Source organism: Anabrus simplex, chromosome 5, assembly GCF_040414725.1.
Source record: "Anabrus simplex isolate iqAnaSimp1 chromosome 5, ASM4041472v1, whole genome shotgun sequence".
Classification (NCBI taxonomy): Eukaryota; Metazoa; Arthropoda; class Insecta; order Orthoptera; family Tettigoniidae; genus Anabrus; species Anabrus simplex.
The window spans coordinates 436,115,371-436,259,549 of NC_090269.1; positions in this window are offsets into that span (position 1 = coordinate 436,115,371).

A 144,179-nucleotide genomic window follows, 5' to 3' on the forward strand; every position below is an offset into this window, starting at 1 on the left:
TTCCATTCCACAGGCACAGTCCTGGTATTCATGGAATGGTTGAAGAGAGTGCACCAAGGCTGAACAGTTCTTGATAATTCTTGCAGGCACTCAATCTGGCCCAGTTGCTGCATGTGGTCTTGTTTCCAGAAGGCTATGCTTGACTTCACTTTGTTAGAGGGAAGTGAGGGGTAGTTTTCCTTGAATAGGGCATGTTCTCTTCATCAGCAGAGGCTGAGAAGTTGTTATTAAACTTCCTATAGTTTCTTTTGGGGTAGAGACTGCCATACTGTTATGTTTAAATACAGATGTAGGTCTGCTGCAACCTTTACTTCTGAGAAAAGCCCACAGTTGCTTGGAGTTGGTGTTGCAACCGTGAATATATGAATAATAGGTATCTCTGATAGACTGCTTAGCCTTGTTTGTAGCCTGCCTGTACTTCTCTCACTCACAGTTCGTTGGGTTTCTTTTCCATTTTTGGTACAGGCGGTTCCTCCTTCGAATCTCTCGACCTATCTCCTTGGTGAACCATGGGGAATTACGTTTGCTGGCTACATTTACTATTGGTGTGGTTTCTTCTATGCATTAGAAGATTTTCCTGTAGTCTTGCCACATCTTCTGTATGTCAATACTGCTGATGCTTTTGGAGGTAAGAACAAGGAGGCAGTTTGATAGTAAAGTGCATAGATTGCTCTTTTCAAGAAAAATTAAAAGCTGTTCTAGTATGGAGTTAGGGAGATGGTTATATATAGGCCAGTGTTGTAGGAATTACCTGATGGTCACAGAATCCAGGCATAATATTAAGGGATTGGACACACTGTAATATGTTACTTATGAAAACATCAAGTGTTGAGCTTGTTGTTCGTGTAATACGCATGTCTTCGAATATTAATTGAGGAAGGAATAAATCATGGCATGCGGAAAAAAATCTATTGCCGAGGATGTCATTTGGAACAGGGGCAGAAATTCTGGACAAAATCATTTTTAGTTTGAAATCAGCAACAATAAAAATGGTACCATAATTATGTTGTACATCTTGCACACACTCGAGAGAGAGAGAGAGAGAGAGAGAGAGAGAGAGAGGATTAGTTCATCGTTCATCTCCGGGGACGACTTAGGGGCGTGAAAAATGGATCCAATAAGGAATTTATGTTCATTCCACGTCATTTCTACCCACAGTGCTTCGGCTGTTGACTCCATGTAATGAACTCAAGTTGGGTGACATTCTGGCCTGGTTGAAATTACAACTCACCCTGCAGAGCCTTGGGACCGGGCCTTACGGAACAATATCAGCACATCAGGAAACCCTTCCGAGTCATTAAATTTGTTGAACAACCATGTCTCAGTGACATATATGATGGTCGGGTCAAGGTTTCAAGGGATGTGTGGAAGATTTGTAACAGTCGAGGTTGCATAATACTGCGCACATTGAAGGTGAAAAGTGATAGATGTTAATTCACATTTAGAATTATTCACTAAGTCACTAGGCGTATCATTGTTAACTATAAAAATGAGCCTGATAACTCTGCCAGCATAAACATGTCCAGGAACCATTCTTTATTTCTGACATCAGACATTGAAACTTTGTACAGTTTCTATGGCCATTACAGTGCACAAATAACTGGTTCCTCCTACCAATATTTCTGCAAACTGTGCACTGTTGAGGACCAGAATCAACTCAATGTCCCCACTTAGGGCAAGCACCAACCACAATAGAGGGCGATCAGCTATGGGCAGTATGACAATACATCTCTCCACCACTGTGGCTGACCTATAGCTTTCAGCACTGCACCATGACAAACAGTAAAGAGTAAATTTATCACTTAACAATAGTTTCTCCAAGTGACGACCCCATTGTAATAACAGCCTATATATGTTTCATTCATTACATCCCTGACCCAGTCAATGACTGGAAAACAGGTTGTAGGTTTTCATTTTCAATAGTTTCTCCAAATAAAAGGGTTATCTGAAGTGATTATAGCACTTTTGGAGAATTGTACTGCAATCTCTACCACCAAAAATATAATAACACTCTGCATAATACTTAGCATCACATCTGCAAACGCTGCCATCATGCTTGGCAATGGAACAGCCACCAGAATTTCCATGCACAGTTTTCAGTGAAGCATTCAAAATAATTGTACTCACCAACAATGATATCAGAACAAAGCTTTTTGTGCAGTAAGGATCAAAACATTCGGATATATTTAGAGGCACTTCACACTTTTTGAGGTCTAAATATATTTTTCATTGCTCCAATATTATTCTATGTAAAGTTTACGAAGACAGCCTCATGGTGTAGGGGTAGCTTACTTTCCTCTTATCCAGCCATGTCAGGGATTTTTACCTGGATTTAGGGGCTGGTTCAAGGTCTACTCAGCCTCATCATCATCATCTGGGTATCCTTCTAGCGGGCCGGGTTGGACTCTTGTGGACAATAAGCCTACATCGGTTCCTGTCATTATAGAAGACCTCTCCTTTCACATCCTGCAGTGTTGTTCCTTTCTTAATAAGGTCTGCATTTATTTGATCCAGCCAGCTTCTTCTGGAACGTCCTACAATTTTCAAGTATTGTTGGGGGTTCTAGTCTTTTCAATCCTTTGCACATGCCCAAACTAATACAACCGTGCAATACGTAATCTTTCCTCCATCGTACAGGTCACTTGCATGTCATTTCAGATGCACTCATTTTTAATTTTGCCTGTTCTTGTTTTTTGCATAGCAGATCATAAAAATTTCATTTCACATGCCTGCAGTTTGCTGATGTCTCTTTTCAATAACACACAGGTCTCCAACCCATATGTCATGATTGGCAGGAGGTAACATTTGAACATTGTTTGTTTGGTGTATATGGGAACTGCTTTGTCCCACACTAGATTTCGTACCTGATAGAAGAACGTGAAACCTTTTGTCACTTTGTTCTGGATTTCAGATTTAGTACTCCCCTGGTGCACTACAATACTTCCAAGATAACTGCAGCTTTCTACACATTCAATTCTCTCTCCATGAACTATGCGGTCACATTTGCTGTGTGTTCTACTCAATTTCATTGCTACTATTTTCTTCTTACTAACAGTTAACTTATATTCTATAAATCTGTTGACCCAGCAATCTAATTTCCTTTGGACTTCTTGCTCCATTTCTCCCCAAATGGCAACATCATCTACATACACTAAAGCATACATATCTCCAGGTTCTGCAGATTTAATTTCCTTAATGATTACATCCATGAGTGCAAGGAAACATAGTGGAGAAAGTGCACTGCCTTGTTGAACACTTATCTTTGTTTGGAACCATTCAGATCCACCATTCGCTATTTGTACACTACTTTCACAGTTTTCATATAGCAATTGAATCTTACGAATTAGAGAACTTGGAGCCCTTAGTTTATGCAGACATTGCCTTATTTTGCTCCTTGAAACACTGTCAGAGGCTTGATCTACATCTAGGAACACTTCTTCTTCAAGCTGATATTCTATCCTTGTTCTTGATCTCTTAGCTATGATCTTTTCTGATATCTTGAGGCATTGTGGTAGCAGGGTAATTCCTCTGTAGATGTACACTTTCTTCTGCTTCCTTTCTTGAATACTGGTATGATCAATACTTTTTTCCATTCATCTGGTATCTTATTTTCTCTCCAGATTACTCTCAGTGTTCAATGTAGCCACTGAAGACATTGTATGCCTGCCGCTTTGATTATATCTGCAGATAATCCATTTCCTCCTGGTGATTTTCCTCCTTTCGTAAGCTTCAGAGCATTTTCTTTTTCTGACCACATAATTGGTCTTTCTTCTTCTCCATGTCCAATAGGTTCATTGTTTTCATGCTCCTTGTCATCACTGGCATATAACAACTTGTCAAAATAGTTTCGCATTACTTCTCTCATGTTTTCTATATTCTAGATTAGGATTCCATCCTCTTATTCAATTGCTTTAACATCCTTTTTGTTTGATCTCCCACTCTTCAATATTCCATACATCTTTTGATTCCCTTCTGAGCCCTCCTCTAGTTTTTGTGTGAACATCTCCCAACTCTTATCCTTTTCTTCCTTCACAATTCTCCTCACTAATAAATTCTTATCTCTATATATTTGTTCGAGGTCGGCTATTTTTTGGTTATCTTGTGGTAAGACACCTTGCATTTGTTTTTGCTTCTCAACATTTTTCTTTCAATAACTCTTCTTACTTTCTCACTCCACCAACTGGCCTCTTTCTTCTTTCTTCCTCCTCTTGTTTTGCCACATACTTCTGATGCACAACTGACTAGTGTTGTTTTGAAAAGGTTCCATTCCTCCTGTGCACTTTATGTTTCATTCTTCGGCACCTCTTCCATTACTAGCTCTTCAAAAGCATTTTTATTTGCCTCATCCTTCAATTTCCAATTTTTTATTCTTGGTATTTTCTCTGTACTTGGTACTTACTTGGTGTTCCACTCAGCCTATGTGATTAGGATTAAGGAGCTATCTGATGGTGAGATAGCGGCCCCAGTCTAGAAAGCAAAGATTACTGACCAAGAGGATTCGCCATGCTGACCAGACGACACCTTATAATCTGCAGGCCTTTGGGCTGAGCAGCGGTCGCTTGTTTGGCCAAGGCCCTTCAGGACTGTAGTGCCATGGGCTTAGGGTTCAATCTTTACGAACCTGGGATATCAGAATGCACAGAGCAAAGCAGGCCTTAATGCCATCCTCATTATTGTCAAACCACTTAACATCATGTATTATTTTCTTTTCCTATCTGGGTCCAATAATAGTTCTGTAGCATAAATATTTGTTCCCCGTACAATATGGGGAAACAACGGGTCCATAAACTCGTAAAACACAGGCATTTCCATTACAGAATTGTCTATATACTTGTCTCTCAGTTCTTCTGACACCACTAGAGAGTCCGTAAAGTGATTAATAATTGGCTGCTTATCACTATTACTAACATACAACTCAGTCAGTATGTTTTGCACGTGGGACTTTCAATATGATTTCACAGTAACTTTTACCAGATCAATTGTCACTTTCACTTAAAATCTCTCCTTCATTGTCATGATAATTGCCATCACTGTCCTCCAAATTGCTGTCCAAATAATTTTCAATAACTCAGCAATAGCATTGTTGCCTCTGGCCTTTTTTATACCTGAAACCATGGTTAGGAGACTGACTGACACCTAATGACAATTTTGTGCTTTCAGAGGCTATAATTGGCCAATGCATTATGGTACAAGTTCTCAGAAGGAAAGCTGTAAACAAGCCACATTCCTGTTCTATTCATAGAAGTTTGCAAAAGGGAAACCCTTGCAGTTGTGATCAAATTATAAGCTGGCACGTACGACGTGGCGCGCAAATGTCTCGTCATTTGAGTTGAAGGCCTAGCCAATGTTTGCATGAACGTCACGTCAAATGAGTCCAGTAGGTTGTTAAAATTGAACAGAATTTATTCTTGGCTTTTTCAACCAGGAAGGCCATCTCACTGTCAGATAGCTCCCCAATTGTAATCAGTTAAGCAGAGAGACCTTTGAACCAGTTCTTGGATCAATGTAAAATTACACAACCAGACCAGAAATCGAAAGCAGAGCCTCTGGGTGATAAGCAGGCATGCAGTACATCTGGCTGGCAGCTTGTCTATCTCACTCTAAGGTCGACTAGATAGCAAAGTACCGAGCTCGATAGCTGCAGTCGCTTAAGTGCGGCCAGTATCCAGTATTCGGGAGATAGTAGGTTCGAACCCCACTGTCGGCAGCCCTGAAAATGGTCTTCCGTGGTTTCCCATTTTCACACCAGGCAAATGCTGGGGCTGTACCTTAATTAAGGCCACGGCCGCTTCCTTCCCAGTCCTAGCCCTTTCCTGTCCCATCGTCGCCATAAGACCTATCTGTGTCAGTGTGACGTAAAGCAAGTAGAAAAAAAAAAAAAAAAAAAAAAAAAAAAAAGATAGCAAAGTACACCAAATCTCTCAAGGATCAACAGCCGAGTTATCATGAATTTGGTCGTATAAACTTGCTAACAATGTACAACACAGAAAGTTCACCTTTCAGGAATACAACTAAATGGGCCTTGGGATCCTGAGGCTGACTTGCACACAGAGGGAGCTAGTGTTACGGGTGTAGAATATAATAAACTGTACTTACTTCTCCTCTTGCTTGCAACATGGTACAAGTTGATCAACCGTGTGTTCCTCTATGATTAGTTCATCCTTTATGTCTGCTGAAGGCTATAATAAATACAGAAAGTAAATTAAGAAAAGTACAGTAAAGAGATAACAAGAATGAAAATGTAAAAGGTGTCCCATATTCCTACAGGAGGTAATATTGGACAACGCTAGAGTAACACTCACTATAATTAAATATCCAAAACCAATACCTGTTGAGATATGGACCATCTCACCTTTGCCGAGTATGTGTAGCATTCTGTGGTGTAGACTTTCTTCGTGTTGAAGCTAATTGTTCATTTCTGATGGTTGTGTTTGCAGTGCACTGACTGTGGTACCAGTACAGTTGAGGTTGTGCTGCTAGTGCAATAATGTATCAGAGCAAAACTGGAGATTCTGTACAGAGTGAATGATTTAAATAGTGAAATTGAGAATGACTATTTCCTGAAGGAAATGGTGGACATAGTATTCCACTATGGGTTAGCTACAGGGCCGTATCATGTATGCTGAACAACATCCACAATTCCACATTCCTTCTGCAGTAATATTCAGCAGGCTATTCTGGTGACTTAAAAACATGGGATCATTTGCAACAAGAAGAACAGATCCAGTAGCAGTCACAGAGTCCACATGCTGGAGAAGGAGAAGCATGTGTTATGACTTAAAACACATCATTCTTCAACAACAAGTTTGTGAAGAACTGACGCTACTGAAGATAACCACACACTTGCGTGGTCAGATCTGCACAATCAGTCACTTTAACCTTTTCTTATCCAAAATGTGCAAGCTCTTAGGCAACCAGACAACTATGTCAAGATTACAGTTCTGCCACTGGCTTCTAGCTAGGACACTGTAGATCCAGAGTTCACAGACAGCATTTATTTACAGAAGTCGTAGGATTCACAAGAGATGGCATACGAATTTACCACAACACATCCGTGCAGGCAGATGTAAATTCTTAAGCAATCATGGAGATATGGCATTAGGTTTGCTTCAGTATCAATGTGTGGGCAGGAATCATGGGTGACAGACTTTTAAGACCATACGTTTTACCTCAAACATCAACCGGTGCTGAGTACAATCAATTTCCATACCTACAATGATTTTACAGCTTGATTGGGAAACTTCACCCTTGCAGAAAGACAACAGATGGATTTCATGCATGAAAGGGTAATACGCAAATTTCTATACCTTGTGCAACAGAATCTAACCCAAACATTTCATGGGTGAATGATTGGTTGAGGAGATACCAGTAACACAGTTTCCACATTCACTTGCCCTGAATCCTTTCGATTTCTGGCTATGGGAAGACTACATACATACATACATACATACATACATGGGTGTAAGCCCAACCAACCACAACATGCATGTTACAGGGATATTAACATTTCACAGACCAAATCTCAGTGCAACCTCCAGAGTTCATGATTCGCTGACAAGAGGGAGCACCTCTTTAGTGTCTACATGTACGTAATACATAGACGGGTATCAGATGACAGATTGGCCCATATCTCAACAGCTGACAAAATAAATTCATACTTCCACAATAAATTCAGTATTTTACCATCAATGTTAAAATTTTAAAAATGGAAATGAACCAACAAGTGTTGAATTGTGCCATAATTGTAGCATAATGATTAGCGCTATCAGCCGCCCTGCTCGGAGGAATGGGTCTAATTCCTGGAACTGCCAGAGATTTATGATTGGCAGGAGGGTTGGTACATAGTGAAAATGGTATATGCAGCTCACCTCCATTGGAGCTGCACCTTCTCGGGGTGAGGACACAAGTTTGCTTATAATACAGGAACATGAAAAAGAACACAATCAAATACTGTAAACATAATGAGAGGACAGCTCAGGAAGCGTGAGCAACTAACAAAGAGAAGGACAATCCCAACAACCCCATACAACGTCATCTCACCCCAGAACATCATGTCGCCTTCATCCTATTGTGTGTCACATGTTTGTTCCTTGCCATAGCTTGTGTTCCCATGGGTGAATGTGATCATCAAGCAAACATACATTGGATCTCAAATCCCAAGTTGATGACTTGGCTACTGTGTCCAAGTTTGTTTTACAAATGTTAAGATCACAGGTAGGTATTATGTATAGATTTCAGTGGGCCTGGCAGATTGGCATGTAACAGTGATGTATTTATAGGAGATCTGGCTGTATTGGGAATGATAATACCTCAGTAACTTTCATATCGACCAAATCATGAATGAGATTGAGTCACATAATACATGGATTAAAACTTGTTTCAGACAACACCAAAAGACACAGTGCATTGTGCAAATTTGATCTCACCAGAGAGGGATTTAATAATAATGTTATTGGTTTACGTCCTGCTAACTAAATCTTAATGGATTTTTAGAAGCTGAGGTGTCGGAATTTTGTCCTGCAGGAATTCTTACACATGCCAGTAGATCTACCAACATTAATCTGACTCATGTTAGCATCTTCCAATACCACCGGACTGATACAGGATCGAACCCACGACGTTGGGCTCAGAAGGCCAGCGCTCTACCATCTGAGCTATTTAGCCCAGCAGAGAGCAGGCCACAGCCCTACTTTGTGCTAGAATTTAGGCTGCAGCTACTTCTGCCCTCTACATCTGCATTCCAACAGCTAATTTCCAATCTTGACAATGATGTCATGAGATTGGACTCGGCCATTGTATGAACTACGTCACATGTTACAAGATAATTCACTGTGAATTTTGCCAGAACAAGAATTACCACCACCGGGCGAGTTGGCCGTGCGCGTAGAGGCGCGCGGCTGTGAGCTTGCATCCGGGAGATAGTAGGTTCGAATCCCACTATCGGCAGCCCTGAAAATGGTTTTCCGTGGTTTCCCATTTTCACACCAGGCAAATGCTGGGGCTGTACCTTAATTAAGGCCACGGCCGCTTCCTTCCAACTCCTAGGCCTTTCCTCTCCCATCGTCGCCATAAGACCTATCTGTGTCGGTGCGACGTAAAGCCCATAGCAAAAAAAAAAAAAAAAGAATTACCACCAACTGCATGCCCTGCGATGGGAAATGTGACAGATACCATGTAATGTGGTGCAAACAGCGAAAGAACTCACTAACTCAGTTCTCTATTAATGAGTGGTTTATTTTGTGAAATGGCCATTGGCTCCATGCCAACATTTGGTTGTGATGAGTGTAACACTGTAAAACTCCACAGAGGGAAAACACATTACCAGTATAGGCTGAGTAAATGTAACTGTCATGGACTCTGAAGATCAATTTCACTTTAAATTACGTTACATTCAGCTATATTGGAACATGCAGTACTCTTCCATGGTGTTGAGATCTGCTGACAAAATGAAATTAATTTCTTAAAAATAGACTCTCACTACAAATTTTACACTCCATTCTGATAAACAATGCCTGTGTATCTGACACAGAATTGTCAGTCCATGGCATAGCTCATACTGAGCCACTTTTAACAGCATTTACCGCTCAGCCAAACCATAAGACGAATGTAAACAATGGCGTTGGGAATAATGTTTAAACATCATGCTCTACTGATATAAATCAATACGAATGAGAGCTGGGGATTGAGAGGAGGCCAGCACTTCTGTACTTGGCAGTGAACTGATCATGAACCAGCCCTCAGTTTCAGGTAAAAAAATATTCCAACTTGCTGGGAATCAAACTAGGCCCTGTAGGGAAGATGAGGGTGGTTTATCCAAGTTATTTTGAGAGTTTAAGCTATCCCTGGGAAAAATGGCATCAATAAAATGTCTCAATATCAACAACTGCTTTCAATTTTCAAAAACACTGAACGACATCCAGTATGCCATCACCAACATTATCATGGGCAATGACAGTGATATGTTACAATGTGCAAGAGATCAGCCACTCTACCGCCTAGATGTGTCATGCTATGGAAGGAGAAAACAATGAAACACCTGTAGAAGTACCTTTTAAAAGTTGGAGCGAGTGTTTCTTGTTCTGAATCACCTAGAATAACCCTGATTGTTCACTAATTAAAAGAGTAGGATATTAAAAGATTTCACTTCCAATATTTATTGTTAACACAGAATTGTTGAACATGAATTATATTCCAGTCATTATAAATTAATCCGGAAGTATACTTACAAATGAAGCACTTGCATTTTCTTCATGCCAGACTGGTTCTTCCTTGATCTCAACTTTCTGGTCCATTTCACACAGCAACTGAAGTATTTACATCAGTTGGAGTCGTAAACCACTTCCACTGACTTTCTACTGCAACAAGGAACAGAAAATATGTCATCATCATCACCATCATCATTGTTAGGGCCATAAGTTCATAGACTAATCAAGAAAGGAAGAAAGCCTGTAGCTTTGCATGACTCTCAATTTCATTATCACAGCCACACAACCTCCAGTCATGCATGGAATCCAAATCACACAGGTACATGGCTTTTATTTCAAACATAACACATGCACTGGCTGGGACTGAACCATAGGCACATTGGTGAGAAAGCATTGACAATGCCACTATATTATCAGTGCCCCTCCAATTTGGAAGATTGGTTTCATACAAGTGTCCATGTCACCATATCCTGTGCTAACCTCCATAAGCATTATATTCTACATCCAGTATAATGTGTACCAATGCCCTACTTAATCCCCACCCCATAAGTCAGCTGTGAGACTCCTGGGTTTCTCAACATGCATCCTACCAATCTTTCTTTTTTTTTTTTTACAAGCTGCTTTACGTCACACTGACACAGATAGGTCTTATGTCGACAATGGGATAGGGAAGGGCTAGGAGTGTGAAGGAAGCTGCCGTGGCCTTAATTAAGGTACAGCCTGGTGTGAAAATGGGAACCATGGAAAACATCTTCAGATCTGCCAACAGTGGTGTTCAAACCCACCATCTCCCAAATACACAGCCAACTTGCTCTGCTCAGTACCAATGTTTTCTTAATCATTCTCCTCCTACCAACCTTATTTGTGACGTGAACTTTCAATCTGATGTTCTGCATATTTTGGTAACAGCACATTTCAGAGATTTCTTTTATCGTTCTTTCTCTATCACCTGTTATCCATATTCATTCCTATATAGTGAATGCCGCACAGTAATGTGCTCAAAACATCTTCACGAGTATCTGTAGTTGAGGTGAACAATGGTTTTCTACTATTTTATTATTTATCACAAGTATGCGATATTGAAGACTTCTTTCTCTTCAGATTTTAGCCAGTGAGTATCAGCTATAGTTGTTCCTTGTGTCCTAAGTTAGTTGGTGGGTTTATTTGATCAGAAGGAGTCTCTTGATGTCACACCCTAGTGCTCTCACCCTCAACTTGGAAAAAGGAAGCAACAAAAAAATGCATGAAGTATGTATACCACAGAAATAAAGGAACAGAGTCACTGGACTTACATATACACTAGTTTGTAATCCCATCAGTGTACCATATGGTAGAGCACAACCATGGAATGTTTGAAGAATGAGTGATAGTTGTGCAAGAAGATCCTTACCTAAGGAAATGCACGGACTTGGTCTATGATTATACAGGTATCATGTATAAATATATGGAAAAATTTATGTCTGCCTGCCAAGTGCAGAAATGATGTGAATTTCCAAGAGGTTAGAATGACTATAAGAAATAATTAGTGAAGATGCTACGCATCAAGATCATATGCACTTCAGAAAGTGCACAGGAACAGCCATTGATTCTGAAATAGTTCGATGAGTGCTTTAATAAGTGGTAATATAAATAAGGCACACTTTCTAATGGAAAAACTATTTACGTTATGACGAATGATACCTTTTGTGAATAATTTGAAAAGTAGCACAATGCTGATACAAAATAGAGCCCATAATCCTGGCCTATTTCTATCCCTTGTGCCACAATAAAATCAGGAAACTAAAAGTTTTGACTTCAACTTTCTAGTTACAATATTTACTTACTGCTAACTGTGGTGATGAGACAGTCTGATTTGGCTACTGTACATCTGCTGAGCTATAGAAGAAGCAAGTATAATATGAAGATCACCTACAACACAGAGAGGATTCCATATTGCAAGAGCAAAAATTAAACAACTTTGTCACGTATCACACAAGAATAAAAATGGACAGTTTACACAATTGATATTAATTACCTGCATAATCACATCAATTAATTTCTGCAAGAAAACAATGCTTTAAACACAAGAAATTAGTGTTATATCCCATCAGATAATAATACCTAATAATACCTACTTTATTATTATTATTATTTTCTTTTTCTTTATTTTTGCTTCTTTCAAGTGGTAAAGTTACAGCTCCTTGCCCTCTCTTACACTTAACCCCATCTACTACAGTTATCTGTAGATACATGAATGTATAATCTATCAGAGTTTCATCATACTAACACACTCACATGTATAATAAAATTAAAACAGTACACTGTACATTAACCAATATGAAATAATACTCCTCAAGGACATACATACAATATATATAGGTCCCGCAAAAACAGCTTGCCAAAGAAAGCTGCGCAGAACTTCACCAGTGTTCAGGTGGTCTCGGTAATGGCACTGCACACCCCCTCACTTCGCTAAATCGCCTTACTGCCAGCAGTACTTAATGACCTATCTGTGCTGGCGGTCTGGCCAGCTGAATTATGACCAGTGTTCGAGTGAAATCTCAGCGCATGTATGCAGTATGTGTGTATCAGAGCCAGGACACATTAGCCTATAGCCTAATTATATTGTTGGACATGCAGAACCAGAAACATTGAATGAAATAACAATAATAACAAACAAAGAGATTAAGAATTATGCAATCGTAAATTCGCAGTTAAATTACCTAATAGCTTGTTCTAGTCCGCATCTTCTGAACGAGGTTGAAAGCTGCTCACATCGCCTTCACTGTCATCTGCGCTTATCACTAACACTCTCTCTGTCACTGTCACTATCGTCCTCCAGATTAATAATTATGCTGTCTGATACTTCATCCATTATGTGATCGCTCGTAATGTACTTATTTTCAGTGCCGATTACATGCCTATATCAACTCGACCATTCTTCTGCCCCAATTGACACAATTCCTTCCATTAGCAATGTTCTTGCATTATCAAGTATGAAAGTAACTTTCTTTTGTGCTACATAATCTTTAACTTGAGCCCAAATCATTTCGATTGGGTCTGTCAATTTGATAAGACTTGTAGCGTGATTTATGGGATGTAATCAAAATGTACAGTTGGGGTTTTATCATCTCTGTAGCAAATGGAATACCCTAATCAGTCAACCAATCCTGCATAACAGTTTTTCGGGATGATAATGTGGGTGCACGCTCACAATGGACATTATGGTACGAGGCATTTTCAGTCATGACTACAGAGTTGGGTGGCAAATTAGGAATGAATTTCTCTGTCATATATTTCTCGTAGTTTCTATAGTCCATCTCATCGTGATAATCCCCTGTTGTTTGGTTGGATTTGAAAACCAACAAAGCATTTGGAACTAAACCTGCATCTGAACCGTCATGTACAAGTATTATTCGTTGCCCTTTCGAGATATGTGACTTCAGTCCGTGAAGTGTACTGTCACTCCAAGCACTTGACTTGGTGTGCGAACTATGAAAATATGTCTCATCAGTGTAAACAATAGGCCTACCCTCTTGTCGGTACCGCTTTATGCTTTGTATGTACTGCACATGTAGGAGCTTTATGTCAGGCTTCTCCATAAGTATTCTACGCATGTCTTCTGTCTTCCTTCATCGAAAACCTAGGCCTCGAACTATCTTGCTTAGTGTTCTTACGCAACCTTTAAACTGTATACCCTCAACCAGTTTCTTACGGATCTTTTCAAGCGTTGGTATCTCACCTTTGGTATTGTGAAAACTGTGAATCACATGCCTGACCGTGCAGTTCTCAAAATCGTCTAATTCACACTTCTTGACAGATCTCGGTCTTCTCTTTCCAGGCATTGAAAATGAATCCACTTCACTCCTTTCGATTTCCTTTCCGTCTCGTATTATATTCCGCACAGACCTTTCCGACACACCCGTTGCTCTAGCCACTTTCTTTTGAATAGCACATAAGTTTCCAGTGGGGTGTGTTCCGTTTTTCATGAATTTATACACATTATAAATAACATCTCTAGTTTGACTGTAAAGTTTTAGCACTTCCTAATTTAGAACGAAACAGGGGCATTGTTACATACACTGAATATCATTCTACAACAAATTCACTTTCAGCTATGAAATATAAATAAAATATTAATAATTCACGCACACGCTTCTTGCTTCTTTTCAATACACGCTTGACAACGAGCTATACACTGTGCCTCTCATTGAGCGGTTCAAGTAACAATGAGCCCAGTAATCAGCATTTGGGGACATACAAGAGCCCCACAATGAGCTTACACTTCGCCAATAGATACTGGTCTCTGCGCACGTTTGAGTTTCGGCAAGCTCGCCTTGCGGGACCTATACACATATTTCACAATTATCAACTAGGTCTACACATACACGAGATACACTCCCAGTCCTTCATCACTCACACACTCAGCTGTCAACAGGTAATCTCGGCATGAATCACTGACTGGTAGGGAATTTCAAAGTCTGCAACAGTTCACAGTAAAATAATTCCTATATATAGATGCAGGATGAAGAGGAATATCAAGGGTACAGTCAGCTCGAGTATTACCATTATGAAAGGATATAAAGTGAAAAATTTAAAGGAAATGTACTCAGGTGAGTTGCTATATAGGAGTTTGTGTATTATTACATGTGATATTAACAACATTTTTCAGGTTTTAGCCAGTGAAGTTCTTGATACTAAGAAGTCATATACACATCACAACATAAGTTAAAAAAAGAATTGGGTCAACAGTTCAAAGCATGCTGCAATTTTTTCATTCATTCCTTAGTTGCATCAACAAGTATTATGTCACAATAGTAGAGAATAGGAAGAATTAATGATTGGATGAGTACTTTGTCACATGCCCACTGGTAGGACAACCAGGTATATTTTCAACGGATGACACAAACCAAAAAAATTTCTGATATATATTTTTGGTATGTCCCACCAAATTTAGAGTTTAAGTCATTGCCTCACCAAGGATTTTCACTTTTGAATTGTAAGAAATTATTTTGTTGTTTATTAGCAGAGGTGGAATAGGTGTACTGTTGATCACGCATAGGAGCTTCTGAGAACCGACAATGATTCCTCAGGTTTATGATGTCTTTATGAGAAGCCTCAATGATCGTGCAAATTTGTTTAGTTGTTTAAAGTCAGCAATAGTTTCTGAACTACATCTGAAAATTCATTTATTTTGCAGTGGGTATATCTTTGAAGGTTATTTGCATGTAAGTTGTAAGAATATGATTTTAGTGTAGAAGAGATCTCACTGATGTACAACAAATAATGTAGTGGTCCCAAAGCACTTTCCTGTGGGGTCCCTACTCTCCTGGGTTGCCATTCTGAATGCTGTCACGAGTTGATACCCGCTGCCAAGAACTTCAAGTAAGATGTAAAATCTTCAGTGTTAAAGAGTCAAACCGGATTATCTCCCTACTAACTGCTCTAAGTCTATTGCATCATAAGCACCACCAGACGTTTTAATAGCGAGTCTGATGTCTTGTGACACATCAAGGAAAGCAGGTGCAGTTCTGTACCCCTTCTTGAAACTTGATTTTATGGAGTCAAGGAGAGAACGATGATTTAAATATTCCAATACTCGTTTGAATCCAAGTTGCTCCTAAACTTTAGGAAGAACCAGGAGAATAGAGTTGGGCAATAATCAGAAGCTACTTCGGGATCAAGTTTCTTAGGTATTGCAATAACATTTGTACATTTCCAGAATGATGAAAAGGTAACAGTTTTAAGACAGTAGTTGAAAATGTGTCACAACAGGAAAAATGGCACCCATAATAGTAATGTATGGAATTGTATAACAATGCTATCTACATTACAGCTGCAGATTTAACTGAATAAAGTACTTTCATAATATGGTTGCCAAAACAAAATGTGATCGATTATGCCATGGTGTGAATAATTGGTACACATTCATGCCTGCTTAATAATTGGGTTAAGAGGTATTCTATATTCTAAAAAATATGTATTCAGCTTGTTTGTTCCATCTGTTGCTGCTGACCTTTCAAAATACCCAATGAGCAAGTATTACTTGTGTTTAGTTTACCTGCGTAAGAGTTAAGTATTTTTATTTCTGATTTCTTAGGAGTGACTTGACTCAGTTTCTAACAACAAGGTAGCTTTGGAAATCACATCCACTGAGAGTTCTCTTGTACTCTCACAAACATGCATCATAATGAGCCACCATATTTTCAATTTTCTCATTTAACCATGGGTAGGGAGGGCAACTAACTTTCAAAAGTCATTTGGAAGCATGCTTGTCCTACACTCTGGTATCATCAAGAGCATTAAATATGCCAACTTTTGTGTTGATATTGGCCAGAAGTAGAGTATCAACCCCAAATAAAGCTTTTTTATATCTCTACAGGTGGTGATGTTTAGCCTGTATTTTGGTACACAAAGGGAGTAGACTAAGAAAATGAGGTCTTGATTTGAGGTTGATGGAATAGGAATTAGTCCATGATTTACAACCTTCCACAGATTGTTAGCTGTAAGATCTATTAATATATGAGGTGTGATTATTTGTGTATATGTGATTAGCAGGATTTGAAGGATAGATAGTGAGGTTACAGAACAGCATCATGTCTACAAATTTCCCAGTCTGGGCTATTTCTTTCTTTAGGTTGATATTAAAGCTATCTATGATTATTACATGCTCATATGTAGGCACGAGGTCGAATCAACAAGCTGCGAACTGAGTGATGTCCATTGTGCCATGAGCTTTATGGACAAATGCACTGGAAACTTTTGCTGTGCAAACAGTAACGTCAACAAATTTGAACTCGGGTCCCAGCTGAGCACCATGCAATGACTAACAAGTCATTTCTGTAATAAAGTGTTACTCCACCTCCTTCCTACCACTGGATCTGTCCCAGCGGACAAGTTCTTAGTGATCAAGTGCTGGTTGGTAGACGTAAGCCAACTGCCACAAATATATACGACATGTAGCTGCCCACATTTCATCAGTGTATGCAGGAAGAGAGAGGGAATTTATATGGCAACATTGCAAAGACTGTGATGTGGAGGGAAGGGCCTGATTCAGTAGAAAATCTGTGGTGATGGGGCGGGAATGGTGGAAGGAATAGTGTAGAGTCCCTCACCAAGGGCAGCACCAGGTAGTGGACATGGTTCTAATTATATGGTAGAATAGTCTTACAAATAAATTGACAGCGACAATGAATACTTGCCTCATCTTCCTGGAGAGAAAGAACACTGACTGATACTAGCACCCTAACGCACACACAAACACTCATACACTTAAAGAAAATATAAAAGGAATTAAATAACGAAAATATAAAAACAACTAAATCTGTATAAAGCAATGATCAAGCACATGGCAAACATAAATCATGAAATTCATCATCATGCAGATTCCATTAATTTATTCAGTTCAGTCACTGGGCAAACATAACCTTTGGTCTCACTTAAAGAAGAACCACAATGCGACCATGCTGTATCCAGCCTTCAGTAATGCCTAATGATCCCTAAGTGCATTTAATACACCCTTACAAATTTTTTTAGTGATTCTGTTATCAGCCATTTGGTATCCTTGGGTAAACTCTTTGCTTACCATACCAATCACATACAAGAGAACAAGTAAACTTCACTGTTCTGGCCGCTCACCGCTAGCTATCAATTCACACATTGACTGATGAGGCCTTCCAAATCTATGGCAGTGGGCAATATTGTTCAGAGTAATATCAATACTGAAATGAGATTTAACACACTGAACACAGTACCCGAGCACAACTCGGGTTTGGTTTTCTTAACTAAGAAATCAACATAAGCTTGAAATACATCCGTGTCTTCTGGTAAACATGAAGGACAGTGTTGCAGTTCCTTATACTGCTGTTAGATGGGACCAGTGAACCTTGCCGAATAGAATGAGAATGCATGTTTTGAGCATGTGTTCTATGCACTTAGTTTCAATGCTCATTTCTACAATGACATCACAGTGTTTTGATTCTCTGAGCAATAGTGCGATAGAAACCCCGATAAATAGAACATAAGGCAAGACTTACAAGAATGGGCAAACTTTGCTCAGAAGAGTCATTAAAGGTGACTGGAATGCTATTGAGGAAATATGACACCCTTCTCTCTTTACTTAAATATTTATACTTCATCAGAGGCAGCAAAAATTATCTTGACCTTTTCACTCCACAGCATTGGACACAGATTTGGTTGAGTCTTAACTTTCTTGAAAATCTATACCTGACATGAGGATAAAGTTTCATCTGCAGTACATAGCTTTCCACACATTATGAAATATTTTACTACGATGCTTTGAAGCTACCAATAAGAGCGCTAATACGTTGGCTGCGAACAAGAATTATGTGGGAAATGAAAAGCATGAACGTCACTCTCACCCTTAACTTCTGATTATCGCTGTCGCTACATGCTCTCATAACATCCGCTAGATCTCATAAAGGTCAAATTTCTTCAAGAGTCTACCATACAACACAACTGTTACAGCAGTCCACCAGAGTGAAAAGGCTAATTGGGACTGTAGAAGAGGATTACCTTTACTAACCATATTTTTTCTGTTAGATAACATATTAAAGCTAATGTTAAATATGAATATAAAGAAAATAATACATATATTATTTGAAACAAATGTAAAATGTTTGAAAATGTAAAATATATATTGGCCCCCTTTCATCGGCAGTGTCAATAACAAAAGAACCAAGTGAGGTCAGTGCTGAGATAAATAACTATTGTTTTGGATTCAAAAAGAATAATTTATTTACTTCAGTAAGTGTTGATGTTATAAAGACTTGAAATATGGCTAAAATATGCCAGAGTTCAATGTAATTAAATACATCTGTCACTTTGACGAACACATCCTGTTAGCAATCCTGTGTCTCAGCCACTAAATTAGAAGACAATTTCCCTGGCTGTTTTACTTGGCTTCATCCAGCAGATCACCTTAATAATCAATTCGGAATTCCAGTTCTTCTTTTAGCTCTTCCTGAACAGACAAGATGACGATGACAATCTTAAATTCAGTTAAATCACAGTAAGTGAGACGAGAGACTCTAGTAGTAGGTTGACTGCACTGGTAACACTGGTTGCCTGCTGCAGGCACACTTCGAAAGTTCTGAAAATAACTTCGAAAGCAGCTATTCAGTTTGTTCTTTTTGGTGTTTTTTTTTTTTCTGCATTAAGCACATAGGAGTTAAGAGACTTAATATACCTAGGTAATATAGTACTCATATTTACGGGCTAAACACGAGATTGGATCTGCGTGATAAGCAGAGATCACGAACTACGCATAGCCATGTTGACTTTCTTATTACGTTGTATTGAGTGCATCTAGTATATATTAATTACAGTACAGTACTATACAACTATACACCTCATGTCATACGATGTCGGCATTCAGGCAGCCTAAATTGTGTTTACTTAAAATTCCTGCACGTGGTAACTGAGGTGGTCTGGCACATTAGAGGTTATGTTCGTCAGTAAAAGTTAAGGTCACCACAATTCCTTAATGAAGCATGCCATACAGAAATAACAAATTTAACGCAATAAACTGCACAAAGTATGACGCTAAGTCCCAAAAAACAAATCCGTATCAATCAATGAAATACAACAAAATCAACAACTTTGAAAATAACCTTTTATTTGCTGAACATTTGTAACTACAGTATTACAGTACTCTTCAATCACAGGAGTGCCCCCGCCACGAATCGCTTAGTTTGATGATGATGATGATAATAATAATAATAATAATAATAATAATAATAATAATAATAATAATAATAATAATAATAATAATACCCAGCATGTAGTTAGGTTGTGCTAAAGAAAATAAAAGTCCATCTACCGCACATCTGAGTATGAAAAGGAAAGCATCAAGTGTAAATCAAAGCAGGAACAATGAATAACGACCACGTAATACATGCAGACGAATTTTGCTAATAAATATTCTACACAAACACACAAAGATTCGTTATACACAGACTGGAAGTTATGCATATTCTACCTTATTTCATTGGAATAACGGTGAACTATACAGTTAATTTGGCAGGAAACGACTGACTTTCTGATAGTACTAAATAATTACCGGTATGTTATTTGCTCTACGTACCACAAACTACTTTTACGGTTTTCGGAGACACCGAGCTGTTGGGATTTAGTCTCACAAATCTTTTACGTGCCAGTAAATTTACCCTCGCAAGGCTACCGTATTTGATCACCTTCAAATACCACCGGTCGCATTGTTAATTAAGTATGAACATTTATTGCACTATTATTACCACCTGTGTATTTATTTTCAGCTTACCTACATGTGGAAAAAATACTTCTTCTTCCTCTTCTTCTTCTTATGGCTCTCGGTTAGTTTTTGGCCATCGTAATGAAACCGTACGTCAAGTCACTGGTTTGCGGGTTGAATCACGGTTACTGGACTAGACGGCAGGGGTCACGCGCAGGTTCGCTTTGGCTGGTGACGTCATCTGATCCCCACTGCGAGCTTGCAGTGAACACGACCCATTGTATAGTCCTCTCCGTGTAAGGACGTACCCTAAGGGTGCAACCTTACCCTTTCACCCCTGTAATAATAAGGTATTGATTTATAGTTACTTTTCTTGCTGTTGGGTATTTTGCAGGTCTTTTTCAGTGTCGGTAACCATACAGTTTAGGGACCCTACTTGCCGATACGACGTCTTACATTTACCGTTAATCTGGCACGTTGGCAACGTTCAATCACTGTTCTAGCGTGAATTGCGTGTTGCCACCGCATTGCCGTTAAAGTCACTAGTGATACATTTGCGAGAATATATAAAGCATATTTTCTTTTTCTGTGGGATTGTAAATATATTTGGCTAATACCAGGTAAGTAGAACTGTGGCATGTTTGGATAATGCATTTAATAACATAGTTTGTGTGAAATGATGAAAATGCTCAAATACGCCAGTCTCATGTCTAGATCTACCGGTACATGAAATAACTTGCGGGACGAAATTTTGGCAGTAGAACTTATAACATTATTATTTTCAAATCCACAGTGAACTTGAAAGCTGACCTAATTTCCGTTCACGGAGCTTGCCACATTAGTATTCCTATATGTTTCCTGATAAGTTTGAAGATATAACCAGCCTGCAGGCTGAAAATATGCCCAATAATCTCTCTCCTTACTGGTTACCGGTATTGAAGACAGAAGGAAATATTCGCGCAAAAGAAAGGGAAGTCATTGGATGTCTGGAACTTTCGAAAATCACACTGCAAAGACTTATTAAATAAATTGCATCGTTTAACACGCCCCTCTTTTCAAGAATATGGTCATAGTACGCCTACCGTATATCAAAATAAAGACAGAGATATGTAACATTAATTTGAGTGACAAAGTGTGTTTATTTCCTTAATTCCTCATTGAGCGTGGAAGTCGACTTAATTATGAATATCTTGATTTATTTCATCTTAACTTTTATCATTTACTAGGGTAGGGAAACATTCATTATCGCTGTTTACATTGAGGTTAGTTCGTTATGGTTATGTCTGGTGATTTTAATATGTAAACAGGCAGGTTGGCAGCAGTGATCAGCCATTACAAAAAAGAGAAAAGAAGAGCATCGGGCAGCGATATTTACTTTCTGGGGTATTGCCTTACGTGGCGATTACTATAATTGTGCGTTTCTATCAATAATTTGCTTGTTTTTATTTAACCACTTGCAAAATATTTTTCAACTATGTCAAATATAATTGCCAGTTGTTATGTGTAGGTAATTATGTTATAATTTCAGTATTTTTCAGAACATTACTAGTAATATAATAAAACTGTGCTTAACACGAACTATTCCAGTAGCTTTCTCACTAATAAATTATCTTTCGCCTCGCAAATAAAGTATTTACGGTTCGGTTTTCGTATTTTCTATCCATCCAGTGATTTTAGAACGATTTTATACGTAGTTTTATTTCTAAAACTAGTTACAAAAATTAAAGAAACATGACCAATCGCGTGGGATGCTTTATACCTTTGTTTAGGTGGATTGTTGGTGTTAGGTAGTATTACAACATCTAATATTATATTTACGTATAAGTTATTATTTATAAATGTGTATTGGCCTGTGGAATTCTGGTAAAAATCCCCTGAAGAAACGTCAACCTCTTCCACCATATTAGGGGTCACAATTTTTTGGTGGGGAAAGAGGTTTCCACAGGCTTAAGCCATATAGAAATGTGGTGCGGAGAAAACCCTCAGTCAGAAAATGCGATCAAATGTTCAATATTTAAAAACAGCTAATGAATACTCCTAATTATTATTATGGTAGTGAAACTGTATACATATTTACATTACATAGGTTCCACACAAAGTATTTACACCAGATTATTACTTGGTTGTTTTACATTACTTCAAAATCAGTCTATCACACTTCTTTTTTCATTAGGAGTTCATTTACACCTCTTGCAAGAATTCATGTGCCTATGTTTGTTTATGTTTTTCATTCTAACGAAAAATAAAACATAAAACAACGAAATCTTCAGGATGTTTTTCTTTCCTTTCTTCCTTTAAAAACCTAAAATCTCCTGGACATTTCATGTAGTTTCCATAGAAGGTACTAAATTCATTTTTTTCTTAATCTCTTTACCCTCCAGGGTTGGTTTTTCCCTCGGACTCAGCGAGGGATCCCACTTCTACCACCTCAAGTGCAGTGTCCTGGAACGTGAGACATTGGGTCAGGGATATAACTGGGGAGAATGACCAGTACCTCGCCCAGGGGCCTTGTGGGGGAGATGGGAAGATTGAAAGGGATAGACAAGGAAGAGGGAAGGAATTGGCCGTGGCCTTAAGTTAGGTACCATCCCGGCATTTGCCTGGAGGAGAAGAGGGAAACCACGGAAAACTACTTCCAGGATGACTCAGGTGGGAATAGAACACATCTCTACTCATTTGACGTACGGAGGCTGAGTAGACCCCGTTCCGTCCCTCGTACCACTTTTCAAATTTCGTGGCAGAGCCGGGAATCGAACCCGGGCCTCCGGGAGTGGCAGCTAATCACACTAACCACTACACCACAGAGGCGGACTGATGTTTTGTTATCTAATTCCTTCCTCAAGATTGCATTATTAACATTTTCTGCTTCAATTGGTGCCTGCGATTGTAAAATTTGCCATATCTCCTTACGATGATTTCGCTTTTGTGCCCTTATTTCACGATCTTTACAGAACTGACTCGCTAAATCATTACTACTCAGTGGCAAATTTAAATGTCAGGCCGTAAATCACGTCAAATTGTAAAGTTTCACTGTTCTTTGGAAAGCGATGCAATTTATAATGTCTAAGTTCTTCTGATGTCTATCGTGGTTAGAGGAACCAGCGGCAGCACAACACACCATGGCACAGCACAGCACAGAAAAATTAAACTCTTACACTGTTGAGAAGGTAAACACCATCACTAGACTAATTGTGTTCTGCTTTGTTAGCGAACATGGGGAACGCGTGACGTCAGGAGGCGTGGCTTGCTACTGCGCACCCAACTGATGACCCCTACCGTCTAGTCTAGTAGCCGTGGGTTGAATTATGTTTTATAGAGTTGGGTCGATTCGTGAATGAATCGTGGCATTTGGAGTCGCACGAGTAAGAATGAATCGTCGTTCAAATTATTTGTTGTGAATCGATGAATTTGGAGTCGTCTGTGGTTGTAGCCAACTCCGCAGGAAGTTGGCAGCGACCTTCACCGATCCGTCCCGAAGTCGGCGAGTGAGAGATGAGGGTACGTGTATGATCTCGCCTTCACGCTGTTTTAAGAAAGGTATTTCCGGTCTACAGTACAGAGTGTCCGAACATTTCGTACCACTTGATTTTTTAAGACATTTCGTACCACCTAAGTAGTTATCTACTTGCGACCCTTAATTCCCAAATATCTACGGCAGGACAATCCATACCACTTGGTGTATGTCAGACGGGAGTTCCATTTCCACTTGTTGCGCCAGTGGGCGTAATGAGCCTGATACACACACTTCAGAAATCAGAAACAAAAATCATTTACAACATTTGCTGAAGAACACTTCTATATTATTTTAATAAGTGCCCTTTATGCTATACTTATCACTTATGTTTACGTAAATATTATCATAATATTATCATAAATATTATTATGATGAATAATGACAATAGTACTGGCCAATTTGGCTTGAAGATCACACGGAATTGCGCCCGATGAAAGGTTAACATCAGTAATGGTCAACGGTGCGGCTTCTAAAATTTTGGAATTGTAACATAGAGTTGTTTACTACGACTAAGGGCGGTCTGTGTGCGCACTTCGAGGGATACGCATATAGAGCTCGTGCGCATCGTGTCATTTTAGTTGCTGGCGCTCGTACCGGTGACTTGTGTAGTCTTTCAGGGGGCCGATAGTAGCTTGTGCAACTACAAGCACAGGGAGGAACTGAATGTTCAAATGTCGTCTCTAGATATTTGTGTAGGATTTCGAGAAGTTCAGTGGAATGCATCGTATTTCAGAGTTTCTACTTTAAAGAAGGGTGTAAAACTCTGACAGTCATCACATACTACTGTACAAGCAAGAGAAGCGTTGGGAGAAGAAATAACCTGCTTGAGTTCCATAGCCTGCACCAGGCACTTGAAAGAAGCGATTATAGACCTCTTGCTCATAATCTCGAGATTAAGTGCCCTTATTCGTGGCAAGAAAAACCCATAGTTGAAGACAAAAGGTGCAGTGTCCCGTATTTATATGTAACTACTGATGGTAACATAAAGCCGAAGGAAGCTCACGTTTATTATACTCAGGTGCAGGTATCAATCTACATTCTGAACCTGTGACTTGTTTGCATATTCTCCAAAGGGAAATGTTAAAGTGAATGTTTTCAGAAATAATGACTTCCTTTCCTTCAGTAGAGAAATTTTATTTTGAACTTTACCTTCCAGTAATACCTAAAGGTGCTACAATAAATGCACTATAACTATATTCAAGTGCGAATTATCACTAATCGGATAATGGCTGACGCACGAATTGTGTTTCTCAATACTCAGAATTCAACTAGAAAATTTTAATTTATTACGTTGATAGCATAATTCAAACAAATGATTTTTCTGTTATAAATTCCATTACAGTATCGAATTTTATGACAATTATTTGCAAAAATATTTAGTAAGTTTCACTAAAAATAGTTAGTCTTGTGATTTAATTATTGGAGGACTGAAGTTTACCAAGACACCTGTGATGTGAACAATTTTATCTATATGAGGAATTAAATAAATAGTTTGTTGCTTAATATTTTGTAAATTTTCATTCTCTGAATAGCTCTTTCAACAAGAATTCTTACTGATGCAATATCGTATGTTGTTTCAACTTCTGCAGCTGAAAACTGAGGTTTGAACGCAAATGGTGGCATTACCATTACAGCGTTTCTGTTCTCTTTGAAAGTTCTTATCTGTGGGAATTCTTTGTCACACGTAACTATATCCCCTGGCTGAATAAAGTTCAAAATACCGGAATTAACTGTGTTGTAGCTGTTCCACCATAGCATTTGTATATAAAAGAAATGTAAAATGATGGAGTAATGGAAACAAGAAATTTTACTGTAAATGAATTCTTATAATGAGAAAACATTAGAATTCTTTGACGAACACTGTGAAGTCTTTCACAGGGCGCTTTCACTGCAATCTATAATGCACGTACAATTTTCATAGTGTTCTTTAAAAGAATTAGGCATTGTGCTGTTGATAGTGGATCGTTGTAACCACAAAGTCCACTCCTTCCTTTGTTTTCTCAAAAATATGATGGAGCGCGAAGTTAAAAGTAGCAGATGCTGTAGTCCTATGGCTGTTAAAAATTACGCCTACAGCGGCGAAACTAATACCGAGTTTACATTTCATTAGTAGTAGAAGCAGCATGTTTTCATAGTAAATGTACAGTTCTGATGAACAGAAGGTAACAAGGATAACATGGTACATAAAACAGTGCAAACTTAACACCTGCTATTTCAAGATGTTGTTCGCTGCCTTTTACTGACCTCTACCCATAATAATAATAATAATGTTTGGTGTCAAGGAAGTCCACGTGAACACTGCAATCTCTCTTAAAACAAGTGTCAGTCGTCGTCTATTTATTCACTCGAGGCATTGGCAAACTTGTTGGAACTTCCGCTTCACAGTTATTTTTCAGAGCAGAAAATAACACTTTCACACTGGTTTTGTTAGCATTGGTGGTCATCACTTCAGTTTGCGTGCTTGAATCGCTGTATGATTTCAACATTTTTTTATGGTACCGGTTTCAACGTTTTCATTTTCATGTCTCCATTTTCGCCTCTTGCATCTAGTCGTCACTCGGTGCTCCTCTCTTGCTGACGTTCGATCGAAACAAGCGGCTTTATAAACAATCTCGGTACATAATCAGGACTGTCAGGATCTCTCGAAGGCATTCCCTTCACAAAATGCTGACTAAAAACACGCGAGTTATTCGTGGGTTCCAATGGTTTCCTTCACTAGTTCCTCGCTTCAGTGCCGCAATCCAGGCATTTCATCTAATTCCAGGATGCGTTTTATTCGGAAACTCAAAACACTTAGTTCCAAGGAGGAAAGTTAATGTACGTGAAGTTGCAGCCAACAACAGAACAATTTTTTCTACTGTTTCGAGAACCTTTTTGCATGTCAAAGTTGAATCAAACATAAACAAGACAGACACAGGCACTCGACTGCGACTCACCCTGACTGTTTAAGTGACTAACCGCAAGAGCGTAGCACCCGTCATGCGCACGAGGTCTATAGGAAGAAGCGTTAGGCGAAGGACGACACTGATACTTGGATATGTGCAAAGCAACAATCGGACAAGTGTTGTGTGATTATAAAATTAGCAGGAAATAAAATTATTAGTGGCCCTTCAAGCTGTAACGTGTATGGAGTTCCGAAAGATGTGCAGGTAGAAGTAAATCAACGGACGCAATTGGCGAAGAAAAGGGCACGGGAAGAAGAAACAGCTATTTCAAAAATTCACACCCAAGCTTTCGGCGATCTTCACGACAAAGGTTAGTGTATTTTTCTATTATGCAGAGATATAATGCGCAAGGGAAACCCGAGAGCCGAAAAACCGCAAATAAGTTGTTTTCGATGGAAAAACACTGAATATAGCTGGAAGATGGAACTTCTGGCCGACAATGGAGAAGAGGACAGAATTGTAGTTTTCATTGGTGACAAGGGCAAAGAGGGTTTGAAATATTTAACAACTCTTAGTGGGGCGTAAAGCCAATATTTAACATGGGTGGAACCTTCACGTACTGTAGTATACAGATGTACAGCAATAATGCGAATTTTCGGATTACGGATGAAGAAACTAACGTCAACCCCGTAGTTTTTGCCCTATTGCCCAACAGTAAGAAATAAACCTACAGTCGATTGTTTCAATTAATTCGTCAAGCTGTTCCAGTGTGGAATCAGAAACGGTGAACGTGGATTACTAAATGGCGGCCATGGCTGCGAATGGGGTAGTGCTACCTTCAGCACAGGTAAATTGATGCTTTCATCATATGAAAATATGTCTTTGATGCAGAGTACAAGAAATAGGGCTCTCAAATGAGTACTGTGAAAACGACAATATACGTCTCGACATCCGAATTTGTGCAGCCTTGTCTTTCTTAAAACCAGGGATGTTCAAGGTGGCTGGGTGGAGATTCACTCTGAAGCCCCAGAGTCTGCACAGTTCTGTTTTTAGATTACTTCGTTGAGAAATGGCTGAAAAATTCGAAATTTCTCATAGAAATGTTGAACTGCCACCTAAGGCGTCATAGGACAGCAAATCCTGTCGAGCGCTGGAACAACCGTTTGAACACACTCTTAAGAAGGCCAAACCCCAGACTGTTGGTGATGTGTTTCAAAGGAGAGGGAGAAAAGACCAACTGAGCCTTCATAAGTGAGCATTGAAAGTTCAAGGAGAAAGAAGAACTACACCAAGTATGATGAACGGTTTGGCAGAATAGTGAAGCGATATGAAGACAATGGAAACCTGAGATCCTGCATGAGTGCTCTCTCATATTTGCAGAACTTGGAAACATAGCATGACGAAATTGCTATTCCTTTGGATACAAAAAATACCAAAAATTGAAAAATATAAGGTAAACGCACAGATAGCGGACACTTTAAGGACTTTTTTTCAAGTAATTTTTTACTGTGCTCTTATTTTTATGTTACATAACTTGAAAAATTAAGTGTTCTTATAGACATAACCATCCTTTATTCATTTCTTGCTTTGTAATCACAACTGCACAATGGAATAAATGTTTAAATCAAATTTATTATTGAGGCTGAAAATTTATCAATATTGGACACCAAAAAGAATTAGATATTTAGTAATGGACAGGCTCCTGCGCCAGTAGTGGATAATGGAAATACTGATGAATACATTCGTTAGGAATTCGTTCTTACTTCGCAATACTTCCCACTCTTTCAGGTGGTACGGAATGTCCTCTCCTAAACAGTTTAAGGACATTAACTGACACTTCGCAGGTAATCAGCCGGTCAAATGGTACGAAATGTCCCAGAACCCACCTACAGTATCTATAACAGTTGAATCAAAATTTTACATTTTCGCTTCGTAGACTTTTGCGGCCGGGAGCAATGCTCTCAATCAAAGATGAATTCCGGATTGTTGGACAGCAACTATTCCATAGTCGACTATTCGTCATCGTTCCAGATGACCTAATCACTAGTATTAATTACACAGATGGTAATAAGTTCAATTTCCTAATATTTTGTATGGCTACAATGTACTGCATTAGAAAAAGAAGAAAATGTTAATGTAACTGCATAATAGTGCTTGACTGAGATGGTCGAATCGCCTATTAGAGGGTACAGCAGATCGAAACAATGACTTGTACTCGTACCTCATGTTGGAGGATTTAGTAGACACATGATGCAAAATATGTGCTTGGAATTTCACTTGTGTTTATAAATTATAGTTCAGCGACACTATCTTCGATAATTTTGTGGACGTAAGGCGTCGTCTTAACTCAGTTAAAGTATTTCTAGCTCACACAGAACAGAACTGCCGACAACACACGGTCGTCAGCCTTGGATATCTGTTTCTGGCCACCACCTAAAGGGATCCGCCTTCCTTGCCTGAAATGTTATTACAATTGGCTTTATGTCTCACCAACACAGATAGGTCTTACGGCGACTATGGGATAGGAAAGTCCTAGGAGTGGGTAAGAAGTGGTTATGGCCTTAATTAAGGTAAAGCATTTGCCTGGTGTGAAAATGGGAAACCACGGAAAACCATCTTCAGGGCTGCCGACAGTGAGGTTCGAACCCACTATCTCCCGGATGCAAGCTAACAACTGCGCGACCCTAACCGCACGGCCAACTCGCCCGGTCTGAAATGGTTCATCAATATACTTATCATATTCTATTATAGTGGCAGCCAGCGGCGGAATGGGGTTTGTAAAATGTTTAACACTGGAATCGAACTCTCCCCGGAATAAATCTTCGTTCGAGTCTCCTACATGCTGTTGCACATCCGATTCTCTTGGTACATCATCGCAGGAAATTCTCACAGATGCAGCTTTCTCGACAAGCGATTATTTCACAGCCACTGTTCGTAATACCGGATTTTACCAAAACTGAGGATTGAATAGGATATACAAAATAATTCTAAATGAGCAGCTCACGTATTTTCAAATTTCGTGAGCTCTAAAAAAGTTATTCCAGGATTTATGCCGTCATCAAGGGAAACGAAAATGATGTAAACATACATCATCATGTATCCACGTTGATTGGAGAATGACCGGGATACTTTCGAGCGCACGGCAAGGGTCACGTGTTGATCTGTGGTTGCCTGCCGTTCGAACTGTCATACCTCGCCTGATTGCAGCCAGACTGATGTCAACGTGCAGGTGAAAGGCCATGCTGATATGGATTACGATCTAAATTATATTCACTGTCCGCGAGGGATCAACAAGTGAATAAGTTATCACACCTGGATATTTGACATCTCAGAAAATAAATAAATTACGGAAGATTAGTTGATTTGAGGTTATGCCCGAAACGTACATACGTAATAAATCATTCACAGCAGCACATATAAGGCAGCTGTGAGCTTGCATCCGGCAACGAAGGTTTTGGTCCCGGCGCACTGGATATGGCGTTGCATGTTATTCATGTTGTATAAAGCGGAATCTGTTCAACGTGGACACGGAAATAAATTATGAAAGCAATTACTGTATAATGCGGAAATTATGCTTTAGCTGTGAACTTTATTCAGGCATACCCGGTACTGCAGGTACATAAATATTTCGCCAGGGGGAGAGTCAGGTGTTTACAGACAGTAACACGCTGCTCTAATGAAGTCCGGGGTTCCCAAATTCCTGGTAGGATGGGATACAAAATTCCACTAATTGCGTGACTCTTGCCATGGTTCGTAGAGATCTTTAGGTACAGCTTGAGTGAGCCCAATCCTAAGGAGAACATTTCCCTTACTTTGTGTCCCGTCAGTAAATTTATGTCAGTTTTGAAGACAGTACGATGGGTAAGAAATATACGTCACTGACACTGAACGGGAAAGTGAACGTCATTGAAGCGAGTGAAAAGGAAAAGTTGTCTGTGCGTGAAATTATGTGACGTTTCTGATGTGGAAAAACTCAAGGTTATGAGACTTTAAAACATAATACGACATCACTAAGCAGTGGATGGAGGGGAATGGACAAATGATGAGGAAATCTAAGCTAAAGGGCAATGAAGAAACCGATGATTTAGTGTGGGAATGGTTCGTCAGTGCCCGTTCGAGAAACCTTCCGGTCAGTGGACCTATGCTACAGAATGAGGCTCTTGCCGTTGCTAAATCACTTGGCAACACCGTCTGTAAAGCATAAACTGGGTGGCTGGAGGGTTTCAAAACAAGACACAACATCGTAAGGAATGAAGTCTGTGGCGAGTCCAAAGACGTGGATGGAAATGGAGAAGCCGAGTGGAAATGGAAGCTGTAAATTTTAATTTCTGTCTATGAACGCCGACGAAACAGGATTGTTTTTTGAGCCTTGCCTTCAAAGTCACTTGTTCATCGTGGGGGAAAGTGTGGACTTACAGTACTATTGTACGGTAACGTGGAGGAGCAATGGCAAAGCCTGGATGACGAGTGCTCTAATGGAAGAATGGCTGAACGAACTTAACTGTAGGATGAAGAAGGAAAATCGTTATTCTTTTTCTCAACAATGCCACTTGTCACCCACATGTGTTGCTTTCCAATGTGCATCCCACTGAACAGACATATGCTAATCTAAGAGCTCATACCACAGCATAACATTACCAGAGAAAAATTACAAACTACATACGGGAAAGTCGATTGTCAAAATTTTTTTTAAAATAATGTAGTACGTTTGACAATGAACAAATTAGGATCTGGGGACATGCCAAAAAAAGATTTCCACCCTAGCCACGGGCTAAATTTAATAACCTCTCAGTAATGACAAAAAAGTACTTGGCTTAATACTTATTCAATAACACAGAAAACTTGCCATTGGGTAAAAATAAAAAACAACTGGACGACATGCGGGGACTTATATCTTACAAGGTCAAACTAGTCGTCATCATAAGCGCCTATGAAAAATCGTATAAACCCCATTAGAGTGCCTGCATAGCCTGACCTCACACACTCCATTATTCATTCATCATCATTTCTAACATCAACAGGGTTCACTATATCATCGTAGATTCATATTACTAGCCTCACATAAAGAACTCACTCACACCATCGCTGATTCACATTACTATCCTCACATCAAGAACTCCCTAACTTCATGGCAGATTCATATTACTAACCCACAAAAAGGACTCGCCAACATCATTGCAGATTCATATTATTAGTCTCACATCAAGGACTAACATCATCGAAGATTCATATTACCAGCCTCACATCATCTCAGATTCATATTATTAGACTAACAAGGACTCAGTAACATCATCGCAGATTCGTATTACTGACCTCACACCAAGAACCCAGTAGTATCATCGCAAAGTCATATTACCAGCCTCACATCAAGGATTCACTGACGTCAAAATGATCGGGCGAATTGCCCGTGCGGTTAGGGGCGCGCAGGTGTAAGCTTGCATTCGGGAAATAGTGGGTTCGACATGCACTGTCCGTAGCCATGCAGACGTTTTTCCTGAGTTTTCCCATTTTCACACCACGCAAATGCTGGGGCTATACCTTAACAAAGAACGTGTTAGCTTCCTTCCCAGTCCTAAGCCTTTCCCCTCCAATCGTCACACTAAAACCTATCTGTGTTGGCGCGACGTAAAGGACTCACTAACAACACCGCATTTTCCTATTACTTGTTTCACATCAAGGACTCGCTAATATCATGGTATACTCATATTACTAGCCTCACATCAAGGACTCGCTAACATCATCGAAGATTCGTATTATTAGCCTCTTATCAAAGACTAACATCAAAGAAGATTCTCATTGCTAGCCTCACATCAAGGACTATCATATCATCGCAGATTCATATTACTAGCCTCACATCAAAGAGTAACTAACATCATCGCAGATTCATATTACTAGCCTCACGTCAAAGAGTAACTAACATCATCGCAGATTCATATTACTAGCCTCCAATCGAGGACTCAGTAACATCATTATTTTACACAGTTACACTTTACGATGAACAGATATCGGATTTATATGCAAATGCCGATATGTTCAGCCCCAAAATCGAAAAGGAAGTGCAATAGAAGGCAATATTCGACCAATTATATTGTTTAATAATGCATTATTGCATACATTAGAATATATTTGAGATCGGTGCGTACATTTCAAATTTCGTATTTTTTGTGCACGTTTTCGACATTTATTTTACATATCTCGACCTGTTTTACGAGCAACATTAAAAAAAATTAAGTAATTAATGCGTGAACACTTTCGGCAATTAAATAGTTGAAAGGGCACAGGTATCTCTCAAGACATATTTCGAAACAATATCGGGGTCAGTCAAGGAGATAGAAACACGTGGAATGCGTCTTGGGGGACGTAAAGTGTGAACTGAAAGTTTTCCCAGGAAACCACGGATAATGAGGATCTACCAGAATGTTTAACACGTACACTCGCTCCCGAATTCAAGTACTCTCCTGTCACATCCGTAGATTTAGAGAGATCATTCTCCGCAATAAAGCTATTTTTAACAGACAAACGTCACATAATTAAAACAGAAAACATGGAGAAGGCTGTTGTGCACTGTAAAGCAAAGCAAGCAATAAGGACATGGATATAATCATGGAAATAACATAAAATAATGAGCGAAAAACATCGATAAGTCGTTCTTGTTCCTAATAAATTCACCGATGGTGTAAAACTGAACTTTTCAAACATAAAAATGAGAGCGACTTCCGCAGGATTAAATTGGCGTCGTAGATGAAATTTATACCTCTTGGCAACTTGACTCTCTAATGTCCATACCGTGGCGTAATAAATATCACAAACGAATAAATGTACTCGGCACTACATAAATATAATTGCTATTAGGTGAAACGGAATGGCCTCCAATGTATATAACTTAAAAGAACTAAAAATGGTAAATAAAAATATTTTAAAGCACAATATATTTATTTGCTCGGTCCAATTTTGATACAAGCCACTTAATGGTCGTAAAATGCGTAATCATCAGCTCGTATAAATGGAACGTTCTCCAAGTGAAATATGGGGCTAAGTTCATGATTCCTGGATTAATTGATGACTACTGTATTGTATGCACCTTATTTTCTATCTTACTTTGCATGTGAGTTGAGTATTCGTCATGAAGGTAGATTGGATATTTAAAGTTATTATTGTCATTTGCGAATTTTATAAACGTGTGAGTCTTACAAACGATCACAATCATTACAAAGGTGGTTTGAAAAGTCCGTGCAAAGTCCGAGAGATGGCACCACCGACGCGTATCGAGGTCATGCTTAGGTAGTAGCAACGCTTGGATGATCGCACACCAAGTTTCAAACATATTGGTCTATTTCTTTGTGTTTGGCAGTCGTGTGAATCAAGGAAGTTGAGTGATTTTCAAGAAATGGACGGAAAAAGAATTTCGTGTGGTGATTAAACAAAACGCCTCAGGAGACTAAACAGAAGCTTGATAAACATTATGGTGCCTCTGCACCTTCGATTAGACCAGTTTATACGTAGTTTCAAAATTTCCGGACTGGCCATATGGGCGAATGTGACGCTGAAGGTTCTGGACGGCCTGTGGAGGTTACGAATCCAGAAATCATTGATCAGATCCATGATATGGTGATGAATGACAGAAGAGTTAATGTGCGTGAGATTGCTAGTGCTGTTGGCATCTCGACTGAACGGGTACATAATATTTTGCATAAATATTTGTACATGAGAAAGCTATCCGCAAGATGGATGCCGGGAATGCTCACGCTTGACCATAAACGGAATCGTGTGAAGTGTTGCAAGGATGGTTTGCAGCTGTTCCAGAAGGATCCGGAGATCTTTAAGCGTCGTTTCGTCACTGTGGATGTAACATGGATACATAAACATACTCTTTAGACCAAACATCAATCTAAACAATTGGTTACAAAGCGGGAATCTGCACCAAAAAAGGCGAAGAGCGTTTCTTCGGCCGGAAAGGTTATAACGACTGTCTTTTTGCATTCGCAAGGGATAATCATCATAGACTATCTGGAAAAGGGAAAAACTATTACAGGTTCATATTATTCATCGTTATTGGACCGTTTGAAAACCGAGCTGCAAGAAAAACGCCCGTGATTGGCCCACAAGGTAGTCCTTTTCCATCACGACTACGCACCAGCACACAGCTCAGCAGTTGTGGTCCCAAAAATTAATGGAAATAGGATTCCAACTCCTTTCACATCCCCCTATTCACCAGACTTGGCTCCCTCGGACTTGATCAATTCCGCAGCCAGAGGATTGGTTAGATTATTATTTCTTAGATTTACTATTATGGTTATTATGGACAGCATGGTGCTGCAATCGGATGGTTTGCTCAAAAACGTACAACAGTTAGACCCCTCCTCAGAACTCCTATTCTACGATGTGTGCCTCTGAATATGTTCCAACAGCATGCGTTTCTGGGCGAAGGTTTTATTGAGGATCATGACGTCTACCGCGTATGCAACACCAAGTGTCTGCTCAGACTGTGATTTCGACTAAACGCCCTGCCACATATACTGCATGTGAATCGTTTCTCGCCTGTATGCGTCCGTTGGTGTTTAGTGAGATCGCTGCTTTGCCTAAAGGCCTTGCAACATATATTACAATCGTAAGGCTTCTGTCCTGTATGGGCACGCATGTGTACGGTTAAATATTCTTTACAGATGAATGATTTCCTACACACATCGCAAAAGAATGGCCTAGCCCCTGTGTGCGATAGCAAGTGTTTTCTTAGGTGGCCATTCCATCTAAAGGCCTCTCCACACATATTACAAAAGTATGGCTTCTCCCCTGTATGTGTTCGCAGGTGTCCAGTTAGTGTGTTATTGTGTCTAAAGACCTTGCCACATATACTGCACCAAAATGGTTTCTCCCTTGTATGCGTGCGCATGTGGGTGGTTAGATAGTGTTTCTGACAAAATGACTTGTCACACATATTGCATATGTACGGTTTCTGGCCTGTATGAGTCTCCTTGTGAATGGTCATATGCGACGACCTTCTGAACTTTTTTTGGCACACCGAACACTGAAATTTTTTGTCATCCGTGTGCCACTCCATGTGCTCTCTGAGGTTGCTCCTCTTTGTAAAGGTCTCCTGGCAAATTCTGCAAACGTGCAGTGCGTGTTTCATGTGGATCGAGACGTGATCACACAAGGTACTTTTGCTACTGAACGATTTTCCGCAGTGATCGCAGTTGAAGGTAGGAACCTCTTCGTGTGTCCTCAGATGTCTTCCGTCATCTGAAGGTGGATGATCTTCGTAATTCACTTTTGGGCTCGATCTACAGTGACAAATAGAAGCCATGTCATCAATAGTTAAACAGTCAACCCCACTACAAGTCTCACACAGAGGAATGGCTACTGAAAATTTCACTCACTGATATCCCCGACAGGGAGCTCGTTAGTGATGACAATAAAATTATTGAGGGTGAACAACATCTCAAGTCAGGAGTGTAGTCATGAATTTCAATGCGTAACGTCACAATAAAAACGCAATAATTTAGTGCTGTACGAGCTCATGGACTACCTCAGTTAAAGAACGAACGAGGAGAAGTAGTCTAGATTATCCAAATATACAATTATTCAAAATCTGTAAAAGACTACTCTCCTACATAAGGGACGACATATGCTTTGGAGTTTTGATCTTGTACAACCATACTGTGGTTTGTAGCAGGTGTGTAATTAATCTTTGGTAATGCCCTTCTTGTCGATTGAGAGAATTCCAGTGTTGTAGTTACTAATAAGGTTGAGAACATTCCTTGACGACAGTCATTAAGTTCCGCTTAACCATGGCAAATGGTTTATAAGTATTAATGTGACACAAACAACTCTCAGTTGGACCAGGAGACAGGTTCACTATCACCGCGCAAAGAAAGTACGAAGAGACAGAAAGTGCGGCGGAAATGAGAATAATCATTTGTCATTTGTTCTGAATGTCACGCTGTATGAAAGGGCAAGGAAATTTATGATCTTGTGAATGAACGACGATTTTTGAATTATTGTATGTTATTTTGATAAAAAAATTAGTATTAGAGAGAATGTGTGCGTAGTGTTTTCTTTATGTCGTACTGACACAGACAGGTCGTATCGGGACGATATCACAGGAAAGGGTTACGAGTGAGAAGAAATCGGCCATGGCCTTAAAGAATGCAGAGCCCAAACATCAGCGTGGTAAGAAAACGGGAAACAAAATAAAACTGCCCTCAAGGCTACTGACAGTGGACCTCAAACCGACTAACACCCGAATGCTAGCTCAAGCAGAGGACCGATCTGCATCACTAGAAAACGAGTCCATAGGAAGGAAGAGACCTACCGCTGAATTCAGAATAAAACCAGAGAATGTTGCAGGGACGGTGCATGTGAAACCACCACCTGATGTTTACAAAACTCCATGTTCTATGTATCGAAGGCAACTTTAAGTCACAGCCGCCACCAATGGGTTGAATAGAGAAGAAAGAGGCACTGCCTTGGTTATTGCGCAGCGAGGTGATGCGCTGGATACACCCCGAGCGATTTCAGACGGTGAGCAATCTAATTTCAATTCCCTGGTGGCCCGATTAGATTTGAGACCTTCGACAGATTTATCATAGTCAGCTGCTTAGCAGACGTGGCGAGACACTACACGAATTTGAGGCCATACGTCGCGCGTCTTGCTTGTATGGCTACAAATTATTTCACAGAACAGTTAAAAATAGAGTTCATTGTCATAGATATATACGACCCAGAATTGTAACGAGTGTTGGCTCGTGAATTTTAATTCGAAGCTGCTACACAGACCTCAAGTCTACAGCAGCTCCGACGGATAGATGAAGAGGAACCTCTAGACGGAAAGGTAGAGAGGATTGTTTTGATAACCCAGTCCAATGAGGATCGACAACTTCGAAGGCGAGAGATTCGCTGTTGGACTGGTGGTGAACTTGGACATGTCAGTAGCCGTTGCCATAAAGACTCAAAATTTCAGGAAAACCAAAAAGGAGAGTGCTAAGGGGCCAGCACCGCGTTTAGCTCTCCTGCCCCCACAAAGATGCTGCATATCATTTCAGTCGTACGTCGGATGTACAGTGATATGTCCACGGATATGTGAATGGATTTCCTCGTACTTCGCTTCTGGACATCGGGACCAAAGCAAAGTTGACAGGAAGGACACCGTAAAAGGAGGCCTGAAACCTACGACAGTTTTACTGAAAACCGCAATCGAAGAGCCAGTGAACACAAACGGCGACGTGAGGAAAAAGTTGATAGAACATCAAGTAATAGTGGCTGATGTCACAGAAGAAGTTATTCATGGTATGGATGTAAAGGCAAAATTTGAGCTCACTTTGGATCTTAAACGAGGAAGCTTGAAATTCGAAAACGAGAAAACCTTCATCGCGGATGAAGCCGTAAAGCCATTCAAACTGTTTAGAGACGTGGTACTTCATCCCAGGAGCGATAATGTGATCGTGGGTCAAAACGATAACATAGACCGAGAAGTGACGGGAGTTGTCGAGCCTTTTGCCGGAGAGGAAGTCTGCCCAGCAGTATTAGAGGGAAGAGGTGTTTAAATGCTAAGAGGCCTGCTACAATCAGAATGATGAACCTAAATGATTTCCCAGTATTATTGAAGAGAACCACTCAGGTAGCCTGATATAATCCTGTATAATACATTGTACGTGGTGAGACCATGAAGGATACCCAGGATGTCCATCACCTTTCAAAACTAACTGAGACATCGGGTGTACTAAGCCGACGCAGATGAAAATGACCAAAGTCGGAGAAATGTTGTTCAAATATAAAGTTGTCTTCGCAGTTGCTATTTCTTTTTTTTGCTATTTGTTTTACGTCGCACCGACACAGATAGGTCTTTTGGCGACGATAGTATAGGAAAGGCCTAGGAAGTGGAAGGAAGCGGCCGTGGCCTTAATTAAGGTACAGCCCCGGCATTTGCCTGGTGTGAAAATGGGAAACCACGGGAAACCATTTTCAGGGCTGCCAAGAGTGGGGCTCGAACCCACTACCTCCCAATTACTGGATACTGGCCGCAATTAAGCGACTGCAGCTATCGAGCTCGGACATCGCAGTTGATAAATGCCCGTACGGCAGGACGAATGCCGTAAAATATAAAATAAACACCGGAATACACAACCGATCGGACATCACCCACGACGCTCGCCACTGTTGAGAAGGAAGGAGCTGGGAGAGTTGTTTGTGACATACATAAGCAGGGTGTTAATGAACAGTCTAGTAGTCCTTGGAGGTCACCGGTGGTCTTAGTGTAGAAAACGGACGGGTCGACCAAATTTTATGTGGACTAGTGACAGTTGAAAACCAAGACAGTGAAAGACATCCATCATCCAGGAGAGATGACACTGTAGGCACATTGTCAGGATCTCAAGTGTTCTCCACACTGGATTTGGAAAGTGAATATTGGCGAGTAAAAATGAAGGCCGAAGATAGAAAACAGCGCTCACAATTAGTATGGGACTTTGGCACTGCACGGTTATGACTTTAGGACGTTTGAAAGACTGATGGAAACAGTACTCCGAGGTCTGTCGTAACAAACCTGCTTTGTTTACCTTTATGACGCCATTGCAATAGGTAAGATGAACAGCTATTGAATCTGGAGGAAGTCTTTAAGCGACTGCAGGTAGCCAACCTGACGCTGAATTCAAAGAAATGCAAGCTCGTCCGGAAAAAAGTCCGTTATTTGGGATATGTCGTTTCCAAAGACCGTGTAGTCCCAGATCCAGAGAAGATACGTGCATTAAAAAGAATGGCCTGTCACCAGATATGTACTCCTACTATCGATGTGTAGTGCCCGGATTTGCCAGCAAAGTTAAACGGATGAACAGGAGGATTGGAAATTGGAGAAGAGCTTTCTAAAATTGTAGTCCGACGAGCACCAGATGGTTGGGGATGACTAAGTGAGGTGTTGGAGAGAAAAAATACGTCAGATTCCCGCCCTCGATCAAAGAAACACAGAGGCTGCTAGTGGCCTACGACGCGCGGACTGAAGAAGGTGCATTCGAAACCAAGGATTTGGTGTTGATCTTTAATCCACGAAGGCGGCGAAGTCTGCCACCTAAACTCCAACGTTCATGGGATCGACCGTCCGAAGTGTTATAAAGACTTTATATGTCGTATTCTTAGACCTTCCAGGAGAATGCCAAAGGTGGTGCATTTCAATCGGTTAGCACCATACGAAGGAGCAAATTCCTTGACTAACGAGTAATCGAAGACTGGTTGCGAACTGATCCAGGACTGATTAGTCTTAAGGAGGGGGCAGTATTACGAGTCAAAGAGTAGTAGTAACTTCCTCAGCTGGACAAGGAGGCAAGTGGCGTTCGCTAAGCGAAAACGCAAGGAGAGGCAGAATGTGCTGCAGAGGTGAGAATAATCTATTGTGTGTAGTTGTTGAATGTCATGCTGTATGCCAAGGCGAGGGAATGTATGTACTCGTGCATGAAAGAAGATTAGGAAATTGTTCTACGTTATTTTGATTAAATTAGGATTAGCGAGAATGCGCGCGCGCGCGCGCGCGCGTGTGTGTGTGTGTGTGTAAAGTTTACTTGGTAAGTTGGTGGGTTGAGGTTTACAAGATATGGTGCAATAGATATTTCTACGGAAAGGAATTTGACGTACGTTACCGGCGGTACTCATGAATGTAATGATACGAATTGTACTTGCACATTGTTATACGAGTGTAGCATTCTACTGTCACAATTTGGTCATATCTCATTACATAGCTTTCATGTGCGCTCAAACAGAGCCGCCCTAAATATAGGGCAGTAGGATTATAAAATGAGGTTCATACTCACTACCATGTATTACATCAGCCTATGTCTTAATTGCTTTCTGTAACAGAGGCCATATGCAACATGGCCACCACTAATCCTGATGAAATTTTGGAGAAGCTTAACTATAACGAGCAGATTACGGCTCTTTCCCTAACTTTTGACGTTTTCATTAGATCTCAAGATAATGCTGTCCTAAACTTTACGATGGCGACAAAGAATATGGCTTAAGTTGTAATGTTTTATCGAAATGTTCTGATATCCTGAAATATTTGAATCCAAATGCAAGCTATCAGGTTCATGAATATTCTTACAAGTGTTCCAATGACACTGCAGCTAAAATGAGCATGAAAACCAAAGCTAGAAACAAAATTCGATACAACAGGACATTGAAATTGAAAGCAGTGTTGCATAGAAAATATTGAAGTATGCATAACAAGTAAATTACAGCTGCTATGGACAAGAAACGTAGGAGCTACGATCTGCCAAATATAGACTATGAGTACACATAATGACGGGAATCCCCGTACAGATTAGCCCAAGCGCGGCTGAATATTGTACATTGGCTAGCAAATGCATTCAGTAACATTTAAATACTGGAAAGAAAACCTCTACGCACTCATGGCAGTTCAAGTGCAGTAAACATGAAGGTCGATGAGCAATCCGTGCTCTAGACTTAAACATATTTCACAGTGAGTACATCGAATGAAGGCTGCCACAAAATAAACTGTAGACGATAACACTACTTTATCTGTGATGAACTGTACGATAATACTGAATGGACGGAAAAAGAATCATCTGCTGGTTACACCAATCCAGTACATTTTGCAGGGATCAGTTTCTTGTGAAATTCAACATCTTCTGGAACTGTCTCATTGCATTTCCTGTCCAGGAATCAACCAAAATAAGATTTTGATTTCTGCCGTGCAAATCCGGCCATAACATATGTCCTAGGAACACTTTCAAATCCCGTTTTGTCATGTTTGGTGATTTGATAGCACATGCTTATACATTGGGTAAATCAAGTGGCATGCTTGCTGGAAATTTCCCACTGGGTTCCGAGACGAGAACATGGATGTGTGGAATAAAAGTGCAATCCATTAAAATAACAGGCATAGTGATGTATGAATGGGTGGGTGCTACAACTGAACCAACGGTACCATAAATTGCCTTTGCTCCATTAACGTCAAAATTTCTTCCCGAACGTAACGCTTTACAAAGTCTTTACTGATCTGCATTAATAATCTCCTCTGGTGTAAAATTATACTCATCCATGAAATGCCTTACTTCCGTAAAAAACTCACCAGTTTTCTCTTCTATATCAGCAGCATCACCAACAGATCTGGTACCAACTTTATGCGTGATCTTGCAAGAATAAATCTTGTTTTCTTTCGAACCGCTGCAGACATTATTTGGAATCTTTGAATGTTAAGGTGTTGCTTGCATCAATTTATTATTTAAAAGACATCGCCCAGATTTGTAGCGTTCTGTCGTGTATAATTCCATGTTGTTTTCGCACTGCAATGAATTGATCACGTACCTCATTATTTACCCTTTCTTTTAGCACCTTCCTGTTCCTGCCACGTCATTTCAAACTCTTCAAAGTTTTGAAAAACTGTCTTGTTCTTATTTGTCCTATTGTGCCATTACGGTAGTGAATAAGACCCAAGGGATACTCGAGGAGGGCAGCATTAGGATCATATCCCCTTCACGGCTCTGTCCAGATTTTGTGAGCAGCAGGAAATTCAGGATATTTTGTTCCAGATTACTTTTTTGGTGATGGATAATACGAGCCACCGCCACATAATGCTGGACCACTTTCTGAAGTCGTCATATTATCCATCTGGGTCATCCACAAAATCCTTCTCCACATGATCTTCATCGGTGAATTCTTCATGTAACATAAGAGTTACATACTCTTCAACAAAAACGTCCTCATCAAAAAGCTGTTCCACATCTACACCTTTCTTCACACTCCATACTCCCCTCCCCCTCTCCTTCCAATTCCAGCGGTCCATAGCTAGTCAAATTGGACCAAACATCGTCTCTGATGTTCTGAAACATATATAAGCTGATCGAAACTGACTTTCAACTTATTAGGTCGTGTTACGTACATTTAGTACATGTTGAAGAAATGTTAAGTACAGAGCAAAAATGACCAACCAGACACCAGTGGGATCCGAACCGACAACCTCCCCATTTCGCGTCGGTTGCTCTACCAATTGAGCTATGGTGGCCTACGCTATCTTTGTTCTGTTGGAAAGGATCTAAGCTACAGGTCTGGTACTACTACCATCACACTGAAGAGTGCGTTTAAGTTGCCCGTTGAGGGCCAAGTCAATGAATATTGAATTTTCACGACCGCATTGTAATCGAAACCGACTTTCAACTTATTAGGTCGTGTTACGTACATTTAGTACATGTTGAAGAGATGTTAAGTACAGAACAAAAATGGCCAACCAGACACCAGTGGGATCCGAACCCACAACCTCCCGATTTCGCGTCGGTTGCTCTACCAATTGAGCTATGGTGGCCTAGGCCATCTTTGTTCTGTTGGAAAGGATCTAAGCTACAGGTCTGGTACTACTACCATCACACTGTAGAGTGCGTTTAAGTTGCCCGTTGAGCATCTGTAATTGTGTCTTCTCTATCACAGTTTGAATTTCTATAGTGCCAATGGCTCTACAGAAGTCAAGGATAAGTAAAGTGAGCAGTTGTTTCTCCATAGCATTTCTGACGCCCTCACTTACATGCAAAAGTGGAGGCACAGAACTCTGACCCTTCTTAAATCCAGTTGCCATGGGGTCAAAAAGAGCATATTTACTTAGGAATTCCAGAAATTGATCATATACTGAATATTCAAAGGCTTTAGAAAGCTTTAGAAAGGGATTATGGAGAGTGGATGATATTCACAGAATGACTGTGGGTCTGAATTTTCGAGAGCCGGTATCATATTGGCTGTTTTCTGGGCAGGAGGGAACACTGTATTCAGAAAATAATTTTGAATGTACATCAATACAGGCAGGACAGCACCCATAATGGTAGGTATGAAAATACTAGGAATATCATCTGCACATGAAGCAGTTAATTTAATAGAGTACAAGATCTTTCTACCATGACTCTCTGAGAGAGTGGTATATGAATGGTGTATGGGAAGTAGGGGAGGGCAGTGAGTCAGTGCAGTTAGGTGGGATAGGTTAAATATTTATTGTTCAGTTTAGGAAGTGGTATTACAGGATTTGCCTGTCACTTTAGATGCTCCCTATCATCATGGCATGAAGTCCATCCCAAATGAAATTAGAATTTAAATTGTTAGCTAAATTATGGACATATCTATATCTTCTATTTCTGATCAACTGTTCTTTGCAATTCTTATGACACAATAAGATCCAAAGCATGTGTCATGTAGAGTTTGTTCATAACGTTGAAATAACAAGTCACATATTCTTGGCTTCATCATCTAATCAAGATCAAAAAGGGTGGAATATCTTAATCCATTGTTTAGGAGCATGTTTGTCATATTAAGTCATTTGCATTGTATTAAAAAAAATTTCACTGAGACATTGTATATTGTAAAGTTTACGGGCTTTGTATTTCTGACAGTTGTGTAATGAAGTTTGTACTTTGGTAAATTCAGAGAATAAGATAAATATATAAGGTCACTGTTTGGTACCTGGATTAGTCCATGGGTTTTTACTTTACCGGAGTTTTTGTTTTACCGAGACTCATAAGTGTGTGTGATGAATGGTCAGTTGGATACATGTAATTGGTAGGTTGTACCATGAGAATAATTACATTACGGGTATTAAACAAAGCCACAAATTGATTACTGCCAAGGGTCATATTAAGCACGTTAAAGTCATCCACACTAGTTATGTGCTAATACATGGCCTGGAAACATAGTATGTTTAAAATTCTTACACCAGGCAGTTTATCTATGAGCGAAATCGCCACTTTTTGCCTAATAATATTTACTTCAACAAATGTGAATTCCAGATGTTTTCGAACAACCTCGGATGACATCCATAAAACTTGGCTCCTAAGGTCATTTCTACAACTATTCGCTGCTTGGCCTCCATGCCTTCCATCTGACCATTCAAAATGTTTTAGAGTACATCGATCAACTTCAAGCATGGAGGACTGTAGTTGTACTTCTTCTTAAACAATAACAACAACTATGCTAGGAGTCAGCAAGGTGTCAGAAATTTATAGAATTTTCGTTTAGTGCTAGAATTTCAACATGATGTGTGGAAGTCAAAGGGAATTTACATGGCCACACTGCAGGCTGAGTGAATAGGATGACAATGCTTGTTTCAAGTGATTATCTGCTGAGAAGGGAGAGCCCAGGCAGGAGACATTATTGATACTGCCACTGCTAAGGTCACATCCAGGAGCACAATAACTGTCTGGCTCAATAATGAGAATTTCAACAGGCAGGTCATGAGAGAATACAACGTGTTTAATTGAGGGCAAATAATCTCAATTTCCTTGAGAATGAGAGAGTTGACTATCACTTGCTGGCACCTGCACACACACTCACGTATTCTTAATAAATCTATAACAACAATTACAATAAACATTGCTTTCATTAATATCCCATTTAAAATTTAAACTTTCCAACTTTGCATTTTGGGTAATAATCTAGGAATATTAATGTTGGTGCCATCTGGAAGCAGATGTCTATCTTGTATCCACATATTTCTCATGCCACATCAGACGACTGAACTGAAAATCAGCTAGAAACATACCCTGAGGTAATTTCCAGTTGCTACAATCAATTCTTGAAGCTCGGAGCTGCACAGAGATCTGATTCAGCACTGACTATACTACCGGTATAAGTTTATCAACAAAAAATGACTACAAATATACAAACTGAGCAAGGTTACATGTACTTCATAGTCCCGCAATCCGCAGCACAGCCTCTGGAGTTACCACCACCAAGTCTTTTTTGCTGCCATGATAGGCACACAGCGTGCAGTCGAAGACAATGTGGTGAATGGTTCGGCATAGAGCTCCACACGGACAGTCTGGAGTGGGCACCTTGTTCCATTTGTGAATTGCATATTTGCACTTGCCGTGGCCCATTCTGATTCTGTTCAGGGAAGTCTAGGTCTTGCAAGGTAGCTGAAATACACTTGCAAGTGTAACACCTGACAACCACATAAGCAGCATCATGCAGTGCTGGATGTCATGACTGAAGCCTCTGAAAACGTAAAAGTGGCAAGTCCCTATGTGGGAGTCCACGAGACCTTTTGGAATTCATTGGTAAAGACAGCAGATCTGCAAAAATCAGGTGGCACTATATGTATCAACAGTGAACTGCAGTGTTTGGACGCACATGGTAGTATTCAGCTGGGTGTCAACAAGCCTAATATAATGAATTTTTAACCAAACAGGTGTATAATATTCTGCACTTGAGTAAACCAAACCCAAGGTTGAGGATTACAGGGTGGTTGCTGATGTAGAGAATGTTGTTATCAGTCCTCAATTTCTGAAACTATACTTTTGCTTCCTATTACAACAAAGGACTCTGCTACTGAAACTGATGCTGAGCTTTATATTTGCCATATTATTATTCAAATGAAAGCAAGACACCTATGTCTCACTCACACTGGGTTGAAGTTGCCAGTATTTGAAATAGGACTCCAACATAGATATGTCGTTGGTCAGCAACTTTTCTGAGTTGCTTTTGTTGTATGGCTAGAGCCAGATTGTTGGCTCAGCAGAATTTTCTGGCCAGTGTGTCAGGAAAGTCAGATATGTACAGATGGAACAGTAATGGTGAAAGAACTGACTACGGGCAATTAATCTTAAAACTTTCTTTCCTTGACTTATCTTGCTTCCAAAAATCAATTGAAAATCCTGACCACTCAGAGTGTTATAAAGTCCCAACAGTGTCAAAGGCAGGAATAATGTCAACCAACACCACAGATGTTTTTAGGATACAAGAGATACCACTTGATCACAGAAATTATATTCTGGTCTGAAGCCTGCTTTATCAGTTAGAATATGCTCTATGACAGTGCTACACATTCTGTTATAGACAAGCCTTTCAAAGAGCATATAGGAATAGGTAAGAATGGTTATGAGGCGACAAATTTCTGCCTAGTTGCTTGGTTTGCTAGGATACAAAAATACAAAATAGAAATGATCTTCACCTTCTTAATGACCAGTCAACAGGATGATGGTGAAGAATTTTGCCATTCATTAGCGCTTACTTGTACATGAATCAGGAATTGAATCCAGGAGCGATCAGAGCCAATGTCTGAAAATGTGAAGGATCGTACAGAATCTGATGTTGGAGATAGAGTAATTTAGAGGTAGTGTAGCTGTTGTCGAATGTACCTGGCATGTTTCTTATCAGAAGACACTCTAGTTATATTACTGACGTGAGAAAAATTTTTGTTCTCTGTCACTTCAGAATGTTTTCTACATACAGGTGGACTTCTTCCCTGCCGATGACCTAGGTATTAGGCCCCTCAAAAATCAAGTAACAAGCTAGAACTTCTTCCGAATATTCCAAATGACTCCATCTGTTTCTGTTAGAGTGGGTAAAGCCCATTTATTCCAATGCGTCTGTCCATTTTTGACTCCGAGACAAGTCAAAACTCAACAAAAGATGTATTGCTATATCAGGGTCTCCATTCCGTTGGAACTGTTGGTACAGTATTTCACTTTCATAGTTCCATCCCGGAATTTATTCTGTACAGTATTCTCATGACATACAACCTTCAGCTGTTGATGTAACCACACCAATGAAGTGTTGGTAGTTCTTATGTCACAGGTATCCAGTGAATACACAGAAAATTCAGTCCAGTCATCCTTTTGCATGTTCCGTCAGACATGTGGTGTTGATTATCTGGCAGGGAACATAATACCTACAGGTCTATTATCGCTGTGAGGATATGCATCTAAGACTTTTCCCATGGCATTCATGGGACAGCACTTTCATTTCAGCTACACAAAACGCAAGTCATGATTTGGATCCTTAACCCCTGCAGGAGACCTGATAGTACCTTGAGCTTTGGCATCAAAATCTACAAGAAATTGTTGTCCTTAGCCCATTCCTCAAGCGTGCTATCACTTGCATCTTTGTCAGATTACAGTCAAAATTTATGATGACTGTTTAAGTTGCCTATGTAAATTGCAGTCTTTGGCAGTGTGTATGACATAATTAGGCCAGAGTGTTTTGGGTGGCTTGTACACATTTGTGACAGTGAATCCATACAATAGTGTATGATAACTGTATGTATATCTGCATTCAAATTTTCAGAACTCAGTGAGGCCTCACGTATGTTGCTCCAGACATACGTAGCAACTCCACACAACTCGTGTTTGTTGCTCCATGTGTGGTATATCCTGCAATTTGACCTGTTCTTGAGAAATTTTCTTCACTGGAAACATGGATTTCCTGAATGATGACAATATCAATGCCCACCAAGAATTTTGACAGGTAGTCACACTTTGCCTTTTTAACATTTCAAACGTTAAGTCGGAGGAGTGGAATGATAGGTCCAATGTTTGTTATAAATGAGCTCCGAGATGAAAAGTGTTTACTACTTTGATATGTTATTGTGTGCAAATGCCAGGAGATCCCATGGAGAGTCCGGCTGTCTGTCTCATTGTTAATCATTCTGCACAGTCCAATGATAGCCATTGAATACGGGCTTAATTTTAGGCCCAGTTCATCAGCAAGCTTACCGAACATGAAGTTAATCTGAAATCTGCTACCAGGTGACAATCAACAGTAAAAAAAACACCTCTTACTCTGACAGTAGCAGCAGACAATAGAACTTCATATTGCTGAAAGGTTCACTTGACTGTCCAGTACGGCTGATTTCTCACTGTCTTATTCTGTGTGGAGGGATTGGTTGCAAATCCTGCTGCATTCCATTGATAACCTTTATTTTTCTATGTCTACTATGTTGCTGATGAAGTAATGCGGTCACTTACAGTCGTGTTTTTGAAAATCGTACATTTAAACAGAATGACACCCATTGCAGCACTCATATGATCAAGAAGTAAATGCCTGAGGCCCCCTCACTGCTATATCAGGTTTACATGAACGGAATTAGTAAATGATGCTTTGTGGAACGATACAAGCTCTGAACGGGATCGGCAAGATACTGAAAGAATACGACATAGAAACCACCTAAAAACCACACTGGATGCTAGCCCGTTACTTACCACCACTGAAAGACACAACAGAACTAGAGGCTCCTGGCGTATATCACATTGAATGTAGCTGTGGAACGTGCTATGTTGATGGAACAAAAGGCTGATTTCTACCCACCTAAAAAAACACACCCGCCAAACCAAGAACCTAAATACAGATATTTCAGCTGCAGCTAAGCATACGTATGAGACAAACATGGAATATCATTTGACAAGACCAAGATCCTATCAGCTATCTCTTGGAATCTGGAAAGGAAAATCTATAAGGCTATAAAAGTCGAGAAACTCCTGAACAATATGAATTTAGATAAAGGTCATAAAATCAGCAATTCTTGGATGCCATCATACATAGATTAGGACATATATGTACATGCAGGACGAACCTCTAATTACATAACAGCACGGGTAAATTCCACTTCCTGCCTGTGACACATACTCACGAAACAGCCAGGGGCTTAAGTCAGCCAGAAGTGTAGGATATATAACACCAAGGTCAGGAACAACACTCATCGTGTGATTGCTGCCTGGGAGACTGATTACCTCGGATCGAGTAGGGGTATTTCAGTCGCCTGCAATGTATTTGAAACGTCGGCAAATTGTGTGTAATGGACAGAAAACAACAAGAAGGTTCAACGCGGACAAAGAACTAAATAATTATATACACCGTGGAAGCTTCACTTCTAAGATATTGATTTTACATTGGTTTATATTTAATTGGGTGGCTGTGTGAGAGTAAATCAGCCTTCCCGCCAGTGAGGACAATGTACTTGGCCCTCGAAACCCTAGCGACATTCCCGAGTTGAACATCAACTGGTCATACCCTGCTGTACAATACAGGGATGTTTGCTGTTTTGTCAGTTGTATAACACTTTCATTGGACTAGGGTTCAATATATCGACCCCTCCAACTAAGAACATCGCATGTGCATGAAGTAAACTGTTGAGGAGACCAGTTTACAGTTTTTAAAATTTCCGAATTATCAGAGAGTTTTTCAACATTAACGACTTTGGACTCTATGGAATGCATTTACTGCTTGCTGTATTTTGCCCCAGGAAGGATGTTTTAATTGATTAAAGAACCCATTTACATGTAGTTACGATATCACTAGGCTGAAATTATCCAATGAAGAACATCGTATGTGATGAAGTAACGTTGTTATTGTTTGGAATTTATGATCATCAGTTTCAAGTTATATCATTCTTAAGGTCAAATTTTATTTTTACTCCAAATGATCTTAAAGGAAGGAACTGACTGAACGTAACACTCTTGAGATTGTTGCCTGTGAACATCACATCGTTAAAGACCAAGGAGTTTGAGGTGTCTTTCGGAATAAATGTCTTTGAGGTTGAGCCAGAGGTACTCCTGAAGCCTGTGGTAATGTGAAGGGGAGGGCCCACGTAAAATAAACGGTGGTTGGTTCGCGTGGATGTTGACGGGGTGGAAGGAGTACCTTTGGTTGTAGGGCTATTTTGTCTTATGTTGTGTAAAAAATAACAAGGCATTACTGGGATATGTGTTTAATTGATTGTACAGTTGAAGGTGTGCCGTAAAACTACCTCTGTCTACAATATTTATCCATTTACACAGGTGAAAAGTTATTTGTTGCCTAAAGGCAACAGTATGCAGTAGAGGGTTAAAGGAAGGAACTGACTGAATGTAACACTCTTGAGATTGTTGCCTGTGAACAACACATCGTTAAAGACCAAGGAGTTTGAGGTGTCTGTCGGAATAAATTACCGACTTATAGGACAGATGATATGGAAGGATAATTATTACTGGTATTTATTATTTTTACCTGCCGTGGTAAGTGGCTTTGACAGTTGAGACCCTAACCTCCTAACTTCAACACTGCAGGTTTAATCCTGGCTCAGTCCAGTAGTATTTGAAGGTGCTCAAATATGTCAGCCTGATGTTAGTAGAGTTACTGTCACATAAAAGAACTCTGCGGAACATAATACCAGCATCTCGGCGTCTCCAAAAACTGTCAAAAGTAGTTAGTGGGGCGTAAAGACAATACCATGAAAATATTATTTTCTCAAATAATTTTATATTTTGGAAAATATACATACCTAAATGTACTGAATTACCATATTTATAAATCTTTGTTAGTCAACAATTGTGCCTGATTCAGTTGGTTCAGCCGCAGAAGTTTTCAGAATTTCGTAGACATGTTCATACATATCTGGAGGGAGATCATGAGTGCACACAAAGGCAGTAGGTCCTACTTCCATTCTGGAGCTACTGGCAACAGTCCCTTATATGAATTGCCAAGTTCAAAAGTGCGAATTGATTCCCGTCTTCCTCATCGTTTCTGGTTAAACTCCCGCATTTCTTGTCTAATTGGAGGCTTTAGCTGTTGCTGGTGAAAACTACCTTCCTGACACATAAACATGGCTGGTTCTGCTGAACAAAGGAGAATATACTTACCTTCTGAGTTGAATGTGCAGCCATGTTCCTCACTAAATCAACAAACAACTTGCCCCTTGAGTACATTCTGGAATGGGTAAAATACTACGCACACAGAATAATTAATATAACATATTAGTCTGTGTTTTACACTGCACTGGTGATATTCTCGACTGTACTGTGTCTCAACTTTAGCCACAGAGAATGTGTACCTCCAGCAGATAAAATGAGAACTATAATCAACTCTATATCGTTCACGTCACAAAGCAGCGAGAACGTAAAGATGGGAGATCTTAGCTTGTCATTGTGGACAGATGTACAAAATCTGTTCCATCCTGTTGCGAACGACGAAACAACATATCGGCCGCACATAACAAAGTTCAGTTCCATAGGCGCACAAATACAATTTTGAAACAAATAAAATGGAGGACCAGACTGCCCCAAACGAGCAGACACAAACACATCACTCACAAGGTGATTCAAACATTTATTACACATGAATAAAACACTGCATATTTACACATTATGTACAACAAATTCGGAGGTACACCAAAACACGTGTACTGCTGCCGGTCGCCATGTTCAGTGTCTGTGTATAAAACAAAAACGCAGCAGCACATTGCCAACTGTTACAAAATGAAATGCGGCAGACGAGTACCAACACAAAAGCCGCAACACATCCTTACCATGCAGTGTTGAGTGAATACTTTCTGTGAGATGAGAGTAACTTAACTTTTATAGAACTGCTTATAGACAACACTCAATTTAAGAACACCGAATCTTAACTTCTCATGTACTTCATTGGAACAAATTAAATAATAACAGCTACGATGTTCTTAAATACAGAGTTAACAAAAAATATATTGCAAATCAGGGTGGAATAATTTTCCATTTGATGGAGCTCATTTATAGAACATGATAAGCGAATTATGTCAAAATCACAAAAAAAAAAGTCAGTTAGAATGTTCTTAATTGGAGGGGTCGATATCAACAATAGAATTATGTACATGGGCAAATAAAATGTAAGTTACCCTAGCTCGCCGCGAGAGCACGCTGTGTATAGTGACTGTGGCGTATTCGGACCAAGCTAAGTAACTGCTGACACGTCCGATAGGAAGGTTGGCGTGGTGTGTGCAGAGCGGGCTAGGCTCAACAGCGCATCAACTGGATTTCACTCCGAGTTGGAGGTCCATGCAATGATCAGATTTATACGGGCCAAACGGGTCAATTGCACAGACATTTGTCATAAATGGATGCACAACACCGCAGTGAAGGAAGGCCAAGGTCCAACCTTCGGCAGTAAAGGTAATGGCGACAGTGTTCTTTGACATGCAGGATGTGGTGCACGTGGAATTTATGCCGAAAGGCATGACAATCAATTCGGCTTCGTATTGTCGAACGTGGAACCGGTTGTGTAAGGCAATTCAAGAAAAGCGGTGGGGAAAATCGAGTGCCGGTATGATTTTACTGCATGATAAAGCAACACCTCACACGGCCCGCCAAACATCCGAACTGCTGCAGCGATTCCAGTGGGCAACATCCTCCACAAAGACCAGACTTAGCACCATGCGAATATCATGTGTTGGGTAAGCTGAAAAATTATCTCGGTGGGCGATGATACCGAAGGGATGAGGAGCTGAAAGCAGCTGTCTCCAGGCGGATACAAAGCGCTGGAGGTGATTTCTACGCATCCGGAATTGAAAAGTTGGTAGACCGTTCAGAGAAATGTTTAGTCTCTTGGGTACTGTGTGGAAATGTGAACTTGTATGTTGTCACAGCCATGTGGCCTGTGCATAGGTGGTTTCATAAATGACCATCACTTGGAAGTGTAACTTAGTTTTCGATTCACCCTCGTAGTATGTCTCGTGTTTCGACGTAAGTTCCAGCTTATGAGAAGGACCTCTTCATTTGCTTAGTGATCAATGCATCAGTGTACTTTGCAGAATTATTTGGAAACTTACTGTAGAGAGAATAAGTCATTGTTTCTACAAAATGTCTCACTTCAACATGAACTTTAGTAAGAGGGTACAGATTACACTGTCGCTAACAACACCGGTCAGCTGAGCGCGATGAGCACATTAGCATACTCTCTACACTGAACTCACTTAGTGCGTGCGTAATTCAATACGGTAAAATGTCAAAAGTCTGCCTCAGTTGTGTAGTGGTTAGTGTGATTAGCTGCCACCCCTGGCGGCCCGGGTTGGGTTCCCGGTTTTGTCACAAAATTTTAAAAGTGGTACAAGTGCTGGAACGGGGTCCACTCAGCCTCGGGAGGTCAAATGAGTAGAGGTGGGTTCGATTCCCACCTCAGCCATCCTGGAAGTGGTTTTCCGTGGTTTCCCACTTCTCCTCCAGGCAAATGACGGGATGGTACCTAACTTAAGGCCTCAGCCGCTTCCTTCCCTTTTCCTTCTCTACCCCTTCCAATCTTCCCATCCCCCATCACAGGTGAGGCCACCTGGACAAGGTACTGGTCAGTCTCCCCAGTTATATCCCTGACCCAATGTCCCACGCTCCAGGACACTGCCCTTGATGCAGTAGAGGTGGGTCCCTCGCTAAGTTCAAGGGAAAAACCAACCCAGGAGGGTAAAGAGATTAAGAAGAAGAAGAAATGTCAAAAACTTTCCACTAATTCTCTAAAGAAAAATACAATTTCCAATCACCTTTCTCCATGAGGGCTTTTGACCAACAATGGCAGGTTTTAAAATAGTGTCCCAGCTGAAAAGTTGTTGTCACTGTATTATAACACAGTATTTACATATTTCCACTGCCTATTTGCAGAGACCAAACTTTAAAAATAAATCATGAATTCAAAATTTGAAAGATTTAGCACGCACCTTGGTCAGTCGTCAGCATAATCACTGTCTAAATAATCAGGTGAACTGCGTTTAAATTTATTACAACACGATCAATCTTAGGATGTTCTGTGGCGCATCTATCTCCCAGAAATGTTTCTCAATTTTATTGGTGTGTCCAATGCATTTTTTCCACAGCTCAGTAGAAAGGGACTTCATGACTGCTTAGCACAGATCCTACATCACCTCCACTGACCCTCCTCTTTACCGCTGGTTAGACATATTCACTTTAGTTATTATATGTTTTACATATGCCCGTATGAACTCTATGGGATTAAGCTGACAATGAGCAACCGGCAGCCAGACGAATTCAGCGGTAGTACGAACATGCTTGATGATCTGCTCGAGTTTCTTTCTGGATGTTCAGAAGTGCGGCTTGGCGCGATTAATGAGCTCCACTTTAGACAGTTTTTTCACAATTCTGGTTTCCTGAAAGAATCTCAATGCCTCTAGCTGTATCCACATAATAATTTGATTTTTTCTCCAATACATGAAAGAGTTTTTGTGTCAGGATCAACCATCCCAGCAAATGGAGGATACATCACAACTGTGATTATGAGTACAAACAGTTCTTCTCAGAACCAAACAACAACAAAGGATCTAGGACATTCACTGACAATAATGCAACTAAAAGTTGAAGGCATAATCAAGGCAGTACCGAGCTCGATAGCTGCAGTCACTTAAGTGTGGCCAGTATCCAGTATTCGGTAGGTAGTAGGTTCGAACCCCACAGAATCTCAGCTTTCAGCACATTCCAGTTGAAAAGGCAGGATTCGGACCTAACAGGAGCTGTTGTAATCAGGTTTCGGCACTAACCAGCGGTACTGAGCAGGGCTTTCAAGAAAAAAATGAAAATGGTTGCTGTGTTTGTGAAAACTAGAACTATATCAGCCTATGATACAGACTCGCGAAAAGGGATGATCCTGAAGTTCCTGAAAATTATCCCTTGCAAGACCCTAACTTCCTTGCTCAATTACATGCTATGCAGTCACCTAATTCAAGTACATCTCAGTGAAAGTATAAGCAGATCCTACAGATTAAATGACGGATTGCTGCAAGGTTCTGTTCTTGTTCCACTTCTCTTCAATCTCTGCATGGCAGATCACCCTTCTACTGCATGCCGAATTTTTATATATGCTGATGACATAGCCCTAACAGCACAGTCCACAGACTTTGTTACCGTTGAAGCCATTCTCACATAATCTCCTAAAAATGGATAGATACTTCAACACCTGGCAATTGAAACCCAATGTAAACTAAACAGAGATTAGTACATTTCACCTAGACAACAGGAAAGTCCATTACATTCCACAAGTTCAATTCAGAGGCCAACAGCTAAAATACTGTGCTCATCCAAAATACTTGGGTATTGTGCTGGATCACTCGTTGACATATTAAGAACACTTCTGCAGAACAGCAGCAAAGGTTAAAACACGTAACAACATCCTTCACAAACTCAGTGGCAGTAGTTGGGGAGCAAATGCTGTCCTCCGAACAACAGTTCTTGCCCCATTATACCCAGTTGCAGAATACTGCAGCCCTGTATGGATCAACAGCGCACAAATAGGAAAAACTGATGTCCACCTGAATGATACCATGAGGACAGTGTCTTGCACACTCAAATCCACACAACTTAAATGGCTGATAGTATTATCTAACATCCATCTTCTTCACCTTCAAAGGCTAACTGCTCTGAAGAAGAAATGGTTAACATTTACTGCAAATACACTCTTGCCGATTATCAGGACTATAACACTCAGAAGCATGGAAGATTAAAATCTCGATAACCATTATGGCAACTAGGAAGGAGGCTGGTTGAATCACAGTACAATATGAATAACGCCTGGAGAGAAGAGGGCTGATTCAAATCCTGACCAGCTAGGGTTAATACCTGACCCTTGTGGGAAACTTGTTGGGTTCAACTTGCCAAGAAGAATCTGGGCTTCATTGAACAGAGTGCGGACTGGTCTTGGAAGAAGCAAATTCTGTCTCCACAAGTGGGGAAAACTTCCAGCCCTCATTGCGACTGTGGTGATGTGACTCAGACAGTCCACCATGTTGTAATGATGTGCAAACTTTGGAGCTCCCAGGGAGGACACCACGAACTTCATGCAGCAAGTGAAGAAGCAGTGAATTGGCTAAATTCTCTGGACATTAAATTTTAAGTTATATTACTATCCTCTGATCCTTTGTCCGATTCTTGTTCTATCTACCTTAAGTGTATTTGGTTTTAAGTGTTTATTATATGTATATATATTTTTCTCTGTAACCTCTATAAGCCATACAAAATAAATAAATAAATAAATCAATCAATAAATAATTTGTATGATTCTGTGCCCGATCGATGGCAATAGCAGACTTTACAGGTAAAAGAGGATTAAATATTTTCCATAATGTGAAGGGTTTATTTCACAGTGGTAGTCCCGGTGTTTCTCTTCACAATACAGAAACGTTCTGCTTAAAATGAAAACCCATCTTTACTTTCAATATGGAGAATTTTATAAAAACGATTTTCTGCTCCTGAAGGTGCCTGGAAACCTCCTCACTACCCGTAAATTTTCTGTATGTGACCTATGATCTGGTTATGGTTCTCAGAGCGTCCATAACATTATCTTTCCATCCGTACTTCATTGCATGTTTCTGGTCAAACCGTGTATCGTCGGTATAAAAGATACTGTATCATACTGAGCACACATTGCTGAAATTCCTTAATATGTGTGCTGCGATGCAGCAACTGTCACCGACTCCATCAAAACAGGCTTTGCTCGGCTGAGTGGCTCAGATGTTTGAAGTGCTGTCTTTCTAACCCCAACATGCAGATTCGATCCTACCTCAGTCTGGTGGTATTTGAAGGTGTTGTTCGATTTATTGACATGCAACAAACTCCTGCAGGGCTGAATTCCGGCATCTCAGCGTCTCTGAAAACTGTGAAAGTAATTAGTAGGGCGTAAAGCAAAAGATATTTTTTAAACAAGATTTTTTTCTAAGTTTGTTGTAGGAAAAACCCTCATGATATTTGAAAGAATTGTTGACAATACTGGAAAATCAGTCATAGACTCGGTGAGTTTCTGATGGAGATTCTGAATTGTAGGGAACATCTTGTTGAGATAGAAGTCGTGTATACTTCGTCCTAGAATCTCCATGAGTAAAATCGTCCAGGTTTATTTTCCGACATACTGTCGTCGCACACCTCTTCTTACTCGGTCCACATTCCCTTTCAGTGAAGTGGCACACCTCTACATGGTCACTAAAGACCTTTTAACACACTCCGACACTTTCTGGTAAATTATATACATCTTTCATACCTGCAAAATTTACAAAACCAAAAGTCAGGAGTTTATGGTGTGAAAATCAGGAAAAATAGGAGATACAATTGGTCAAAACTGTTTATTCTACATGTCCTGTGCCATACAGGAGTAGCATGGTCCAATCTAAAAATTACACGTTCTTATTTCCTCACAGGAAGTATGTGAGTAAGACGATCGGTCTCTGTTAAGCCTTCCGAAAATTGTATGAACTGATGCTCCACACGTGTGAATCAGTCATGCACATAGATGCCTTTACTTAGCAAATGCATAGATTAATATATTGAATTATGCGCCTGCGTGATTATGTGAAGAGTAATGGTATTTTTATCGAGTAATAAATTGAAATTCGCTAGAAGTGTCTCCAAATAGCTCCTAAAATATCTAGAAAAGTCACTGGTCGCTGCCTTTGAAATTCTGTCACTAAATTACTAAACAAGACTCCAAATTTAGCGAATAGTCTCTATAATCGACTTGACTGATGTGAACGAACACGAGCATAGCATGCGAGAACAACAGATTGACAATCGATATACGCGTCGTGATGAACAGGTTTCAACAAACATTTGTGCGTTTTTCTCATTATTAATAAATATCGATATATCATTTGAATTGTAATCTATAATCTTCATTTCCGTATTGACGAATTACACAATTAGAAATAGGAAAGGATTTCCACATATGAATACGTACATATTGCACTTATTATGCTACAGGACTGGTTTCGACCCCTTACATAGGGTCATCTTCAGCTGAACCATACATTCATATCTATGTCATGAAGCTATGATTAAGATTACATTGTCTAGGGAATGCCATATGGTAATAAATATTTGGTTACATCCAAATGGGGCATGTCGAAACGGGAACTGGCGTGTATGTCACTATGTGCAACAATGCAATTGTATGTCTAAAATGATATGTTATAGGTCTTGAAATTAGTTTATAAAATACACTCTACTTAAAACTTATATATACACTGACTGACAGAGCAAATGCAACACCAAGAAGGAGTGGTCAGAACTTTATGCCAATTGCACGGTAGACTGACGTCACTGAGGTATGCTCATGATGTGAAATGCACCGCTGTGCTGCGCACGTAGCGAACGATAAATGGGACACGCGTTGGCGAATGGCCCACTTCGTACCGTGATTTCTCAGCCGACAGTCATTGTAGAATGTGTTGTCATGTGCCACGGGACACGTGTATAGCTAAGAATGCCAGGCCGCCGTCAACGGAGGCATTTCCAGCAGACAGGCGACTTTACGAGGGGTATGGTGATCGGGCTGAGAAGGGCAGGTTGGTCGCTTCGTCAAATCGCAGCCGATACCCATAGGGATGTGTCCACGGTGCAGCGCCTGTGGCGAAGATGGTTGGCGCAGGGACATGTGGCACGTGCGAGGGGTCCAGGCGCAGCCCGAGTGACGTCAGCACGCGAGGATCGGCGCATACACCGCCAAGCGGTGGCAGCCCTGCACGCCACGTCAACCACCATTCTTCAGCATGTGCAAGACACCCTGGCTGTTCCAATATCGACCAGAACAATTTCCCGTCGATTGGTAGAAGGAGGCCTGCACTCCCGGCGTCCGCTCAGAAGACTACCATTGACTCCACAGCATAGACGTGCATGTCTGGCATGGTGCCGGGCTAGAGCGACTTGGATGAGGGAATGGCGGAACGTCGTGTTCTCCGATGAGTCATGCTTCTGTTCTGTCAGTGATAGTCACCGCAGACGAGTGTGGTGTCGGCGTGGAGAAAGGTCAAATCCGGCAGTAACTGTGGAGCGCCCTACCGCTAGACAACGCGGCATCATGGTTTGGGGCGCTATTGCGTATGATTCCACGTCACCTCTAGTGCGTATTCAAGGCACGTTAAATGCCAACCGCTACGTGCAGCATGTGCTGCGGCCGGTGGCACTCCCGTACCTTCAGGGGCTGCCCAATGCTCTGTTTCAGCAGGATAATGCCCGCCCACACACTGCTCGCATCTCCCAACAGGCTCTACAAGGTGTACAGATGCTTCCGTGGCCAGCGTACTCTCCGGATCTCTCACCAATCGAACACGTGTGGGATCTCATTGGACGCCGTTTGCAAACTCTGCCCCAGCCTCGTACGGACGACCAACTGTGGCAAATGGTTGACAGAGAATGGAGAACCATCCCTCAGGACACCATCCGCACTCGTATTGACTCTGTACCTCGACGTGTTTCTGCGTGCATCGCCGCTCGCGGTGGTCCTACATCCTACTGAGTCGATGCCGTGCGCATGGTGTAACCTGCATATCGGTTTGAAATAAACATGAATTATTCGTCCGTGCCGTCTCTGTTTTTTCCCCAACTTTCATCCCTTTCGAACCACTCCTTTTTGGTGTTGCATTTGCTCTGTCAGTCAGTGTATATATATAAGATAAATACAATATATATAGGTACACTCCATGCACATGAACGTTCGTGTCTTGCGTGTTGTTCAATTCATCGGTTGACTTCTGTGTTCAAGTCTTATTTACATAGTTGTACACTTGGCTGCTGTTCCTGGAGTTTAAATGATATGATTTGCTTGTAAAATTGTCACGTTGTATGAATAAAAGCCTTTGTCTTCATGTATATACATAGAATAAAACACTTTAGAATTTTAAAAAAGGGTGCCAGACGTATGGATAGAATTAGGCTAAAATATGTTTAGCTCTGCTGTGTGTTGAATCTGTTGCTTTATGTTAAAATCGAATCATGTTGTCCTGTGACGTCCATAAAATTTGAGTGACATTGGGTTCAAAGTAGTGGCTCCTTTCCCATTTGTAGCTGTGCAGTGAAGTTATATTATTGTTATTGGTGTAGCTGATTTGTGTTTGATACGCGAGCGTGTTGTGTACTACTTTGTGTTCTTCTTCGAATGCGGAATTCCTCTAAAGTTGAGAGCAAAAGATTGGCATTCTGAGGTCCAGAAGCATCCGCTTCTAAATTAGGCACAAAGAGAAGACAACTCTGAATTTCATTGAGTTCAGTCTTAAAAGATGTTACAACAATAGGATATATTCTCAAGTCGATTTATTGCTACCATGAGTAGCGACAGAAAATGCATTTATCTGCAAATGTGATACAATTTTTGCCCTTTTTCCATGCACATTTCTGAAAGGATAGAAACTGTCTTCGTTCCGGCACAAGTATATCGCTTACTGATTTTGGAATCAGGTAATAATTTGCAAAACAAAGGCCCCACATGGTCAGCATAATTTACAGGCAAGTTATGTTCTATGATAAATGATGTAAATAAAGCCTCGGCATTCGTCACAGAATTTACATCTTGGTTTTAACATGACAGGTTCAGTTTCTAGTTTCATTCTACACAATGGACACTCGCCGTGTATTTTTTCATTTGCACATAGTACAAAATTTAAGAAATTTTAAGAAAATTTAAGAAAAGAAAAAGATATATATATATTCTGTGGTGTAGTGGTTAGTGTGATTAGCTGTCACCCCCGGAGGCCCAGGTTCGATTCCCGGCTCTGCCACGAAATTTGAAAAGTGGTATGAGGGCTGGAACGGGGTCCACTCAGCCTCGGGAGGTCAACTGAGTAGAGGTGGGTTCGATTCCCACTTCAGTCATCCTGGAAGTGGTTTTCCGTGGTTTCCCACTTCTCCAGGCGAATGCCGGGATGGTACCTAACATAAGGCCACGGCCGATTCCTTCCCTCTTCCTTGCCTATCTCTTCCAATCTTCCCATCCCTCCACAAGGCCCCTGTTCAGCATAGCATGTGAGGCCGTATGGGCGAGGTACTGGTCATTCTCCCCAGTTGTATCCATGACCAAGAGTCTGAAGCTCCAGGACACTGCCCTTGAGGCGGTAGAGGTGGGATCCCTCGCTGTGTCCGAGGGAAAAGCCGACCCTGGAGGGTAAACAGATGATGATGATGATGATGATGATGATGATGATGATGATGATGATGTTTGAGTTTATCGCACTTCCCGCCAAGCACAACTGAAAAAACACAGCTACTTTTTTCTTACAACTTGCTCTACGTCACACCGACACAAATAAGTCTTATGACAAGGATGGGATAGGAAGCGCCTAGGAATGGGAAGGAAGCGGCCTTGGCCTTCATTAAGGTACAGTTCCAGCATTTGTCTAGTGTGAAAATTGGAAACACGGAAAACTATCTTCAGTGCTGCCTACAGTGGGGTTCGAACCAACTATCTCCTGGATGCAAGCTCACAGCAGGGCGACCCTAACCACCCGTTCAAGTCGCCCAGTAATAAGAACATTGGTCTCTATCTGGATTCAGTGAAACACGGAAACTCTTCCCTATAACTGCTTTTAAACCTTTTAAACACTATATCATTATCTTTTTTTGTTGACATTTTGGCCAAAACAAATATTAAGACATACAACCAAGAAGCACTAATTCATGACATAACACGAGCACATATGCAGGTCCTGCCACAGGTAGACATCTATGGCATGCTACTTCTCAGGTTAGGTTACTCGCTTGCGACGTCCACTCCCTATTATTCAGCTATTTGAGTATTTGACTGTATTATAGACTAAAGAGGAGCACATGGCTGGCCACCGTGCCCCGTACTGACATCCGGTTGTGACTAATAGAACTACTATCGACAAGCCGTACTCAGCTATATACCAATAGAAGTAGGAAGCACGCAGGAGTTTAAAATAATATGAAAATTGCAGAAACCGTGTGATGTTCGGGACATCACTGTATATTTTTAATTATTGAACTATATATTTAATTGATAAGATGTATATATTTAATCACTGATAGGTCATTTTAAAATTAATATGTATATATATATATAGGGTTTTTAATCATCCATTTCAATCATCATTTCATTTCTTTGTATCGCGGCTATAACGTATTCTGAACGAACAAATTATTGGGTAAAGTATTTCAACATCACGCATATTTATAACTTGCAGTAAACTTTCCAATAGCCGTTGTGAGGTGACCAGAGTCAGCAGGCTAATTTCAGCCCAGTTCCAGGAAAAGTACGTTATCGAGGTTACGAGAGACCTTACCCTCTCCACCTCATGATGAGACAGTCGATAAATTATTAACACCCACTTTTCAAACTCAGCTTCGGGACGCTTTATTTCAGCGGGAAAGTTCAGCCTATGTGAATGAACGTAATGAAGCAACGTGATGGATGCACGACTATACAAGGGAGAAGGGATGAGACCTCGAATCTTACTGGACCATGTGATATGGCTGATGGAAGGAGACTTTTGAACCGATAAATACCACCGACAAGGGCTGGAGAGGACATTCGGAGATTCGGAGATACGGACTTTCTCATTTACATTCTCATTCAGACTCACATTCAGATTCGGAGATTCGGACATTCTGATTCTGATTCTCATGCTTGGAAGATACTCTTACTACGATTCTACGTCTACACATCGGAGAAGATTTTAACTTAGTTCACTTCGCATCTGAGTATATTCTACTAAAAAATTACTCTCATTGGGACTTGTTATCTCAATGACGAGAGGTAGTCAACGGGAGACCGGTTCTGACTGGTATAGGGGAGGAGAGCTTTTATTATGAATTTAGCTATGCTACTGTTCCGTAATACGGAAGAATATGAATGTATTCTCTCCATGAACATAACCCATGGTGGTTTTGCACTTAAAATTAGGACTCATTACGACTTTATGTAAGGAGTACAATAGGAAGTGTTAAAGACAGGAAATGTGGATGTAGGACTGGAATCCAACAACAGATGAGGCAGCCTGTACGAGAGATCCACCCATCTTCAGCTTCAAGACAACAGAGTCTACATTTGGTGAGCTTATGGCATAAGTTACTGCAAGTCTTCACGCAACAGTTCATTTTCTTAAAGTTAATTTCATTCACTTTTTCTTTTGCTTCCGTAAGTTCAGATTTCGTTAATACGCCGTTACGTCACGTTTTTCATCTTAATAAATAGCTGTTTTAATTTGTATTTTATGAAATGATTATTAATGATCCTTAAATTCCAAGTTAGTGTACTTAATGATTTGTGTTCCGTTCACCCCACCCCTGGGAGTTTTTTGAGTCTCATTACGTATTTTTATTTTTTATTATTATTATTAATTATCTACTTTTGTTTTCAAGCCATAAGCTTGAAGACTGGCGCCCTTGGGATACTTTTTCTGGAGAAACAATGACATATCATTTATTTATTTTAATATTAAAGTGACCCGCCACGTTCTAAATTTGTCATACATCTGTGGGCAAAGTGGGTACGACACAACGGCTCTGAAAATCGGGGGATTGGTCACGGCGATCAGGAGATCAGGAAGAACCATGAAAATTTAGGTGTCTCCTACTTAAATCCAGAGAGTTGACACATCTGAGCATGTATACCATACCTAGTAGACCTGTACCAGTACAGAGTCACAGCTTCAGTGTTAGCAGTCACTTGACGACATGACGTAGTGACGAGAGAGAAGAGCGAGAGTTATGTGCTCAGTTGCAATAGTTTGAAATATTTAAATCATTTACAATGTATTCTAAAATCAAACAAGATGAAACTTGTAGATAATACATACAATCAGCTTCCTCTGTGTGCTATTGGTTGTACAAAACACTTAACAATTTGGAGAAAATAGTTGTAGACGACGTTTAAAATGATGAAAGTAAGTTGCCAAATGGAACAAAGACAGCGAAAGAATGAAGGTTCCAAACAGGCAACCCACACTGCGAATGAAAATGAAAATCCACAGCCTGTTCCGAGTCATTCGACCGGGTCAGGAATGGAATGAATGAAGCCCCCAACTATCAGCGAGGATAGGAATTCTGCCACCTGCCGAAGCATGTCGCCCACTTCTGGGGCAATGATTAATGAATGACAGATGAAATGAAATGATATTGGAGAGTGTTGCTGGAATGAAATATGACAGGGAAAACTGGAATACCCAGAGAAAAACCTGTCCCGCCTCGCTTTGTCCAGCACAAATCTCACATAGAGCTACCGGGATTTGAACCACGCAACCCAGCGGTGAGAGGTTGGCACACTGCTGCCTGAGCCACGTAGGCTCGGTCCACATTGGACATATACTGAAAAATTCAGATAAATTTGCACAGGTATCTTCAATCCAGAGATACATACAGCATATTCTTAAAGTTGCAGTACTTTTAACTTCATTTTGATGTATAGCTTTTTAAACATTTATGAGATTAACTAAGACCTTGTAACAACTGGATTAAATTCACAAAACAGCAATTTACAGAGATCAAAAACCATCCGTGACCATGGAACTGAATGGGTAAAGTAATAATAACAATAATAATAATAATACGATTCCTGAGCTATTGCGTGTATGCATCTTAATTTGATTTCATCTACTATCAGATCATCAATTTGAATATTCCATTTTACATTAGGCCTACTAGAAACCAGAGTAACCTGAAACACTGCTGGGCATCTACTGCTCAGTTTTAATACCAACATCACAAAACATGAAGTGTTCATCTATCCCATGAAACTGACAACCTCAGCTGGGTTAGAAGTCCTGATCTCGGTGTCTGGAGGTTAACACTCACTATGGAGGGAGCATATTGAATAGGATTAAGAGCATAAAATCTAATTCAGCAACTTACTTGTCTTCTTCTTTGAAACATGGGATGAGTTGGTCAGTCGTACCTTCTTCTATTTTTATTTCAGCTTTAACATCTGCAGTAGGCTATAAATAAGGAAAGTAATATAAGAAATACAGAGTAAAGAAGTATAACAAATAAAAATATTAATTCAAAGGAAGAAAGAGATCCACCTATCAAATAAACTTTCATTAGAGTAACTACAGGTTTAAACACCATGGTAATAGTTTGGACTTTTCTCGGAAGTCATCTTCAGCCATGAATTTTTGAAAATTGTCATTACAATGACACAATAAGATGAGGAACAATAAAATCTGATGGTATTTTAAAAATATGTTATGATTATAAAAGTCTATCAAGAATGTTTTCCAAAATTCTATATTAACGTTAGCCAAGCATTACATGAGTTTGTCAGATAATCGCCTGCTCCCCCAACAGCAAGACTTCTTTATGCAGAATTTTACATTACACACTTTTGCGATTGCATGTTTTAGATTATGTTCATAATATTAGCTGGCAGATGTCAGGAGCGAATACACAAGGCCCTTAGTTAGGATTAACACAGGGATTTGGAATTCAAAACAAGAATGGTTTTACTGCAAATTGCAATTATCATGGTGATTTTATTTTCAAAAATTTGTTGACAATGACAATGTTTGTGTTTTGCCTATTGTAGACATTATAATCTGAAAATAATGCAAAACGAGTCTAAAATAGTCACAGTTACTAGATAGTGTTGATGTATACTAAAAATAGACAATGTGTGAGCGGCTGCAGGGCGACCTCGATAGTGTTGTGAGATGGACAGTGGGCAATGGTGTGATGATAAACGGGGTTAAAAGTCAGGTTGTGAGATTCACAAATAGGAAAAGTCCTCTCAGTTTTAATTACTGCATTGATGGGATGAAAGTTCCTTTTGGGGATCATTGTAAGTACCTAGGTGTTAATATAAGAAAAGACCTTCATGGGGTAATCACATAAATATGATTGTTAATAAAGGGTACAGATTTCTGCACATGGTTATGAGAGTATTTAGGGGTTGTAGTAAGGATATAAAGGAGAGGGGATAAAAGTCCCTGGTAAGACCCCAACTAGAGTATGTTTCCAGTGTATGGGACCCTCACGAGGATTACTGGATTCAAGAAATGGAAAAAATCCAAAGAAAAGCAGCTCGATTGGTATTGGGTGATTTCCGACAAAAGAGTAGCGTTACCAAAATGTTGCAAAGTTTGGGCTGATAGATTTGGGAGAAAGGAGACAAGCTGCTCGATTAAGTGGTATGTCAGAACAAAAAATAGATGTATGGCTTTTCAGGCGTTTGCTCTATTAACCAGCGTTTCGTCTTAGGTCTGACCCTAGACTCATCAGAGTGGGATGTGTCTGACCCTACCCACTGATGCTGGGGTACATACAGGTGAACTTATCAGAAGCCTATTTAAGAGGAACAGTCTGATAACTGCATACGGGAGATAAAACTCCACAATGGAATTAATGCCCGCCTAGCAATTCCAAATGGAAATTCTAAGTTCCCATGGAGGGAATTAGATATTTTTCCACCAATAGGGCATTTCAAAAATCAGATCAAAAATTAGATGTATGGCTTTTCAGGTGTTTGCTCTATTAACCAGTGTTTCATCTTAGGTCTGACACTAGACTCGTCACAGTAGTAAGTGGAGAAAGGATGAGATTCTCTCTCCAGGTGAATTAAGGTGGTGTGAGAAGGAGTCAGAAAAGGAGAAGTTTGGGAGGGCTCAGTATCAAGGTGAAACTTGTTTACCCTACCCGGGGAGAAAGCTACATTACTACCTGTGTTAGCCATAATCAAAATTAAATACAGGGCAACTTACCATGGTTCTCACTAGTATACATAAGCCACATCAATCACACTAAACTGATAATAAAACCACTTATAATTAAAACGTACATCCTTGAGTCATGTACTCTACTAATCACCTAGCCCTGAAATAACAGTGTTTTGTTCTGCTTTATTGGTCAATGTGAGTCTGTTGTTATTCTTGCCTAGAACAATGATTCTGCCTTCCTGGGTGAAAAATTACATACTTCGAGCTGGTCTCGGGCTCAATTTAACAGATCTTTTCTTATAGCAGTCAATGACTAGGTAAGAAATAGTTTGGTGCCTTTGAAGAGATTGCGTGCCATACACGATTACGATCATGAAACCGGACGAATTTAACTACAATCAGCCCCCTGAGGTCACGACTTCCGCAGCTGATCTGCGTAAAGGTCCCAATCTCTGACAGTGATCGATGTCATCAATCGATAGGTCCACTTGCAGGTTAGATTTTGCAGCCGCCCTCACTTCGGCTTAGATATTCCAAGCCAGTTTTTCTTTCACCCTGTGTATGAGTAGACAGTTCACCTACTGTATCGTTTGGCTTCATCAGTCAAGACGCTGTTGCACAACTAATAACTCCTCCTTTACACAAGAAATTTCTGCTGAGATGTAATTGCAGATGTTTTTGAACTCAGAACAAAGGAAGCCAGATTTTCACTGGCATGGTCATTAGTGTTGGTAGCCCTGCTGGCACTGGCTGATGTCTACTGCTCCAAGCGAGCTTGGAAATTATCCATTTGTTTAACAAAGTTTATTTCAAAGTCCGACATGCTTATTTACACTTTCTAAGGACATATTTTTGCTAGAGCTAGATGCCAGTTACCTGGTGTACTTATTGACACACATTCCCTGGTCTGGTCTGCTAATTATCTGCTAATGTTAAAAGTCATTTATATATATATATATATATATATATGTATATATATTTATATATATGTGCTACTCCAATCAAACATACTATGTTCTTGAAAGCTGCAACATAATCAAGAAGGTAAACGATAAAAATCAAATCCAGCTAAAGCCGCAAATGATAAAGGGAAACAAACATCCTCTCATAGGATGATTATAGACAGACAGTTACCATCGCAAAAGAAGTAAAGGACACAGACCATCAGAATGAAACAGGGAAATAAGCAAATAAACTTACATATTCTCTGCGAATCATTGAATTCTTCCTTTAAATTTTTGATAGATCTCACAATAATGCAAGAAAGCTCCTGTAAAATACTTTGCCACCATTTCTTGCCTCAGTAGCCTGAACAAGGAATAACACAAGGAAATATATGAATTTAAAGTCAAAGAGACAAAACAAAATATGTACGAGTTGGAACTCCCACACCATCCTGTCACACCTATGATTTTATACTTGTTACTTAACCCTTAGCACTCACGCGGCGGGCCATGCCCGAGAACGAGAATATCCTGCATAGGTCCTATGTCGGGCAATGCCCGACATGACATTCTTCCGAATATAACTCCTTTGTCGGGTTACGCGTGCATGAATTACAGGTACAGTAATATACTGCAAACCTTCGTCGAAAATTTGAAGCCATGTATAGCTATAATCTCTTTGAAATCAGGCTTTGTGCAGATTCTTTACAGACCATGTGAGTTAGTAAACAAACATTGCTTAGCAACATGGCGTTGTTCGAGCAGCGCGAGAAAGACATCGCCAGACTTTTAGGTGAAAGTAACGTTGATTTCAGCGATAGTGGGAGTGATTTTCAATTAAATGGTGAGAAAGTTATTGCGGAATGAGATTGTTTGGTGAGTTGAGTGATAAAAATCCAGATAATGAGAAAATTATGATGGATGGATGGACGGACGGATGGATGGAGGAAATACCGCGACACTGACTTGGATTTCAAAAGCTCATTCACAGGTACATCAGGTTATAAACAACCGCATGGTTCAATGAAATTGACCTTTTTCAATTATTACCTTTGACTGACGAGTTATTGTCGGAAATTGTGCGCGAGACTAACCGGTATGCTAGTGTAAACATTCAAAAGGTTACGCCCCTCACACGTGAGTCTATTAGGGGGTCGTGAATAGATGTTACTTTTCCTGAATTCAAAGCATTCTAGGCGTAATCCTAAATATGGCAATGAACAGTAAGCCTAAATTACGATGCGAGAGTGGTTTTTTCAGCAATACCTGCAGAAAAAAGCCTGGATTACATCCCGGCGAGTGTTTTGGGAAGTTTCACACAACACACTATTACAGACAAAAAGTGACTGTCTGAGATAATTTTAGGTTTGAAAATGCTGAAAATTGCACCCGAATACCGTATTGTACTTGTATTATATTTATTTTGTGTTTGCTTTAGCTGATTTTTATAAATATGTTGTCAATATGTTTGTGCTCTCTGTTATCCTTCTGCAAGCAGATTGTTAAATGGAGCTGGAGAGGCAGCAGTGTTCAGAAGATAAAGAGGGCTAAGGGTTAATAGAATTTCCAACATAAGATTCTTAAAACCGCGTCCACAACTCTGAGCAGACAGTGAAGTCAATCAATGTAACATACATCAAAATGTAGAGCATTTAATCTCTAGCTCCATTATGTCGACACTGAAGGTAATTAGTATTAAGTAACCAAACTTTAAACTATCCCTGAGAAGAATAGTGGGTATACAAAGTCGAAAACTACGCACCACTTCCAACAACAATAAAGGACATCCAGGATGCCATCACCACTCATCTGAAGAGCACTGACATGCTACAAGTTTTAGTAGCCATAGAGACTATCATCTAGAGGTGTCATGCAATGAAAGAAGAATACTAAAAATCACCTGCAAAAGTACATTACAAATTTGGAGAGTTTATGTTCCTTGTTATGTAATGAACATTATTCCTGATGAAATACTTCAAAAACTGTAGATTTTAAAATGTGATTAATCGTTTAGAATAATCCTATACATTCACAAACTAAAAGAAAAGTTTATTATAAGTTATTGTTTCTGATATTAGCACTATTTTTTAACTATAGAGTTATTAAATATGAATTTAATTCTAATCACTGTATAGTAAACTTCAATGATATTTACAAATGATGTCCTGGCCGTTCCTTCCAGCCAGACCGGTTCCTCCTTGATTCCTACTTTTTGGTCCATTGCATACAGCAACTGTAGTATTTAAATTGGCTGGAGTAGTTAGTCACTTCCAGTTACTTTCTACTGAAACAACAAACAGAAAATAGGTATTATTAATATTATCATCATTGTTAGGGTAATTGGGTTATAGCATAACCCAGTAAACAACCAAACCTGTAGCTATCAGACATTGTCAATTCCTTCATCACACATTACTTCTAGTCTTGAATGGAATCCAGATCACTGGACATGGCTTCTAATTCAAACATCCAACATGCACTGGTTTCAACTGAAACATAGGAGACTTGGTGAGAAATAAGTGATAATGCAACTACATTATCAGAGGTCTGTAAACTGATTTGATACAGAGCTCCATGTCACCATATCATGTGCTTACCTACTCATATCTACGTAATATTACAACCTACATCTATTCTATCTGCACCATGCCCTTACTAAAATCCTAACCTATTATGTACATTTGAAATCATCTGAATGAGTTCTGGTTTCCTCAACATTCATCCTACCAGTCCCTTCATAAAGTCAACTCTTGACAAACCTTTCTACCCTTATCAACCTTATGCATTATCTCTTTTCGTGCGACTTGAACTATCCATCTGAGTTTGGACACATTTTATTATGACCACATTTCAAACATTTCCATTCTTTTTCCTTTGTTTGTCAACTCTTATCCATGTCTCACTTCCAATCAGTGAATACTCCAGTGACGTGTTCAAAAACATCTTCATTATATGTGTATCCGTATTTGAGTGTGAACAATGGTCTTCTACTATTGTTATAGTAAATCTGTTCATTCACGGGTATCGGCTTCAAGTGTTGCTCATGAACAGTGTCTGAAGTGTTTATCCGAATACAAGCGGGCTCTTAGTGTCATCCATTAGGGTTCTCGGACACAACTTATGAAATGAAACTAGAATGATATGTCATAAAGGATGTATACCACAGAAACACTGGAACACAGCCAAGGGTATTATGAGTTGGAAGGAAGCAGCACTGGCCTTCACTTAGGTACAACTCTAGCTGTACTTTGCAATCCCACTGGTAGATAGCACACAGGTGTTCCATTTGGTGGAATAGCATGATGGTAAAGCAATAGTTGGAAATGGGTGAACAAGTGGCTGTGTGAGGAGGTTGGCAGAGACAGCCATTTCTAGACAAATGTATGGATTCGGTCTACAGTTACAACAGGACCATGTGTAAAACTAAGGAAAAAGTGATTTCTGTCCAGCTACTCCAGGAATGTTATGAATTTCCAAGAGGTTGGAGTGATTGTGAGAAATGAAGAGTTGAGTTGCTGGGCATCAACATATGCAGCTGCAAACGTGCACAAGAACAAACATGTGGCACTGAATCAAATGTAAGTGCACTTCAATAAGTGGTTCAATGAGGGATGGACAACTTATAAGTGCTTTAATAACTTCTGTGAACAATCTGAAATGAAACGCAGTTCTGAAACAAAACGGAGTTTTATATCCTCACCTATTGTTACCTCTTCTACCACAATAAGTTGGGGAAGCAAACTTTTCTGACACGTAGCTTCAAGCTGCAATATCTACTCACCATTGACAGCATTAGGTACCTCTTGATGCATACTAGATAAAGGATGGAAATGAGATTGTGGTGCTGAGTTAGTCTTGTGCATTACTCCACATCTACTGTCCATTTTCTTAGTGAAGAGAGGACAAGACTTCTCTTATTATGGCAAAACCGAGTACAATACTAAGTTTATCTGCTACATACAGAGGACTGTATATTATATGGCTATGCGACAAAATTCATCAATAGAAGGTCAAAAAGGATCTCAACTACCTATACATTCATACGAATTAATACCTTCAAAGAACAATCCTTTAAACACATTATTGTATTATGTGATAATAAACTTACCGGTTATTACGTTGTGTAGATTAAATTTGGTATAATACGATGTAGAATAAACGGCCATTCAAGCGGCCTAAATTGTGTTAAAATTTAATGTTCATGTAGACATGACATAGGCTTTTGGGTTTGTGCCGTGTCAAGAAAATAAGGTGAGAACTTTGCTCTACGTCATCACAAGAAAATCTCAACAGTCCACGAGAAGGGCTTCAAGCCGGCCGTACGTGCCAAGAACCAAAAATTCATACCATACATTAAAAAACAAGCCTACCAGTTCGAAACCGAACCGTACATCGGTAATTGACTTTAATGGAAATGTATGAATATAGCGGTAACTTTGCCCATGTAAATACACCCACTGTATAAGTCGCTTAAAATACTACTGCTAGTACTACTCAGCATGAAGCTGAGTTATGCCTATGAAAACAAACAGTCCATATACCGCACATAATCTATACGGTATCCAAAGCGAAGTGTATTATACATTATGTGTTTAAGCATAATCAAGATTAAACATCAACAGAGAAAATAAATGAAATGTTAGAGGGCATTCGACCAGTGCAGGTTAATGTAAATAAAACATGTGTGTGAATAAATTAATTCCATCCCCTGGTCTAAGGAGTTTGGACAGCCAAAGTAGGGGACTGCCTGTAGGGGTGAAGTACAGTGGGGACTTCGAGGGCCCTGGGACCGCTACGGTAGCTGTGAAGGCCCTTCAGGAACTCTGAAAAGTGGTGGTAAAAGGGGCTCTGGTTAAGACGCAGCAGGACGTTATGCTACTTAGGTTCCAGAATGGGTAAAGAAAAGAAAAAGTAAATAAATGCAATATAAATTTTAATCTCATACCAGTTGTACAGTATCATTTGAAGTAATTCCACATACTGTATATCAGATGACTATATTTGTAAGTAGTACAGGAGATATTATAAGTAGAATTTTGTAAACAATGTAAATTTATTAAGGATGATCTGTGTGTTTAATAGAAAACATTGTTAGCGTAAATTGTATAATATTGTATTATAGGAAAATATTCTTCTCTTGTTAATTTAATATTTAGTGCTTGACAATAATGTATTTTAGTGTACCATTTGCCACCGAGATAGACACCTCATTTGCAAATAAAGAGATTTTGATTTTTTTGATTTGATGTATAACGACCAGTTAACCAATGGGATCTACTTCCCAAGATACAGTTCTTCGAAAATAGGCAATTTTTCCTCGAAATGTTCACTTATTTTGTGAAATACCGTATGTTCTAAAATACGCATCCCACGTCAAATATTATACGAAATGAAGTTGCAGTAAATTTAATTAGTTTTCATTTGAGACCACACTGGTACATGTAGGCACAGCGGTTCTCTCAAAAATAGCAGATAACCAGAAGCAGTCATAAGTGGGTTTTGGGGGGAAATGCTAATAAACTGTTCTCACGTATTTTTATGCTTTTATTTATCAAACAGTTAAAATTTATTTATTTTTGTTATTGTTAAAAGTCGTTTGGTGAAAAAATAAGAAGATAATATAGGCCTTATCTATCTGGAATTACGTCATCAATTATTGTTTTATAGGTACCTACGTACTAAAATACTTGTACAAACATCACGATACCTACTATAAGGACAAATTACATTTACACAAAATAGAAAACTAATATAAATCACGTTGTCATTGTGTTTTGGTTGCCAAGTCATGCCTTTCTTTTTATCTTAGATGGCCCGGACTTGGGATCGCACGAAGATGGTGTCTCGATGGCTATGGTCGCTGGGAGAGGCACCCAGTCTATAGTCTGGCCATCTTCATCGTCCGAGCATTTCACCTCCACATCCGGGACTTCAGTGTACAATTTGCCACCGCATGACTGGCAGAGGACTGAGCGGTGGAGCCCAGCCTTTCTGCACGAGCACCCTTTCTTGCATTTACATGAAATTTTTCGCAGAAGGGCAGGAGGTGGGACTCTATGGTAGTGGGGATCGGGGTGAGTCCCTGAGAAGACAGCTTCCACCGCCAATCAGTGGGATTCAAGTTGACTCCCCGCCACTTCTGCACTTGGAGGTAGCACCTTGCCGCATGGTGGCCTGCGGCGTTTACCGTCGGTGGCAAACGGGCGAGGTTTATACTCGTTGAAGTGACAAACTTCTTATACCTCAGGAAAACCAATGTATCCCTCGCGATGTCTCCCCATACAGAGCCACAAATCACTTGATGCCTGCTTCTCTCACGGCTTGTGGGGTGGAGTCTGGCCGAAGGAAGACCTCCACTTGCTCACTATTCACGTACGCGTATACCGGGTGCGATGCCCCCTCAGCACTATTTGGCCAAGGAAAGCCAAAATCACAACACTCCTGAACAAGAGTGAACCGCTTGCTCAGCAAGTCTTCCTTCGGCCAGACTCCACCCCATAAGCCGCGAGAGAAGCAGGCATCATGTGCTTTGTGGCTCTATATGGGGATACTTTAAATTTCCTGAGATAGAAGACGTTTGTCACTTCAACGAGTATAAACCTCGCCCGTTTGCCACCGACGGAAGATGCCGCAGGCCATCATGCGGCAAGGTGCTACCTCCAAGTGCAGAAATGGCGCGGAGTCAACTTGAATCCCGCTGATTGGGGGTGGAAGCTGTCTTCTCAGGGACTCACCCCCACCACCACCACCACCACCACCACCACCATGGATTCCGCACCTCCTGCCCTCCTGCGAAAAATTTCTTGTGAGTGCAGTAAAGGGTGCTCTGGGGGCTGCTCGCACAGAAAGGCTGGGCTCCACTGCTCAGTCCGCTGCCAGTCTTGCGGTGGCAAATTGTGCATTCAAGTCCCGGATGTGGAGCTGAAGTGCTCGGACGATGAAGATGACTCGACTACAGACTACGCGCTTCTCCCAGCGTGCATCACACACATCGGGACACCATCTTCGTGCGAGCCCAAGTCCGGGCCATCTAAGATAAAAATAAAGTCATCATTTTGGGAACGAAAACACAATATCTACATGATTTATATTAGTTTTCTTTCTTGTGTAAATGTAATTTGTCTTTATAGTAGGTACCATGGTGTTTGTACAGGCATTTTAGTATGTAGGTATATAAAGCAATATTTGATGATGACGTAATTCCCGATAGGTACATTATCTTTACTTTTCTCATCGAACGATGTTTAAAAATAACAAAAATAAATTTGAACTGTTTGATAAATAATACCATAAACAATACGTGAGAACAGTTCATTTGCATTTCCCCCAAAACCCGCTTGTGAAAGTTTTTGGTCATCTGCCGTTTTTGAGAGAACCGCCGGGACTACAGGTACCAGTCTGGTTTCAAATGAAAGCTAATTAAATATACTGCACCTTCACTGCATACAATATTTGACGTGGGATGCGTATTATAGAAGATATTTCACAAAATAAGTGAACATTTCGAAAAATGTCACGGTTTGGAAAAAATGGTCTATTTCCGAAGAACTGTATCTTAGGAACCAATCGTTGTATAGAGCTCGCTCTGGTCTCAAATTGTTAAGCATTTAGTCTACTTTCATAGTGTGTAGAGTGACTATACCGGTCAGACACTTCCTTCGCCGATATATTGAGAAAAACCTGAAAAAAGTCGAAAACTTCCTGCTCTTTGTGTACACCGCCGCTAGCACAGTACTTTGGAAATTGCAAATCTGGTTTTGTTATATTGGTTTAGGTCCTGACAGCATATAAAAATTAAGAACGACCGGAGCTTTTGCAAGCACGGATATACATCTTGACTGGACTAAACCATATATGGAGGGATGCAATCACTAAACATCGAATTATAAGGAATGGCCTATTTGTTCTTGAAGACAGAACTTAAAATGAATTTTTATTTACAAATTTCATGTATTTATACAGTAAGAAAAGGTGGTTCGCAACTGCCGAAAAATGCCTGAATTGACGTTAGAACATATATATTCCTATTTTCCTACATTCCTATTTAAATCACTACATGGGTTAAAATGCTTTAATGTGTGGTATTCCGATAAAATAATATAACTGCTGACTCGTTTCCAGTATCTTAGAATCGGAAAGCTGTAAGCCACATACCTCGGAAAGCCTTAAGAACCTCCCGCAGTGAATACCTCCATAGTAGGTCACGAGGCTGGAGTTAGTGTCCACTGACCTGCTGGAAATAAAACTCCATTTCATTCAGTGAGAACATTTCGGCTTTCCCTTTTGTTCAACGTGTGAATTATACCGAAAGTGTCAGGTTCAAAGTCCCCTTTAATTAAAAAGTTAGATGGGTTTCTGCATTTCACAGAGGATGATAAAATTATATTCTCTGACGTTTGCAAAAAAGTGGTGAGTAAAACTTGTTTTATATTTCCACTAAATAGTTATTATCAATACAGCAAAATAAACATGGTATTTTAATTGATGCCTATTAAAATACGTAATTTGAATTTGCCAAAAATACGGTACTTTAGAACCTGTTTGAGAGACTACCTTGGGCAGCTAAATAACATTTTTGCACCCAACATCCAGGGTCTAGTAATCACTATTGCAAGGATCTCTGATAGTTGGAAGTGTAGTCTGTTTTCTGAATATGAAGAGGCAGTGCTGAAACAAATACACAGTCCTCAAACCAGAAGAATTAATTAGACGCGATTAAAAATCCCGATCCCGCCGGGAATCAAATCCGTGACCTTCTAAAGAGAAGGCTTCAACGCTCACCATTCAGACATGAATTCAGACGAAACGAAATCGTTATTCAGTTTCATTATTTCTATCAGCATTACCATTCGACTTTCGTAGTAGAAAAACGCAGAAATAATTTAGTTTAATTATTCCTATCAATTTTAAAATGCAGCTTGTGTAGTTTCAATCTTACCGCCTGATGTTTAAGGTCGGGTCGCCAGGTGTGCCATTGTCAACATGTCTCGCGGTTCAGTGTGGGAGAATGCGGAAGTGTCGAGTATTATCTATAGTGGATTTGTAAATGGATTGTAAAAATTAAATATCCATTGTCTTGGCCCACAATGAGTGTGTGATAGCAATAGTGCCACCACAGAACAAGACTCAATATGATTGAGCAACCGACGATATATGCACTGTGTCCTGTTGACTGTTTTGTACTTAACATCTCTGAACTTCACCTAACACGCTCAAAGTTTATTTCGAGAACATTGTGGTCGTGATAAATTCAAATACACTGACTGACAGAGCAAATGCAACACCAAGAAGGAGTGGTCAGAACTTTATGCCAATTGCAGGGTAGACATCCGTCACTGAGGTATGCTCATGATGTGAAATGCGCCGCTGTGCTGCGCACGTAGCGAACGATAAATGGGACACGGCGTTGGCGAATGGCCCACTTCGTACCGTGATTTCTCAGCCGACAGTCATTGTAGAACGTGTTGTCGTGTGCCACAGGACACGTGTATAGCTAAGAATGCCAGGCCGCCGTCAACGGAGGCATTTCCAGCAGATAGACGACTTTACGAGGGGTATGGTGATCGGGCTGAGAAGGGCAGGTTGGTCGCTTCGTCAAATCGCAGCCGATACCCATAGGGATGTGTCCATGGTGCAGCGCCTGTGGCGAAGATGGTTGGCGCAGGGACATGTGGCACGTGCGAGGGGTCCAGGCGCAGCCCGAGTGACGTCAGCACGCGAGGATCGGCGCATCCGCCGCCAAGCGGTGACAGCCCCGCACGCCACGCCAACCGCCATTCTTCAGCATGTGCAAGACACCCTGGCTGTTCCAATATCGACCAGAACAATTTCCCGTCGATTGGTTGAAGGAGGCCTGCACTCCCGGCGTTCGCTCAGAAGACTACCATTGACTCCACAGCATAGACGTGCACGCCTGGCATGGTGCCGGGCTAGAGCGACTTGGATGAGGGAATGGCGGAACGTCGTGTTGTCCGATGAGTCACGCTTCTATTCTGTCAGTGATAGTCACCGCAGACGAGTGTGGCGTCGGCGTGGAGAAAGGTCAAATCCGGCAGTAACTGTGGAGCGCCCTACCGCTAGACAACGCGGCATCATGGTTTGGGGCGCTATTGCGTATGATTCCACGTCACCTCTAGTGCGTATTCAAGACACGTTAAATGCCCACCGCTACGTGCAGCATGTGCTGCGGCCGGTGGCACTCCCGTACCTTCAGGGGCTGCCCAATGCTCTGTTTCAGCAGGATAATGCCCGCCCACACACTGCTCGCATCTCCCAACAGGCTCTACGAGGTGTACAGATGCTTCCGTGGCCAGCGTACTCTCCGGATCTCTCACCAATCGAACACATGTGGGATCTCATTGGACGCCGTTTGCAAACTCTGCCCCAGCCTCGTACGGACGACCAACTGTGGCAAATGGTTGACAGAGAATGGAGAACCATCCCTCAGGACACCATCCGCACTCTTATTGACTCTGTACCTCGACGTGTTTCTGCGTGCATCGCCGCTCGCGGTGGTCCTACATCCTACTGAGTCGATGCCGTGCGCATTGTGTAACCTGCATATCGGTTTGAAATAAACATCAATTATTCGTCCGTGCCGTCTCTGTTTTTTCCCCAACTTTCATCCCTTTCGAACCACTCCTTCTTGGTGTTGCATTTGCTCTGTCAGTCAGTGTATGTTCATAAAATGAAGTGAACAAAAAAGCCACCGAGAAACGTTGGCTGGGCTATGACACCAGGATAAAAGGAATACATAAACCGTCGCTAGGCAACGTACATACGATAGGCAATACACGTCAAGCAGCCATTTAAGTCCATAGTGTAGAAAACCATTTTCGGCCCCGACAAAAGGAGCCATTATATTAAATGTGTTATATACAGAGGTTTTTGTCCGTGCGTATGTGTGCGACGCCCTGCCAAATCTGCGGCAAACAGAGGTCTGAAATATTTAATATGGGTGAATTGTCAGACGATTCTTTATGCAGCTTAAGTCTCGCCTTATATTAGATCTTAGATGAATCTTTATACACGTTTCATTAATTATTTATATTTTAACCGATTTAATTGTATGTATGTATGTATGTTTAGTCCTCAGGCCGAAGGCTGGTTGGATCCTCAACAGTTCCGCCATCAGCTGCCTAGGCATCACTGAAGAGGCGTAGTAGGGAAATGAGGAGTGAAGTAGTTTCCGTTGCTTTCCTCACCGAGCCAGAAGTTGCTATTGCATATCAGTCTGCCAAGCCCACTGGAATGCATGCACCAACTGACCCTATGAGCAATATTTTCACACCATTCATAGCAGGGACTGGCTGCATAAGGAATGGAATTACTAGCATCACTCATACCTCAGTCACTTTCATTTTGTCAAAGCCAAGGATAAAGCTGAGACAGATCAATGAAAGTAACAAAATTGCTCTAGCCCATACCAGAAGACACAGTGCACGGTAAACACTAGGTCCCGCCAGCAAAGGCACCCGATTTAATTATTAACTCATATATTTACTTATTTATTCATTCAGTCATATTTGCCAAATATTCATTGAATTCAGTTATTCTTATCTATTAGCTGCAACGAACTTTCAATAAACACTTCGAATTGCATGTGGGGATAAGCCTCAATGTTTCCACGATATTCGTTTCGTTTACTTAACATTTTTAGGAAATGCGAGGAATTCGCAATACCAGCAATAACACTTGACGCGTAATTTTATTTAACTCAATCTTACATTTTATCAATCAATCAATTAAGTAATAAATCATCTGCATTTACGGTTGTCGCCCACGTGGCAGATTTCCTATCAATTGTTTACCTATTTTTTCTTAAAGATATTCAAGGAACTTGGAAACTGCCCAATATTCGTTTAATTCAATTATTCTTATCTTTTAGTTACAATGAACTTGCAAAAATACTTCGAATTGCATGCATTTCCATTGATAATTTCTCCCAATGCCTTACTCCTCGTCCTACAAATGAATACTTGCCCCAATCTGTGCTCTTGAATTCCAACTTTACCTTCATACTATGATCCTAACTACTTATAAATGCTCCAGTCAAGCTTATTCGCCTGCTTTTGTCATTCCACGTGAAATTCCCACTTACAAGCCACATGGTCGAACATCTCTCCTCCTTACTCTGAAGTCTTCTCATCCCAAAGTTTGCAACATTTTCGTAACATTGTCGGAAATCACTCCGAACAAATCGTGCTTCTTTCCTTTGAAACGTTTCCATTTCTCGTATAAAGTACTCCTGGCGAGGGTCCTATACACTGTAACTGGGGTCTTACCAGAGACTTATGCGCCTTCTCCATTACATTATTACTACAACCCCTAAGTACTCTCTATTTAATATGATTACGCAACGAAGATCATTCCTTATGTAAACGCCGAGATTCTTCCCACATCAACACAGGAATTAAAACTGAGGGGACAATTTTCTCGATGAAATAACTCGACTTTTCATCTCTGTACCGGGGGTACAGTGTCTCTCCCTTCATGAATTCCTTGAGCTGTTCTATATGATGTCCATCTCTGCTAATGAGTCTGAACTTTGAGATATTGTAATAGTTTCTCTCTATGGGTAGATGTCGGTGCCACTGGTATATAAGAGGCCTCTTGATGGTAAAACCCTAACTAATCCTAAGATAATATTTGTATCTATATGTTTGTAAATGTGATAGCATGCTGTTGTCATTATTTTAGTTCTGATGTTGCACATACTTCCTCTACCACCTCCTCTAATATTCTATCAGCCTATCTTAACCTAGAATGTAGTATTTCTGACCAATCTGAGTCTCCCTTGGTTAATAGAAGTCATTCAATACGATCCTTGGATTGTAAACTACATTTTTGGTATCTCTTTCTATATAAGCTGAGGCAAATAATTTTCCTCAGTACCTTGCATTCCTGTTGTGATTGTGTGGGTGTCGTCAAAGATAGAGAGAGAGTTACCCTCGAGGAATTGCCAGAGGTTGGGGTTACGGCCTGAAAGAAGTTATAACTAATAATGTATGGCGGAATATACGTATCTAAGTGTACATAACCGCGTGTGAACTACAGGGAAGATGTTCGCAGCTTTCATTTAAAAGTAACCGTTCGGGCTTTCTCTTCCCTTCGTGTTATAGGGTGGTCTCTGACTTAAATAAGTATTTCCCTTATGGGAAATCAATTGAATGTAAGGCAGTACGGGTGTTTACCCTCGTAATTCTCTCATCCAAATTAAATTGGGTTAGTAAGTTTTTGTAAATCTGAAATCGAACTTACGTTTTTCGGCTTTAAAAGTTTCTCCCCCTTAGTCACCACGTAGTACGGGATGAGACTCTGATTCATCTGGTCATCATCCCTCATAAGGGTTCTAAACTTTTCATTTTGGAGTGCTTGGTGACCGCTTCCTTTCTAATTAGTTATCGGCCTATTGTAAAATTTTCATTCTTCTAAATTTGTTTTGCTGTGGCCAAGTAGTATGTGCCTTTGTCCTCAATATGTAAGTTTCTTGAAGTGTAACCCTAGTAGGTAAGCTTGATCTATGTTCATCAATTTAATAGGTGAATTTGTTATTTCTAATGTAAATTCAAAGCCGGTTGTTACTGCACATATCGCATTAACAATTATATTTTGGTAATTATATCATTTATTTGTGTTTTAACATAACAATATTGTAGTATTTCATTTGTTGATGAAGTTGTGTATAGAGGGCAGCACCTCGCTTCCGGGACTGTTTTCTGGCGCGAGTGACTGGCGAGTGACGCGAGAAGAAGCGCGACAGACATGCCGCTAGTAATATGTGGAGACAACAGTCTCATGCAATTATGTAATTGCACAACATTGCTAACATTTTTAAGTTGAGTCAAACCATTAGCCCATTTTCAGTTACGCCTTTTCAAGTGTAAATAATATTTCTAATGTTTTTAGTGTCAGTGCGTACCTCATATGTGTGAATGTATAATTGTATATGTACAGGCAGTACTGGTGTGATCTAGTTCACGTTTAACTGAAATCAGTGACTTGTGTGCTCTTTATGTTTCACAAACAGTATTTTCCTAATAATATTTAAGTGGTCCTCCGAAAGTGTACTTTATTATGTGATTATTATATGCGACCACCAGAGGTAAGGTTACATCGTGAACATGCTATAGTTTCATCTCGGTCACACATTTTGGACCTCCGCGTCGGATATTCGAGCTTTTCTTATGTGACAGCATACACAGTGCATTTACAGTAACTGGATTATGCCGATAATATTGTGTGATGTATCGTGGTGCAATTTATGGCGCAATTCACCGCATGGCTTATTTACGCGCGATCTCACGCCGCTACATCTGAGCTACCAACCGCGCCGGTCAAATATTCTGCGCTGTGGAACGTACAACCTGTGGACTGTTGGCAGTAGCAACCCTGAGTCATGTCAAGATGGCTCCTTGATGACAACAAGTATTTCCCACACTTTACAAGGTCAGATCCAATTCATATCTTTATTCCTATCCTTTCAGTATGGCAGAGGAGAGTATTAAAATTCTAATACACAAACGAGGTGTAATAAAGAACAACTTGACACGTATTAAAATCTTCATAGATGGATTTAACAGTGAGCAGGGAATTGTGGCTATTATCTCTCGTACAGAAAGTTTAGAGGAATTGAAACAAAAGTATGAGGACATTCAATCCCAGTCAGAAATCAGTGAGGAAGGAGAAACATACGAAGCAGATAGAGAATTATTTTAAGGCACATGTCATCAGATAAAGGTCGACATAGAGTAATCACCCAGCATGAAATAACAGATCTTTCCAAACACTCTACTCAAGGGAATATCTCAGTAAGCAATAATTACAATGGTACCGACATCAAATTACCTACTATTACACTGAAACCATTTGGAGGTGAGTACGAAAACTGGAGAGGATTTCACGATTCTATTGTACCTATGATCCATAACAATCAAGATTTGCACGATATGCAGACATTTCACTACTTAATTAGAATTTTAAGAAACGAACCTCTTTCAATTGCACGAATTCTCCCTCTAGCTGCTGAAAACTACAGCATAGTTTGGCAAAGGTTAATAGACAGGTATCAAAACAACAAATTAATTCCTTCAATTCACATCAAACAGATATTAGAGCAAGACTCAATCCAGAAGGAGAATGCCAATTCTCTCAGAGAGGCTATAAACACAAGTCAGGCCAATGTGAAGGCATTACAGAACCTTGAGTTAGATGTTTCAATTGAAGATTTATTTTTGTTACAATTGTTAATCAACAAACTAGACCCAGCGACTAGGAAGGCATGGGAAATGCACACTTCAAGTTCTGAGTTAGAATCTCTGGAGGTGTTGTGGACATTTTTACAAAAGGGATGTTTAGCACTTGAGACAATCAAGCCAGGTACTCAAGTTCAACACATTAAACCAAGCGAATCCAACTGAGGTGATCACAAGGCCCCGGACGGCCCCGGCAACAGCCCCGGTGCTGTGCTATAGCACCGTTGAGGTGGTGGGGAAAGGAGGGGAAGTGGCAGGGGTAGAACCACAGGTCGTCAATTCACGCGCAGCTTTTGAAAACAATGTTACTTATGACAGTTCTGTGATCATATAAACACACAATTTATTCTGTACAAACTTTGCGTTTGCCTTAATGTACATTTAGCGTTTAAATCGATTGCTGACATCGTTTCGCGGCAACTAATTTACCAATAATGGGTACAATCGATTGGGCAGTAGAAAGTCTAAGTACAGCCTCTAAGTCCGCATCAGACAGAGAAGTCCTAGTTCTCCATTTATTTAAATTCAGAATTGAAAGCATCTGTTCGCATGCATACGTTGTACCGAACATTGACGTAAATTTTCAGGCAAATGTTTGAAGTTTTGGAAATTCTCGTGGTTGTACACATTTGTACAAGGATATTAAACCACCGCAGTAGTAGTAGTACCTGTCCTTTAGGATTGCGTCGCACTCTAGCTTTATCAGATCTGTTTGGAAATATGTTGCTGAATTTTCAAGACGTGCTGAAAATGGGGTCATAAATATTTCAAGTTGAGGTACCATATCATTCATTTCTTTGAATCGGGCATTGAGTTCAGAGTGCATAGTCTGTAACGATGTCTGATAGTCTCCAAGATTTTCATAAGTAGACGAACGTTCAGTTCATGTACATGACGAGAGATGGTTTGTTTTGACAAGCTTATCGCCTCAAAGTGAGCCACAGCGCGTGGACCCAGTACTTCCAAGCTCTCTATTAAACATTCTTTTACAAATTCACCATCAGTAAAGGGCGGCCTACTTTTTTCAATATTCAGAGCAACAATAGCCCATGACGTGCTCGAAGTGCGCCTTGTAAAGTGTTGGGTTAAAGTATCTGTAGAAGAGGGAGATAAAATAATAAATTAATTATCTTTGTGCTTTTGATTTGCAATAGGTCTTATAGCGACGATGGGATAGGAAAAGGCTAGGAATGGGAAGGAAGCGGCCGTGGCCTTAATTAAGGAACAGTCCCAGCATTTTCCTGATTTGAAAATTGGAAACCAAGGAAGACCATTTTCAGCGCTGCCGAGTGTGGGGTCGAACCCACTGTCTCCTGGATGCAAACTCACAGCTGAGCGCCATTAACCGCGCCGCCAACTCGCACGGTGTTTTTTCTTAGCAGCACATCTAAGTCTAACTCTAATCATTTTTTAATAATACAAAAGTAAAAACGAAAACAAATCTTCTAAAGTGCATGTAAAACAATTCCTAATGAGTAAGTTATTACGTATCTCTGAAGAACTTGACAATTCCGATTTTAACTTAGCAAATTGTTCGGTCCTTGCTGCGCCAACAATGTCATCATAGGTGGAAACCTGCTTATTGTGGTAGTGTCGCCGAACTGTTGAAGACTTCGCTTAAAATGTCTTGACAAATTAAACATTTGAGCTTTCCCTTCGGTATTGAGAACAAAATATGAACCACCCATGAAGGATTAAACGAAATTTTTTAGGAAGGAGGAACCAACTGCTCCGCAGTCTCTTCTATCGAATAGATTCTACTAAGAATGACACACACACACACACATAATTTTAATGAATGTACTGTCTCTTACGTACACATGCAGCGACCACTGCTTGGGGAAGGTGGGGAAGGTGGGGAACGGTGCTGCTGAGTGCAGCGCTGGTGCACCCCAGCACTAAGTGCTCGAGTTGGAATGGCCTGGATTAAACAGTCAATTAGAACTACATCCAAACATCAAGTAAGCAATGTGCATGCTAGTGTTAATTACCAATGTGTACTTTGCAAGGGCTCACATTGGCTATATAAGTGTGAGTCCTTCAAAAGGCTCAATGTCTATGAGAGGCATAATGTTGTGAGAGATTATAAATTATGATCTAACTGCTTGGGCAATAATCATAATGTCGATTAGTGCCAATCACGCCCGTGCAAGATGTGCGGAAAATATCATAATTCATTATTGAATGACGACACCAGACGTGACCGCAGCAGGCCAATGCTCAGATCACAGGGAACAGAGAGGGAACACAGCTCGCGCCAGGCAGTACTAATCATACAACCCCTTTGCGCTGTCAAGGAATCCGATCTGTCTACAGTCTTGATATCAACAGCGATAGTCAAGGTAAAGGACATTCACGGTAATATGCATGAGGCTAGATGTCTTTTGGATTCAGGTTCTCAAAGGAATTTCGTGAGCGAAGAACTAGCTCAATTATTACGCCTCAGGAAACAAGAACATGTTACACCAGTGACTGGAATTAACGGTGCAGGAATTCAAACCTCCCACTGCATTACAGTTCGACTTGATTTTCTAGATAATTAATTTCATTTTGTACTTTATATTCACCATATTATCTAATTGATGGTAAAACTTCTTTAGTTACCCACTTAGTAAATTTTTCAGCTTTTGGCATTTTATATCTAAATAATAACTTCGATAATGCTGATTCATTAATATAGTTTTTACATCCATATTATGGACATCGCGTTTCATGACATCTAAGATGTCATAAAGCTTCGCCAATGTCCTTCATCCACATATTTTATAATAGCATTTCTAGAGTTAGAATATTCTAAAACATCGCAATTTTGTTTTGCTTTAAAGCATGGATTCTTTTCTTCATCAATAATCATAAATGCGTTTTACCATTGAAAACGAGTTGGTTGTTTTGGATATCGGTAACTGTTTTCATTTCAAGAAATTTTTTAATTTCTAATTTTTACAGCGTCTTAAACTAATTCAAAATATATTTTTTTCTTATCATTTATTCATAACATATTTTCATTAACTTATTCATAATGTTTCTTATTTTGTTTAAAATTTGCAGAGGTTATGATTAAAATATGCAGTTACTTCTAGAGAGTGATGTACTGAGCTGCCTAAGTAATTTTCAATTTAACATTTATTAAACATAGTACATATAAATGGAAAGATTAATTCTTTTTCCATTTTTATAACAATAGCATATATTAATCTACTATCGCAAATAAAATTTGATATGCAATAAATTATTTACATGTGTTTGAATATTTATCTATAGATAACTAACAAATTTCAGAAGTAAATTTAATTACTTATCGACATGCTTTCAAATATCTCCAAGAGTACAACGATCTCTAAGTTAATGGAACATTACATCAAATAACATTGGAATTAATCAACAATCCGAGATGTGGTATTCCGGACGATAAAATATATTTCAGTACCGGAAAGTGCAAATGGAATAACAAGAATATTAAATGGCATTATGCTTTAGCTAATCAACAAATACTAGGATAAGCCAAAGCCTCATCCGAAAGTTGGCAACAACGTGCTAATCTACAGTTTGAAAATGGCATATAGAATCCAGATATCGTTGTTTCTAACAAGCGAGGATACCCCACATTGAAATTAAAGATTTAGTGAACAATGTTCTGATAAATTTGATGGTAAAAGGGGTATACCAGCTCACGTATATTACCCAAATAGCGTTAATTAACATATTGAAATTAATATTGAGCAAGACGAAAACTGGTACTTAAATTTGGAAGGAAATGCACCTCAAGATCAAACAAATCTTCATACTGCTTTATTACGTAAAATAGGTCATTCTTTACGTATTTCACCTTCAAATATACAAGATGCCATTGTGTGTGCGTATAATAGAAAACACATAGAACTTCATCAATGTGACATTCTTGTTATTAAGTGTTTATATAGAAAACCTTCAGAAGATAAATATATTAATATACCACTACCTGAAAATACACCATCAAATGATCATATTTTATGCGAAATAAATGTAAATATTTCTTAAGTTTTAATAATTTACGTAGTTATATTTCACGAAATATGGTTCTGGACTTTCGATCTCTATAATTCGTCACCATAAGACCTATGTGTGTCGGTGCGACGTAAAGCAAATAGCAAAAAAAAAGATCTCTATAATTCAACTACGATAAAAAACGGGTCCCCAGCTCATTACTGATTAGTTGACATTGGTGCCTCAAGATTTCAAAACTATCACGTCTGTTTACAAAAACCATCCAGTGAGATTGTTATCATTATCAACAACTAGATTTACATGCTGGACTATCCGAGTGCAATGCTCGTAAAATTTTAAATGCATTAACCACTTTCCAGACAGTCAAACACACAGAAATTACAATATAAATTATAACACTATAAACATATCTGTAAAATACACACTAATATACAAAAATGACATGTTTCGTTCTACAGGAACGTCCTCAGATTCTATCAAATCACTTAAAACATGCTTATATATGAACAGAATTGTTTACATTGTGTAAACTTGTCAATGATAGAGAGATTAGTGGTAGCATGAGCCAGTAATGACAAAAATAAAATAAATACACAAAACTTACGTACTTATCTAGACTGCCGATGTTAAATCCGTTGTCACCAAACACTATTTCAGGACTGTGGTCATGGAAAGTTTTGGGCAAAGCAAACTGGTCGCGGAGAGGGGAGGTGAAGCATGGGAGGGGCCTTGTAGAGCGTTATGGATCTCTCCTATTGGATGATACAATCGAGTATACTGTACTGCGGAGGGGGGAGGGGGCGAAGGGCGCAGCTAGTGGAGCGCTGTGGAAACTTCCATAAACATTGGAGAGGGGAGAGTAGAGGTGGTTATTGACCTACTTCATGTTATAATGTACTTTTATTGAATATGAATGAATGCAAAATAAATACTTTAGGTTAATAAAGTAGGGAATTGAAACAGAGCCTAACGATTAAATGTTATTATTAAGAAAAAGGCTAATTTAATGACAAAGTTTTGTACATACATTATGTGAGTAGGGTGAAGAGGGGGAATTTTTTAAATTTGTATGGTCATTTAGGTTAGTTACGTTAGCATTTTTTCGATGTAAATTTATATTGCTTCCTTTATATTCAAAGATTTACTTTTATTTTCGAAGTGTAAAATTTTTAGATCAGTGTTGATGTCCGTGTAATGGTGTGAACAGTAATATGTGCTCCCCGAAGGCTGAATGCCGATTATGTCTGACGGCATTTTTGTGTTCTTTGTATCTTGTGTGGACATTACATTTCGTTTGACCCATATATATGGCACTGCCGTTAGGTTCTTGACACTTGAGTTCATATACTCCTGGCTTTGAGAATGGGTCCTTTCTGTTTAGGTTGCACTTGCTGACGTGTCTCTGTAGTGTGTTTTTCGTTCTAAAGGCTACTTTTAACCTTGTTTCTTGAAAATATTTGCTACCTTGTATGTATTATTGTTAAAGAAGGTGAGAACCACGTATTTTTCTTTGTCATATGTGGTGGTTTCCCGGCGAGTTTTCTTATGTTTATTTAATAGTTTATCTACTGTGCTTGGAGGGTGGTTGTTTTCTTTCACGATTTGTTTCAAGATTTGTACCTCTTCATTCAAATCCGTTGTGCTCATCGGCTTGGAAATAGCTCTGCGGTTCATTGTATTCAGTCCTGCTATTTTGTGTGTGTATGGGTGGTTCGACTCGTTGTCAATAGTGTGCGACATCTGAGTAGGCTTTCTGTATACTTTGTAAGATAGCTTGTCATTATTCCTGTAGATTGTGATGTCTAAATAGTTTATTTTCTTGTTACTTTCTGGCTCCATTGTGAAACTGGTGGACCTGTGTAAAGAGTTTAGTGTGTTTAATAACTGGTCTGCATTAGTGATGTCATTATCATATATGCATATGACGTCATCCACGAATCTGCTCAATGTAAGATTCCTTTTGAATGCTGGCCCATTAAGAAGATGCTTTCGAAGTTATTCAGAAAAATGGTTGCTATTGTACCTGATAATGGTGAGCCCATGGCTAACCCTTCCTTTTTGCAATAGATTTTGTCGTTGAAAGCAAAACAATTTTGGTGTAGAGTTGTTCTAGAAAGGCAAATAATTTCTTTGGTTTCTTATAGAGAAGTGTTTTCTTTAGGAAGATTTTCGAACATTTTAATGGAATCATCCATTGGTATGTTGGTGTACATGTTGGTGATTTCAAAGGATATCATACGGGTGCTCTCTGTTAGTTTATGTTTACTTTGTTCTTTAATTAATTCTAGACTGTTTTTAATTGATCTGTCTTCTTTAAGTGAAATTTTCTCTTTTAGAATTAGATTTAGTTTTTTGCCTAAATTTAACTCGGCGCATGTTTAAAATTTACTATTGGTCTCATGGGGCACGACTCTCTGTGTATTTTGGGGAGTGCTCTTCTTGTGGGGAGTTTGGGATTTTTGATGATGAGCCTTTTGTTTTTCTTGTTTTGTGAAAATACATCCTGTTTCCTTGATAGCTTGTTTTATTTGGTTTTGAAATTTATTTGTAGGGTCGCGTTGTAATTCTTGAATACCGCTGTTGTTGATAAAATCTATTGCTTTTTCTGCGTACTCACCTTTCTCCATTATGACTGTTGTGTTACCTTTATCCGCTTTCGTGAGGATAAAGTTGTCGTTCTTAATTTTGTTCTTGTCAGTTTTTAATGCCGAGTATTGAGTGGCACGATTCGGTTGTTTGGTGGAATTTTCTTGTGCGATTATTTTTAGGGCTTCATTGGTGGCTAGGTTTTTTATTATTTCTCTTTGTGGTGAGGGTATTTTGTCGCATGCAATTTCTACGTCAGTGAGAGTTGTTTTATGTTGTTTTCGTTATGACGTTCCCCATAATTGAGTTTGAGACCTTTCTCTAGCAGATTTATTTCATTCTTTGAAAAGGTAGTGTCTGATCTGTTAATTAATCTAGGGTGAAAATTACCGTGTTTGTTGCGGCTCATGTTTTCTGGAATTTTCTGTTAAATCATTAGGTAACGTACATTAATATCAATGCCCGTCTGTTTCCGGATTGCTTCTTTTTTAATGTAATCATGTAAAAAGTTGGATTAGGACGACCATTGTGTGTAGTGCCAGATGTTGCTTGGGTTTAAATGTGAGCGTAGAATTTGTTTGTTGATTTCCTGTTTCTTTATGTACGCGAATTTAATTTCGTTTCTGATCCATAATGATTGTGATTGAGATTTTGATATTTTAGCCGAAGATGTTGTGGGTTTAGCTTTTATGAGTATGTACTTAGGAACGAGTTTTAATTCTAGACATTTCTTATTAAAAGTAATTGATTTGTCAATGTTCGTGATTTTCATTTTAAGTGATTTGAGTTTTTGGCTTCGTAACTTGCCTTACTGGCCGAATAAGTTGTTAAAAATGAAGCCATATTTACAGAGTCGACTTAGTTAAATGCAATAAAATCTTTCCAGTCTGTCAAAGACACAGCAATTACAATATATATTATAACACTATAAACATACCTGTAAAATACACACTAATATGCAAACAATGACATGGTTCGTTCTACAAGAACATTCATAGATTCTACCAAATGACTTTAAACTTGCTTATATATGTACAGTACTGTTTACGTTGTGAAAACTTGTCAATGATAGAGAGTTTAGTGGTAGCATGAACCAGTAATGACAAAAATAAAATAAAAACACAAGTATTGATATAATGGAAAATTTACGTACTTATCTAGACTGCCAATGCTAAATCCTTTGTCACCAAACACTATTTCAGGACTGTGGCCATGGAATGTTATGGGAAAAGCACACTGGTCGCGGAGAGGGGAGGGGTAGGATGGGAGGGGCCTTGTGGAGCGTTGTGGATCTCTCCTATTGGATGATAGAGGCGAGTACACTGTACAGTGGAGAGGGGAGGGGGAGTAGGGCGGAGGTAGTGGAGCGCTGTGGAAACTTTCGTAAACATTGGAGAGGGGAGAGTTGAGGAGGTTATTGACCTACTTCATGTTATAATGTACTTTTATGTAAAACGGTTGAATGCAAATTAAAGAATTTAGGTTAATAAAGTAGGGAATTGAAACAGAGACTAACTAACAAATTTTTATATTAAGAAAAAGACTAATTTAATGATAAAGTTTGGTACAGATGTTATGTGAGTAGGGCGAAGAGGGGGGAATTTTATTCAAATCTTATTCAAAATCTATATCAATGTGGAATATTCGGCCAGATATAAACATCCATACGGCGATAAATACTTACTCAGGTCATTCTTTTATTTTCTATATTGATGCATTTTTACATAAATATATGAATGCACATATAAAGTAAAACAACATGGATTAATATATGCAAGTTTTCTTGGTTTACCACCAACAATGGATTCACCCTTCAGATATAATAAGGGATATTTTTATAAGAATAAGGTTGTATATGAATATAATGACTTTTTAGAATCTCTAGTTAAAGCAGAAAAATCCATTCATCATTATCTGGTATATTTTTCTCCCGAAAAAGACATCTTCCTTTATAGATAACTTAACGCATTTTAAAAATATTGTCTTGCAGTTAGAAAATATACTTTACAGGAATTTTATTATATATAAACGGATGATACAAAATATAGATATCTGATAGATCTCATTGCTTGGGAATTGATATCAGAAAGTGTGGATTATCAAAAGATTTGATAAGAACATTTCAAGATAAAATTGATTGGAGAGTAAATATGAACATCACAAATTTCCAGAAGATTTTATAGGAGATTTTCAAGATGAAGTTGATTGGAAAATAATTTCTGAATATAAAATATATCAGAAGATTATATTAGAGAATTTAAAAATGAAGTTAATTGGATAACTATTCCTTCTTATCAAATAGTATGAGAAGATTTTATTAGAAAATTTCAAGACAAAGTTGCTTGATGTATATTTACCATAGTCAAAAACTCTCGGAAGATTTTTTTAGAGAATGTCCAGATAAAAATGCTTGGGGATATATTTTTCGTAGTCAAACACTCCCGGAAGGTTTTCTTAGAGAATTTGAAGATAAAGTTGATTGGAATTGTGTTTATAGAAGACAAAATTATCAGAATATTTTCAAAATGAAATTGATTGTTATAATGTTTACAGAAGACCAAAATTGTCAGAAGATTTTAGGAGAATTTCTATGAGTTATACATCTAATATATTGTCAAAAATGTATATATATAAATGGAAGCTGACTGAACTTAAAGACTCTACAATTAAGAAAATTTGTAAAGAATGGAAATACGTTATAATAAGCTGAGAAAGAATGAATTTATTAATTTATTATTACACAAATATAGTCAAACAGAAGAAAAATTATGTGATGGAGATACAGCAGAATTAAGACGGTAATTTTGTTAAGTGGTTAAATTTTTTTAAAAATGAAAATGAAAGTCCACGGCCTGTTTGCAGTCATTCGACCGGGTCAGGAATGAAATGAATGAAGCCCCATCTAACGGCGAGAATAGGAATTGTGCTGGCTGCCGCACTCCTCTGGGGCAATGTTTAATGAATGACAGACGAAATGAAATGATATAGGAGAGTGTTGCTGGATAGAAATATGACAGGGAAAACCGGAGTACCCGGAGAAAAACTGTCCCGCCTAAATTTGTCCAGCACAAATAACACATGGAGTAACCGGGAACTGAACCACGGAACCCAGTGGTGACAGGCCGACGCGCTGCCGCCTGAGCCACGGAGGCTCTCTTAAAAGTATTATAATATGAAAAATCTGACCTCATTCAGGCAATAGAAGTAAAACTGACATAAACACCATAAATAGAACAAGGAGAACATCCAGAAGTTCTAAAATTGTATAGTAGATGTTATATTTGTGATCCAGATATAAATAATATTAAGCGTAATAAAAAATCGTAGAGGCTACATCGTTTTCTTAAAAATTATGAAATTTAACCGAAAATGCTAACAATAGAAAGGAAATTGAACGAATTCAACTTTTATTAATAAATATACAGATAAATCAGTACCTTATAAATTTGTGGTTACAAAGATCACTGATTATTTAAAAATAACTAATAATAATGAAATAAGGGAAACTGAAATAAATGTTAAATTATGGAATGATTTTATACACATAATTGAAATGGAAAGACAATTTAATGAAGGCATTTTGAGGCAGATGAGATAGATGTAAAAATTGCAGGATAAATAAAAATTGATTTTAATGCAAGAGTAACGTTTTAGAATATTGTCAGGTCTGTGGAACTCCAGTATATTAGATAATCCTTGTTATAATTGTTATCCAGCAAACAAATATAACTAGGGACAGAAACGTTTTAATTAATATTTGTTACAGTTAATAGGTAATCCTAACGGTAGAACTAAAATTGAAGAAGTACTTGAATTTGTTAATGATACTTATATAAACAGCTTTACCTTATAAGCTTTTACTGCAAAGATAGTTGATTAATTAGATATTGAGCATAATATTAATGTTTTTAAATTTCGAAGGAATATTGATTTATGGAATGAGTTTTCAAACGCACCTCGTCATTTTATGGTACGCCTGCCTATTCCAAAGACGTCGCGTTCCTAGCGATTTCTTGTACCAATTAGAACTGTTACTCTCTCCAATCATATGCTGTTACTACCAGGTAAACTTTCCCCTGTTCAGATAGATGGCCTCTCATGCGTCATCACATGTCAAAGCATTTCTTTTCTGCCCTGTCTTGTTGGGTTATCTTTCTTGTTGGTTGGGTTGAGATTTTTGATTTGAGAATATGAAAGCGATAGATTTCCAAATCACCTTTGTGGCCTATAAGGGAAATTTTAACCGATTCAAGATGACGTTTTACGATTCTCGGCCTTTCGAGATGTTATTTGCCCATATAACTGAGGTATTTATATTACTTTAACCTTCTCTTGGTCTGATAATTGCTTCATTCTATGCTCGCCATGGATGAGTTAGAAATGCTTCTTTCATTACTCATGTGTTTCTAATTTATTTGTGTGTTAACCTTGCTTTTACACGCATCTTTGGTTATTTTCGTTTCCCACTCCACTATGTTTGTTTAGAAAATAGGAGGTGACACGGTTTCATGTGTTTGTGTACGAGATAGCTTGTTGCGTGCTGTCCGAGAACTTTTACTCGTGCCATTTAACATACCGCTTGAACTCATGTTCTATTATTTTATCGCTTATTCTGTATATTTCCTATTCACAACATTTACGTGGTAAGAATACGAGCTAAAAACGCGATTGGTTGCTTTATGTGTGTATTGGTTGAAGAAACCCCGTCACCCTATGAAGGACCACTTTCTGGTCCTTATTGCCCGCTTGAGCTCGACACTGCTCGTTTATTTCGTTATCTGCTGTGTGGCTGACGTTCCTATGCGTCCGGCCTGTGTCCAGTTATCGGTAATCCGAACACGATGGTCTCTTTGTGGGTGAGGGTGGCTCTGGCTCTTGGATCCGTAGTACCTTCTTTGTGTAATTTACTTATTATTCATTACGCATTGCCTTCATTGCCTTTCCTTACCTAATTTCTAGTTTATTATGCTTTGTCCTTAACGGAGCGCCTTTCTATTCTATCTTTGTTTATTTGGCGTGCGACCATGGAAACCTGCCCGTTTCCCCTTTCCCTTTGCTTTAATTTTATGAGCTCGGTGCATCCATCCCTCTTCTGTTTTAAACTCTTTTACTCAAATATCTCTTATTCGCGGGATATGGTTTTTGTTTATTCGGCTGTTACTTTTGGGGGCGATATGTCTTATCCTTTCGAATGCAACGGAGAATGTTACGATAGAGTTCGGTTCCTCCTTTAACATACGGTCGCTTGGACCTGGTGTGCGTATAAGAAATACTTTGAACTCGCCTAAATGTATGTTCCGCAATTTAATTGAAGTAGATGCCATGCCACTGTATCGGAGTTTTCATCACAACTTACATTAAGGTAAGAGAGAGAGAGAAGGGGTGATAAACCGTGAATCCTATATATTTTGTTTAAGGGCGGCGTACAACTTACATAAACAATTAGATTATTCGAACGCGTTGTTTTTCCTATGCCAGTCTTTGTGACCTTTTGATTTTTCTCTCCTTAATAAACTTATGCTTTTGCCCTTTTGCCTGTTCTACTTTAATTTCTGCATATTATTTGTCTATGAGGCCCGGGCCCAGTTCCTTTCAGTCTTTGCCAGTTTTGACCAAAACCACTGTATTGGGTCTTCGTCGTGTTCTTAGTTACAGTGCAGATTTTTGAGATGAAAGCTTTAGAGATAACTGAAAAGTATAAATTGTTAATAGAATGTAAAATAATAATGTTATTTGATTTACGTCCCACTAACTACTTTTTTGAGGTCTTCGGAGACGCCAAGGTGCCGGAATTTTGTCCCGCAGGAGTTCTTTTACGTGCCAGTAAATCTACCGACACGGAGCTGTCGTATTTGAGCACCTTCAAATACCACCGGACTGCGCCAGGATCGAACTTGCCAAGTTGGGGTTAGAAGGCCAGCACCTTAACCGTCTGAGCCACTCAGCCCGGCAGAATAGAATATACTTTGAATCAGTTTAATATGATGTACAAAATTAATTCTATAGAAATAATTTAAGATTTTATATTGGAACATTTTGCAGGATATTAAAAAGTTAATCTCTAAAAACTGAACGCTGAAACTAGAAATAAAACTATTAAAAATTAGAAGAATATAGGAAAATATTTTATAGAAGAGTACCCTCTACTTACGAAAGTTGATTTGATAAAAAAATCATACTTAATAAAATTAAAATTGAAAGTTCATGATCATTTGATGACCAACTACATGGAGAATACGAAAAAGAGTATAAAATTCTATCTTAAATTTACGAAATCTAATTCGGTCGAATTCATTTTAAATAAAAATTAAAACAAAACCCTCATTCTTGAACATTAATAACGATAAATATAATTTCAAAGCTAAAAAAAGGAACAAGACAGTTTCATTAAACATTTTGAGGATTATGACTTCAGTAATGGAAATGTAATAATTAATAGAAAAGCGACAACATCCAAATCAAGAATACAAACATTTGAATTAAATAATGTTCATAATACTGTAGAACCAGGATAATTTTAAATCAAATTAAGGGTATCGTTAATATAATTAAAAATCTCTTAATACCAGAAAAACATTACAAAGTAAGACTAGGTTTTATTGCAGTTTTATAAGATATGACGAAATAATAGATTTTAAATTTAAAACAAAGCAAAAGAAACGAAGTTGCATTACGATCAACTGGTTAAGAAGAAAATTATCACAAAACTCTACAGATAAATTTTTAATGGAAATGCAAAAATTTCATAAAAGACAATCTGGATGGGGTTTACATTCTATAAATCATTTAGAATTACGTATTAATAAACATATGCCCATTTTTGGTCCTTCGTATATTGATTTAACCTAAAAATTAAAAATAAGAAATTTATTATTAATGTCAAAAATAATGACCAAAAATGTTCTCTACATGCAATAAAAACAGCTTTATATCAACCAAGGGTTCATGTAGGAAGAGTAAGTAATAATACAAATAAATTTCCACAATTGGATTGAATTTTTGACAAATATAAAACTGAGTTTCCTGTACAAATGACAAATATAGAAAAATTTGAGAAGAAATGAAGTATTATTTAATTTATTTTCCGGGTTGAACCGTGTTGTACTTGTACGCATATCACGTACAGTTTGCCGACGTTTCGAATACATTGCAGTATTCATTGTCAAGGCGACTGAAATACCCCTACTCGATCCCAGGTAATCAGTCTCCCAGGCAGAGTTACACTACTAGAGTGGCCTTGATCTTGGCCTTTTATATCCTAGCCTATCTGGCTGGCGTAAGCCCTGGCTGTCTCGCGAGGCTTCTGGAAAGTTTATGTCACAGCCAGGTAGCGGGGGCTTGCCCGCGCTGTTATGTAATGGGGTTGCGGCCCGTGTGTTTATGTTGTGGTCTGTATGTCTTAAACTATGAATGATGGGCATCCAAGAATTACTGATTTTGTATCCTTCTTCTAAATTAATGTTATTCGGATGTTTCTTGATTTCGATAGCCTCGCGGATTTTTCTTTCCAGATTCCAAGGGATAGCTGCTAGGATCTTGGTCTTGTCAAATGATATTCCGTGCCTAGTTTCGTAGGAATGCTTGGCTACTGCTGAAATATCTGTGTTATGGTTCTTGGTGTGACGGATATGTTCTTTTAGGCGGGTGGAGATCAGACGTTTTGTCTCACCTACATAACAAGCTCCGCAGCTACATTCAATGTGATACACTCCAGGGGCCTGTAATTCTATTGTGTCTTTTACTGGTGGTAGATAGCGGGCTAGCTTACGGTGAGGTTTATAGATAGTTTTTATGTTGTATTTGTCCAGTATCTTGCCGATCCTGTCTGTAGTGTTTTTAATGTATGGCAGTATCGCTGTTTTCTGGCGGGTCAGTTCTTCTTTCCCGTTGTTTTCTCCTGCGGCGGTCTTTTCTTCCTTCTCTTCTGATTTTTTAAGGACTCGCCGGATGTTATTGAGCGAGTAGCCATTTTTCCTAAGGGTTTCCGTGAGGTGTTCTTTTTCTTCCTCGAGGTGCTCTGCGTCAGATATCGCTATGGCCCTGTTTACTAGTGATGTTAGGACAGCCTGCTTTTGTGATGGGTGATGATGAGACGAGGCGTGTAGGTACCTGTCTGTGTGAGTGGGTTTCCTGTATACTGCGCGACTCAGCGTCCCATTGGGGTTACGTATTACTAGCACATCCAGGAACGGTAGTTTTCCGTCTACTTCTATTTCCATGGTGAACTGAATATTTACGTGTATGGAGTTGAGATGGTCGAGAAATAGCTGTAGGTTATTGCTCCCGTGAGGCCAGATTACAAAAGTGTCGTCAACAAAACGGAGAAAACATTTCGGTTTCAGGGCAGATGTAGCTAAGGCTTTCTGTTCGAAGTGTTCCATATACATGTTTGCTATTATTGGAGAGAGTGGCGACCCCATCGCGGCCCCTTCAGTCTGTTCGTAGAACTCCCCGTTGAAATAGAAGTAAGTGGCGCTAAGGCATTCTTTAGCTAGTGTTGACAGGTCTTCTGGAAGTTTCTGATCTAATAGCGGAAATACTTCTGTTAGCGGCACCTTGGTGAAAAGTGACGTGACGTCAAAGCTTACTAATAGGTCCGTACTTTCAATTGATTGGTCCTTAAGGAGCTGGATGAAATGTCGGGAGTCCTTCACGTAGGTTTCAGTGTTTCCTGTATGTGGCTGAAGTAGTCCAGCTAGGTAGCGGGCGATCTCGTGCGTGGGAGAGCCTATAGCGCTCACGATAGGTCGCAGAGGTATGCCTTCTTTGTGGATTTTAGGCAGGCCATACAATTTTGGAGGTATCGGGTCCGAGGACATCAGTTTTTTCTGTATTTCGGCTGGGATACTGGAATTTTTTACTAGTGTGTGGAGTTTGTTCTTAATGCGGTTGGTAGGGTTCCTAATTTTTCTGTATGTAGAATCGGTGAGTAATTGTTCTATTTTCCGAGTGTAGTCTGTGCGTGTCATTATCACCGTAGCGTTGCCTTTATCTGCGGGTAGGATAATTGTTTCCGTATCTTGACGTAGTGTTTTTAGGGCATGAATTTCTTCTTTAGTCAAATTGGATGGCGGCGGCTTTGCGGATCTCAGTAGACATGATACATCCTGTCTGATCTCCTCTGCAGATTCGGTAGGAAGGTGCCGGATTGCAATTTCTACGTTGCTAATTATTTCTTCTACCGGTATACTATTCGGAGCTACTGCGTAGTTGAGTCCTTTTCTCAAGACGGAGGTAGTGGGTTCACTGAGTGGCTTATCTGTGAGGTTTACTATTACATTCTTCTTCAGTGGAGCAGGTGGTTTCGGTTTCTGTTTTTGTAAGAGGCGGTTGAATTTCTTGTTTTGCTTGGCAGTGGCTAGTTCCAGTGTACGCTGGGATTGTGTGTTGCTAATGCTGTCTAACGTGGTCCAATCATTGAGCGACAGAGTGCTGGCAAGTTGCAGGTGGAGATGAAATAATTTATTGTTGAGGTAGTCCAGAGTCTGTCTTGTGTCACTGATCCGTTCTCTGAGGAGTTTTAAGCTGGTTTCGTGAAGAATACGGTCAGTCCGTCGGTTCTTGGTGTGATATTTCAGTCTCACACATGCTGGTATAATGCTGTTGTCCCTGCAGCGTTTCAGAAAGGCGAGTCGAGCCAGGTAGTTACTCATTTTCTTCCGAAGGTTGTCGAACTGCCTAGTAGCTTTGAGAATATCCTCCCCGTAAAGGTTTCGTATCTTAGAAGTGAAGCTTCCACGGTGTGAAGAATTATTTAATTTATTTTCCGGGTTGAACCGTGTTGTACTTGTACGCATATCACGTACAGTTTGCCGACGTTTCGAATACATTGCAGTATTCATTGTCAAGGCGACTGAAATACCCCTACTCGATCCGAGGTAATCAGTCTCCCAGGCAGAGTTACACTACTAGAGTGGCCTTGATCTTGGCCTTTTATATCCTAGCCTATCTGGCTGGCGTAAGCCCTGGCTGTCTCGCGAGGCTTCTGGAAAGTTTATGTCACAGCCAGGTAGCGGGGGCTTGCCCGCGCTGTTATGTAATGGGGTTGCGGCCCGTGTGTTTATGTTGTGGTCTGTATGTCTTAAACTATGAATGATGGGCATCCAAGAATTACTGATTTTGTATCCTTCTTCTAAATTAATGTTATTCGGACGTTTCTTGATTTCGATAGCCTCGCGGATTTTTCTTTCCAGATTCCAAGGGATAGCTGCTAGGATCTTGGTCTTGTCAAATGATATTCCGTGCCTAGTTTCGTAGGAATGCTTGGCTACTGCTGAAATATCTGTGTTATGGTTCTTGGTGTGACGGATATGTTCTTTTAGGCGGGTGGAGATCAGACGTTTTGTCTCACCTACATAACAAGCTCCGCAGCTACATTCAATGTGATACACTCCAGGGGCCTGTAATTCTATTGTGTCTTTTACTGGTGGTAGATAGCGGGCTAGCTTACGGTGAGGTTTATAGATAGTTTTTATGTTGTATTTGTCCAGTATCTTGCCGATCCTGTCTGTAGTGTTTTTAATGTATGGCAGTATCGCTGTTTTCTGGCGGGTCAGTTCTTCTTTCCCGTTGTTTTCTCCTGCGGCGGTCTTTTCTTCCTTCTCTTCTGATTTTTTAAGGACTCGCCGGATGTTATTGAGCGAGTAGCCATTTTTCCTAAGGGTTTCCGTGAGGTGTTCTTTTTCTTCCTCGAGGTGCTCTGCGTCAGATATCGCTATGGCCCTGTTTACTAGTGATGTTAGGACAGCCTGCTTTTGTGATGGGTGATGATGAGACGAGGCGTGTAGGTACCTGTCTGTGTGAGTGGGTTTCCTGTATACTGCGCGACTCAGCGTCCCATTGGGGTTACGTATTACTAGCACATCCAGGAACGGTAGTTTTCCGTCTACTTCTATTTCCATGGTGAACTGAATATTTACGTGTATGGAGTTGAGATGGTCGAGAAATAGCTGTAGGTTATTGCTCCCGTGAGGCCAGATTACAAAAGTGTCGTCAACAAAACGGAGAAAACATTTCGGTTTCAGGGCAGATGTAGCTAAGGCTTTCTGTTCGAAGTGTTCCATATACATGTTTGCTATTATTGGAGAGAGTGGCGACCCCATCGCGGCCCCTTCAGTCTGTTCGTAGAACTCCCCGTTGAAATAGAAGTAAGTGGCGCTAAGGCATTCTTTAGCTAGTGTTGACAGGTCTTCTGGAAGTTTCTGATCTAATAGCGGAAATACTTCTGTTAGCGGCACCTTGGTGAAAAGTGACGTGACGTCAAAGCTTACTAATAGGTCCGTACTTTCAATTGATTGGTCCTTAAGGAGCTGGATGAAATGTCGGGAGTCCTTCACGTAGGTTTCAGTGTTTCCTGTATGTGGCTGAAGTAGTCCAGCTAGGTAGCGGGCGATCTCGTGCGTGGGAGAGCCTATAGCGCTCACGATAGGTCGCAGAGGTATGCCTTCTTTGTGGATTTTAGGCAGGCCATACAATTTTGGAGGTATCGGGTCCGAGGACATCAGTTTTTTCTGTATTTCGGCTGGGATACTGGAATTTTTTACTAGTGTGTGGAGTTTGTTCTTAATGCGGTTGGTAGGGTTCCTAATTTTTCTGTATGTAGAATCGGTGAGTAATTGTTCTATTTTCCGAGTGTAGTCTGTGCGTGTCATTATCACCGTAGCGTTGCCTTTATCTGCGGGTAGGATAATTGTTTCCGTATCTTGACGTAGTGTTTTTAGGGCATGAATTTCTTCTTTAGTCAAATTGGATGGCGGCGGCTTTGCGGATCTCAGTAGACATGATACATCCTGTCTGATCTCCTCTGCAGATTCGGTAGGAAGGTGCCGGATTGCAATTTCTACTTTACTAATTATTTCTTCTACCGGTATACTATTCGGAGCTACTGCGTAGTTGAGTCCTTTTCTCAAGACGGAGGTAGTGGGTTCACTGAGTGGCTTATCTGTGAGGTTTACTATTACATTCTTCTTCAGTGGAGCAGGTGGTTTCGGTTTCTGTTTTTGTAAGAGGCGGTTGAATTTCTTGTTTTGCTTGGCAGTGGCTAGTTCCAGTGTACGCTGGGATTGTGTGTTGCTAATGCTGTCTAACGTGGTCCAATCATTGAGCGACAGAGTGCTGGCAAGTTGCAGGTGGAGATGAAATAATTTATTGTTGAGGTAGTCCAGAGTCTGTCTTGTGTCACTGATCCGTTCTCTGAGGAGTTTTAAGCTGGTTTCGTGAAGAATACGGTCAGTCCGTCGGTTCTTGGTGTGATATTTCAGTCTCACACATGCTGGTATAATGCTGTTGTCCCTGCAGTGTTTCAGAAAGGCGAGTCGAGCCAGGTAGTTACTCATTTTCTTCCGAAGGTTGTCGAACTGCCTAGTAGCTTTGAGAATATCCTCCCCGTAAAGGTTTCGTATCTTAGAAGTGAAGCTTCCACGGTGTGAAGAATTATTTAATTTATTTTCCGGGTTGAACCGTGTTGTACTTGTACGCATATCACGTACAGTTTGCCGACGTTTCGAATACATTGCAGTATTCATTGTCAAGGCGACTGAAATACCCCTACTCGATCCGAGGTAATCAGTCTCCCAGGCAGAGTTACACTACTAGAGTGGCCTTGATCTTGGCCTTTTATATCCTAGCCTATCTGGCTGGCGTAAGCCCTGGCTGTCTTGCGAGGCTTCTGGAAAGTTTATGTCACAGCCAGGTAGCGGGGGCTTGCCCGCGCTGTTATGTAATGGGGTTGCGGCCCGTGTGTTTATGTTGTGGTCTGTATGTCTTAAACTATGAATGATGGGCATCCAAGAATTACTGATTTTGTATCCTTCTTCTAAATTAATGTTATTCGGATGTTTCTTGATTTCGATAGCCTCGCGGATTTTTCTTTCCAGATTCCAAGGGATAGCTGCTAGGATCTTGGTCTTGTCAAATGATATTCCGTGCCTAGTTTCGTAGGAATGCTTGGCTACTGCTGAAATATCTGTGTTATGGTTCTTGGTGTGACGGATATGTTCTTTTAGGCGGGTGGAGATCAGACGTTTTGTCTCACCTACATAACAAGCTCCGCAGCTACATTCAATGTGATACACTCCAGGGGCCTGTAATTCTATTGTGTCTTTTACTGGTGGTAGATAGCGGGCTAGCTTACGGTGAGGTTTATAGATAGTTTTTATGTTGTATTTGTCCAGTATCTTGCCGATCCTGTCTGTAGTGTTTTTAATGTATGGCAGTATCGCTGTTTTCTGGCGGGTCAGTTCTTCTTTCCCGTTGTTTTCTCCTGCGGCGGTCTTTTCTTCCTTCTCTTCTGATTTTTTAAGGACTCGCCGGATGTTATTGAGCGAGTAGCCATTTTTCCTAAGGGTTTCCGTGAGGTGTTCTTTTTCTTCCTCGAGGTGCTCTGCGTCAGATATCGCTATGGCCCTGTTTACTAGTGATGTTAGGACAGCCTGCTTTTGTGATGGGTGATGATGAGACGAGGCGTGTAGGTACCTGTCTGTGTGAGTGGGTTTCCTGTATACTGCGCGACTCAGCGTCCCATTGGGGTTACGTATTACTAGCACATCCAGGAACGGTAGTTTTCCGTCTACTTCTATTTCCATGGTGAACTGAATATTTACGTGTATGGAGTTGAGATGGTCGAGAAATAGCTGTAGGTTATTGCTCCCGTGAGGCCAGATTACAAAAGTGTCGTCAACAAAACGGAGAAAACATTTCGGTTTCAGGGCAGATGTAGCTAAGGCTTTCTGTTCGAAGTGTTCCATATACATGTTTGCTATTATTGGAGAGAGTGGCGACCCCATCGCGGCCCCTTCAGTCTGTTCGTAGAACTCCCCGTTGAAATAGAAGTAAGTGGCGCTAAGGCATTCTTTAGCTAGTGTTGACAGGTCTTCTGGAAGTTTCTGATCTAATAGCGGAAATACTTCTGTTAGCGGCACCTTGGTGAAAAGTGACGTGACGTCAAAGCTTACTAATAGGTCCGTACTTTCAATTGATTGGTCCTTAAGGAGCTGGATGAAATGTCGGGAGTCCTTCACGTAGGTTTCAGTGTTTCCTGTATGTGGCTGAAGTAGTCCAGCTAGGTAGCGGGCGATCTCGTGCGTGGGAGAGCCTATAGCGCTCACGATAGGTCGCAGAGGTATGCCTTCTTTGTGGATTTTAGGCAGGCCATACAATTTTGGAGGTATCGGGTCCGAGGACATCAGTTTTTTCTGTATTTCGGCTGGGATACTGGAATTTTTTTTTACTAGTGTGTGGAGTTTGTTCTTAATGCGGTTGGTAGGGTTCCTAATTTTTCTGTATGTAGAATCGGTGAGTAATTGTTCTATTTTCCGAGTGTAGTCTGTGCGTGTCATTATCACCGTAGCGTTGCCTTTATCTGCGGGTAGGATAATTGTTTCCGTATCTTGACGTAGTGTTTTTAGGGCATGAATTTCTTCTTTAGTCAAATTGGATGGCGGCGGCTTTGCGGATCTCAGTAGACATGATACATCCTGTCTGATCTCCTCTGCAGATTCGGTAGGAAGGTGCCGGATTGCAATTTCTACTTTGCTAATTATTTCTTCTACCGGTATACTATTCGGAGCTACTGCGTAGTTGAGTCCTTTTCTCAAGACGGAGGTAGTGGGTTCACTGAGTGGCTTATCTGTGAGGTTTACTATTACATTCTTCTTCAGTGGAGCAGGTGGTTTCGGTTTCTGTTTTTGTAAGAGGCGGTTGAATTTCTTGTTTTGCTTGGCAGTGGCTAGTTCCAGTGTACGCTGGGATTGTGTGTTGCTAATGCTGTCTAACGTGGTCCAATCATTGAGCGACAGAGTGCTGGCAAGTTGCAGGTGGAGATGAAATAATTTATTGTTGAGGTAGTCCAGAGTCTGTCTTGTGTCACTGATCCGTTCTCTGAGGAGTTTTAAGCTGGTTTCGTGAAGAATACGGTCAGTCCGTCGGTTCTTGGTGTGATATTTCAGTCTCACACATGCTGGTATAATGCTGTTGTCCCTGCAGCGTTTCAGAAAGGCGAGTCGAGCCAGGTAGTTACTCATTTTCTTCCGAAGGTTGTCGAACTGCCTAGTAGTTTTGAGAATATCCTCCCCGTAAAGGTTTCGTATCTTAGAAGTGAAGCTTCCACGGTGTGAAGAATTATTTAATTTATTTTCCGGGTTGAACCGTGTTGTACTTGTACGCATATCACGTACAGTTTGCCGACGTTTCGAATACATTGCAGTATTCATTGTCAAGGCGACTGAAATACCCCTACTCGATCCGAGGTAATCAGTCTCCCAGGCAGAGTTACACTACTAGAGTGGCCTTGATCTTGGCCTTTTATATCCTAGCCTATCTGGCTGGCGTAAGCCCTGGCTGTCTCGCGAGGCTTCTGGAAAGTTTATGTCACTAGCTACCTAGCTGGACTACTTCAGCCACATACAGGAAACACTGAAACCTACGTGAAGGACTCCCGACATTTCATCCAGCTCCTTAAGGACCAATCAATTGAAAGTACGGACCTATTAGTAAGCTTTGACGTCACGTCACTTTTCACCAAGGTGCCGCTAACAGAAGTATTTCCGCTATTAGATCAGAAACTTCCAGAAGACCTGTCAACACTAGCTAAAGAATGCCTTAGCGCCACTTACTTCTATTTCAACGGGGAGTTCTACGAACAGACTGAAGGGGCCGCGATGGGGTCGCCACTCTCTCCAATAATAGCAAACATGTATATGGAACACTTCGAACAGAAAGCCTTAGCTACATCTGCCCTGAAACCGAAATGTTTTCTCCGTTTTGTTGACGACACTTTTGTAATCTGGCCTCACGGGAGCAATAACCTACAGCTATTTCTCGACCATCTCAACTCCATACACGTAAATATTCAGTTCACCATGGAAATAGAAGTAGACGGAAAACTACCGTTCCTGGATGTGCTAGTAATACGTAACCCCAATGGGACGCTGAGTCGCGCAGTATACAGGAAACCCACTCACACAGACAGGTACCTACACGCCTCGTCTCATCATCACCCATCACAAAAGCAGGCTGTCCTAACATCACTAGTAAACAGGGCCATAGCGATATCTGACGCAGAGCACCTCGAGGAAGAAAAAGAACACCTCACGGAAACCCTTAGGAAAAATGGCTACTCGCTCAATAACATCCGGCGAGTCCTTAAAAAATCAGAAGAGAAGGAAGAAAAGACCGCCGCAGGAGAAAACAACGGGAAAGAAGAACTGACCCGCCAGAAAACAGCGATACTGCCATACATTAAAAACACTACAGACAGGATCGGCAAGATACTGGACAAATACAACATAAAAACTATCTATAAACCTCACCGTAAGCTAGCCCGCTATCTACCACCAGTAAAAGACACAATAGAATTACAGGCCCCTGGAGTGTATCACATTGAATGTAGCTGCGGAGCTTGTTATGTAGGTGAGACAAAACGTCTGATCTCCACCCGCCTAAAAGAACATATCCGTCACACCAAGAACCATAACACAGATATTTCAGCAGTAGCCAAGCATTCCTACGAAACTAGGCACGGAATATCATTTGACAAGACCAAGATCCTAGCAGCTATCCCTTGGAATCTGGAAAGAAAAATCCGCGAGGCTATCGAAATCAAGAAACATCCGAATAACATTAATTTAGAAGAAGGATACAAAATCAGTAATTCTTGGATGCCCATCATTCATAGTTTAAGACATACAGACCACAACATAAACACACGGGCCGCAACCCCATTACATAACAGCGCGGGCAAGCCCCCGCTACCTGGCTGTGACATAAACTTTCCAGAAGCCTCGCGAGACAGCCAGGGCTTACGCCAGCCAGATAGGCTAGGATATAAAAGGCCAAGATCAAGGCCACTCTAGTAGTGTAACTCTGCCTGGGAGACTGATTACCTCGGATCGAGTAGGGGTATTTCAGTCGCCTTGACAATGAATACTATTATACAATGAATATTATTATTTGCGAGTTTTACATAAGTTTGCATCTTTAACATGAACAATTCCCCAGCCAGAGGATTGGATAGATTATTATTTTTTATCGCTATTATGGACAGCATGGTGCTGCGATCGAATGGTTTGCAAAGAACCTTATACTTCTCGCCAGTGTAAGTCCACATGTGCATCCTTGTATCCTTCTTCTAAATTAATGTTATTCGGATGTTTCTTGATTTCGATAGCCTCGCGGATTTTTCTTTCCAGATTCCAAGGGATAGCTGCTAGGATCTTGGTCTTGTCAAATGATATTCCGTGCCTAGTTTCGTAGGAATGCTTGGCTACTGCTGAAATATCTGTGTTATGGTTCTTGGTGTGACGGATATGTTCTTTTAGGCGGGTGGAGATCAGACGTTTTGTCTCACCTACATAACAAGCTCCGCAGCTACATTCAATGTGATACACTCCAGGGGCCTGTAATTCTATTGTGTCTTTTACTGGTGGTAGATAGCGGGCTAGCTTACGGTGAGGTTTATAGATAGTTTTTATGTTGTATTTGTCCAGTATCTTACCGATCCTGTCTGTAGTGTTTTTAATGTATGGCAGTATCGCTGTTTTCTGGCGGGTCAGTTCTTCTTTCCCGTTGTTTTCTCCTGCGGCGGTCTTTTCTTCCTTCTCTTCTGATTTTTTAAGGACTCGCCGGATGTTATTGAGCGAGTAGCCATTTTTCCTAAGGGTTTCCGTGAGGTGTTCTTTTTCTTCCTCGAGGTGCTCTGCGTCAGATATCGCTATGGCCCTGTTTACTAGTGATGTTAGGACAGCCTGCTTTTGTGATGGGTGATGATGAGACGAGGCGTGTAGGTACCTGTCTGTGTGAGTGGGTTTCCTGTATACTGCGCGACTCAGCGTCCCATTGGGGTTACGTATTACTAGCACATCCAGGAACGGTAGTTTTCCGTCTACTTCTATTTCCATGGTGAACTGAATATTTACGTGTATGGAGTTGAGATGGTCGAGAAATAGCTGTAGGTTATTGCTCCCGTGAGGCCAGATTACAAAAGTGTCGTCAACAAAACGGAGAAAACATTTCGGTTTCAGGGCAGATGTAGCTAAGGCTTTCTGTTCGAAGTGTTCCATATACATGTTTGCTATTATTGGAGAGAGTGGCGACCCCATCGCGGCCCCTTCAGTCTGTTCGTAGAACTCCCCGTTGAAATAGAAGTAAGTGGTGCTAAGGCATTCCTTAGCTAGTGTTGACAGGTCTTCTGGAAGTTTCTGATCTAATAGCGGAAATACTTCTGTTAGCGGCACCTTGGTGAAAAGTGACGTGACGTCAAAGCTTACTAATAGGTCCGTACTTTCAATTGATTGGTCCTTAAGGAGCTGGATGAAATGTCGGGAGTCCTTCACGTAGGTTTCAGTGTTTCCTGTATGTGGCTGAAGTAGTCCAGCTAGGTAGCGGGCGATCTCGTGCGTGGGAGAGCCTATAGCGCTCACGATAGGTCGCAGAGGTATGCCTTCTTTGTGGATTTTAGGCAGGCCATACAATTTTGGAGGTATCGGGTCCGAGGACATCAGTTTTTTCTGTATTTCGGCTGGGATACTGGAATTTTTTTTTACTAGTGTGTGGAGTTTGTTCTTAATGCGGTTGGTAGGGTTCCTAATTTTTCTGTATGTAGAATCGGTGAGTAATTGTTCTATTTTCCGAGTGTAGTCTGTGCGTGTCATTATCACCGTAGCGTTGCCTTTATCTGCGGGTAGGATAATTGTTTCCGTATCTTGACGTAGTGTTTTTAGGGCATGAATTTCTTCTTTAGTCAAATTGGATGGCGGCGGCTTTGCGGATCTCAGTAGACATGATACATCCTGTCTGATCTCCTCTGCAGATTCGGTAGGAAGGTGCCGGATTGCAATTTCTACTTTGCTAATTATTTCTTCTACCGGTATACTATTCGGAGCTACTGCGTAGTTGAGTCCTTTTCTCAAGACGGAGGTAGTGGGTTCACTGAGTGGCTTATCTGTGAGGTTTACTATTACATTCTTCTTCAGTGGAGCAGGTGGTTTCGGTTTCTGTTTTTGTAAGAGGCGGTTGAATTTCTTGTTTTGCTTGGCAGTGGCTAGTTCCAGTGTACGCTGGGATTGTGTGTTGCTAATGCTGTCTAACGTGGTCCAATCATTGAGCGACAGAGTGCTGGCAAGTTGCAGGTGGAGATGAAATAATTTATTGTTGAGGTAGTCCAGAGTCTGTCTTGTGTCACTGATCCGTTCTCTGAGGAGTTTTAAGCTGGTTTCGTGAAGAATACGGTCAGTCCGTCGGTTCTTGGTGTGATATTTCAGTCTCACACATGCTGGTATAATGCTGTTGTCCCTGCAGCGTTTCAGAAAGGCGAGTCGAGCCAGGTAGTTACTCATTTTCTTCCGAAGGTTGTCGAACTGCCTAGTAGCTTTGAGAATATCCTCCCCGTAAAGGTTTCGTATCTTAGAAGTGAAGCTTCCACGGTGTGAAGAATTATTTAATTTATTTTCCGGGTTGAACCGTGTTGTACTTGTACGCATATCACGTACAGTTTGCCGACGTTTCGAATACATTGCAGTATTCATTGTCAAGGCGACTGAAATACCCCTACTCGATCCGAGGTAATCAGTCTCCCAGGCAGAGTTACACTACTAGAGTGGCCTTGATCTTGGCCTTTTATATCCTAGCCTATCTGGCTGGCGTAAGCCCTGGCTGTCTCGCGAGGCTTCTGGAAAGTTTATGTCACTAGCTACCTAGCTGGACTACTTCAGCCACATACAGGAAACACTGAAACCTACGTGAAGGACTCCCGACATTTCATCCAGCTCCTTAAGGACCAATCAATTGAAAGTACGGACCTATTAGTAAGCTTTGACGTCACGTCACTTTTCACCAAGGTGCCGCTAACAGAAGTATTTCCGCTATTAGATCAGAAACTTCCAGAAGACCTGTCAACACTAGCTAAAGAATGCCTTAGCGCCACTTACTTCTATTTCAACGGGGAGTTCTACGAACAGACTGAAGGGGCCGCGATGGGGTCGCCACTCTCTCCAATAATAGCAAACATGTATATGGAACACTTCGAACAGAAAGCCTTAGCTACATCTGCCCTGAAACCGAAATGTTTTCTCCGTTTTGTTGACGACACTTTTGTAATCTGGCCTCACGGGAGCAATAACCTACAGCTATTTCTCGACCATCTCAACTCCATACACGTAAATATTCAGTTCACCATGGAAATAGAAGTAGACGGAAAACTACCGTTCCTGGATGTGCTAGTAATACGTAACCCCAATGGGACGCTGAGTCGCGCAGTATACAGGAAACCCACTCACACAGACAGGTACCTACACGCCTCGTCTCATCATCACCCATCACAAAAGCAGGCTGTCCTAACATCACTAGTAAACAGGGCCATAGCGATATCTGACGCAGAGCACCTCGAGGAAGAAAAAGAACACCTCACGGAAACCCTTAGGAAAAATGGCTACTCGCTCAATAACATCCGGCGAGTCCTTAAAAAATCAGAAGAGAAGGAAGAAAAGACCGCCGCAGGAGAAAACAACGGGAAAGAAGAACTGACCCGCCAGAAAACAGCGATACTGCCATACATTAAAAACACTACAGACAGGATCGGCAAGATACTGGACAAATACAACATAAAAACTATCTATAAACCTCACCGTAAGCTAGCCCGCTATCTACCACCAGTAAAAGACACAATAGAATTACAGGCCCCTGGAGTGTATCACATTGAATGTAGCTGCGGAGCTTGTTATGTAGGTGAGACAAAACGTCTGATCTCCACCCGCCTAAAAGAACATATCCGTCACACCAAGAACCATAACACAGATATTTCAGCAGTAGCCAAGCATTCCTACGAAACTAGGCACGGAATATCATTTGACAAGACCAAGATCCTAGCAGCTATCCCTTGGAATCTGGAAAGAAAAATCCGCGAGGCTATCGAAATCAAGAAACATCCGAATAACATTAATTTAGAAGAAGGATACAAAATCAGTAATTCTTGGATGCCCATCATTCATAGTTTAAGACATACAGACCACAACATAAACACACGGGCCGCAACCCCATTACATAACAGCGCGGGCAAGCCCCCGCTACCTGGCTGTGACATAAACTTTCCAGAAGCCTCGCGAGACAGCCAGGGCTTACGCCAGCCAGATAGGCTAGGATATAAAAGGCCAAGATCAAGGCCACTCTAGTAGTGTAACTCTGCCTGGGAGACTGATTACCTCGGATCGAGTAGGGGTATTTCAGTCGCCTTGACAATGAATACTGCAATGTATTCGAAACGTCGGCAAACTGTACGTGATATGCGTACAAGTACAACACGGTTCAACCCGGAAAATAAATTAAATAATTCTTCACACCGTGGAAGCTTCACTTCTAAGATACGAAACCTTTACGGGGAGGATATTCTCAAAACTACTAGGCAGTTCGACAACCTTCGGAAGAAAATGAGTAACTACCTGGCTCGACTCGCCTTTCTGAAACGCTGCAGGGACAACAGCATTATACCAGCATGTGTGAGACTGAAATATCACACCAAGAACCGACGGACTGACCGTATTCTTCACGAAACCAGCTTAAAACTCCTCAGAGAACGGATCAGTGACACAAGACAGACTCTGGACTACCTCAACAATAAATTATTTCATCTCCACCTGCAACTTGCCAGCACTCTGTCGCTCAATGATTGGACCACGTTAGACAACATTAGCAACACACAATCCCAGCGTACACTGGAACTAGCCACTGCCAAGCAAAACAAGAAATTCAACCGCCTCTTACAAAAACAGAAACCGAAACCACCTGCTCCACTGAAGAAGAATGTAATAGTAAACCTCACAGATAAGCCACTCAGTGAACCCACTACCTCCGTCTTGAGAAAAGGACTCAACTACGCAGTAGCTCCGAATAGTATACCGGTAGAAGAAATAATTAGTAAAGTAGAAATTGCAATCCGGCACCTTCCTACCGAATCTGCAGAGGAGATCAGACAGGATGTATCATGTCTACTGAGATCCGCAAAGCCGCCGCCATCCAATTTGACTAAAGAAGAAATTCATGCCCTAAAAACACTACGTCAAGATACGGAAACAATTATCCTACCCGCAGATAAAGGCAACGCTACGGTGATAATGACACGCACAGACTACACTCGGAAAATAGAACAATTACTCACCGATTCTACATACAGAAAAATTAGGTACCCTACCAACCGCATTAAGAACAAACTCCACACACTAGTAAAAAATTCCAGTATCCCAGCCGAAATACAGAAAAAACTGATGTCCTCGGACCCGATACCTCCAAAATTGTATGGCCTGCCTAAAATCCACAAAGAAGGCATACCTCTGCGACCTATCGTGAGCGCTATAGGCTCTCCCACGCACGAGATCGCCCGCTACCTAGCTGGACTACTTCAGCCACATACAGGAAACACTGAAACCTACGTGAAGGACTCCCGACATTTCATCCAGCTCCTTAAGGACCAATCAATTGAAAGTACGGACCTATTAGTAAGCTTTGACGTCACGTCACTTTTCACCAAGGTGCCGCTAACAGAAGTATTTCCGCTATTAGATCAGAAACTTCCAGAAGACCTGTCAACACTAGCTAAAGAATGCCTTAGCGCCACTTACTTCTATTTCAACGGGGAGTTCTACGAACAGACTGAAGGGGCCGCGATGGGGTCGCCACTCTCTCCAATAATAGCAAACATGTATATGGAACACTTCGAACAGAAAGCCTTAGCTACATCTGCCCTGAAACCGAAATGTTTTCTCCGTTTTGTTGACGACACTTTTGTAATCTGGCCTCACGGGAGCAATAACCTACAGCTATTTCTCGACCATCTCAACTCCATACACGTAAATATTCAGTTCACCATGGAAATAGAAGTAGACGGAAAACTACCGTTCCTGGATGTGCTAGTAATACGTAACCCCAATGGGACGCTGAGTCGCGCAGTATACAGGAAACCCACTCACACAGACAGGTACCTACACGCCTCGTCTCATCATCACCCATCACAAAAGCAGGCTGTCCTAACATCACTAGTAAACAGGGCCATAGCGATATCTGACGCAGAGCACCTCGAGGAAGAAAAAGAACACCTCACGGAAACCCTTAGGAAAAATGGCTACTCGCTCAATAACATCCGGCGAGTCCTTAAAAAATCAGAAGAGAAGGAAGAAAAGACCGCCGCAGGAGAAAACAACGGGAAAGAAGAACTGACCCGCCAGAAAACAGCGATACTGCCATACATTAAAAACACTACAGACAGGATCGGCAAGATACTGGACAAATACAACATAAAAACTATCTATAAACCTCACCGTAAGCTAGCCCGCTATCTACCACCAGTAAAAGACACAATAGAATTACAGGCCCCTGGAGTGTATCACATTGAATGTAGCTGCGGAGCTTGTTATGTAGGTGAGACAAAACGTCTGATCTCCACCCGCCTAAAAGAACATATCCGTCACACCAAGAACCATAACACAGATATTTCAGCAGTAGCCAAGCATTCCTACGAAACTAGGCACGGAATATCATTTGACAAGACCAAGATCCTAGCAGCTATCCCTTGGAATCTGGAAAGAAAAATCCGCGAGGCTATCGAAATCAAGAAACATCCGAATAACATTAATTTAGAAGAAGGATACAAAATCAGTAATTCTTGGATGCCCATCATTCATAGTTTAAGACATACAGACCACAACATAAACACACGGGCCGCAACCCCATTACATAACAGCGCGGGCAAGCCCCCGCTACCTGGCTGTGACATAAACTTTCCAGAAGCCTCGCAAGACAGCCAGGGCTTACGCCAGCCAGATAGGCTAGGATATAAAAGGCCAAGATCAAGGCCACTCTAGTAGTGTAACTCTGCCTGGGAGACTGATTACCTCGGATCGAGTAGGGGTATTTCAGTCGCCTTGACAATGAATACTGCAATGTATTCGAAACGGCGGCAAACTGTACGTGATATGCGTACAAGTACAACACGGTTCAACCCGGAAAATAAATTAAATAATTCTTCACACCGTGGAAGCTTCACTTCTAAGATAAGAAATGAAGTATATCAATAAGCGTTCATGCTCATGATGGGAAATTTTCTGTATATCCACTTTATCATGCTAAAAATAAACAAGAAATCATGTTAATTTTCTTTTGATTAAAAATGAAAAAAATAACCATTATTTTTAATTAAAGAATTATCCAGACTAATTACAAGTCAGTCAAATTAATCTAAATCTAAAATTTACAGTTCATTATTGATAATTGTTTGAGATTTTATTATTTGCAAGAAACATTATATGAGCATGAAAAACAATAGCAAGGAACTAAAAGAGGTAAAAATAGATATGGCTCAAAATTGAAAAAATATCATTAAAAGTAATCATTCACTTAGAATACCATTTGTAATTGATTCTGATTTTGAGTGTTTATTATAAACTGTTAGTAGTTGTCATCCAAATCCTGAAAAATCGTATACTAATAAATATAAATATAAAAAAGCCCATTTCTTTTAGTTATTATATGAAATATGCTAATGGTAATTATAAACCTCCAGTTGAATATGTTGTTGAGGATGCTCCTAAAAAATTTGTAGGATGCTTATAAAGGAAGTATGAAAAGCTATAAATTATTATAAAAAATTTAAAATTTCGAAGTCCTCTTATCTGTGAAAAATAATTCAAAGTTGGAAGAAAAAAGTACAAGATTATAATCATTTAAGAGGAAAATTTAGGGGAGTGGCCCATGAAAGTTTTTAATATTAATTATAATAAATCTCTATAAATAAAGTTGTAGGGGGTCCGCTGTCTGTAATTTCGTTTCTTTTGCCCATTTTTCAGATATTTATCCGTTTTAAGTCAACTCAAGACCGAATCGGTGTTTTTTTATTTTTCGTGTCTGCTGTCTGTCTGTTTGTTCCTCCATCAAAACGGCTGGTTACATCTCAACCAAACTTCACATTTAGATTATACTCATCCCGAGGAAGGTTTCGATATGCATATCATATTAAAATCTTTGAATAGACGGGGTTTATATGAAAGCCAGAACGGTTTTCCTCCATTTTCTTTTATACTATTGATTTTCTGTAAACTCCGTGGAACGTATGTGAAACGCATCTTCACTGTAAAATACTTTCGTTATGTTCATAATTTACCTTACTCTTCAAATGACGGATACATTCACTATTTTCTGCGGGTATCATGCTCTGCATTGAGTGACAGACAGACCGACAACGAACCTACAGGTTATCATGGCAACGTCTCTGAGAGCATGCCAGCAGGGAAGTAAAGTATTGCCATTTTCCTCATCATGCCTTTAAATTCGTGGTTGTCCCTTGGGTAGAAGGCAAGAGAGGCGTCAATCGGCCATTCTGCGGGATATTAGCGGATTATCGTTGGAGATTATAACCGTCCTCGAATAGCTCAAGAACACCATTCCTCACATTTTTATCTGTTTACCTAAGAATCCCTGCGCCTAAAGTTCTCCCCTGTTACCGCGTTCTCATATACTAAACTGACACCAGCATAATTTATTGAGGGGCATTTGATTTTCCGAAACATTAACTTGGTATTTACATATATGTCGTCATCCGAATATCCTGAATATACTGAATGGTAGATTTATTCCACTCAGCTAATCTGTGAGAAATCTTGGAGTGACAATGAACGAAACTTACAATTAGTCTGAATATATTCAGAATATGTGTAAAAAATATTTTCGATACTTCATTCAGTTAAAAGAAACAGCGATATTTTACCTTGTATTGTGAGAGCCAAACTCATTCAAACACTAGTGCTTCCCGTCCTCGACTACTGTGACGTCCGCCTGGTAGACGCAACTAAAGAGCAGACTTCGAAACATCAGCGAGCGCTTAATTGTCGCCTTAGATTTATATACAGTCTGAGTTATGATACACATGTCACCCCATAGTATCACACTATTTCATATCACATACTGATAGAGATATACAGACTGCTCTCGGAAGACAGACCACTGTACATTTCATCCCAGCTTAAGTATTTGTCCTCCATTCACAGCAGTAATACCAGTTAAGGTTCCTCCCTTTCTATTCCTTTTTACCGATCCTCTATGTACAACAATTCCTTTGTTGTAGCGGGTTCTAGACTTTGGAATTCCCTGTCTGTCAGTGTCAAACATTCCATCTCATTACTTAAACTTAAGACTGCTTGCCGAGACTTCCTGCAAAATGCAGCTCACTAACTTGTATGACTGGAAGATTGAATGAATGTGAGTAAGAAAAGTGTAATGTGTTTTGTGTAGGATATTATTTACTATATAATATTCTTTTACTCAAGCTCTGCTCCCAATGATGAATCACTACAGTGGTAAAGTGTAAGAGAGGGCGAAGGGCCCTAAGTTCGCCACCTACAAAGACATAATAAATAAAGAAATGCACTGATCATGTAAATAAGAACATTTTAAACATAAAAATGAGAGCGACATGTGCAGGATTAAATTGGCGTCATAGATAAAATGTCTAACTCTTAGAAAATTGACTCTCTGATGTCCATACTGAGGCGCAAAAAATATCACAAACGAATAGATATACTCGGTATTTCATACATGTTATTGCTATTAAGTGAAACAAAATGGGCTCCAAAATATATTAATTTAAAACAACTTCAGATGGTAAACACTAATATATTTTAAAATACAATATATTTACTTGTTCCGTCCAATTTTGATACAAGCCACTTAAAGCTTATAAAATGCGTCTCATCAGCACGTATAAATGGAACATACTCCAAGTGAAATACGTGGCTACGTTCATGATTCCTCACTGAAATGATGACTATTTTATGTATCTTATTTTCTATCTTACTGTGTATGTGACTAGAATTTTCACCATGAAGTTATGTTTGATATTTAAAGTTATTATTATTTGCGAGTTTTACATAAGTTTGCATCTTTAACATGAACAATTCCGCAGCCAGAGGATTGGATAGATTATTATTTTTTATCGCTATTATGGACAGCATGGTGCTGCGATCGAATGGTTTGCAAAGAACCTTATACTTCTCGCCAGTGTAAGTCCACATGTGCACTTACAAGTTACACGACACGTATCTAGCAGGTATCCTCCCAATATGTTCCATGAGCGTTCGTTTCTGAGCGAAGGTAATTTCACTACGCATGGCTTCTACAGAGTATGCAACAGCAAGTGTTTTTTTTTTTTTTTTTTTTTTTTTTTTTACACTGTGTTTCCGACTGAACGCCTTCCCACACGTTTTCATTTCTGCAATTTCTCGCCTGTATGCGTATTTAGGTGTATAGTCAGATTGTCTTTATCACCTAAGGCCTTGCCACACATATTGCATATGTACGCGTTCTCTCCTTTGTGTGTCCGCAGGTGTTTAGCGAGATAACCTTTACAGCTAAAGGCCCGTGCACACACATTACAAACATATGACTTTTCTCCTGTATGGGTCAGCATGTGTTCAGTTACGTTAGATTTACGTCTAAAGGACCTACCGCAAATTTTGCACGAGAATGGTTTCTCTCCTCTATGCGAACGCAAGTGCCTCGTTAAAGCCATGTAATGTCTATAAACTTTCGAACATGTATTACATTTGTACGGCATTACACCCGTATAAGTCCGTAGGTGATTAGTGAGACTGCCCTTATTGACACCAGTATGAGTGCGTATGTGTTTAGTGAGATTACCCTTATTTATGAAGGCCTTGTTACACATATTACACATGTATGGCTTTTGTCCCGTATGACCATGTATGTGTTCGGATAAATATGTATTACGACTGAACGACTTCCCGCACAAGCTGCAGATAAATGGTTTTACCCCTGTATGCGTCGGCATGTGATTAATTAGGCCGCTTTTGCGTGTAAAGGCCTTGCAACAAGTATTACAATTGTAGCGTTTCTCCCCTGTATGCGTCCTCATGTGGATGGTCAAATGTGACGACGTTTTCAACTTCTTCTGGCATACTGGGCAATGAAATTTCTCGTCATCCCTGTGCCTACCGATGTTCATTCTCAGGTTTTTCCTCTTTGTAAAGCTTGCCAGGAAAGTTCCGCACACCTGGATAGCCTGTTCGATGTGGTTCTTGACGTGATCACACAGGCCACTTTTGCTACTATACAAATTTCCGCAGTGTTCGCAGATCCTGAGATGTCGTCCGCCATCCGGAGGTGGATGATCTACGTAGCTCACATTTGGGCTCGATCTACAGTGACAAATTGAAACTATGTTACCAATAGTTGAACAGTCGAACCCCCTACAAGTCTCGCACAGGGGAATGGCTACTGAACATTTCACTCACTGATATTCCATGTATAGAGCTCGTTACTGATGACCATAGCATTTCTGAGGGTGAACATGATCTAGAGTCAAATTCAAAGTGTAGATGTGGATTTCAAAAGCACCGTGTTGTTACGAGGTGATGTTGCCCCTTTTCTCTCGAATGCCTAACGTCACAATATAAAGCGCATTAATACTTTGACAATTTAGTAATGTATCAGCTCATGGACTACCACATTTAAAGAATGAAAGAGGAGAAGAGGTCTAGCCGAAAGGAGAACCCCTTGCATTAGGCAAATATTTATCTATTGAAATTCGTAAAAGACTATTTCCTACATAACGGACGGCATATGCTTCATAGTTTTGATCATGTTCACCACACTTCCTTAAAACTTCTGTGCTAGTATGGGTTTAGCAGATAAGAATATATTCTTCAAGCATAAGGCTATTCACTGCTACACATGGGAGGCTAGGGGTACCAGATCCATAATAGACTATATATTAACCGACTTCGAATTCAGGAAATCTGTTAGGAATGTACGAGTTTTTCGGGGATTTTTCGATAACACAGACCACTATCTGATCTGTAGTGAACTAAGTATCTCTAGGCCTAGTGTAGGGAAAGTGAAATTTGTCTGCAAACGAATAAGGGTAGAAAATCTCCAGGACGAGGAAATTAGACAGGAGTACATGGATATGATTAGTGAAAAGTTCCGAACAGTAGACAGTAAGCAGGTTCAGGATATAGAAAGTGAATGGTTGGCATACAGGGATACTGTAGTAAAAACAGCAAGGGAATGCATAGGAACATCTGTGTCTAAAGGTGGGAAAAGGCGAACATCTTGGTGGAATGATGAAGGGAGAGCAGCTTGTAAACGTAAAAAGAATGCTTATCAGAAATGGCTCCAAACAAGGACCGAGGCCGACAGGGGTACCAGATAAAAGAAACAGAGAGAAACAAATAATTGTTGAATCTAAGAAAAGTCGTGGGAAAACTTTGGCAATAACCTGGAAAGCCTAGGTCAAGCAGTAGGGAAACCTTTCTTGACAGTAATAACGAATCTTAGGAAGGTATGGAAAAAGGAAGTGAACAGTGTTTTGAGTAATTCAGGTGAACTCATAATAGATCCCAGGGAATCACTTGAGAGCTGCAGGGAATTTTTTGAAAATCTTCTTAATGTAAAAGGAAATCATCCTGGTGGTGTTGCGAACAGCCAAGCTCATGGGGAAGAGGAAAATGATGTTGGTAAAATTACGCTGTATGTATGTATGTCAACCACACTATGGTTTCCGGCTGGTGTGTAATTAATTTTTGTAAAAGCTCTTGTTTTCGTTTGAGAGAATCCCAGTGTTATAGAACGTTCCTTGCCGACAGTCACTAAGATCCGATCAGTTTATAAATATTTCTGTGACAAAAACAACTCTCAGCTGGACCAGGAGAAAGGTTGATTATCACTACGAAAAAATGTACGAAGTGTCAGAATGTGCGGCGGAAATGAGAATAATCATTTGTCGTTTGTCAGGACAAGGAAAATTATGTACTTGTGAGTGAAGGATGATTATCAAATTGTTGTATATTATTTGGATTACAATTATTAGTATTAGCGTGAATGTGTGTACAGTTTTCTTTATGTCGCGCCAACTCAGACAGGTCTTATGGCGACGATACGATAGGAAAGGCTTAGGAGTGGGAAGGAATCGGCCGTGGCCTTAAGCAATGCAAACCCCAAGCATTAGCCTAGCGTGAAAATGGGAAACAACAGAAAACTATCTTCAAGACTGCTGACAGTGGGCCTCGGAACCGACTAAAACCCGAATGCAAACTCAAGCAGAGGACGGATTTTCATCGCAAAAAAAGGAATCCATAGGAAAGACCAGGCCTACTGTTGCATTCGGAACAAAATCGGAGAATGTCGCAGGGACGGTGCGTGTGAAACAACCGCCTTGTGTTTGCAAAACTCCACGTTCTTCGTATCTAAGGCAATTTTAAGACGCAGCGGCCATTATTGGGTTGACTACAGATGAAAATGAACTGCCCTGGTTATTGCGCAGCGAGGTGATGCGTTGGGCATACTCCGAGCGATTTCAGACAGTGAGCAATCTCATTTCTATTCCCTGGTGGCCCGATTAGATATGATACCTTCAACAGACTTACCATAGTCAGATTCTTAGCAGACGTGGCGAGACAGTACACGAATTTGAGGCACAAATAGCGCGTCTTGCTTGTATAGCGTATCATTCAGCTACAAACTATTTCACAGAACAGAGCCTCTTGTAACGGATATATACGACCCAGAATTGCAACGAGCTCTTCGTTTGGCGCACCCAAATAGGTTAGATAATATGTTGGCTCGTGCATTTTAATTCGAAGCTGCTACACAGACCTCATATCTACAGCAGCTTCCACGGCTAGATGAAGATGAGCCTCTAGACGGAAACGTAGAGAGGATTGTTATGATAACCCAGACCAATGAGGATGGACAATTTCGAAGGCGGGAGATTCGCTGCTGGAGTTGTGGCGAGTTTGGACATGTCAGTAGACGATGCCATAAAGATTCAAAGCTTCAGAAAAACTAAAAAGACAATTGCTAAGGGACGAGAATCGCGTTTAGAACTCCTACCCCCAGAAGGCTGGTACATATCATTTCACTCGTGCGTCGGATAGACAGTATGGATTTTCACTTACTTCGCTTCTGAACATCGGTACCAAACCAAAGATGACTAGAAGAACATCGGAAAAGGAGACTGAAACCTACGAGAGTTTTATTGAAAACCGCAACCTAAGACACAGTGAATACGTATGGCGAGAAAAAATTCAACCTCGTCCTGAGGAGAAAGTTGATACAACATCGAGTAATAGTGACTGATGTCACAGAAGAAGTTATTCTTGGCATGGATATAATGACAAAATTTGAGCTCACTTTGGATCTGAAACGAGGATGCTTAAAATTCGCAAACGAGGAAGACATTCATCGCGAATGAAGCAGTCCAGCCATTCAAACTGTTTAAAGTACAGACGAGGTAATTCATCCCAGGAGCGATAATGTGATCGTGGGTCAAAAGGATAGCATAGACCGAGGAGTGACGGGAATTGTCGAGACTTTTGCCGAAGAGGACATCTGCCCAGAAGTATTAGGGGGAAGAAGATATTGTAAATGCTAAGGCACCTACAACAATCAGAATAATGAACCTAATAGACTTCCCAGTATCACTGAAGAGAGTCACTCAGGTGGCCTGATATAATGCGGTGTAATCCATTGTTCGTGGGGAGACCATGAAGGACACCCAAGATGTACATCACCTTTCAAAATGAACTTAGATATCGGACATACTAAGCCGACGCAGGATCAAATGACCAAAGTCGCAGAAATGTTCTTCAAATATCAAGATGTCTTCGCAATCAAGAACTGTCCGTACGGCGGGATGAGTATCGTGAAATATAAAATAAACACCGGAAATATACAACCGATCGGACAGCACCCACGACGTTCACCACTATACAGAAGGAAGGAGGCTGAGATAATTGTTTGTGACATATACAAGCAGGGTGTTACTGAACCGTCTAGTAGTCCCTGGACGTCACCGGTGGTTTTAGTGTAGAGAACGGACAGGTCGACCAAATTTTATGTGGACTAGCAACAGATGAACACCAGGACTGTGGAAGACATCCATTATCCAGTAGAGATGACACTCTAGACACATTGCCTGGATCTGCAGTGTTCTCCACAAGGGATTTGGAAAGTGGATACTGGCGAGTGGAAATAGAGGCCGAAGATAGAAGACAGCGTTCTCAATTAGTACGGGACTTTGACACTGTACGGTTGTGACTTTAGACTGTGCAAAGCCCCAGCAACGTTTGAAAGGCTGATGGAAACAGTACTCCGAGGTCTGTCGTAGGAAACCCGCCTCGCTTACATTTATGACGTCATTGCATTAGGTAAGACTTTCGATGAACGCCTATCGAACGTGGAGGAAGTTTTTAAGCGACTGCAGGTAGCCAACCTGAAGCTGAATTCAAAGAAATGCAAGCTCGTCCGGAAAAAGGTCCGTTATTTGGGATATGTCGTTTCCAAAGACATAAATCCAGACAAGATACGTGCAGTAAAAGAATGGCCTATCCCCAGAGATGTACATGAACTCCGGAGTTCCTAAGGACTCGATGATTAGTGACCGGATTTGCCAACAAAATTAATCAGATGAACAAGACGATTGGAAATTGGAAAACAGCTTTCTAAAGTTGTAGCCGACAAGCAACTTGACTGGAATTGTCACTTGCCATTAATTTTAATGGCAGATGAGTCTTCGGCCTATGAAACGACAGGATAGACTCCGGCCTGTGTTCTCTTCAGGAAGGAGATGCGCTTTCCCTGCGATCTGAAGTTCGGCAGTAGACACGACGAGCACCAGGTGGCTAGGGATGACTACGTGAGGTGTTGGGTCAGATTCACGGCCTCGATGGAAGAAACACAAAAGCTGCTAGTGGCCGAATAAAACATGCCTACGACGCGCCGACTGAAGAAGGTGGATTCGAAGCCAAGGATTCGGTGTGGCTCTTTAATCCATGAAGGCAGCGAGGTCTGCCACCTAAACTCAAACATTCATGGGATGGACCGTACGAGGTGTTAAAGACTTTATATATTGTATTCTTAGATCTTCCAGGGGAATGCCAAAAGTGGTGCATTTCAATCGGTTGGCACCATACGAAGAAGTAAATTCCTTGACTAACTTATAATCGAAGACTGGTTCCAAACTGATCTAGGATGGGACAGTCTTAAGGAGGGGGCAGTATTGTAAGTCAAGGAGTATTTCAAGCCGTCCACTTCATGACCGTATCGATGAGTATAATCAAGAAGTTAGTATAAATAACCACCTAATCAATACTTTATTATTGCCTCAGGCAAAATTGAATATAAATTAACAATTACAGGACATGTTTCGACCACTTAGAGGTCCTCTTCAGCTGTATAAAGAAAGAATTGAGAAGAAAAAACATACGACAATAAGTACAAATAATAAAAATTCTCTGGAGCCTCCATTGTTAAAAAATGTTGGTCATCAGATCAGGACATCTTGCCTCTCGTTCTTGTTGGGAAAATATGTTTATTCTGCGCTGTCTAGAGGGTTTGTCTTTGAGCGCGACCTGGTTAAGTAACGATGAGACACAGTCTGACAGTTCATGCAAAGCTCTGGAGAGAAGGGAAGAAGAATTTTGTCGTCATCTAAAATATCATGTGAGGGAGGAGGGAGATTGGGCTGTGCTTCTGCGATGTCGTGTTTGATTATATCTCTTGTTCGTCTTGTCTGTTTCATGTCTACCCATTCCAAGTATTTACTAATATTCTCGTACATGATATTTTATATCGTTGTTTTCGTTAAGATTCTCTTCCCCGTTTTTTAATTTATCAAGAATGATGTGGATGTTTTCCAGATTGTTCATAAGATTTCCTTTATTTATCATAGGGATAATTTGAAGGTCCTGTCTGATATGGGTGAATTCGTGGTTGGACTCTTTCATATGGGATCCCATGGCAGAGAATCTTTTGTATTTTTCAGCATTGACATGTTCTTGATATCTAATTAAGAAGTTCCTTCCAGATTGTCCCATGTAAGTTTTTTTACACTGAGTACAAGTTAGCTTACAAATACCACATTCCTGGAATTCATCATCTTTAAGTTTATTAGCTTTATTGTGACTAAAGAACCTATGTTTCGTGTTGTTGTTGGTTGAGAAGGCTACTTTGGTGTTGTGTTTCTTGAACAAGTTGGTGATTTCATAAATCTTCGGGTTATTAAAGGTGAATTTGACATATCCTTTTTGTTTTTCTGAATGCTATTTAGCTGTTGCTGGTGAAAACTACCTTTCTGTCACATAAACATGAACGGTTCTGGTGAACACTTCCCTTCTGAGTTGAACAAGCGGCCATGTTCATCACTAAATCAACCAACAATTTGCCCCTTGAGTACATTCTGGAATGGGTAAAATACTACGTACACAGAATAATTAATATAACATATTAGTCTGCGTTTGACATTGCACCAGTGATATTCTCGCCTGTACTATGTCTCGACTTTAGCCACAGGGAATGTCTGTCTCCTGATGATAAAATGAGAACTGTAATCAACTGTGTATCGCTCATGTTACAAAGCAGTGAGAATGTAAACTTAGGAGATCTTAGCTGTTCATTGTGGACAGATGTGCAAAATCAGTTCCATACTTATCATGCTGTGTTGGGTGAATACATCCTGTAAAGAGATCGTAACTTCACCTTTACAAAACAGCTTATAGACAACACTCCATTTAAGAACATCGAAACTTAATTTATCATGTACTTAATTGAAAAAATGAAATAATAACAGCTACGATATTCTTAAATACAGGGTTAACACAAAATATATTGCAAATCAGGATAGAATAATTTTCCATTTGATGGAGCTCATTTATAGAACATGATAAGCGAATCATGTCAAAATAAAAAAAAAACATCAGTTACGATATTCTTAATTGGAGGGGCCAATATCAACAATAGAATTATGTACATGGCCGAATAAACTGTAAGTTACCCTAGCTCGCCGCGAGGGCACGCTGTGTACCGTGACCGTGGCGTATTCGGAACAACCTACAGTAGCTGCTGACACGCCCGATAGGAAGGTTGGCGTGGTGTGTGCAGAGGGGGCTAGGCTCAACGGCGCATCAACTGGATGTTCACTCCGACTTGGAGGTACATGCAATAATCAGATTTATATGGGCCAAACGGGTCAATTGCATGGACATTCTTAGTAAATGGAAACTCATCCTAACACCGCCACGAAGGAAGGCCAAGGTCTAATCTTCAGCAGTAAAGGTAATGGCGACAGTGTTCTTTGACATGCAGGATGTGGTGCACGTGGAATTTATGCCGAAAGGCATGACAATCAACTCAGCTTTGTGTTGTCGAACGTAGAACTGGTTGTGTAAGGCAATTCAAGAAAAGCGGTGGGGAAAATCGAGCGCCGGTATGATTTTAATGCACGATAAAGCAACACCTCACACGGCCCGCCAAACATCCAAATTGCTGCAGCGATTCCAGTGGGCAACATCCTCCACACAGACCAGACTCAGCGCCACGCGATTATCATGTATTCGGTATGGTGAAAAGGGATCTCGATGGGCGATGATATCGAAAAGATGAGGAGGTGAAAGCAGTTGTCTCCAGGCGGGTACAAAGCGCTGGAAGTGATTTCTACGAATCCAGAATCGAAAAGTTGGTTGAACGTTCAGAGAAGTGTTTAGTCTCTTGGGTACTGTGTGGAAAAGTGAACTTACATTGTATGTTGTTACAGCCGTGTGGCCTGTGTGTAGGTGGTTTAATAAATGACCATCACTTGGAAGTGTAACTTACTTTTCGATTCGCCCTCGTAGTATGTCTCGTGTTTCGACGTAAGTTCCAGTTTATGAGAAGGACCTCTTCATTTGTTTAGTGATCAATGCATCAGTGTACTTTGCAAAATTATTTGGAAACGTACTTTTCTTAGTAGAGAATAAGTCATTGTTTCTACAAAATGTCTCACTTCAATGTGAACTTTAGTAAGAGAGTACAATGCCGGTCAGCTGAGCGCGAGGAGCACATTAGCATACTCTCTACACTGAACTCACTTAGTGCGCATGTAATTCAATACGGTAAATGTCGAAAGTCCGCCTCAGGTGTGTAGTGGTTAGTGTGATTAGCTGCCAAACCCGGCGGCCCGTGTTGCGTTCCCGGCTCTGCCACAAAATTTGAAAAGTGGTACGATTGCTGGAACGGGGTCCACTCAGCCTCGGGAGGTCAAATGAGTAGAGGTGGGTTCGATTCCCACCTCAGTCATCCTGGAAGTGGTTTTCCGTGGTTTCCCAATTCTCCTCCAGGTAAATTTTTTTTTTTTTTTTTTGCTAGGGGCTTTACGTCGCACCGACACAGATAGGTCTTATGGCGACGATGGGATAGGAAAGGCCTAGGAGTTGGAAGGAAGCGGCCGTGGCCTTAATTAAGGTACAGCCCCAGCATTTGCCTGGTGTGAAAATGGGAAACCACCCTCCAGGTAAATGACGGGATGGTACCTAACTTAAGGCCTTGGCGGTTTCCTTCCCTTTTCCTTGTCTATCCCTTCCAATCTTCCCATCCCTCCACAAGGCCCCTGTTCAGCATAGCAGGTGAGGCCGCCTGGACAATGTAGTGGTCAGTCTCCCCAGTTATATCCCTGACCCAATGTCTCACACTCCAGGACACTGCCCTTGGTGCGGTAGAGGTGGAATCCCTCGCTGAGTACGAGGGGAAAACCAACCCTGGAGGGTAAACAGATTAAGAAGAAGATGAAATGTCAAAAACTTTCCTCTAATTCTCTAAAGAAAAATACAATTTCCAATCACCTTTCTCCATGAGGGTTTTTGACCAATAATGGCAGGTTTTAAAATGGTGTGCCAGCTGAAAAGTTGTTGTCACTGTATTATAACACAATATTTACAAATTTCCACTGCCTATTTGCAGAGATCAAACGTTAAAAATAAATCATGAATTCAAAATTTGAAAGATTTAGCACGCACCTTGGTCAGTCGTCAGCATAATCACTGTCTAAATAATCAGGTGAACTGCGTTTAAATTTATTACAACACGATCAATCTTAGGATGTTCTGTGGCGCATCTATCTCCCAGAAATGTTTCTCAATTTTATTGGTGTGTCCAATGCATTTTTTCCACAGCTCAGTAGAAAGGGACTTCATGGCTGCTTAGCACAGATCCTACATCACCTCCACTGACCCTCCTCTTTACCCCTGGTTAGACATATTCACTTTAGTTATTATATGTTTTACATATGCCCGTATGAACTCTATGGGATAAAGCTGACAATGAGCAACCAGCAGCCAGACGAATTCAACGGTAGTACGAACATGCTTGATGATCTGCTCAAGTTTCTTTCTGGATGTTCAGAAGTGCAGCTTGGCGCGATTAATGAGCTCCACTTTAGACAGTTTTTCACAATTCTGGTTTCCTGAAAGAATCTCAATACCTCTAGCTGTATCCACATAATAATTTGATTTTTTCTCCAATACATGAAAGAGTTTTTGTGTCAGGATCAACCATCCCAGCAAATGGAAGATACATCACAACTGTGATTATGAGTACAAACAGTTCTTCTCAGAACCAAACAACAACAAAGGATCTAGGACATTCACTGACAATAATGCAACTAAAAGTTGAAGGCATAATCAAGGCAGTACCGAGCTCGATAGCTGCAGTCACTTAAGTGTGGCCAGTATCCAGTATTCGGTAGGTAGTAGGTTCGAACCCCACAGAATCTCAGCTTTCAGCACATTCCAGTTGAAAAGGCAGGATTCGGACCTAACAGGAGCTGTTGTAATCAGGTTTTGGCACTAACCAGCCATACTGAGCAGGGCTTTCAAGAAAAAAATGAAAATGGTTGCTGTGTTTGTGAAAACCAGAACTATATCAGCCTATGATACAGACTCGCGAAAAGGGATGCTCCTGAAGTTCCTGAAAATTATCCCTTGCATGACCCTAACTTCCTTGCTCAATTACATGCTATGCAGTCACCTAATTCAAGTACATCTCACTGGAAGCATAAGCAGATCCTACAGATTAAATGACGGATTCCCGCAAGGTTCTGTTCTTGTTCCACTTCTTTTCAATCTCTACATGGCAGATCACCCATCTACTGCATGCCAAAAGTTTATATATGCTAATGACATAGTCCTAACAGCACAGTCCACAGACTTTGTGACCGTTGAAGCCTCTCACACAATCTCTTAAAAATGGATAGATACTTCAACACCTGGCAATTGAAACCCAATGTAAACAAAACAGAGATTAGTACATTTCACCTAGACAACAGGAGAGCCCATTACATTCCACAAGTTCAATTCAGAGGCCAACAGCTAAAATACTGTGCTCATCCAAAATACTTGGGTATTGTGCAGGATCGCTCGTTGACATACAAAGAACAACTCTGCAGAACAGCAGCTAAGGTTAAAACACCTAACAACATCCTTCACAAACTCAGTTGCAGTAGTTGGGGAGCAAATGCTGATGTCGTCCAAACAACAGTTCTTGCCCCATTATACTCAGTTGCAGAATACTGCAGCCCTGTATGGATCAACAGCGCACAGACAGGAAAAACTGATGTCCACCTGAATGATACCATAAGGACAGTGACTGGCACACTCAAATCCACACAACTTAAATGGCTCCTAGTATTAACCAATATCCATCCTCTTCACGTTCGAGGGCTAACTGCTCTGAAGAAGAACTGGTTAAAATTTACTGCAAATACACTCTTGCCGATTATCAGGACTGTAACACTCAGAAGCATGGAACATTAAAATCTTGATATCCATCATGGCAACTAGGAAAGAGGCTGGTTGAATCACAGTACAACATGAATAACGACTGGAGGGAAGAGAGCTGCTTCAAACCCTGACCAGCTAGGGTTAATATCTGACCCTTGTGGGAAAGTTGCTGGGTAAAATTTGCCAAGAAGAATCTGGGCTTCATTGAACAGAGTGTGGACCGGTCTTGGAAGATGTAACTTCTGGCTCCACAAGTGGGGAAAAATTTCCAGCCCTCATTGCGACTGTGGTGATGTGGCTCAGACAGTCCACCATGTTGTAATGATGTGCCAACTTCGGAGCTCCAAGGGAGGATACCACGAATTTCACGCAGCAAGTGAAGAAGCAGTGAATTAGCTAAAGTCACTGGACATTAAATTTTAAGTTATATTACCATCCTCTGTCCGATCCTTGTTCTATCTACCTTAAATGTATATAGTTTTAAGTGTATATTATATATATATTTTTCCTGTACCCTCTATATGCCATAATAAATAAATAAATAAATAAATAAATAAATAAATAAATAAATAAATAAATAAATAAATAAATAAATAAATAAATAATTAAAAAATAGATAAAAAAATAAATACAAAAATAAATAAATAAATAAATAAATAAATAAATAAATAAATTGTATGATACTGTGCCCGATCGATGGCAATAGCAGACTTTACAGGTAAAAGAGGATAAACTTTCTCGAACCATTCTTCATAGTGTGAAGGATTTATTTCACAGTAGTAGTCCCAGTGGTTCTGTTCACAATACAGCAACGTTCTGCTTAAGGTCAAAACATGTCTTCACTTTCGATATGGAGAATATTATTAAAAAGATTTTCTGCAAATGAAGGTGCCAGGAAACCTCCTCGCCACCCGTACGTTTCCTGTATGTGACCTCTGATCTGGCCATAGTTCTCAGAGCGTCCATAACATTATCTTTCCATCCGTACTTCATTGTATGATTCTGGTCAATCCGTGTATCGTCGGTATAAAAGGTACTGCACCCTGCTGAGCGCACATTGCTGAGATTCCGTAATATGTGTGCTGCGATGCAGCAACTGTCACCGACTCCATCAAAACAGGCTTAGCTGGGCTGAGTGGCTCAGACGTTTGAGGTGCTGTCCTTCTAACCTCAACTTGCAGATTCGATCCTACCTCAGTCTGGTGGTATTTGAAGGTGTTGTTCGATTTATTGGCATGCAACAAACTCCTGCAGGACTGAATTCTGGCATCTCAGCATCTCTGAAAACTGTGAAAGTAATTAGTGGGGCGTAAAGCAAATAATATTTTTTAAACAAGATTTATCTATGTTTGTTGTAGGAAAATCCTAAGTTATTCAAGATATTTGAAGTTGTTGACATTACTGGAAAATCAGTCGTGGAGTCGGTGAGTTTCTGATGGAGATTCTGAATTGTAGGGAACATCTTGTTGAGACAGAAGTCGTATATACTTCGTCCTATAATCTCTAAGAATAAAATCGCCCAGGTTTATTTTCTGACGTACTGCCGTCGCACACCTCATCTTACTCGGTCCACATTCCCTTTCACTGAAGCAGCACACCTCTACACGGTCACTAAGGACCTTGTAACACACTCCAACACTTTCTGGTAAATCGTATACATCTTACATACCTGCCAAATTTACAAAACCAAAAATTAGGAGATTATGGTGTGAAAATCAGGAAAAATCAGGAGATACAATTAGTCAAAACTGTTTATCCTACATGTCCTGTGCAATAGAGGAGTAGCATGGTACATAACTAAATGTTACACATCTCTATTTCCTCACAGGAAGTATGAGAGTAAGACGATCGGTCTCTGATAAGCCTTCCGAAAATAGTATGAACTGATGCTCCACACGTGTGAATCAGTAATGCACATAGATGCCATTACTTAGCAAATGCATAGATTAATACATTGAATTATGTGCCTGCATGATTATGCGAAGCGCAATGCTATTTTCATCGAGCAATAAATTAAAATTTGTTAGAATTGTCTGCAAATGGCTCCTAAAATATCTAGAAAACTCACTAGTCGCTGCCTTTGAAATTCTGTCACTAAATTACTAAACAAGACTCCAAATTTAGCCAATAGTCTCTATAATCGACTTGACTGATGTGAACGAACACGAGCACAGCATGCGAGAACAAGAGATTGACAATCGATATACGCGTCGTGATGTACAGGTTTCAACAAATATTCGCGCGTTTTTCTCGTTATTAATAAATGTCGATATATCATTTGTATCGTAATCTATAATCTTCATTTCCATGTTGACGAATTACACAACTAGAAATAGGAAAGGATTTCCACCTATCAATACTTATATATTGCACTTATTATGCTACAGGACCAGTTTCAACCCCTTACATAGGGTCATCTTCAGCTGAACCATAGATTCATATCTATGTCATGAAGCTATGATTAAGATTACATTGTCTAGGGAATGCCATATGATAATAAACATTTGGTCACATCCAAATGGGGCATGTGAAAACGGGCATGTCACTATGTGCAACAATGCAATTGTACTGTATGTCTAAAATGATATGTTGTAGGTCTTGAAATTAGTTTATAAAACACATCTCTACTTAAAACTTATATATATATAAGATGAATACAATATATATAGGAACACTTCATGCACATGAACGTTCGTGTCTTGCGTGTTGTTCAATTCATCGGTTGACTTCTGTGTTCAAGTCTTATTTACATAGTTGTACACTTGGTTGCTGTTCCTGGAGTTTAAATGATATGATTTGCTCGTAAAATTGTCACGTTGTATGAATAAAAGCTATTGTCTTCATGTATATACATAGAATTAAACACTTTAGAATTTTAAAAAAGGGTGCCAGACGTATGGATAGAATTAGGCAAAAATATATTCAGCTCTGCTGTGTGTTGAATCTGTTGTTTTATGTTAAAATCAAATCATGTTGTCCTGTGAAGTCCATAAAATTTGAGTGACATTGGGTACAAATTAGTGGCTCCTTTCCCATTTGTAGTTGTGCAGTGATGTTATATTATTGTTATTGGTGTAGCTGAGTTGTGTTTGATATGCGAGCTTGTTGTGTACTACTTCGTGTTCTTCATGGAATGTGGAATACCTCTAAAGTTGAGAGCAAAAGATTGGCAATATGAGGTCCAGAAGCATCCCCTTCTAAATTAGGCACAAAGAGAAGACAACTCTGAATTTCATTGAGTTTAGTCTTAAAAAATGTTACAACAATAGGATATATTCTCAAGTTGATTTATTGCTAACATGAGTAGCGACAGAAAATGCATTTATCTGCAAATGTGATACAATTTTTGCCCTTTTTCCATGCATATTTCTGAAAGGATAGAAACTGCCTTTATTCCAGCACAAGCAAATCGCTTATTGAATTTGCAAAACAAAGGCCCCACGTGGTCAGCACAATTTACAGGCAAGTTACGTTCTATGATAAATGACGTAAATAAAGCCTCGGCATTCATCACAGAATTTACATCTTGGTTATAACATGACAACTTCAGTTTGTAGTTTCATTCTACACAATGGACACTCTCCTTATGTTTTTTCATTTGCACATGTTTGAGTATATCGCACTTCCCGCCAAGCACAACTGAAAAAACACAGCTACTTTTTTTTTACAACTTGCTCTAGGTCGCACCGACACAAATAGTTCTTATGGCGAGGATGGGGTAGGAAGTGCCTAGGAATGGGAAGGAAGTGGCCTTGGCCGTCATTAAGGTACAGCCCGAGCATTTGCATGGTGCGAAAATGGGAAAACACGTAAAACATCCTTCAGTGCTGCCTACAGTGGGGTTCGAACCCACTATCTCCCAGATGAAAGCTCACAGCTGTGCGACCCTAACCACATGGCCAACTCGCCCGGTAATATGAACATTGGTCCCTTCCTGGATTCAATGAAACACGAAAAATCTTCACTATATTCATGAAAGACTTAACAATTTTGAGAAAATAGTTGTAGACGACATTTCAAATTATAAAAGTAAGTCGCCAAATGGAACAGTGACAGTGAAAGAATGAAGATCATTATATGGTTGCTAACAGCAACCCACACTGGAAATGAAAATCCACAGCCTAATTCCAGTCATTCAACTGGGTCAGGAATGGAATGAATGAAGCCCCCAACTAATGGCGAGGATAGGAATTGTGCCACCTGTCGAAGCATGTCGCCCTCTTCTGGGGCAAGGATTAATGAATGAGAGATAAAATGAAATGATACTGGAGAGTGTTGCTGGAATGAAATATGACAGGGAAAACTGGAGTACCCAGAGAAAAACCTGTCCCGCCTCTGCTTCGTCCGGCACAAATCTCACATGGAGTGACCGGGATTTGAACCTTGGAACCCATCGGTGAGAGGCCGGCGCACTGCTGCCAGAGCCATGGAGGCTCGGTCCACATTGAACATATACTGAACGAATTCAGATAAATTTGCACAGGTATCTTCAAAAAATTATATCCAGAAATAGATACAACTTATTCTTAAAGTAGCAGTGCATTTAAATTTTGACATATAGCTTTTTTAAAAAATTATGAGATTAACTAAGACCTTGTAACAACTGGATTAAATTCACAAAACAGCTATTAGCAGAGATCAAACACCATCCATGAGATTGACACTGAATGGGTAAAGTAATAATAATAATAATAATAATAAGAAGAAGAATATGATTCCTCAGCTATTGCGTGAATACATCTTAATTTGATTTCATCTACTGCCAGCTCATCAATTCCAACATTCCATTTTACATTAGGCCTACTAGAAGCCAGAGTAACCTGAAACACTCCTGGGCATCTACTGCTGTGTTTTGGTGCCAACATCACAAAACATGAAGTGATCATCCATCCCATGAAACTGACGACCTCAGCAGGGTTAGAAGTCCTGATCTCGGTGTCAGGAGGCTGACATTCACTATGAAGGAAGCATATTGAGTAGGATTAAGAGCATAAAATCTAATTCAGCCACTTACTTGTTTTCTTCTTTGAAAAATGGGACGAGTTGGTCAATCGTACCTTCTTCTATCTTTATTTCAGCCTTAACATCTGCAGCAGGCTATAAATAAGGAATGTAATATAAGAAATACAGGGTAAAGAGGTATGACAAATAAAAATATTAATTCAAAGGAAGAAAGAGATCCACCTATCAAATAAACATTTATTATAGTAACTACAGGTTAAAACACCATGGTAATAGTTTGGACTTTTCTTGGAAGTCATCTTCAGCCATGAATTTTAAAAATTTTCATTACAATGACACAATAAGATGAGGAGCAATAAAATATGATGGTATTTTAAAAATGTTTAGGTTATGATTATAAAAGTCTATTAAGAATGTTTTCAAAAATTCTATATTAACGTTAGCCAAGCATTACATGAGTTTGTCTGATACTCGTCTGCTCCCACAACAGCAAGACTTCTTTATCCAGAATTTTACATAACACACTTTTGCGATTGCATGTTTTAGATTATGTTAATAATATTAGCAGGCAGACGTCAGGAGGAAATACACAAGGCCCTTAGTTAGGCTTAACGCAGCGATTTGGAATTGAAAACAAAGGTTTTACTGCGAAGTGCAATTTGCATAGTGATTTTCTTTTCAAAAATCTGTTGACAATGACAAGTTTGTGTTTTGGCTAGTGTAGACATAATAACCTGAAAATAATCCAAAATGAGTCTAAAATAGTCACAATTACTAGACAGTGTTGATGGACACTAAAAATAGAGTGATGAAGTGCAAAAAAATTAAACTGATGCAAGTTTTTGTGAGAAAAACATAACTGACAGGATAGATTCAGGCAATGAGTACCTAGGTATTACTGATGGGATTAATCATCAGAACTTGAGAGAAAGTCAGTAATACTGATAAGGAAAGCAAGGAATTGTATGAGGTCATAAATCAAGATCCAGGATCACAAACAATTCTAGTTTACAACATAAATAAAGTTTCAATTTGTTTTTCATTTGCACATATATGTATTAATGTATGTATGGGCATATGTATTAATGAATTTTTGAATTTCAATAATTACACTGTAGTATTAGTGATATTGAATTATGAAGTAGGCAGAAAGTGAATGACAACTGAGTTTTGTAGATGTAAAATAAATGTAGTGTTTTGTGATATTAGTCGAAACTACTGTGTGGCATAACTTGTGCCACTTTTGAACAAAAGATGCAGTTGAATATTTATTTCTACCAGAATAAATGGATATCTACAACCTATTCTCAAGAAATCAGGTATAAATGGCCTATTTGCACTTAATTAGATCATGTGGCCATATCATGAAAATCTCAAAAGGAAAATGTGAGGGTACTAAGAAGCGCCAATCTGGACTCAGACCACTACCCGCTCAAAGGTCAAAATGAGACTCCAGCCTAGAAACACTAGATTAGACAGGACCTCCAACAAGATGGTAGGCTTTGACGTAGAGCAAGTTGAGAACAGCCAATAAGTTAGTCAGAGGCTGAATAATACATATCACCTATTTTTTTTTGCTAATTGCTTTACGTCGCATTGACACAGATAGGTCTTATGGCGACGATGGGAGAGGAAAGGGCTTCGAGTGCGAAGGAAGCGGCTGTGGCCTTAATTAAGGTACAGTCACAGCATTTGTCTGGTGTGAAAATGGGAAACAACAGAAAACCATCTTTAGGGCTGTCTACAGTGGGGTTCGAACCCACTATCTCCTGAATACTGGATACTGGTCGCACTTAAGGGACAGCAGCTATCGAGCTCGGTAAATACATATCTCAACAGCTGGGACCAACTGAAGGAGACTCTTGTCAAGGCAGCCAATAAACTTGCCCCCTCACTAGAAGAAGGAAGCATCTGTGGTGGACTGAAGACTGTGACAATGCAAGGCCCAAAGACTGTCAGCCTGGGTAAAGTGGAATTCTCAAAAGACCAAGGAAAACTGGGAGAAGTTTTTGGAACACCGAAAGCTTAGAGCCAAGATAATTCAAGGAACCAAACGGACCTTCACACAAAACCAACAAACCCAAATCGATGAGAGCTTTGCTAAGAATACCTCCAGAGTTTTGTATAGAACCTTCAAGCAGACACTCAGAAAATACAATCTGCCAAGCCTCACCTTCAGGGACTAACAAGGCAAACTGGCTTTTAATGACAAAGACAACTGCCACCTTTTAGCTCAGTACTTTAAAAACCTACTCTACTGTGATCCACCCAGCGAAGACTTCGACTACAAACAATCCACACCAAACCTGGACTCATTGGCAGAAGATGGGCAGATCATTCAACTTCTTAAGATTAATAAGGCTGCTTGAGGGGACACTATCGTTGCTGAACTATGGAAATGTGCAGGACGCAATTCTGTGGGTAAGCTCACTGAGATCATCCAGGACATCCGGGAAACAGAGAAATTACCACCTGATTGGAAATTGGCTGCGATCCATCCACTTCAAAAAAGGAAGATTTTACTGATCTAAGCAGCTACCATTGAATTTCCCTTGTCCCGGTGACATACAAGATTCTCTCCAAGACGTTTTACTAACAAGGGCAGAAAATTAGATGGATAGTCAGCTGGGAGAATATCAGGGAGGCTTCAGGAAAACCTGATCCTGTGCTGAACAGATCCTCAACTTTAAAACTGTACTTGCATACTCTAAGATGAGAAAACCGCAAGACTGTAGTCGCCTTTATTGATTTTAGGAAGGCCTACGATTCTGTTGATAGAGAAACACATAACAAAGTACTCCAGGAACTAGGCTTAGACAACAAAACCCACAGACTCATCCTAGAAACCTTCACCAACACCGATTCCAAGGTTAAATTTAGAAGCAAGATCTCAGAAGCTTCGAGATAAAAACTGGAGTGAGACAAGGGGATGGAGTTTCCCCCTTTCACTTCAACTGTGTCCTTGAAAAGGTTGAGAGAATGGCGCAATGAACTGATCAACTTGGGTGTTCAGAGTGGTGTCTGCTTGGGCCGTAAGAATGATGGAATGGTTGTAGATTGCCTGGCCTTTGCAGACAACATGGCACCGATTGCTGATTCCCTTGAAATGGGAACAATGCAGGTAAACTGTCTCAGGAAACAAGCTGCCAAAGTGGGTCTTTAAGTGTCGTTGGAGAAAACAATATTCTTCACCAACATCAAAGAAGCTAACAGTGATATGTTAGTAGAGCAGACAAACATCTAGAGGACTGAGAAATTTATATATCTCAGTGAAGGGATTCAACCTAAATTATCAGAAAGAGCATCATTATCCATAAGGGTCAACAAGTTGGAACTAGCCTATCGACCGACTAAGAACACCTACGAAAAGAAATGCCTGTCATGCAACCTGAAACCAAAACACTACACAACAGTCATATGACAGGAAGCCCTGTATGCCATGGAGTGTCTTCCCTGGAACCGAAGAGGTCTGGTAGAGAAATTGGAAGTCAGAGAGAGGAGAATCCTCAGGAAGACCCTAGGCCTGGTAAAGGAAGATGGAGAATTCCAAAGGTGACATAACTCTGAGCTGTACAAACATGTTGAGAGGCTCTCTGACTGTTCAGGGAAAAGAAGGATAGCTTTCTATGGCCATCTTGCAAGACTGCCTCCAAACCGACTGACCAACCGTCTGTACACCTTCTGGCAAAACAAGAAGATTCATACCACTTTGTTGACAGAAAGTGAGAAGGATATTACAGAACTGGGAATAACAAACTGTCCGTGAGATCCATCCTGAAGGAAGTCCGTGGATTTCAGGAAAAAGCCATAAGGAAATGTACCCAGTGGATGGAAGAGAGAAAGGAGTTACACCAGCAGAAATGCGACAATACTGGGCAATGATCAAAGCCCAACAGTTGAACAAGCATGGTCCAAAGTAAACCCATTCGAAATGAGAAGAATAACAGTAATTTATGAAAACATTTGGGGACTATTTACTCAAGACATTCACACATATCTACATAATATAACCTACATATTCAAGAGGAAATCTTTAGACTGCCTTTTGAAGGTAATTAAGGTGGAACAATTTCTAATTTCAGGGGGCAAAGCATTCCATATTCTAGCGCATGACACAAGGAAAGAATTACTGAAGGTAGATGTATGGTGTGGAGGTACTGCAACTATGGACCCAGATAGTGTGTCACGATCATGAAAAGAAGATAGAAAAAGTAAATTACTGGAGTGATATTGAGGTATATTTTCAGTCAAGAGCCAATAGATAAGGGTTAATACATGTTGATTTTTCTACGACTCTACTTTTAACCAAGAAAGTTGTGCAAAAAAGGGGATACATGTGACGAACAATTCAATGAAAAATTAAATGTAATGCAGGAGTTTAAAGCTCTCTGCAGTTTCTTATTTTGTTCACTGGTAGCATCCAGACACACAAAATCACAATAGTTAAAAATTGGATGTAACAATGCTTGAACCAGTCTTATTTTTAAGATGAGAGGTAATATGGTTTGGTGAAACTTAGGGGGATGAAGTGATGAATGAACTTTTGTGTATACATTACTGACATGCTCATCCCAGTTTAAAGTTTCATTTATACTGACTCCAAGGCATTCTACTGATTTACAGAGTGGGATAGCAACGCTATTTAGTTGAATGACTGCAATTGTAGACTGTGAAAATGGGCAAGCAATTTTCTCTGCCCTAGTATGATAGCTTGTTCTTTGGGTTAATGAAGAGAGAACACACAGCTGCATAACAGGTGATCTGCTCTACATTTTGGTTCATATTTTCAATAGCTGCATTTATGCCATTCACTTCTGTGTGACAATAAATTTGAAGGTCGTCTGCATAGAGATGGTAGTTGCAGTTTTCCAACTTAGAAGAAATGTCATTCAAATGTAAAACAAATAACAGAGGGCCAAGTATAGAGCCTTGTGGCACACCATTAACTTCGTACTTCCACGACATTCTCTTTTTATTCACGACAACATATTGTCATTGGTTATGGAGGTAGGAAGCAAACAGATTGAGAGCAGGGTGGCTAAGATGGAAGGAATGCAATTTCGCTATTAACACATTGCAGACAAGGTGCCCTTCACCAAATGCACAGCCCTGTTCCTGGCCACTTTCTAACTATCTCCAAACTGGAGTTGCATGCATTCAAATAAACTGTCAGAACTTCACTACCTTTTGAAGGACTATTGTGTATTTTTTTCTGGTGGCTTTCCTGAATAGTTGTTGAATAACAGGTAGGTAAATATTTGTTGTAATCTATTTTGGCTCATAGTTTTTGGAAATATGGGGTTTTCTATTAGGGGATCGGATGGCCAGTAATCTTTCAGACATGATTTCTTCACCTGCTATATCAACATACACAGAGCAATATTTTTTTAAATTTCCCTGCTATTGACATTAGTCCACTTTAGTGTTTTAGGGGATACATTATGTGAATGCGAATTCTGCTCATAGTATAAGTTTGTCAGCTCAGCTACATACTGAAAAAATTCTTCAACAAACATAAGTCCTGCTACTTGTCCTATGTTTCCAGATTCAGTAGACCATACCTTTATACCAGGAGCACATTCAAAATCCTCTAGCCTAGGTTCACTGTTGTCCGTAATCCAGTTGTCAGAAAACACTATATTATGTACAATATTTAGAATATTTATACCCGTAACACAATTATCAGACTCATTCTGCGCTACGTGAATTCCACACCTTAAAAATAACGCTATATCCTCGCCGTCACTTGAAACATTTCCGTTAATAGATATATCATCGAACTCTAAATATTCAGCATCACTTGGATATTCAGAGCATGTATCAGCACATAATTCGTGAATAATTTCTTCCTTGTCTAAAACACATGCGATCCCTGGGTGCTGCCATCTTGCATGGCTCTTTGAAATTTTAAACATGTCAGGAAATGCAAAGAAAATCTATGATATGAAGAATAATTAAAAAGAAATGTAACTATCGATTGTGTAGAACCATACATAACAGAGTTATATCAGCCTTGACCTCCAAATATTTTCGGTACATCTCAAAAGATAGCAGTAAACTTCAGTCTGCTGCTAACACGAGATAACTCGGGACCGGTCCACAACGCTCAGCCAGCCAAACACGAGTTTTCTTGGGACCGGTCCGCATTTTGTTAAGATGTCCGTACTGCTAGTGTCAAGAGCACTGCTGAAGTGTAGGAGAATGAATACGTTCACTTTACGTTCATCCATTGCTTTCCTTATGTCATCCATAATTTTTAGAAGAGCAGTAGGTGTACTATGTCCTTTTTTTTAAAATCCAGATTGCAGGTGATCAAGTAATGAATGCTGCATCAAATACTGGAGCAGTTGTTCATGCATGAGTTTCTCTAAGATTTTTAAAAGTAAAGAAAGATAGTCAGATGGAGAATATGCTAGAGAATTTTTTGGTACTGGAAAAATTAAAGCATCCAAATACTTGGGAAGTAGCCTTCTGAAAGACACGAGTTACATATGTGGGTTAGAATTGGCAATACTACATCTATCAATGACGAAGAATATTGGGATGTCATCCACTCCGATTGCTTGTGATTTGATTGATGTAAGTTTTCTCATTATATCAGTTTCATTTACTTTAAAAAATTTGAAAAAGGCCATTGTGGTAATGGAATAAATTGAAGATATTTTATTGTTGTTTGTATAATTTGAGTGTGTGTACTAACAACTTCTTTAGTAAAGTGGGCACTTTATTCATCAGGATTTATATCATGCATACTGGATTTCGTAGTTTGCCTCCCAAAACCTATGGATCTGAGTCGTTGTCAGGTACTTTTTGCGTTCAAGTTACTGGCTAACTGTTGGAAGTAGCATAATTGTTTTTGTTTATTTACAACATATGTTTACACTTGGAGCTAGTTTCGATGCTGTTTGGTGTCATCTTCAGCCAAAATGTGGGAAATAGGCATAGGCGTAAATATGGAGACATTTACATTACACAAGATGTAAAATCAGTGTGATTATATAAGAGACATGAAATAGTGAATTACAAGTCAAAATTGTATAAACATGAGTTAGGGCACAAAAGCATAATCACTTAAAAAACATATAAACCGCAACAAAACCACGTGGAAGTTCGAGATGAAATTGGCATTGGAGATTTAAATTTTTCAGACACTCTTCCATTGAATGTTGCCTGCCGCGAGTGTAGTACAAAACATAGGTTAGATTTCAACAAACACAATCGTCTCAAAAATGCACATATCATTTTAAAAATATTTTGGGTTGAGATGAAACTTGGCAGTTAGGGATTGAAATCACTTATTCACTAAGCGTCAATTCAAAACTAACTGCGAAGGGTGAGACAAATTTGCACAAACGTGAGTTTGGACTCGATAAATGCAAAACCTGAAACACATGCAACACACTTGAAACTGTAGGTTCCGAATGAATTTGGCAAATAAAGGTCTGCGTTCACTCATTCATTGAATGTCACTGGTGAGAGTGTAGTTCAAATACGAGTTAGGATTTAACAAGATCAAGCCTCTTAAAATTGCACATGACATCTGAACCCATGGTGCGAGATGAACTTGGCAGTTAAAGGTTTGAATTTTTAGATATTCAGTAATACCACTTCAAAGCAGTCCATGAAGGGTGAAACAAAAGTTGTAACTCACACGAGTTAGGACTCATTAAATACTAATTTCCAAATACATATAACATATTCAAATTTTGCATAAGTACAAGATGAACTTGGCAGTTAAAGAATTAAAATTTGTGGACACTTCTTCGTCAGATGCCATATAGCAACATAAAAATGATATGGAAGCCTCCACCTTATCAATACATTTGTTTATTTACTATTAATCACAGTAATCACAGTACCAGTTTCGACCCCTTTAGGGTCATCCTCAGCTGTCATATACCAATATAACTATTAAAACATCACATTAAAGGTGTTGAACATACATAAAAATTGTCCCAATTTGAAAGGCCGTTAAAATAAGTTGTATATTAAAATGGTAAAATAAATCCTCTCTTCCTTAGTTATAAAAAGATTACGTATTATGAGGTATGTCACTATGATGAACTTGTTGATTTGGTAAGTGTAAACTGAGATTTGTACTATTTTGTATACACTGCTGTTCATAGAGTAATCACTATTTTACGTTAAAACTTATAATTAATCATTAAAAAAGTTTTAACTTATAATTAATCATTAAAAAAGTTTTAACATAAAATAGTGATTACTCTATGAACATCAGTGTATACAAAATAGTACAAATCTCAGTTCACGCTTACCAAATCAACAAGTTCATCATAGTGACATATCTCATAATCCGTAATCTTTTTATAATTGAGGAAGAGAGGATTTATTTTACCATTTTAACATAAAACTTATTTTAATGGCCTGTCAAATTGGGACAATTTTTATGTTATGTCCAACACCTTTAATGTGATGTTTTAATAGTTATATTGGTATATGACAGCTGAGGATGACCCTAAAGGGGTCAAAACCGGTACTGTGATTACTGTGATTAATAGTAAATAAACAAATGTATTGATAAGGTGGAGGCTTCCATATCATTTTTATGTTGTAGCTATAATCAATACGGAAATGAAGCTTATAGATTATGATAGATGCCATATAGGTCAAGCACAGCATAAGCATGAGACAGGGCTCAACATATCCAAACTTGTACAAATGCATAAAACATATCTAAATCCAAGTGTGAGATGAACTTGGTAGTTAAAGATTCACATTTGTTGAGGGTGTAGTAAACATAATCAGCTCGACAAGAATACGAAATTCGAATTATGTAAAACGTTCCTCTGAGAGCGTAGAAGTTGACTGTGCTAATATCTGTGGTCTATTGTTGCAACGTTACGTGTAGGGTGGGGGCAGTTTCTATGATGTTCACAGTTCATTGCGGGACCTAAGGCGGGAAAGCTATGGCGCGAGATGAAGAGGAACAGAGCACGGTGGATAGTTTAGGTCGGGGTAACGGCCATTGTTGGATTAGGAGGGGAGAGGGAAGGAGGAGGAGTGGTAGGGGAGGAGGAGTGGAAGGAGGGGGACTATGGAGGGTGATGCGGTGAAAGTGTGTGCCGTGACAAAGCATTATGCATAATGTGAAAGACAGATCTGTTTTTCGGAATATTAATATTTTTGAAAAATTCAATGAGAAAGTCGAACAGGATCTTTAGTTTCTCGGAGATATCATTAAAGTTTAGGTTTGGATTGAAATATTGATGTAAATGAATATAGCAGTTTTCAGTGACGTCTAGTAAAGAACCTTTGTTTAGAATTTCTAATACCTCAAGATCTTGACCTATTTCAGTAAAGTTGTGCTTAAATTCTTTTATATGTAGGCCGACCACAGAAAAACGATTGTGCTTTATTGCACTGACATGTTCTGCATATCTGATTTTAAAACTGCATCCTGTTTGACCTAGGTAAGAGCTATTGCAATCTTGGCAAGAAAACCTATATACACATGATTTTGAAAAAGGACTACTTTTATTTATTGATGAAGAGTTATGCAGGATCTCTGTACTTCTATTGTTAGTACGAAAGGCTACTTTAACGTTGTGTTTTTTTAAAATGTTAGTGACGTTGTAAATTTCTTTATTAAAGGTAAATGTAGAAAATGTGGCAGTGTTAGTATTGTCTTTTATTAGGGTGGTTTTTGGGCGGTGTCTGAATTTATTGATTATATTTCAATAAAGGTTTCACTACATCCATTAAATTTTGCTATAGAGCGAATGGTGTTCAGTTCTTTATTTAAGTTTTTTCTGGACATCGGAATCTTGAATGCTCGATCTACCAAGCTATTATATGTAGCCGCCTTATGTGTTTGAGGATGTAGTGAGTCATTTCTTATAGTAGTGGCCTTTTGAGTGGGCTTTCTATAAATTTACATATAGTATGGATTAAATACTTGCACAAGGAAGCCAGCCTAATTTGTCCTCTTCTATGAATCATGCGGGTTTATTTCTTTCAATGGATGAGGTTATGTTTGCGAGTGATTTAATCATGTGCATTGTTTGAATAATATAAATGCATCTTGTTGGATACATTTTGGGAATAGACTTTTCCAAGGCATTTGAAAGGTTTAAGCTGTGAATCAATGTGATTGCATGCATTAATGCATCTTAGCACACTTTGCGATGCAGCAAGGGATCGCATTTCTGAATTACGAGGTAAGTACCATGGTGGGAAATCATACAAGGACAGGTGAGTCACTGTACTGTGTTCGAATGCAGACAGAAGTGAGAGACTTTCTCCCCGCACCATAGGAAAGTTTGATAAACCATGATTTTTTATGGGCATTGGGTAGTTTCAGTGCAAGTGCAGGCTATCTAAAATACATTCAGTTCAGTAATCGAATGAATAAAGGACTTGCTCAGGGGAGCCATCTTAGTATTCTCCTCGTCTTTGAATCATGCTTGTGTTTTCTTTCGTTGCGTGAGGTTATGTTTGTCAGTGAGTTATCCAAGTGAATACTGTATTGTGAATATGAATACTGTAAATGCACCTTGTTCGATAAATTTTGGAAATTGTTTCTTTCCATGGCATATCAAAAGTTTAAACTTTGAATCAAGGATAATTGCATGCAGTACAGGTCTTGGAATATTGTTTAATGCGGCAAGGGTTGGCAATTCTGAATTAAGAGTTGGCGGTTAATTCGAAATCACGTAATTCGAAGTCCGATTTTTGCGTCCCGACGACTTTGAATTAACGAGGTTTTACTTCATAACTTCTGTTAATATTGGCAAAAATCTCTGGAAAAGATGTGCTTTTTACTGAAACCTCAATTTAAGAAATTCGGCGCGACGTAAAGCCCCTAGCAAAAAAAAAAAAATTAAGAAATTTAAGGTTAACAATTATAGGTGCCTCTAAAAATGTTAAATAGGGGTTCTACTGCATTTATATATACATATATATTGGTGACTCCAATCAAACATAATACGGTGTTGAATGATGCAGCATAATCAACAAGGTAAAGATCAAAACTCATACAAGGAGAGTGATCAAAATCAAAACCGTCTGAAGCCGCACATGATACAGGAAAACAAACATCCTCTCATAGGATGATTATAGACAGACAGTTACCATTGCAAAAAAAGTAAAGGACATAGACCATCAGAATGAAGCACAGAAATAAGCAAAC